Here is a 144,179-nt window from a genome sequence, read left to right on the forward strand (position 1 = left end):
ATCTTATGGCCTATGAAGTCCACATGAAGGAAAGAAGGGAAGAGGAACAACCTTTAAAGAAAAATCTAGCCTTCCCAGCCCTATCTGAGGATAAGGACTCAGAAAAAGAAACTGAGATTGCGCTACTCACCAGAAAATTCCAGCGCTTTATGAGAAGGAACCGACTTCCAAATAAGCACAAAGAAAGAAAAGACCCAAAGGAAGATTCTATGTGCTACCAGTGTAATAAGTCAGGTCACTTGAGACGTGACTGTCCTATTCTCAAAAGAAAATCCAAGACTGAGGAACCAAAGAAAAGGTTCTTCAAGAAAAAGGTTATGCATGCTCAATGGGATGATTCAGAACCATCCACAAGTGAAGAGTCAAATGATGATGAAGCAGAAACCGCCAACATGTTCTTCATGGCAGAAAGCGCTGTAAGTGAATCCCTTGATTTCTCCTTTGAAGAACTTCAAAATGCTTTTTTGGAACTTTTTGAAGAATCAAGGAAAATGATTCTCAAAAATAGACATTTGAAATCTGAGAATCTAGAGCTTATTCTGAAAAATAAAAAAACTCAGTATTGAAAATTCTGAGTTACAAAAGAAAAATCTTCTTATTACTTTTGAAATCTCTTCTACTAGCTCCAAGACTAAAAATCTACAAGTAGAAATTTCAAAATTAAAAAGTAAAACTGAGAACCTTATAAAAACGGTTTTCAAGTTTACTAAAGGAAAAGAGAACTTGGATAAACTCCTATCCTCTCAAAAAGTCTCTTTCTACAAGAATGGTATTAGCTACTCTCATTTCAACAAGCCTTCTTGTATGAATCAAAAGACCACTTTTGTGAAAAGTTCTTCTGAACCTAAAAAGGAGTACTATAATTTGAATTCCTTAAACTCCTTTAAAATTGTAGACAAACCTAAATCAAAATGGATTTGGGTTCCAAAATCTAACAAAAAGGGACCCGACTGGGTACCAAAAAGAAGTTTTACTTAATGTTTTGCAGGCTCCAAAGAAGAAGAACAGATGGATACTAGACAGTGGATGTTCAAAGCACATGACAGGACATCCAGACCTTTTTGATGTTCTTCATCATAAAGAAGGAGGAACGGTCACCTTTGGAGATAACAACAAAGGTTTGATAATTGGTATTGGTAATATTGATAATATTGATAAACCTCTTATCAAAGACGTTCTCCTGGTTAAAGGCTTAAAACATAACCTTCTAAGTATTAGTCAAATGTGTGACATAGGTTATAATGTTAGCTTTAATCATGATGCATGTCTTATAGCAGACACCAACGAGAACATCATCTTAAAAGGCATAAGAAAAAATAATATATATGAACTATACCTAGAAAACATCACTGAACATTGCCTTATAGCTAATAATGACACTCAATATTTATGGCACATGAGAATGAGTCATGTCAACTCCAAATACATGTCTAAATTAGCTAAAGATAAGTTAGTACGTGGGTTACCCAAAATATTTTTTAAAAAGGATTATTTTTGTGATGCATGTCAACTAGGAAAACTATCAAAATCATCTTTCAAATCAAAAAATATCATTTCAAGCAAAAGACCTTTAGAGCTTCTCCACCTGGATCTTTTTTGTCCTTCTAGAGTAGCTAGTCTTAATCACAATAAATATGTTTTTGTCATTGTGGATGACTACTCAAGATTTACTTGGGTAATATTTTTGAAAAACAAAAGTGACACGTTTTGTCAATTTAAAATTTTGTGCAAAAAATTATAAAATGAAAAATCTTGTTCCATTGTAAAAATCCGTAGTGACCATGGAGGAGAATTTGAAAATGAACTTTTTGAAAATTTTTGTAACTTGCATGGTATTTCTCATAATTTTGCCTTTCCTAGAGCTGCACCTCAAAATGGGGTAGTAGAAAGAAAAAATAGAACCCTTCAGGAATCTGCTAGAACTATGATCCAACATAATAATCTTGCTAAATCTTTCTGGGCAGAAGCTGTTAATACTGCATGCTATATAACAAATAGAGTTCTTATTAGACCCTTATTAAATAAAACTTTCTATGAATTATTCTATGACAAGACTCCAAGAATAGACTATTTTAAAGTCTTTGGATGTAAATGCTTTATCCTTAACACAAAAGATAGCCTGGATAAATTTGATGCTAAATCTATTGAAGGCATATTCTTAGGATATTCAAGTCATAGTAAAGCATATAGAGTTTTTAATAAGAGTTCATATACTATTGAAGAATCTATGCATGTCAGTTTTTGTGAATCTATTGATCAATCTGTTCTTAAACAGACTAACGATGATGATGTTGAAAGTACAGATTTGTTCCTATATAACACAACCAAATCTAATGAAGATGATCATCAAAGAACATTTATCGAAATCAAAGATCATCCTCAAAAGCAGATTTTGGGAGACCTGACAAAGGGGGTTCAGACTAGAGCTCAGCTAGAATGGATTGCAAATATGACATTCATTTCTCAACTTGAACCAAAGAAGATTGATGAAGCCATCATCGATGAGTTCTGGATGCTAGCCATGACTGAAGAACTGAATCAATTCCAAAGGAATGAAGTTTGGGATCTTGTACCAAGACCAAAGGATCATCAGATCATTGGGACAAGATGGATCTTCAGAAACAAGCTAGATGAATCAGGTAATGTTATAAGAAACAAGGCAAGACTAGTAGCTCAAGGATACAACCAGGAGGAAGGTATTGATTTTGATGAAACATTTGCTCCTGTTGCTAGACTTGAATCTATTAGGATGTTTTTAGCATATGCAAGCTATATGGATTTTAAACTTTATCAAATGGATGTTAAAAGTGCCTTTCTTAATGGTTTTATAAATGAAGAAGTTTATGTAAAACAACCTCCAGGCTTTGAAAATGAACAATATCCAGATCATGTTTTCAAACTAAAACATGCCTTATATGGATTAAAACAAGCACCTCGTGCTTGGTATGACAGACTCAAAACTTTTTTATTAAAAACTGGTTTTTCGGTAAGCAAAGCAGACTCTACTCTATTTGTAAAAGTTGTGGATAATCATACCTTAATTGTTCAAGTTTATGTGGACGATATCATCTTTGGATCTACTAACAGCACTCTCTGTGAAGAATTTTCTAAGTCCATGCAGAAGGAATTCGAAATGAGTATGATGGGAGAACTCAACTACTTTCTTGGACTGCATATTAAGCAAACCAAGGATGGAGTTTTCATCAATCAATTCAAGTATGCTCATGAACTTCTAAAGAGGTTCAACATGAACTCAACAGCTTCAAAAACCACTCCTATGAGCACAACCACTGTTTTGGACAAAGATAAAGATGGTAAGTCTGTTGATACAAAGGTATACCGAGGTATGATAGGATCACTTATGTATTTAACTGCTAGTCGTCCAGATATTATGTTCAGTGTTTGCTTGTGTGCTAGATTTCAGTTAAATTCAAAAGAATCACATCTTAAAGCTGTAAAAAGAATAATGAGATATTTAAAAGACACAGCGATGCTGACTTTGCTGGAAGTAAATCTGACAGAAAAACACAAGTGGAACATGTCATATGCTAGGGCACTCACTAGTTTCATGGTTCAGTAAGAAACAAAACTGTGTATCCTTATCAACTACTGAAGCTGAATACATTGTTGCTAGTCTAGCTTATACACAAGTTATCTGGATGAAACAAACTTTGAAAGATTTTGGATTAAATTTTGAAAATACAACTATTTTCTGTGATAATACTAGTGCTATAAACCTATCTAAAAATCCTATTTTACACTCACGAACTAAGCATATTCAAATAAGACACCACTTCTTAAGAGAACAAGTCTTAAACAAAATAATTAAACTCGAATTCATACCCACTAATCAATAGTTAGCAGACATCTTTACTAAACCATTAAAACATGAAGACTTTACACTAGTTAGAAGAGATTTAGGAATATGCAAACTAAGTGACTTATAATTAATCTCACCTACTAAGACTAAAACATCTTATGAGTTCTATTAAAATTTTATTTTATTCAGTTTATGTTTTCACGTATACTCTAAACACTTATAAAAACACATTCATCATGACACATTCTTTATGTCTTTCAACTTGTCATCTTTCAAGTACACATCTATTATGACTCATTGTCCTATTCCCTTTCACTCATATCCATAAGAACCGATTATATTAAGTAAAAGCTATCATGACTTTGTTCACATCACTCATCTCATAACACCTTTTATTTTTTTTGTCCTTTTGTGAAAACTTCTCTTACGATAAGTTAGTTCACCTTCAACATGATAACATATTCCTCTCAACTTGCCTATACGTAACTTAAACAAGAATAGTATTTTATGAGAAATTTTGCTTTTCAAATCTTAGTCAAAATCAAATGATTATCTTTTTAGTTCTCTTTACCTTCTTCAAAAATTAAGTTGTTGTATTTCACGTATAATTTTACTATATCATTTGTTATATCATATATTACGTACACCCTATTGCTATCATGTCATCCTTCACACCTCTTTATGAATAATTATTATTCCACCATTCTTTTTTACATGTACTATTTAGTACCACACATTTCTTGTCGCTCTTCATCCAATACAAAGTGAATCTCCATCCGTGACCATTATACATTTAAATTTATCGTTTTCAAAAACCATGAACTCCCTCCATTAAAACCATGTCCTCTTAGCCAAACATCAATCATGACTTCACTTTATATCATACATCAAGTGATTGATTGTCCTTTATGATCTCTCTCTCTTTCAAATTCGTATATCAACTCACATTTCTTTATGCTTTTTCACACTCCTTCCACGCATACCTATAACATCATTTCTTAAATAAGAAATTATTGCATCTCACTCATATATTCTTGTTTGTCTTATTCCAAAATTCACTTCTCACAGATTTAGAATGCTTTCATATAAAGTAAAATCATGTATAAAAAGTTGTTTGTTTTATTAGGCCATTATACATCTTTTCTCACATCTCTTCATCACACGAAACTCTTTAAAATCCTAGTCTAATAAGATAGTCCATATGCATCACATGACACATATCAAACTTCGACAAACTCTTCCATAGTAAACCTTTCTCTATATAAAAAATTTTCAAAACTATGTCCTTAACATACAATACACTATCTTCCAACAACTTATTTGATTTGTCATTCACAAGCCTCTTATTTTACAATTCACGCATTTCCTCTTTCAGCTAAAATCTAAAAATCCTTCACTTCCAATGTCATTCATTTCTTATCACCATTACTTTTCTCCTTCTATTTATTAGATTGATTCATCTCTCATTCCCCACGAATATCTCTATTCGCTTACAAACTCCTACTCCTTCCAAGCTCTTCTCTCTTGCTCGTTTTTCCTAAGCTCTTGCCATGGCCTCCTCCTCAACCAATTTGATCACTGCCGCTGATCTCAGGTTTCCTGATCTATTTCACTTTTACAACTCCCTTTCCTCACGTCCAATTCATGAAGGTGAATTGGTTCACTACAAAGACTTCGCATCTTTTGACCTTGAACAATCTCTTCCCGAACTTAAACACTTACTAGACACTTCATCCCAAGCTTCCTACTATCCCGAACTTGTTCATCTCTTCTACACAAATCTTTCCACCGATCATAACCGCACTACCATCACCACCAAGGTCCGAGGACGCATGATGTTCTTTGATGCTTCCTCACTAGGCAATATTCTCAACCTTCCTTCCACCGGCACCAATCTAACAAACATTGTACCACTCGACCACTCGATACTTCGAAAAATTCTTCTCTGTACTCACTTCACACACCTTCCCTGGCACATGAGAAATCTTCAACCCCATGCTCAATTGCTTGCTCATATTCTTCTTCACAATCTCTATCCCAAGCCTCCTCGCAAGGAATTAGTACCCAGAAAAATATCTCTCCTCCTCTACGCAATCTTCTGCTCTACTCCGATCAACTGGTCCAACATCATCTTCGCCCACTTTATTCTCTATCAAAAATTTCAACCTTTTCTTTTTGGGTGTTTTATAACTCCCATTTTAAAATACTTCAAGGTACCCCTTCAAAATGAAGTTATCCTCTATCCTTCGCAGATCCTCAATGTTATTTCTTTCAATCCAAGGTCCCTGCACACTGATAATACCGGCTCTGATGACGCGGATCCCTCATCCGAATATGATTACCTTTCTGCAATCATGGATGTCCAGACAACTCAGGATCTTCTCCTTCGGAACCAAGCCTCGATGCAGCAGACCCTTCAAACTCTCCAACAGGATCAAGCCGCTCGTACACATCAATCCTCTCCACCTTCGGAGTAAACTTATTTTTTTTGGACTGTAATAACTTTTATTTTTTTGGTCTGTAATAACTCTGCTTACTCTGATCCCTTCCTTTTTTACCATGACAAAGGGGGAGAAAAAACTATCTCCATTATTGGAGAAAAATACTTGTCTCTGACATTTTTCAATATTTTTATGATAGTATTATTTCTATGCATAATGTCTTTTTGACAGGGGGAGCATATTTTGTCATCATCAAAAAGGGGGAAAATGTTGAGAAACTCTATTTTGATGTCACATAATATGATACACTGTCTTATTTGATTTCATATGATATGATAATATGTCTTCTTGAAAAATGTTATATTATGATTGGATATGTTCTGCCATATATCTAACGAGTATTTGATGCAAGGATATCTCACTCAAAAAGGATGGAGACCTCCTGTTCAAGTACAACTATGGTGCAATCATACTCCTTGAAGAAAAAGCTTGATGAGCCAAGCATTCCTAAAGACCATCTAAAGAGATCGACTACCTCAAGTTGAAGATTTTTTCTTCTTTAGAGTCATATGTAACAGAACCTTCAGAAGCATGCATATTGCATATTACATACTCATTCATAAAAGCTATTTCATAAAAGTATACGATAGTTTCAAAAAGCACCTTTCTGAAAACCAATAATTGTACCTTCTTACAAACCTTTATGGAAAATGTATTTTGACATGATATAATTCATGATTTTAAAAAGCAATAATTATACCTTCTATCATATACAAAACAACTTGAAAAGTAATGATTTTAAAAGTAGGAAAAAGACAAAACATGGAAATCGTCTACACAAAGAAAAACAAATATAATACTTGTTGAAAAGACTTTAGTTACCTTTTTAAAGAAATAATTTTAAATGTGTAGGAAAAAGACAAAACATGGAAATCGGCTACACAAAGAAAAACAAATATAATACTTTTTGAAAAGACTTTAGTTACCTTTTTAAAGAAATGATTTCAAATGTGTGGGAAAAAGACAAAACATGGAAATCGGCTACACAAAGAAAAACAAATATAATACTTTTTGAAAAGACTTTTGTTACCTTTTTACAAACCCATAGAATGTCGACTTACTTGAAGTCATCATTCTCTTTGTATAGCATTAAATACCTCCTGTAAGAAATCCTTGTTAATATCCATCTCAAGAATGTCGACTTGTTTAAAGTATCCATTCTCTCTGTAGACATTGAAAAACACATCATAAAGAAAACTCTTGATATGACTATGTACAAATAAATATCTTAAAACATTTATTGTACTTACACTCATTTAAAGTAAAGAAGTACTTATGTACCACAAATCATTAATTAGGATAAAGACAAAACTACATGACAGCCTACAATTCAACGTTCAATGTACTATTGTAAGAAATAGACTTTTTACATAAAATATATAATACCTAAAATATTACAACAACTATTGTACCCCATATTTTACTTTTATGGAAAGAAGACTTTCTCGAATTTCTCTAAAGATGTTTTTTGAAATGACATGACATTTCACATCTCAAAAAGACTACGATTTCAAAAAGGTAACGACTACTTTTTTTAAGCTATATAAACACACTCAAATAAACTATTCAAAAAGAAGGAATGGACATGTGAGCTTACAACGAGAAAAATTACTATTCGGTTTTTGAAAGAGAGCCTAAGAAAATAAAGAGAAAAGAAAGAGAAAAAGTCAAGAATAGCTCTTTGACAAAGAGTATCTTTTGAGTGAAAAGAACAGAACATTCTGAGAATCCTTCATTCATGCATTCATATCTTTCTGAAGGTTCTATAGGAAGTATTGTAACTTTCTGTTATTCACTGTATTCCTTCTCTGTTGAGAGAAAAAGACCTCTGTGAAAGAGGGTGTTGTCCTTCTCTATTGAGAGAAGAAGACCTCTGTGAAAGAGGGTGTTGTCCTTCTCTGTTGAGAGAAGAAGACCTCTGTGAAAAAGGGTGTTGTCCTTCTCTGTTGAGAGAAGAAGACCTCTGTGGAAGAGGGTGTGCCCCTTCTCTGTTGAGAGAAGAAGACCTCTGAGGAAGAGGGTGTTGTACTATTTATCCGGTGACTCGGATGTTATAGTGGAAAGCTCAAGTGGTTTGCTTGGGGACTGGATGTAGGTCAGGGTTTTGACCGAACCAGTATATATTCTATGTTTATGTGTTGTGCCTTTATTGCATCATATTTTTAATTTATCGATCTGTTTAGTAATTCCCTATTCACCCCCCCCCCCCCCCCCCCCTCTAGTGAAATTTCATGGAGGTGGGGACGAAGGTTAAAATCCATCCCCGTTTGGGGATGGAGGCGGGGATGGACGTACCCTTTTCCCTGCCACGATCCCCGCCCCGCCCTGCCCCGCCTCCTCCCCGTTTGAACCGGGGATGGAGGACATGAAACGGGGATGAAGGCGGGGTCGAGGTTAAAATCCATCCCCGCTAGGGATGGAGGCGGGGATGGAGGTTCTAATCTTGAGGCGGGGCGGGGGCGGAGACCTTGTCCCCCGCCCCGCCCCACTGCCATCCCTATGCATAGCCGAGTTGAACACGAACAAGGAGTGTTAGTTTTGGCTTGGCTCATATAAGCTCGTTTAGATAGCTTATGTAGAATTTATTGCACTATGAATGTCCAAAAATTGTGTTAGCTCATTTGGTCGTTGGGCTTACTTGCTTATAACAGTATGAAAGTTTCATTCCTGCTATGATCCCTTTCAAAAAAAAAAATTTATTTCGACAAGCCAGATCGGACTCTGCTCATTTGGCTCAGGCCTATACAAGTTGAGCTTGGCTCGCCTTGCAGCAGCCATATGAGCAAAGTCCAAACACTATATGGTTGTAAACGAGACGAGCCTGAACAGCCCTTGTTCAGTTCGATCGTTCAGCTCGTTTACCGGCCCTATATATATAATCCTTTCTTCTAATGTATCCTTAGTCACTGATCAGCTCTTTTTCTAGAAAAGAATATAAAAGCAAATATAAAAAATGCTATTTCTGACCACAATAAAAGCATAGATACAATAGATGTGGAACAAAGTCTGGTTGAAAAAGGATTTTCAACTTTTAAACTTCAGCCTGAACTCAAGGATGATCAAGTTTAGTGCAGTCATAAGAGATCTTCATTAATACATCAAAGAAATAATAGCCAACCCCACTAATCTTATCAATTCCGAAGGTTAATTTTTAGTTTTCTCTCTCAAAACCTATTGTTTATATGGAAAACAATAAAGTAAGCATGAGCTAAAGATAAAATTAAAAAAAAAAATGGCACGAGACCATAAATTTCAAAACATGGATATGAAATCGTATCAATAGCAACAGCTGCGATGGATCATGGATATAATGCACACTAGGGTTGACCAAGGAACATGCGTGGCCCTACTTTTCACATTCTCAACATCCCGTTGGCACACGTATAATTAAAGTCGGAAACGGGCTTATATAGTGGCCACCACGATGTAGATGTGAGGTCAACTATTTCTGTCAATAGCCTTGCGGCACGTGGTTTCATATGCAACCACTCTCTATAAATGTCCATCTCACTCTCTCCATCTTCAACGGGGGCTTAAGGCAGGCAAGACTGTAGTAACATCATGATCGCCCGAATCCATTTCCAATCTCTCTTCATCTTGCTGCTGGTAGTTCTCCATGCAGGAGCCAGACCTCTTTCTTCAGGTACCACTTGAATTTTTTCACCTTTTGTTTTAGATGGTAATTGACAAAAGCCCACTTACACGCATTACGTCGCTCATTTATACGCCAATTTGCTGACCCCATCAAGTCGATCGCTCGTATTTGTAGAATCCATGCACCAATAACCCATGTACACCATTTATAGGACTTCAACACAAACAACGATTTGGTGGCATCAATCCTCAGCACTGCATCTCATTTTTGCATGCGCCACAGCAAAGGTTATGATCAGAAATCCATGAAGAAGCAATTGTATATTGCAATTGTCATTTAGCCGACAAGCCCATCGATAACGCGGCTCAATGATTTTGCGTTTTGGGTTTTCTGTTTCTGCCTGGATATATCCACATATCCTGGTCTTTACACGCCTGATTATGCGTGGTGCTTGCCTGTTCTGTTGACTCCAAATAACTTGATCATCGTTGGCAGTTCGGTATGGTGAATATGGCCCATCCCATGCGCCTAACAAGCTATATCACTAATGATATATACCCAAAGGCCAATGACATCAAAGTGCGCACATAACCAATGACATCAAAGTCGTTGGTTCCATGTCCATGCTCGTTACTCATATATCAGTACTATTGATGTTTGTAGTACAGTAGCATCCAGTAAAAGTTTTTGCCACTATTTATCGCTGCCAGAGGTTCTAAATTTTTAGTGAACATGCCAGGAGGGTCACCAATGGAGGAAGAGGATGCTGTATTGGTGCATGAACGGATCCTGATTGCAACTACTAATGATTATGCTGATCCATCAGCCAATCGTGGTCACGATCCAAAGAGCAAACCAAGCCCTGCTGGCAAGAAAACGCCGACGTCTCGCTTAGCTCATTAAACAACTATTTTCACCATCGAATGGAGAAGAGATCAGTTTTTTTTTTTTTCTTCTTCTTCTTTAATGGTTTTGATATGAGCTTCGTGTTGTTCTCGTGTGCTTGACATTATCATGTGCATCTCGGCCTCCTACCTATCTTCACGCGACGAGTTCGGTAGGTGGCAGGCTTTTGGGGCGTTGCTCTTTGTAATGTGAAAGTAACTAAAATGTGTTGTATGTTGCGGACTTCAATTCATTAGTTGTTTATAAATTATGTGCATGGATCGTGAATGCGAGGTCAATATCTTGTGCTTGAATGAGGTTCAGCAGTTGAAGAACAGAAAACGGTGGTAAAAGTTTTTAATTAAAGGGATCAATCAGGGCCACATGGCGAGTTAATGGGGTTTTACCAGCTTCCCTTTTTTAACTTCCGACTAAACATCTTTAAAGATTGTTACGAAAAGTGATGTTCTTATCAGAGGAGGGTGGTGTGTGTTCTCCCCCGAATACTCGGCCTTGTTGCTACAGTGCGTGTTCAGGGGTCTCAATGAGCGCCACGTATGTAAGCACATGGGACTCATATTTCATGTGTGTCGGCGTCACTTAGCATCGGAGTTGCGGTTGCAAAGACTTAAGTACCCTTCTTGCTATTCTTGCCATGAAACGACGGTTCGAGAAAATAACAAAAATGTCCACCATTCAAAAAAAGAGAAATGACGGTAAGAAAAAAGGATAAAAATATCCTCCATCCAGAAAGTCGAGGATGATGTTAACTCTTCAAAGTTCAAACAACAAAACAAACCTGAAACACGCTCTTTCTTTTCCGTTTGAACTTTCCGTCGTCATCTTCTTCTTCTTCTTCCTTCTCCGTGAAACACTGTAAAACTCTCTCTCTCTCTCTCTCTCTCTCTCTCTCTCTCTCTCTCTCTCTCTCTCTCTCTCTCTCTCTCTCTCTCTAGAGAAGAAATTAAGGGAGGCAAAGAGTCGGTGATCCGATGGTGATCGTCGTCCTCTTTCTGCTAGCAGTGGCCAGAATGCTGCCCTCATCCAGCGGGCAACCGATTGCGACTGCCCCTTCATCACCTTCGAGGGACACCTACAACCGAATCTTCCTCCAGTACACCTACAATAGAGTCTTTAAAAGTGCAATCCGTCTACCCCTAGGTCAGTAATACTTTCGATCAGGGCTATGTCTTTCAGGCCACCCTGACGCTGCTCAACACAAGTGTTCGCACCCTCAAGTCTTGGCGGGCATTCGTTGGGTTCTGGCACCGTGAGGTCCTCGTCTTAACCTACGGTGTCATGCTCTCCGACAGGACCCACCTCCCCGCCAATGTCGAGAATGGCACGTTCCTCTCCGACTTTTCCATCATGGACCTCAAGACTGCCATCAGGACGGCTGGCGACTAGAGCCTGATCACGAAGAAGATCGTGCTCAAGGGGGCGGTGTTCGGCATCATGATTTATGATTTACACGTAGTAGTGATTTACGAAAATCACGTAGCGCAAAAAAATGGCAAATCTCAAAATCTAGTAGCAATTTATGAAAATAGCGTAGCGAAACAAAAATAAATGGCAAATCTCTATGCAATTTTTATAAATCGTCATATCGAGTGGCGATTTACAAAAATCGCGTAGCGAAAAAAAATGGCAAATCGCTAAATCGAGTACCGATTTACGAAAATCACGTAGCAAAAAAATAGAAATTCACTAAATCGAGTAGCAATTTACGAAAATTGTGTAGTGAAAAAATAAATAGAAAATCGTGGGAAAGGGTGTTACGAAAACCTGGAGCAAAAAACAATCGAAGGAAACATATGAGTGTCACGATCAAACAAAACACTTTATTGATCTTTTTCGACAGTTACAAGAGGGAAAGAAAAGAAAGAATTTATACAAGGCACAAAAAAAATTTATTCTGGGGGCGCTGCCCCCCAGAGACCCCCCGTCGGGGGGAGCCTCCGGACCCCCCTCCTCTAAGGGCAAAAACTCTAAATCAGGCTCCACAACTCATCAAGTTGAACCATGCTACAATCAGTGTGCAGTTCAGTCGGTGCTTGATAGAGCAGTGTAGGATCGTCTGCATAGAGGCAGAAAGAGAAGGGAGAGAGAGAGAGATGGTTGATGTTCATGGCTTTCTTCAGGGGGGATTCCTTTCTCAGATAATCCTGCAGGCAGGAATTGGATCTTAAATAACTATCTTCGGGGTACTTAAGTCTTTGCAACCATTCCTTTTCTAGAATCATCATTTTATGGCACCAATGAAGGAAAGGGTACTTAAGTCTTTGCAACTGCATCGGACTCTGGCGCTAACTGATGCTAACAAACATGGGGATACGAGCTGCATGTGCTTACATACGTGGCTCACTGGGACCCCCGAACACACGATGTAGCTAACGGTCATCTTCGGGGAAGAACATATAATCTGCTTCATCTTATCAGAGTAGCCAAACTCGTCCTCAAAAATTCCTCGGGCCGTGTTCCCATCAGCAAATCATGATTAATTGGCAAAAACATCGTTCAGCCTCTGCACTTGAATTCCTTGGCAAATCATGATTAATCGGCATAACAAAAAATCATGATTAAACGGTAAAAATTGCCAAATCACATTTTTTTCTAAGAAGCTAGAAATAGAATCTTAAATTACAAAATTATTTGTAAAATGTCTTAAAAAATTGACAGCATATATTCAATAAAATTTTCATAAAATTGCACCAAGGAGAGAGAGAGAGAGAGAGAGAGAGAGAGAGAGAGAGAGATGAAATTATTAGTATTCACTTATTCATTGGCAAGGATGCTACACTGTGAAGGTCTAGCAAATTAATTAATCTGGTGAAAGATGGACGCCTCTTATTTTCTTTGTTAAAAGAAGCAAATATCTAAGGCACTATAGCTACTGTTTTGTTGAATACTGATTGTCTCAAAGTGGTCATAAAGCAAACATGTTTTGGAAACAATCATGAAATGTTTGGCCAAACCAGTAAAGCATAATATAAATTTCTTTATAGCAGCAAATACGCATAATACATGTGCGACAAGTATGGCCAAAACAGTAGTGCATAACATAAAACCTAAGCTGTTTAGTGGTCAAAGCAATATCCAAACAGGTTACCGTGACCATCATTTAGTTCTAAATTCTGCACATCCCTATTCAGATGATGTCATCTTGGGGGTCCAGGGGGAGCCACAAAGTTTTACACCATTGGGACGGTGGCCATTGTTACGGCAAGCTAAGACCAACACAGTCAGATTTCTAATCCCGAGTGCAGTTTCTCTATGTAATAAATGGGAAAAAAACTCACTCCAATAAACCCAAAGAACCTGTTTGCTTTTCATGACAAATCATATGCTATCATCTCTTTCCTGCCAAATGCATCTCCAAAAAATGAATAATCGACGTCTCTACTACACAAACATCCACCATGGCCCCAGGTTGTTTACGTCCATAGTTACAATATGCTCACTCAATTGTGTGAGACTCCCACCTAAGCCCCCCAAGCCAATCTTGGAAACAGACACTAAATAAAAACATCTAGACATGAGGTTTGCTTGTGTTTGGATTTTGTTTAGCAAAATCTCCCCAGCTATTTCTTGAATTACTTTGATTTAATTAGCAACCATCAGAATTTATACAACATCAAGACAAATGGTTTTAAAACAAAAAATCACCTGTAGAACCAAAAGCTTTCACCGGATGTAATAGGGGAAGAGACTGCAAAAACGTGAATAGGTAGCAGAACATGAGTAGATCCTCCACCTTGCAACCTTAAATCATCAAGAATTGAGTGCTTCTAGCATATGCCATTAGAGAGGGCGTTTGCAACTAAGGGTGTAATCGTGTCAGGTCTTATCATAACCGATTCTGAATCGAGTCTAAAAGTAAGACCCGAATCTGAGCCAATCTAATTCGGGTTTGGTACAACCAGAAATTGTGGACCCATATGGGTTATTGGGTTCGGGTATGCATCAGGTCGGTGTAAACACCCCAAATTTTCACTCACATCCCCCAGCACTTTCATGCAATCATCGCAACCTGTTCTCCAAGATCTTCGGAGAGCAAATGAGTCAATTCCTGAGCCTGAACCATGCAGAAGTCCAAATTTCATTTCCAATTCTCAAAATTTCCCCATTTTGGCTCAAAATTCATTTTCAGTCGCGGATTTCCAAAATCTTACTCCTGTCAGGAGACTAGAATCCTTAATTCCTTGTTCAGAATTGAATTCCCCGAAACATGTCATTGCATGTCATCGCACAGCATTTCATATCACTTCACTGCACAACATATCATTTCGAGGTCCAGGACTCTTGATTTTAAAATCCAGATTTGAATTTTTAACTCTTTGAAATCAATTTCCAACCCCTGGGTCTTCAAATTACAATTTTTTCCCATTTTAACCCCCAGGATTCTGAATTTCGCAATGTTTTCGCGAGAAAATGATATGGATGCTTTTCAAACTTGATTTTCAAATTTTGTAAACTGAACAGGCTCTGCTTAAAGAAGGGGACGAGGCTCTGAACTTAGAATTTCTATTCCAAATTTGCAAAAAGACTTTGAATTTTATAAAATCTCTTTATTTACCCTTTTTGTCAACAATTTCAAAATCGTTTTCATAAAAGTGCTTTGAAAAGCACCCTCATTTAAAATTTTCGTAATTAGGTTAAGTATTTTTTATAATTGCTAATTAGTTTAAGGTTTTATGAAATTTCCAAAAAGAAGTCCCAAATTTTACTTTTTACTGGATGTGGGCCCACCATGAGGTGGCGCCACATCTAGGATTTATTTTCTTTTCTTTTATTTACTTAAAAACATGTGGGGTCCACTCCTAAAGTGGCGCCACTTCAAAATCTTTAAAATTTAGGTTTTGTTTTAGCTTTTTGAAAAAACCTAAAAGGTAGGAGTTGTCCCTCTCTGAGGTGGCACCACCTTGAGGCCATTCTACTATTCACTTTATTTAAAAAAAAAGAATGTGGGGCCCACCCTGAGGTGGTGCCACACTTGCTCCTCCTCACAAGTAGTTAAGTTTTAATTGAAATTTGAAAAGGCCTAAAAGCTAGGAGTCGTCCCCTCTGAGGTGGCGCCATCCTACAATTCCCCTTTTTTATTATTTTATAATTACTCAAAAAAAAGTAAATGTGGAGCCACCATGAGGTGGTGCCACATTTGATTTTCCTTTAAAATAGCCCATTTTCAGCTAGGTTTTGGAAAAAGCAAACAGAAAATTTTTTAAATTCAAAATCGTTTCCTCTTACTTTTCCTAAAAGATAGGAAAAGCAAGACCCTATTCCACTTTCCCTAACTTTTAGCCAGCTCCTTTTTTAAACCCATCAGCAGACCCCCCTTAGAAAAAGGAAGGCATCACACGAGTTCTCCCTCCTCTAACTCTCTCTTTCACGCCCTTTCATTCTCTTTCACTCTCTCTTTCTCTCTCTGGCCCTTATTTTGCTTCACGCCTAGCTCTTTGGCCCTTCCTCTACTTTCTTCACCTTCAAGCCTTCCTCCTTCAACCTTGGTGGCTCCACCATAGACACCTTCTGTCAGCCCTGCTGCACCCCCTTCAATCGGCGCCATCATCTTCTCCATTGCTCCAGCCATGTCAACTGAAGCACCATCTCTAGCACCACTCCTACCAGCCGCCATCTTCACCAAAGTCTTCCTCAAATCTTCCATCTCTTTGGTCGGTTCAGCCCTAGCCACATTTACGCCAACCCAGCCAGCTCTACCTCCTTCCACCTTCCATCAAGCATTCGAGGAATAGCCGAGCACCAAGGAAGCCGCATTTCCCACTGCCACAAGCCCCACTAGCACGAAGTTGATCCTTACAAGCTCAAGCCAAATACGAGAAATGCCAAGGTGAAAGTCTCTATTCCTTCTTCATTTTTTACTTATATTTTGTGAATTTGTGTATAAAATGTCATGAAATCAATTTCAAGATTGAATTCGCATTAATGTAACTTGTCTTTGAGACACCATCTGAAAAGAAGGATTCGTCTGATCAATGGACTGAATCCCTTTCACTAATGGTGCACAACAAATAAAAATTTGACTTTCTTGATTCATTTGGCATCATATCATCATAATCATAGGTTTCTCATATTAGATGCATTTTTTTATATTTTCATAATTCCTTTTAGCATAGTATGCATATCATATAGTTTCATTAATTCCTGTTTCATTTATGCGATGCTCTGATTTATGCATGTTGTCCACTCGTCATTTTATGTAAAAATTTTAATTAATAAATTCTGAAAAATTTAGGTAATATGCATTTAACTGTTTCTGATTCCCTACCAAAAACTCAGAATGTTTTGAAGCTTGTAGCTTCATTTAAAATTCAAAGTGCCGAACCGGGTTTTAAGGCTGGGAAAACGCTATGTATATCAGAGACCGGATTGTAAATTCGGGTTCTCCCTCATGGGAGATCCGATTATCGACCTGAAAAATGCAGAATCTTCAGAATTAAATCTAGTTCTTGATGTGATTTTATCAAGTTTTTATAAAAAGTCTTACTATCCTTCAAAATTCGGGTTTTGCAGACCACTGTGAAAAGCATGTTACAGGCTTGTCAGGGTCGAGATCGATCTTAATCAGTTGTGGCACTCCGATTTGTAGGTCAGATGCTCTGACCATCAAAAGAGGAGTTGTTCCTCAGAAGATCCTCTATTATTTTGCAGAATTTCAGGATGTTAGAACTTAGGTTTATATCATTTCTAGATTTTAGAAGATCACCTGTCAATTCCCTGATAATTCAATCCCATTAGAATTAGAGGTCTGATAATTCCATGTGTCCTCTGTAACCATAAGTCGAATGCCAAAATAGTAAAAATAGGATTCAATTCCCTGTGTGTCAGTGGCATCCTCTTAAAAGTTCAGAGGTTTTGGCCACTGTTTACTATTTTTCCTCTAATTTTTGTGAAAACCTGTCGGTTTGCCTTCAATCCTAAGCTCACTAGATTCTGATCTATCTTGCCAGAGTTGTAGTTCTTCGACCATAGGTCAAATCCCAAGTTTCTGAAAGGAAACAATTTTTGCCTAACTATCCTCTGTCACCCTATATAATTTGGTACATTTTCATGGTAAGTTACTATTCGAAATTAGGTTCTCATTAGGGCAAATGTAGGCTAAAAGGCAAAAATCATGCATTTTAGGGTTTTTTATTGAATTTCTATATTAGAAAAATACCAAAAAAATTGATTTTCATATTCCATTCTGTTATTAGGGTTAATCTAGCTGTCCATACCAAATTTGGTGCAATTTCAAGTTCATTTGTCATGTGTGTTAGTTAAAGTGTCAAATTTAGGCGAAATTTAGTGTTTTGTGATATTTTTGCATTTTTAAAGTTTTAGCATGCATATAATCATTTCATATCATCTTATGTTTTATTTTATTTTCATTTGTATTTATTTAAATTTCAAAACTCCCATTTTTACAAAAAATATTTCTGAAAACCCTGATTTCAAGGTCATAGTCTTGCTACCAGGGGCATTTTGGTCATTTTCACCCCAATTTCAAATTTTCAGACTTTATTTTTGAATTTTCATGCATTGGCATCATTCATTTCTCATGTTTATATCAGGGAGGTATGAATCTGGTTTACATTTGGATAAAATCTGATAATTTCTCGATATTTTTGGATAAATTCAGATAAACCTGTATATCTGTGCTAACCCATTTTTTAGTTTTGCAGGGATATTCAAGTGGATGGGCTTAGTCATTTCTTTTTACTTTATTTATTTCATTGATGTAAAAAGAAAATAATGTAATATTAGAATAAGAGTTACTTTTCTGATTAGAATAGGATGCATAGCATATAGTTTACATTTTATAATATCTTGATGTATGATTCATGCATTTTCTTCGAAAATCACTATGGGTGAACACGAATGGCACGTGCACAAACTATTAGGAGTTGACAAACTCGGTGGAGTCGGTATTTATGGCTATAGTTAGAATACAGATGAGACATAGATTTGCCATCTTCGTATTAGCCACATTAAGCCTACACTATTAGGCTATTTTCAAAAAATCATAGCATATTTCTACTTTTGCAAAATATTTTAGAATTAAATAATTTAAATTCCAAACATATTTGCAGCCATAGTCGGAAATATGTAGTGAATTTAACTTCATTCAATTCTATAATGCACATTTTTGAGTGATTTTCTCATAATTTCTCAAAATATCTTCAAAAAGTTGCATTTATTCATATAAGTTAGCTTGCATCATAAAATTATATGCATTTCTTTTGATAAAATCAAGAAAATCTTTTTCCAAGAAAATTGATTTTTCAAAGATACCCTGAAATTCCTTCAAAACTTTCTCATTCTTAAAAGGGTTTTCCAGGATTTATCAACGATTTTCCGAAATCCAAAGTCAATTTTCAAATCATCAAAGTTTAAATTCTTAGAAAATACCTTTTCTCAGAAAATATTTTTCGAAATCTCTTTCAATTTCCCCTAAAAATTTCAACTATTTTCCAAATCTGATTCATGACTTTCCAAAGTACATTTTCCAAGATTAGGGAAGTCGATTTTTCTTAAACCCTCAAAGTTTTCTCAAGATTATTTTTATCAAAATCATTTTATCAAGGTTTCTTTACGAAATTGGTTCCTCTTTCTTTTCTCAGAAATATTTTCCATCATTTTTTAAGATATTTTCAAAGGCAAACATCATGTTTTCAAACATGCATTTTTCGAAAATTTCATAGCACATGTCTGATTCTCTGTGCATTTAGGATAGAACATCGATTTTGGTAATCAAGCTAAGTTGAGCACACTTTTGATCCTTGGTTCAATTACCCTGGTTATGTCACCAGGAACGGTTGAACCTCGTACCGACAAGCGAGCCCATTCTACAGAATTTTCCCTCTATTTTCAAAATGGAGGCAAGTTATTTTCAAAATTATTTTTAAACTTTGGTCGAGTTTGACTCGCGAGATCTTTCTCCTCTCTCTTGCAGGGAAGGGAAAAAATTTTATGATGATAACAGGTTTGGCGACCGTGATGGGACCTGTCCTTGTCTGATCAATTGTGTGTTTGGCTTAGCTCAATTATCAAAATCATGTTCTATAAAAATGTCAGCTTTTACTTTCAATATCATGTGAACCGAGGAGCCTAGACTCTGACCCAACTGACGTGGACTGCATATAGACTAGGCATGGTTTGGTAAGACCATACTGAGGAGGCATTATCATGATCACATAGACTTAGGTCTCGTACAACCCTCCTCAATCTAGGATATGAATGAAAATATTGTTTACTTCTTCAAAAAAAATCAAAATCTATCTCTTTAGGTTTTTAGAGCCCTCAGTTTGCTTGCATGTGCTCATTTTTTCAAAACCACCCTACCTATCTCTACCTGGTCTTCATGTTGTTGGGCTTTCTCCCAGAACCACAGTTTGGGACAAAGCCCCACAACTGGGCCACTTATTTGGGCTGATGTCCCCTGCCACGTACTAAGGTTCATAGTCTAAAATATATCGGTAGGCGCTCAAGGATGTTGGAAAAATACAAGCCTAGAACCGGAGATAAAAAAATTTATGCCATGTACTTCGGGTCTCGACTCAAGTATATTGGCATAACTTGATCGAACAAAGATGATCTGAACCTAGAGTCAGGATTAGGGTCCTATAACTATTTTTCAAAATGGTGCATTTAGAGTCAGCCTCTTAGGGAGTGTTGTATGTGCATAATTGTTTGTGTAGGATGTGATTGTATGAACTTCATTTATTTTTTTCTCATTTTCTTTCATTTTCCCATTTTTCCAAAAATATTGGATGATTTTTCAAAATATCTTTCATAAAATATCTTCTCTTATTTTCTCAAAACCCTGGATGATTTTTCTAAATTACCTACTTTTCCTCAAAACTCCAGGTGATTTTCCATTCTTCCATTCTACTAGATCTCGAATTTTCCAACCTCATATTTATCTTGCCTATAATTTTTTAAAAGTCACGTATTTTTCCTAAGTCTGATTCTGAGTTTTCCTCTATTTTTCAGTCCGATGGCATCTAGTCAGCTCGATCCTATTTTTCCCGAAGGTCACATCTCCTACGATGTGCGACAAGGTCTTCCTAAGCATCGAGCTTTTAGTATCAGATCCTTCATTCCCCGGTGGTACTATTCATGGCTCAAAAGCTTTTCTCGAATGTTCCTGAACCATTTGAGCGAGTGCGGATTAGAATTGGCATCAGCAATGGGAAAGCAGACAGTTAATGGCAACTTGATCCACGCGATGGCAGAGCGGTGGAACCCACGCACATGTACCTTTTGGTTTCCATGGGGAGAGATGACCCTGTTGATGGATGAATTTTCAAAAATTATGGGATTACCAGAGCCAGCCGGTCAACTCGGAGATCCATTGGAGCATCAATTTTTTATCAATGTCAAGGGTTTGGACCCCTGAGACAGCTTGGCTTGTATGACAAGATGTCGATTTTGGCCTTTAATCGAAGTAGATGAAAATGAATATGTTGATTTACTTGAGCTTTACCGACAGTATGGGACTTTTGCCGAAGTCAGCTCATTATCCAGGACAGCTCGAGAGAGAATCCAGCACGCGATGGTTTTATACACCGTAGGACTGGACTTTTTCTTAGACGGACAGAACTACGTGGACATCACAATAGTCCAGCTCCTGTGAAGGTGGGAAAGTTGACAGACCAGCCGCCTCTCCAGAGCCGTGGCAGCACTCACCTTCTTGTACCGAGGGTTGACTCGTTTCACACTCGAAGTGTCCATTTTAGTCAAAGGGTGCACTTACATGCTTTAATCCTGATTTTTCCAGCATGTACCGACCTGAGCCAGTTCTTTCAGATATAATGGCCAAGTGCTCCTTCACATAGTGCAGTATTGATTCTTGATCGACAATCTCCAAGAAGAAGTTGTGTGGGACTACTTTGATCGCCAAATATCTCCTCTCAGATACACGTACGCTTATGGCGAGCGATTCAAGTTACTGGGACCTTTCTTCTGCACCTATTATCAGCCAGAGCGATATGTTCGACAATTTTCATAGAGACAGCAATACGTAGAAGCTCGGTTACTATCAGGGATCATGTCAGAATTCGATCTCGCATCAGCACAATGGTCTGGAGCATATCATTCTGCCCTCTATGGTTGGGATTACTTTGTCACTCTCACTCTCTTCTCGGGTCCTAAAGTGTCTATTGACTATTATGAATGGTGACAGATTGTTTGTCTGCCTCCTCTTTGTCAAATTCATCATCGATAAAATAATATTTTTCTTCAATAAATTCTCTCTCTTTCTACCATGGTTTGACGACCTCGCCTAGGTAACAATGCATATTTTCAGTTGTTAGTTCTTGCAAAGAATGGCAACACCATTGTCGTGACTCCAGTGACAACTCAATCCCTAGTAATGGGATATTCTTTCAATTGTCTACCATATTTTCAGCAAATATTTTCTTCTCAATCAAAACCATTCCCAAAGTCTAACCAAGTTTTTGCTCTGCAGAGAGCGCTCCCCACATTTGATGGTTCAGACAAGGAAGAAAGACAACATCATCTCAGTGTATCATATACTCATCAGCTTTAGAAGAAGAGATGGACTCCCTACGCTCAGTTAGGAGTCAGGGCCAATAAGAGGACGATGGCATCGATCCCTAGATGTATGCCATGTTTCAAAATATGATGAACAAAATGATGAGCGAGCAGGCTGAGACCAGCTCGGACAAGAATCCGTTCAGATGGTCAAGAAATCAGGAAAAGCTTCCAAGAAGCGTGTTCAACCAGAAGACACTTCCGATGAAGCAGATTCAGCGTAAAATACTAATGAGGAATGCAAGATAATGCCGACATTCCAAAGATCTACTCATGGGCAAGGGGCGACCCACAAGCTAAAAGATCAAGCCATAGAAGATCCATTGCAAGCTCAATTAAAGGAAATGGCAAGAGTAGTCAAGGATCTACAAGCTCGCGACAAGGGCAAGAAAGTATTCATGAGCGAAGACTTTTACGATGGCTTAGAAGGGGACGATAATCTTGAGAATCTCCCTAGAAAATTCATCAAGTTCGACAGTTCTGGCAACCCCAAAGTGCATCTCGTCATGTTCTTTGTTGAATGCTCTAAGTTCAAGAGAGACAATAGATCTCTATTCCTTTGCTTTCCTCGCAGCCTGGAGGGAACCGTTGCAAAGTGGTATGCGGAACACATCAACCCCATCGAGTTAAAGGAATTTGACAAGGTAGTGAACTTATTCATCGAGTGATTCTTGTTCAACATGGAGGCACTCCCGACATTGAATCATCTCTGCAGCCTGAAGCAGAAAGATAATGAGAAAGCCAGGGACTTCATCCGTCGATGGCGGGGTATCTGCAATAAGATGAGGAACCCCATATCAGAGGAGCATGCACTCCAGATCATTTTAAACAACTTCTTGCAACCTCTGAGAAGTTTGATATCAACATCTTCATCTCGTTCATTTATTTAACTAACTGAGAGAGCTTAATGGCTTGAGTTGGGTATGGAAAATGGAGTTTACGAGGGCATCACCCTCGCCAAGAATAGTCACCAGAATGAGCCAAAAAAGAAAGCTCATTTGACCTACTCCGCCAGTAATAACAGTCGCAGCTACTACAAGGGGCAGAAGAAAGACTACTGCTATGGTGCGGGCAACTCAAATCCCAAGGGCGATAAAAAAGGAAAGCCCATTTCTCAGTACAGCAAGCCCCCGCAACAAGATCAAGGACCGAAGCCACGGGAGAAAACTAAGCATGAAGAGTGGAGTTACGAAAGAAAGTTTACTCCCCTCGATCAATCACTCGAATCTGTACTTGAGTATATGTTGTCCAAAGAAATGGTCAAGTTGCCCAGGTTGGCTGATCCCCCTGTGCCCATGGGGAAGTTGAAGGATCAATTTTGCAAGTTTCACCAGATAGTGGAACACAATACCAAGAACTGTTTTGTTCTTAAAAATATTATTCAGGACTACATCGACAAAAACCTCTTGGTGGAAGGAGACGAAGAGGAGAAAATGGACATCCTGAATCAGCCCTTCCCTTGGCACTCTATGGCAGTGATCACTGAACAACCTTTTCAGCCTCAGGATCACATTAAAATGTGCTTCAAGCAAGACATCTGAGTCCAGCATCAAGTTTTAGTGCTATGCCAAGCACAAACCAACACTAAAAAGATGGATCTTATTTCAGCCTTTGGCAAGTTGAAGGTATCTGCTGAACCTGCAAAGGTATCCCCGAAAGTTGCCAAGAGAATTCCTGGATTTTACAAATACTTTATTAAATCTGTCCCAGAAAAGGGTGAGACATCGACGCAAAAGCCATTGACTGCCCTATCTAATGTCTCAATCTTGTATTTAGCACAGACATCTACTAAGCATCAGCAAGTATTGGATGATTTGTTGTGGAAAATCAAAGTAAAGCCCAGTACAACTCCTGAAGATATGGCCCAGATTGTCAATTAGGCCATGACTAATGCGCCAATTACATTTTCAGATGAGGATTTGCCAAAGCCTCATATTTTCCATAACAATGCGTTATACATCGTCGTCCAAACAAGGGGAATGATTGTACCTCATGTGCTGGTTGATGGAGGCAGTAGCCTCAATATATGTCTCGAGATGACCGCCAAGGCTTTGAGCCTCAAAGAAGAAGAGTACATTCCAGATCCAATCACTATCTATGGATTCGATAACCATGGCCAGACAGCAAAAAGAAAGATCTTCCTAGAGATCTTTATCAATTATTCAGTCCATTCTGTCCTCTTTCACGTGGTTAATGTACCACCCACTTACAACCTACTGCTAGGAAGGACATGGATCCATAATGCAAATGTGTTGTCATCCACTCTGCATCAATGTATCAAGTGGTCGAAAGGTGGCATGATCACAACCGTACTGGGAGAAGACCCAGAGGAAAGGCTTCTGCAGCTTATGATTCACAGGCCGACCTTCACTATAGATATCCCTAGCATCAGGGAAAGAGAAGAAGTCAGTCCCAGAGAGAATCTAGAGATACTCCAGACATCAAAGTCATTGATGCACACTGTAGCCATGACCCGATGAAGGAGACCTCAATTTTTCAAGATCGGAGGTTGACTCGACTATAGTACTTTCAAAGATCATCCCCTATTCCCATAGTTCATGAAAACCAAGAAGGGATTTGATTTACTACTGAAGCATGGCTACCAACCCTTCAAAGGTCTAGGTAAAAATGAAGATGGTTGAATCGAACCAGTGATCCCCAAGCTTCATCCTCACAGAGCAGGATTGGGTTTTTCTGGCATAAGGTCTCAGAGGAACACTATCTTCATCAAAGAGGTACATTAGAAACATCATTTGTCATTCTTTTACATAAAAACAATGTTCCATTGTCATTTGATCAACTCAATTCAATAAAATTTCAAGTTTTCTTTGTCTATCGGGATGCCATCTATCTCTTCACTCTTTGTTATCAGTCTTTACAATCTTATTGTCATTTCATGTACTTTTTCAACTTTTCTAAATGCTATGCAACTTGTCTCGTGATTGGCAATTTTCCATAAATAAAAAATTCTTCTCCAATTTTTAGAATAGCTTCTCGATCAATCAAAAGGCTCATCCTCAATCCAAAGGCTTTTCTGAAGCCGACAGCGATTCACCGAGTCAAAGCCAGAACAAAGGACAACAAGGCTACGAAGCAGTCAGATGAGCTTGCAGAGTTTAATCCGTCTCTTCAAGAATTGTCAGAGTTCGCCTCAGTTCAGAAACAAGATGAGCCATCATCCTTGGTTCAAGATCCAACTGAGGACGTCAATATTGGTTCAGAGGATAATCCAAAGATTCTCAAAATTGGCACCAGTCTGAGTCCAGAAGAGAAGGAAAGGCTTAACAATTTTCTCAAACAGCATGAGAAAGTATTTGCATGGACCTATGAGTATATGCCAGGTCTAGATCCAAAATTGGTCGAGCATCGCCTCATTTTGAAGCCAGATGTCAAGCCAGTCAAGCAAAAATTGATAAAGATGAATCCCCGAGTAGAGCAACAAGTTAAAGAAGGTCTCGAAGACTTACTCAAAGCAGGGTTCATTCGAACTATTGACTATTCGGATTAGCTAGCAAAAATTGTTGTTGTTCCCAAGAAAAATGGCAAAGTGAGAATTTCATAGACTTTAGAGATCTCAACAAAGCAACTCCAAAGGATGATTATGCACTTCCAAATATCGATCTTTTGATCGACAGCACGGCAAGACATACCATGTTCTCTTTTATGGATGGATACTTCGGATACAATCAGATCAAGTTGGCCTCTCGCGACCAATCCAAAACTTCTTTCACTACTCCATAGGGTACTTTCTGTTATACAGTTATGCCATTTGGGCTCAAGAACGTTGGGGCAACATATCAACATACAATGGCCATCATTTTTTACAATCAGATGCGCAAAATCATGGATGCATATGTCAATGATATCCTCGTGAAGTCGAAAGAAGAAGAAGATCGCATCGAAGCTCTTAATCAAGTTTTTAAGTGGCTCATTCTTTATAAGCTGAGACTTAACCCCCAAAAATGTATTTTTGGAGTCGAGTCAAGAAAGTTGCTAGGCTTTTTGGTCAGCAAGAAAGGGATAGAAATGGATCCCGCTAAAGCTAAAGTCATCATCAACATGTCGTCTCCGACTAATCTCAAAGAGTTACGTAGCCTTCAGAGACGCATGCAATCGATTCAGCGATTTATATCCAATCTAGCCATGATGTGTGAGCCTTTTAATCACTTACTCAGAAAGAGAGTAAAATTTGAGTGGGGACCAGAATGCCAGCAGTCGTTCAAGCGCATCAAGAAGTACCTTCTTAATCCCCTTGTATTGAAGCCGACAGAATTCGGGAAACCCCTTTTGCTATATGTCTCAGCTAGTCAAGTTGCCTGCGGTGGATTCCTGGCGCAGTATGAAGAAGGCAGTCTGATTGAGCATGCCATATATTATGTGAGTAAGACTTTAATCGACTATGAGAAGAAATAATCCCAAATAGAGAAGACATGTCTAGCTCTGGTCTAGATGTGTTAGAAGTTGAGGCACTACTTGCTGACATCTCAGGTTAAGATCCTGTCAAAATTAAATCCTCTCAGGTGCATTCTTGAGCAACATTTTCTCAGCGGATGGATCACCAAGTGGCAAGTCCTACTGATGCAGTATGACTTGAAATATGACTCTCAGCAATCAGTCAAAGGCCAAGCAATCGCAGATCAATTGGATGACTTTCCTTTGGCAGACGAAGTGAAAGCCGAAGATGATTTCTCCGATGAGCAAATATGCAGTATCCAGCAATCTCCAGTCTGGAGCTTATTCTTTCACTACAACAAAGCAGTAGATTAGCGACAACCACATTCCGTCGCTATGCCTCTTAGCAACGAATTAGCGACGACGAGGCGACGGTATGATTACGTCGCGAATTTTTCGACGCTAACTGGCGACGGATTTATTCTGTCGCCAGGTTCGTCACTAATTACGACGGACTAACGAGCATTGTATTCCGTCGCCAATCCGCCGGTACTAAACGGCGACCATGGCTTGGCGACGGATTTACGTCCGTTGCTAGCTTTATATGAATAGCGACGGATGGTTCCGTCGATAATCCATCGCAAACACGAAAAAAAATTAAAAAAAAAAATATTTGAAAATTAAATACCGAGAACGGTACAATTTATATTTCCTGTATAATTTATATTTCCTGTAAATAAAAAACAAACCACACAAAAAAAATCCATATAAAAAGAATCTACAACAATTAATCGTTCCACCTTAAAATTAACAATTTTAATTATTTACAATTCAACAATTACAATTAGGAAACATAAAAAAATAGAACTTCAACACAGTTCTCTAATCATCGCTAAGATTTTGTGTGTCTTCTTGTTCATTGCCTTTATCTGTCCCTTCAGCTCCGCTATGCTGATTATCGCTATAAACCTACACAAGAAAACAACAGTCAGTATTGATAAACAAAATATAATGAAATAAATTACAAATTATATGTGATTCTATCATGTGCTCATGTGTGTTCTAAGGCAATAAAAAAACTCTATATGCGATTCTATCATGCTCATATGTGTTCTAAGGCAGGCAAAAAGTTATATATGTGATTCTATCATGCTCATATGTGTGCTAAGGCAGTCAAAAAATTGAATATGTGATTGTAGCATGTTCATATGTGTTCTAAGGCAGCTAGAAAAACTCTATATGTGATTCTACCATGCTCAGATGTGCTTTAAGGCAAGCAAAAAACTATATATGTGATTCGATCATGCTCGTATGTGTGCTTAGGCAGTCAAAAAATTGAATATGTGATTATAGCATGCTCATATGTGCTCTAAGGCAGGCAAAGGAAAAAAAATTATATGTGATTCTATCATAAATGATATATGTTCTAAGGCAGTAAAAAAACTCTATATGTGATTTTTGCATGCTCATATGTGTTTTAATGTAGTCAAAAAACTGAATATGTGATTATAACATGCTCATATGTGTTCTTAGGCAGTCAAAAAACTGAATATGTGATTATAGCATACTCATATGTGCTCTAAGGCAGGCAAAAAAACTTTATATGTGATTATAGCATGCTCATATGTGCTCTAAGGCAATAAAAAAACTCTATATGTTATTATAGCATGCTCATATGTGCTCTAAGGCAATAAAAAAACTCTATATGTGATTCTATCATGCTCATATGTGTGCTAAGGCAGTCAAAAAACTGAATATGTGATTATAACATGCTCATATGTGTTCTTAGGCAGTCAAAAAACTGAATATGTGATTATAGCATGCTCATATGTGTTCTAATGCAGTCAAAAAAACTTTATATGTGATTCTATCATGCTCATATGTGTTCTTAGGCAGTCAAAAAACTGAATATGTGATTATAGCATGCTCATATGTGCTCTAAGGCAGGCAAAAAAAATTATATGTGATTATAGCATGCTCATATGTGCTCTAAGGCAATAAAAAAACTCTATATGTTATTATAGCATGCTCATATGTGCTCTAAGGCAATCAAAAAACTGAATATGTGATTATAACATGCTCATATGTGTTCTTAGGCAGGCAAAAAGTTATATATGTGATTCGATTATGCTCATATGTGTTCTAAGGCAGACAAAAAACTGAATATGTGATTATACCTGAGAGGGACCTGGAATCGAAGATCCCCTTTCCAAAACAGCGGCCTTGATCTCATTTCGGAGAAAGGGGGCGACAGTGTCATAGAAGTAGTTATTCAGTGATTCCGTAACGATCTGGCGTACATCATCACCGGAAAGAATAGTCTGCTGCTTGGAGCTTATGTCGGCGCAAGAAGTCGGTGAGCCGTAACTAGAAGAAGCAATAACTGGTGAAGTGTTCATATTACTCTCAAACCCGAACACGCGACCTTTTTTGGGTTCACCTGCTGCAGTCACCCATGCTGTAGAATCAAATGATGGATGCTGAGTAGCGTCATCGCCATATCGCTCTACCATCTGTTGCTCATATGCCTCCTACAAAATAATGTTTAAAGTATTCATTAATAATTAATGATAACTTGCATATATATTGCAATGATTATTAATAGAATAAATACATACCGTTGTCGTTCTCGCCTTCTCTGATACGAAGACTCCCGTGGTCTTCCGTTTATGTGTTTCAACAAACACATCCTTATATGGTACACTGCCTCCTTTTTCTGCTTCCTGCGAAGTTAAATGACAAAAGATTTAGTACACAAGTTTGCAACAATACTTATAAAATCAATATTATATATTGATGAGTTACCATTTTCTTCAGGTGGCTCCCAAATGTCTTAGATCCACCTGTGTGTAGATGGGCTTCGGGCATCTTCGATCGATTTTGTGCAGCCTTCGCAGAGCGATTTCTAAATGCATCTACCGCCCACTTATCGCACATTTCATCCCAGTAATCTCTCCTGATAGTAATAGGGCCATGGCCCTTCCACAGTAATGGATCATCTACTATGCCAGATGTTTTTTTGTTGCAGTCTTCATAGTGTGCAGCATGTCTGCAAATCGATTGGCAGCCACCTTCTGCCACACCTTCCTTGCATCATTTTCTTCCACCGTAGTTGCGAAGCGATTCGAAGCCTACAAATATTTTCAGAAAGTTAGTAGACATTACTTAAATAAATTAAATATGAAACACATTAACTATGAGGAACAACTGTATACCATGAATGAGGACCACAATCTGTCTAACACCTCCTTTGGGTACTCTTTCCATTGAGCAACCGGTCCTGGTAGATGTTGAAGAAGTGAATTCCTAATCTTCTGTACTACTTCTTGTGGCTCAAACCTCGTGTTGCACATGAATTGTTACACAGTAAATATCAATATAAAATATTTATAAGATATGCAATAATTGAAAACAAAATACTTACGGTCGATTATCGATATACACTATTCGAATGAGTCTTCTTGTGCCAGCCTGAGAAGACCCTGTTTCCTGTGTTTGTTGTTGACTTGTGCGATCAACTGGTGTAGGTGGGTCGTGTACAGGCGCAACATCATCTGTAAAAAAATATATTAGAAATTCTCAGAATGCGCATTTGAACTAATCAAGCATCCAATTAGTTATATGATATACCTATCACAGGAGCCTGTGAAGATGAAGGTTGAGCCTGACTACTACTGGATGAGCGACCACTATAACCTCCACGAACCATATTCTAACAAATAACATATGTCATACAATACATTCAAATAATTCACATCAAGTATTATAATGCATTCAAGTCATTCACATCAAGCATTGCAATGCATTCAAATCATTCGCATCAAGTATTACAATGCATTCAAGTCATTCACATCAAGCATTGTAATGCATTCAAATCATTCGCATCAAGTATTACAATCCATTCAAATCATTCAAATCATTCACATCAAGTATTGCAATAATTCAAATCATTCGTTGCATAAATTATAATACATTCAAATAATTTAAATCATTCACATCAAGTATTGCAATGCATTCGAATCATTTGTATCAAGTATTACAATACATTCAAATCATTCAAATCATTCACATCAAGTATTACAATGCATTCAAATAATTTGTATCAAGTATCACAATACATTCAAATAAAATTTTTAATCATTCACATCAAGTGTTGTACTACAACTCATGCATTCGCATCAAGTGTTACAATACATTCAAATAATTCAAATCATTCACATCAAGTATTGCAATGCATTCGAATCATTCGTATCAAGTATTATAATACATTCAAATAAAATTTTTAATCATTCACACCAAGTATTGCAATACAACTCACATCAAGTACTGCAACGCATTTAAATAGAGGTTTGTAGTATAAAATTTTGCTCACTAGCTTGAGAATTCTTCCTCTTCACTAGTTTGACTTTCTTCTTCTTCTTCTTCTTCTTCTTCTTCTTCTTTATTGTTTGCCCATCCACTTGGTACATCATTTGGATCACATTCCTCTATGAATGTTTCATCGGCCAATGGAGATATGACATGCATATCATGCGCAACATCGTGACCATAAGCGAAGTCATAAACATCATCTGATTGATAGTAATCGTTGTCTTCAGCTAACTCATCTTCTTGTAACTGATCATACTTGGGGTATAGTTTGGACTTCACCTTGCAAACTACCCACCATTCATTTTTATCTGACTTTTTTATACTCGGATATGAAGTATAATAAACTTGTTGAGCTTGCGAGGCTAATATGAATGATTCATATGTTCCAAACCTGGATTTATGATTCACCTCCACAATGCCCGAAGCTTTGTCGAGTCTTGTTGCAGTTGGATCAAACCAATGACACTTGAATAAAGTTACCCTATTATTCATACCTAAGTAAGTCAACTCCATTATTTCCTCTATAACACCGTAGTAATCATGTTCATTTTCACCGTAGCTGCTACCCTTGACACACACGCCACTATTTATCGTTGATTTGTTTATACTGTAATCTTTTGTATAGAATCGATAACCATTTACGATATACCCGTTGTAGCATTGCACAACTTTGGTCGGACCATTTTCTAAATCACATATTCCTTGATCTTTAACATCACCATGGCGAACCTACGCACAGACATAAACAATGATTGTGATCACGATCAATTAAGTAACTTAGTGTTGTTTATAAGTACAAAATTTATGTTATCTTCTTTACCAACTGTTTCAATCACTCCACAAACTTAGTTTCACGTTCTTTTTGTACTTCTGCATCAGTGAGATGTGAAACTTCGCTTTGCAACTCCAGATCAAATCGTCTGCAAACCACAAATACTTATATTACCGAGCCATGTATCCACATATAGAACATAAAAGGATTTATAATTGAGTTGCATATACATATACTTACTCGATGTATGGGTCGATCGCTGAGCAATTAAAAAGAATATAGATGTGTGTTGCATCTTGCTCTCGATCTGTCAATAGCCTTGATCGGCAACTACCAAATGCATGCCCAAGTGGTTGAAATATCGACAGCTTGTCAGCTACAGTTACTTGTTTTCCATCATCGTTACGGGGCGGGCATGTATAACGTGTTGGAATATGAGGTTCGAAGTACATAGATGAGAAATTTGAAATCTCTTCTAAAGTGTACGCCTCACAAATAGAGTCTTCTACTCTTGCTTTATTACGAACCTTTTTTTTTAGGTCGAACATGCATCTAACAAGAATATACATTTCAAATTTTAAATATCTGTTATTAAAGAGACAAATATAAAAAACATATACCTTTCAAATGGGTACATCCATCGATATTGCACAGGGCCACCAACCCTTAGTTCATATGGCAAATGTATGATCAAATGTTCCATAACATCGAAAAATGCTGGCGGAAATATCTTTTCTAGCAGACAAACAGTGGTGATGACAGAGTCATCGAGATTCTTTACATCTGATACTACGACCTCCGATGCGCACAATGTTCTGAAAAATCCGCTCAACTCAGACAATACCCCCCATATAGGTTTGTCTAACATATCATGGAATGCTAGGGGTATCAATCATTGCATAAAGATATGACAATCATGGTTCTTCAACCCATATAACTGTCCATTGTCAATCTTCACAGCCCGAGCAATGTTAGAGACATATCCATCTGGAAATCTCAGTTGTCTCAACCATTGACATACATGTTTTATTTGATCAGGTTCGAGCACGTACTTTGCCTTTGATTTCAGTACTTTGCCATTATACTCTTTGAGTTCCAATTCTGGTCTTTTACATATTAATTTTAAATCCATACGGGCCTTCGGATTATCCTTTGTTTTTCCTTTAATATTCATTACTATATTGAACACATTATCAAACACATTTTTCTCTACATGCATCACATTCAAATTATGTCGTATCAATAGGGTCGGCCAATACAGTAGTTCCCAAAAAATGGATTTCTTCGTCCAATTGTGATCCTTCCCAAATCCACGGAAGGGTGTAGGACTGCGGGCATCTGTTAATACATCTGTAAAGTATCGCAATCTTCTTAGAATCTCTATGCCAGACAATCTTGAGGATGGACCTTCTGTTTCAGTTGTGTCTGCTTTAAACGCATTCTTTTGTCGTCGGAACGGATGATCGCTGGGTAGAAATCGACGATGACACTCAAACCAGCAAGGCTTCCTTCCATGTCTCAATCTAAAAGCTTTGGAATCCTCCATGCAGTACGGACAAGCCAACCTCCCATGTGTGCTCCAACCAGATAGCATACCATATGCAGGGAAGTCACTGATTGTCCATAGAACAATGGCCTTCATGTTGAAATTTTGTTTTTTGTGGGCATCATACGTGGTAACACCGTCATCCCACAGTACTATTAGTTCATCGATCAATGGCCTTAAATATACATCAAGATTTTGGCCAGGTGAGGTCGGACCAGGGATCAACAGAGACAAGAAAAGATTTGGACGTTTCATACACAAGCTTGGTGGAAGGTTGTATGGAGTTACAAATACTGGCCAACATGAGTATGGAGTTTATCTACCCCCAAATGGATTAAATCCATCTGTACATAGACCGAGTCTAACATTTCGTACTTCCATTGCGAAGTTCTGATGAGTACGATCAAAGTGCGTGATCTTGTTTTCATCGTGTCGAACTTTATTTGCATGTCATCTCATGTGTTTAGCTGTCCTTGAAGACATATACAATCGCTGCAATCTAGGAGTAATAGGAAAGTAGCGGAGCGACTTGTATGAAACTTCCTTTGATCTCGTGCTACCATTGCCTCTTGTCTTTGGCTTGAACCGAGGATGCCCACATGACGGACATGATATGTTGTTTTCCTGATCCTTGAAATACAACATGCAGTGATTTGGACAAGCATCAATCTTTTTGTAACCCATACCTAGAGCGTTGACCATAACTTTCGCACAATAGAAATTTTGTGGCAATTTCTCATCTTTGGGCAACATACTCTTCGCAATCATGCACAAACGGTCAAAACATGATTGACTCAAATTATACTCGGACTTCAAATTCATTAGTTGAAGAACTGCAAACAAGATAGTGTGACTCTCACAACCGTTCCAAAGTGGCTCATCAGCATCTCTAAGTAAATCATAAAATCTACTAGCTGCATCGTTTGGTGATTCTTCATCTACGGCAGTTCTTACATCACTAGAACTCATAGCAGAACCCAGTTCTGTTCCTGTGACATCAAATATCAAATTCGTATATGGATTATCGTGCACCACATTCACCCGTGCATCAAAATCGTTTCTAAATTCTTCTCCATGAAACGTCCAGTTCTGATAATCACTCACAAAACCCTTCCTGTATAGGTGATGTCTAACGCTATAAGGTTCTACAAATCGATTATTCTTATAAATCTTGCAGGGACACCTAATCTGACCTGTAGGATCCACTGTACTGACACTTGCCGTTGCAAATTCAATAAAACTGTCAACACCATCCATATATTCATGCGATAACTCATTGTCCACTATCCTACGGTACATCCATTCACGGTTTGCAGTCATTCTGTCGTATGATGTTACGAATAGTATCCTAACGAATTAAAAGAAAACAATCAGAATGCTACGATGAAGAAAATATCAAATTTATCATGCAATATACTATGTCAAACAATAACAAGAATTTTGATGCATGCATTGATAACTTAATATTTTCATGTGCAAACTATTAATGACACGATACAATCATTTGAAGCATGCTTTTATTATAAAATTTCACATGGAAGTCAAAATCAAATTGAAAGTAACTACATGCAAGCATGGATACAATTACATCAAACATTGCAATACATCGTAATCATTCATATCAAACAAATGGCAAACATGTACCTGCAGCAAACACACTTCAATATCTCACTAACTACCACCATGCTTAGCATGGACTCCGTACTCCAAAAATAAGAACACTTCTATATTCATATATTAAAATCATGCTCAGCATGATCTCCGAACTCCAACAAAGCAACCCTAAATATCAACAACTAAGTGAGTGTGTGAACAATAAAGTGTTACATCTAATAAATTAAATAACATGTGATACGCTTGCATCACTTACTCACCATGGGTATTTACCCGATTTGCATTGTTTTTGTCACTTACTTACCACAGGTGGTTGAGCACGAGCTGGTTCCGTTGAAAAATCTGCACAAAAAATACAATTTTAAAAAAAAATCACCACAAAAAAAGGAAGTTGTTCCGACAAGGGGTCGACTCCCCTGTTGTTCCAGTAGAGGGTCGACCCCCTTACGGAACATAGGGGGTTAACTGACCCCCAGCCTTTCCGCCAGTGAGTCGACCCCCTGCCGGGGTCGACCTGCCGGAAAGGCAGGGGGTCGCCCCCTGCCGGGGTCGACCTGTCGGAAAGGCAGGGGGGTCGACCCCGTGCCGGAAACGCAAGGGGTTAACCCCATGCCTGTTCCGACATGGGGTCGACCCCTTCCCGGAAGGCAGGGGGGTCGACCCCCTGCCGGAAACGCAAGGGGTCGACCCCCTATGCCGGAAACGCAGGGGTTAAACCCCTGCATTTCCGGCACGGCAGAGGGTTAAACCCCCTGCCTTTACGGCAGGGGGTTTAACCCCTGCTGGAAACACAGGGGTTAAACCACCTGCGTTTTCGGCAGGGGGTCAACCCTCTACCGTAAAGGCAGGGGGTTAAACCCCATGTCGGAATAGGCAGGTGGTTAAACCCCCTGCCGTAAAGGCAGGGGGTCGACCCCCCCTGCCAGAAACACAGGGGGTCAACCCCCCCTGCCGTAAAGGCAGGGGGTTAAACCCCCTACAGTAAAGGCAGGGGGTCAGGGGGGGTCGACCCCCTGCCTTTACGGCAGGGGGTTTAACCCCCTGCCTTTCCAGCAGGGGGTCGACCCCCCATGCCGAAAACGCAGGGGTTAAACCCCTGCGTTTCTGGCACGGCAGGGGGTTAAACCCCCTGCCTTTGCGGCAGGGGGTCGACCCCCCATGCCGGAAAGGCAGGGGGTTTAACCCCTGTTGGAAATGCAGGGGTTAAACCCCCTGCCGGAAACGACGAATGGCAGGCGAACCTGTCTCCGGGCCGGGGAATGCGTCGGTCGGCTGGGCGATGGCTCGGGCGGAACGCGGGGCGACAGGCGGCGGGGCGGCGGGCGGCGGAGGAAGGCGTCGAGCTGCGTAGGGAGGGCGGGAGAGAGGAAACAGGAAAAGAGGGAAAAGGGCTTCTGATCAGATTTACGCAAAAATAAGCGACGGATTGGGCGACGGAATAATTCCGTCGCTAAGCCGGCGTAAATATATACAACTCCTTAGCGACGGAATATGTCTGTCGTTAACGGCGTCGCTACGTAGCGACGGAAAAATGTTGTCGCCCAATCCGTCGCTAACCACAGCGTGTTGTTGCGACAAAAATGGTCTGTCGCTAAGCCGTCGCAATGTAGCGACGGCTTAGCGTCGAAATATTTTCCATCGCTACATCTGTGAATATCACGAAACTTCACGACGGATTAGTGATGCTCGCTAAGCCGTCGCTAATTGGCGACGGAAAAATGTCGTCGCTACTATCCGTCGCTAATTGACATTTTTCTTGTGGTGTTTGAGGGCTCCAAAAATATGACAGGAATAGGCATTGGGATTTTATTAATCACTCCTGAGAAGGAGATGATTCTGTTTTCTCTCAAGCTCGATTTCTCATGCACTCACAATATGGCTGAGTACGAAGCTCTGATATAAGGTCTAAAAATTTTGCAAGACTTCAATGTCAAAAGAGTGCATGCTTACGGCGACTCTCTGCTCGTCGCCAATCAAGTTCAAGCAAAATGACAAGTAAAAGATCAAAAACTGCTCCCTTATCAAAAGATCGTCTTAGCTCTAGTCAATAATTTCGAAGAATTTTAGCTTTTTCATATCAGAAGGGATTTCAACTAAATAGCCAACAGCCTAGCCAATTTAGGCTTCATCATGGCGTTCAAAAGTGGAGAATCTTGACGCTCCTTCAAAATTGGCAGACTTGATCAACCTGCCTTCCTTCTAGCAGAACAAGTAAACCAGACTGAGCAAAAGAAAAAGCCTTGGTATCATAATATCAAATAATTCATAAAAACTGGCGAATTCTCTCCAGAACTATCAAAGAAAGAGCAATGAGCAATTCAACGCATGTCTACTCGCTACTTCATTATTGCCAATGCGCTTTATCGTCGTGAATTTAGTTTTGAATATTCCAGATGCTTAGACAAAGACGAATCCAAAGAAGTCATGTGGGAAGCACACGAAGGCATTTGCGGTGGCCATGTCGGCTACCAAACTCTTGTTAAACAGATCATTCAAGCAGGATATTATTGAAAGACCATGCAACAGGACTGCTATCGCTTTATAAAGAAGTGTGTTCAGTGACAGATGCATGCACCATCTATTCATGCACCAGCAACATATTTGCAATTTGTCGTATCTTCATGGTCATTTTCTATGTGGGCCTTTGATGTCGTAGGTCTCATCACTCCTTCTACTTCGAATGGCCACAAATATTTTCTTGCTGCGACAGAATACTTCATAAATGTGTGGATGCTATCACTCTACACACAGTAGAAGGTCGACACGTAGTCTCATTCATCCACAAGAATATCCTTTGTCATTTTAACATACCACATGATATTGTGTCGGACAATGGCAGTCATTTCAAAAATGAGAGAATGAAGACATTACGCTCAAAGTTCAAAATCCATCATCATTTCTCAGCTTCATATTATCCTCAGGGGAATGGTCAGGCGGAAGCCACCAACAAAATCATGATTCGCATCTTAGAGCGAACTGTGGAAACAGGCCGCGACTGGCACGAGAAGATCCATGATGCACTGTGGGCCTATAGAACCACCATTCGCACTCCCACTAATGCTACTCTATCAGAATTGGTCTATGGAACAGAAGTAGTATTGCCTTTACATGTTCAAAAGTCTGCTCTGAAATTTGCATCACTTTTGGAGCTGCCTTTTGATCACTACCAACAGCAGCGACTGGTACAACTCAATTTACTTGATGAAAGAAGGCTCAAAACAGCGAAGTATGCTCAATCCTATCGTCAGACGATAACCCGACAGTATGTAAAATTTGTTATTGAAAGGAGATTCCAGGTCAGCGACCTAGTGCTCAGATCCACAGCTTATCTCAAGTATCGTTCAGGCGGCAAATGGTCACTAAAATGGGAAGGCCCCTATGTCGTCAAAGAAGCATTACCCCACAATTCATATCGTCTTATCAATGCCGACGGGGTAGAATTACCAGATCCTATCAATGTCAGACATTTGAAAAAGTTCTATGCTTGAAGCACCTATTATTCCTTTTGTAATTTTTCTAGTTCCTTCAATGATGATCCAAATTCTCTTTCCCAATTACACTGGGGCATTTTTTTAAAAGAAATTTTGCCTTTATCCAAAATGTCTTGTATGTAGGCAGGATAAACAAACTTCTCACTTTGCACACATGTTTACCCATGTGCATTGATTTGCATTCACCAGCATAAATTTGCATTTGCCTTCAAGTGCATTAATCAATATTAATTTCCCCACTCAAGATAAAAGATAATCCCGAGACCCAGGCAACCAGTCCCATCAGAATTCTCAAATATCGGAAGAGTGCCAGCCTTTCCAAAATTCAAATCGCAATTGGAAGACTGTAATTAGCACTGATTCATTTTCAAAATCCAGTGTTCATACTGGTACATTTTCAAAATCCAGTATTCATACTGGTTTATTTTCAAAATCCAGTATTTGTGTTGGTTTATTTTCAAAATCCAGTGTTCGTGCTGGTACATTTTCAAAGCCTGGCCCACACTGGTATCTTTCAAAAATCCAGTGCTTATACTGGTACTCTTTCAAAATCTAACCCTCTTGTTAGTGTCTTGCCTATTGGTCGTGTTAGACGATCTCTCAGGTTCAATCTTCATATGGACCTCTCATCAAATTTCAATTTCCAATTTTCGACCCTCAGGGTCAATCAATTTCCAATATCAACCCTCAGGGGCAGTCTATTTCCAATGTTTGACCCTCAAGGTCAGTTTACTCTCAAAGTTCGACCCTTAGGGTCATTCAATTCTCAGATTTGACCTTCGGGTCCACCAATGTCCAAATTTCGATCCTCGGGTCATCCTATTTCGACCTTCGGGTCCACCAATGTCCAAATTATGACCTTCAGGTCACCTAATTTTGACCTTTGGGTCAATCAACTTCCAATTTTGACCCTTTGGGTCATCCAACTCTCAATTTCGACCCTTTAGGTCATCAAATACTCAATTTTGACCACCAGATCATCCAAGTCCAAACCTTCGGGTTACCAATTCTATCTCAATCATTTTGACTCACGGGTCACATTTGCCAATCATGGTCATTCATGGTTCGACTTCTGCGTCGGATTCATTTCGCCAATTGGCTCAATATCAATCGCAATCATTTTCTCTTGCGAGGGACTCTTTGTACAGGGAGAGTTTGAGGGAGCTCATTCTTTTCGCATGCTATCTTCTTTGTTCAGTTAGCCCCTTTTCAGGGAGAGTTGAAGGAATTCGTGTCTTTGTGAAATGTTTGCAAAACAATCTTCCAATTTCACACAAGGAACCCTTTTTACAGGGAGAGACTCGATGGAGACTTGCTTTCCTTGTGCCCCCCCCCCCCCCCAATTTTTATACTAGGCCATTTCGTCATGGAGGACCCTCTTTTCAGGGAGAGTGTGATGGACTCGTTCCTTAATGACCCAATTTACCGACCTCATTTCTATCAGCCCCCTTTCCATAAGAGAAGCCTAATGTTAGGGAGCTTTGATGAAAGCTTAATTTATCTTCGAAAGTTCATTTTGCAAGCACCTCCTCTTCAGAGAAGAGAGGAGTATTTCTCATTTCTCATTCAGGTAAGGGCTAAGCCTGAATCTTCTTCTTTGGGGAAAGGAGAGGAGAATTTATGTCATGAAGGTGTCAAGTTGGATGTCAAATGCTCTCTTTTACCAAGGATTTCAAGAATATTTTGTCAATTTGTCATCAAATATTTGTTGATTTCAAAATCTTTATTGTATAAAAAAGTTCCCTCAGATTACCTTCAGTATTCCTTCCAAAAGGGTAAAGCTTTTGCGAAAAGAGATTCAAAAATTCAAATTATTTCTATTAGCCAACCAAAAAGATGAAGAATAAATCCTCGATATGTCCAGCAAAGAAAATTCAATATGTTGCAATGCCATGAGTGATTGATATTGATCACAGCTATGACACAATCTTAAGGACCATTCTTTCTAAAATAAGGCGGTGAAAATATCTTGGGTGATAAAGAAAAATCCACTCAATTTCAATGACTTTTCAATAATTATCGAGCTGCCATTATATATCTGCAAAAGGAATCTCTCAACTATCGTCAAGTTGAAGACAATGGACGGACCAGATTCTCGAGGACAAAGATGACTCGAATTATTTTCAAGTTGAAGGTTTTGTGACGAGTCTTTCCAGGAAAAGTTCAAACCATCATCAAGGTGAAGGCGGATGCGGTGAACATCCCGCCAATCCCCAAAAGATATCTAATCAAAGCTATCATCAGAGATTTCAATCAAAAGAGACAATTTTCTTAAAATAACTTTTGGGATCAAAGAGAAAATCAGAGCATCCCCAAGTTGAAGGTAGACACAATGAAATTCTCACAAAATTCCAAGAGAGCTCAAACTTTGTCTCAAAAGAGCGCAAAAGATTATCATGGGAAAACCCCAGAGTATCGAACTGTCGATTCTGCCAAGAATTTTCTTTAATTTTGTAAAATTCTATTATCAATATTCTTTCACCAGTTGCTTTTACAATGTTAATTATTTATTTCATGTTCATATCAAGGAAATTGATAGCTTTCTTGAAGAAAGCCAATCACAAACAATTTGAATTCGAATCTTGATTCTATAGAGTTAACCCAATTGGAAGTAATACTTCAGGTAGAAAAGAGAAAAGATTTTTTGCACCAAGGTGCATCATTTTCAATTACTTTGGATCAACAACAAATTTTCAACATTTTGACAACATTTTATAGCTATCCTGGCGTGAAGTGAGAGCTTGATGTTAAGTCTGACATATCCTGACGTCATTTTCATCTCTCTTTAGGACTTGATAACAAGAGTTTTCAAGATTCCTTTCCTTCTTTTACAATCTGAGCGCTCGGGCTCTCAGATTCGCACACTTTCATGTGTCCCCACTGTCTTGTCATAAACAGTCTAATTTCGGTTCGAGGTCGAGCCACCAATCTTTTTCTCGCAAAAGGCAAATTTTAAAAGCTATTTAGTCTCAGAAAAGAGGCACCCAAGATCAATCCATTTTCAAGCTTTAGGGACTCCTATTTTTCTTCCTTTTGCAAAACCTCTATCGGACTTATTGTGCGAATCTGAAGGTTTCATCATGGTCTCTTCTTTTGAGGATTCCATTTTTTCTCCCGATTAGGTTAAGGGTCAAACCTGAGCCTCGTTTCTATACGAGGTATTTTCTCCTCGATCAGGTTAAGGGTCAAGTCTGAGCCTCGTTTCTACACGAGGTATTTTTCGTCCCATCCAGGTTAAGGGCAAAACCTGAACTTCACTCCACAGAGTGAACCTTTCTTATTCTTTCTTCATTCCATACCTACCATTTTTATCAGGGCTAGCTTCTGCACATTGAGTCAGTTTCTTCTAACTGGGGCATTTTTTTATATATAGCCCAAATTTGGTGTGTTTTTGTTTTCCACTAAGCTTAGCCCAAAACCGGCTTAGTAGCAAAGAGGGGCATCTGTAAACACCCCAAATTTTTACTCACATCCCCCAGCACTACCATGCAATCATCGCGACTTGTTCTCTGAGATCTTTGGAGAGCAAATGAGTCAATTCCTAAGTTTGAACCATGCAGAAGTCCAAATTTCATTTTCAATTCTCAAAATTTTCTCATTTTGGCTCAAAATTCACTTCCAGTCGCGGATTTCCAAAGTCTTACTCCTGTCTGGAGACTATGAACACCTTAAATTTTTCAAAATTTTGTAAAAAAATTTCTTTTTGCCCTTGGCCCCATTTTCTGAGTAAATTGAGTCATTTTTTATCTAAAATTTCAGTTATTTCTCAGATTCACTGGAATACAAATTCATTTTATATATCTGACTCGATTTCGGATCTGGATCCAATATCAAAATCCAAATCTGAGCCTCATTATCTAATTTTTAAATCAAATTTATAAAAATACCAAAAATAATTTCTTAAAGGCTCAGACGGTCCATCCAGTATCCAGTTTGATCCATGGTTCTGTATTTCTCGATTCGAGGTTAAAAGCTCAAATATTTCCTCAAAACCCGGATTCGAACCCGCCTTTTTGAAAAAAATTCAACAAAATCAAGCCCGAATTCTCAGAAAACCCTTCTTTTGTAAATATTTCTCAAAAATACAAAAATAGTTTTTAAAATCCTTTATTTTAGAATTTTTATTTCAAAAACACAAAAAAAAATACAAAAAACATGAAGAAAAGAACAAAAAAATCAAAACACAAAGAAAAATACAGAGAAATAGTTTAGCAGCCCCTTTTTGCGAAGATTGTTTCGTATAAAGGCCTTTTGAAAGAGCTTTGAGAAGAGCCACTTCTTCAGAAATTTTACAAAATTTTGGACCCAATCTGCAAAAGGCCTAACGGCCTCTCGTCGCGAAGGAGAGACCGCAGGGGAGGAGGGCTTCATCTACCGACCATCTGTGTGGCGCCCCAAACCCCGACCTTGAGAAAACCTTGGAAATTTCTAGGGATTTTTTTTTTGAAATGGTTTTACGAAAAACAGTGGAAAGCAAGGGAAAAGGGGTTAACTAGGTAACCAGGCCGCAAGTTTGAGTGGACCACAGGTAAGTAAAGCATACATGTTTATCATACAAAAGTAAACACAAATCTCCAGTTTTAAAGAGGTATACAACCCATCAGTTTAAAAATTACAAAAAGAGACAAGGTACTACAAGTCTGTCAAAAATATAGGGAGAACGTCCCCTCAAAACCCAAAACCAAACAGGAGCAGGATCTGCAACTAAGTGTGGGTCCCCAAGCCTCCATTGTGTGTCGTCGCATCGCTGTTGTACCTATTCATCACCTGCATCCCCATAAAACGGGGTCAGTACTCTTGCGAGGTGGTGAAGAATCAATACAAACATATTTCATTTCTTTAAGGAAAAACAGAAAGTCATAATGTGAACTAGGTGAACAACCGATATATGTGTCTGTGTCAGGTAAGTGCACGTGTAACAAGTGCTAACAAAGTAAAGCAGGTAACAGAACTGAGCAACTACAAAACATAAGCAGCTAAGAAAAAGTAAAGGAACGTTACAGGTACTGAAATAGTGAAACCAGTAAAGCAACAAGTACAGTACGTCAACTGTGATTGGTTAGTCTTTAAGTTCTTCTTATTACTCCTTCGGGTATGCGAAGAAACCTCGCATTCTGTGAGTCATGCATCGGGCGTCTGTTATTCAAATTATAAGGTGGTAACCAGGGATGCTACAGACCGCGTAAACCTTATGCGAGCAGCACGCAGCTGAGAGAAACTCTCGCATAAGTAAGGATTGCAATCCGTACTACTACAGTAGTAAGGTTCTAAAAAGGTAACCTCGACCTCCCTGACTTCGAGTGACTGGAGGTCAAAGGACGCTATAGCTCTTGTCAAAACAAGTGTCGTAGTAACGACAAGTCACTCAGGGTTGTACCGTCCACCCTCTTCAAGGTGAACCCTCTATGAATGGGGTGAAACAAGTTTATCTTTCTTAGGCTCATAATTCAGTCATACCTCCTTTAAAGGTATTTGTGCCTCGTGGTCCCCGCGGGGTACGCAAATGAGGACTTAGCCTGCCCATCTATGTGCTCAGCCTTACACGGCTAACAGGAGCACATCGCTCATGAAAGCGATCATAACACCATATTATTCTCTTTCATAATTAGGGTATAGTCATAAGTGAGTTCACTCACGAACAAGGGGTCATCGCCCAAAGACTTCGACAGAGTCCAAACCATAACAGTGCTACTCATACCCAATGGTGTTCAAGTTTTGTGTATCAATCTTTTCATTACATGAATAAGGTGCACTTTGTGCACTCATCAATGCCTCAAGCACGAGTCTCACAATGTACCAGTCGAGGTACGCACTAAGCAGTACGAGTGTCAAGATGTGCTACGTGCGAGGTGCAACTATGTACCACATGCTTTTAAGTCAATTGCACAATATAAGAAACAGAGGCATGATACAACTGCATAACTTGAGAAACATAACGCGATTACATGATAATATGCGTGTGCGTGTACAATTCTATAATTCCAAGAGGTATGCACAAACTATGAATCTATTAGCAAGTTTATCAAGTTGAAATAGGCATTGCAAGCCTTTACCATTCAAGTAGTCAGAACTATGATGTCATAATTTTGGCAATTCTTACGCAGAGAGGCCACTCACATCGAAAGGATTCATGAGTTTGGTCCATTCTTGTGTTGAGATGGAAGTCTAAGTGATTCCATATGTATGTGACTCACGTTATCGCACATGGTGTGTCGCCGCTCTTGCGGGAGAACCAATGTATTTAAAATCATGAAAGATATGTGTAAGTATTTCACCTTTCTAGGTTACGTAGTTTGACACACTTACGTGTCAAAGATGGAATCTAGGATATTCCCAACTTATGGGAATAACGTTAGCATTTTCACGGTTTGGGTGTCGTGCCTGCGGACCCGATACAAAGGTATGACACATCGTCTGTAGTTGTAACCAACGTAGGGATTTATATGCGTGTGGTTAGCAATAGTGTTCACCTGAATATACATATTAACTATTGAAACAGAAACCAAGAAGGGTATGGGGTTTATTCCGAATTCATAGTCAAAATTTGGGGCCATCCGATTGGACGGTCACAAGGTAAAACACCTATGTGGCACAAACTCACATCGGAGTTTAAAGGTTATCGCGGGAACACTTGGACAAAGCACGAAGGTGCCATGTGTTCGGCTAGTTCCCCATAGGTAGTTGACCCACAACGTCCAACCCTATACTATATCTATATATATATATATATATATATATATATATATATATATATATATATATATATATATATATATATATATATATATATATATATATACCATTACACATTATACATGTATACGCATACATATACGTGTGTGTGTGTGTGTGTGTGTGTGTGTGTGTTGGTTGATTGCTCGCAACCACATCCACACCTACATAGTACCCTAATCGGTTTACAAATAATTGCGGGAAAGAGGGGAGTTCGGATCTGGTCATCTAGACCAGACCATGGTCTTAGCTACGTCATGACTCCCTTGTCCAATCTCGGACTAGGTGGCTGCAGGTGGTAACAGCCAACAAAAAGGTATGACACCCGAACAGGGACTGTACCCAGCAGCCTACTGTTGCGCCCGAGTGTTCCCTGCAAAGGCTAAGTAGATGCAGGTCTGGTCCTCTGGACCAGACCGTGGGTGTACACGGGTTCTGGTCTACAAAGGCTACCAACACCTAGGAGGCGTCGTGGCGCCAAGGCAAGGTGGGGAAAATGTTTTCATTAGTCGGGTCCTTTGGACCAGACCACTCAGTTGTTGGGAGGTAAGGTCTGAACCCATGATTCAGACCAGTCCCAAAGACGTACAGCGGGGCTCACTAATCTGGAGCGGCCCGCACTTGGGCGGCTGCCTTGGTGTCAAGGCAGGACCAACCATGTTGGGACTCGGGTCTGGTCCTCCGGACCAGACCAAGGGGTCCTAGCAAGAGTTCTGGTCTGAACCCACATTTCAGACCAGATGCCCTAGGTCAGGTGACTGACGCCCCCAAAGGCCTAGCCAACCCGGATTCCTTTGGCCCTGGGTGACCCAAAGCGCAAAAAAACAAAAGAAAAAAATAAATGGGCCAAGGGCCCCTTCCCCATATGGGACCCGACCACACTGTGACCCTGGTCAGGGTGCCAAGGGAGGGCATGCTAGTCCCAAATCCCTTGGGACTGGGTCTGTACCTAGCACCCGAAACGACCAGCTAATTTGGTCGCTGGTTGCAACCAGCAATCAGACCCGCGCCGAGGGTCTAGGTGCACCTGGACGAGCCCAACTCGGTCTAGGGTGTACCCAGCAATGCTATCACTCACAGGGGCAACCTACCCTATCAGCAACCGAGAACAGTACCAGTAGATAAAAAAATTTATTACAGAAGAGAAAAAAGAAATCTAAGAGGAAAAATAGTGGTGATTTCCAATGAGAAACCAAGGTAAGCCATGACTGGAAAAATGCAAGGTTTTCAAAAAAAAATTGCAGCACATAGCCTAAGTGAAACAAAGGGATTTGTAGGAACCAAAACAAGGCAATGAGACGCACAAGGTAGCGACCCACTCATCGGGAGCACCTTTTTTATTCCATGCGTCCAGAATAGGGAAAGCACTTGGCCAAAAGAAATACAGCTTGAAAGGAGAGTAACACTACTAAATCCACCGGTGAAACATGCATACACGGATGCATTGACTTCACGGTTTCATGGTCCGGTTACATGCAATCTCTAAAAGAAACAAAACAAGGTAGTCGTTACCGAATCTTCACCTTGGATGCTTTAGAAAGGAAGGATTCGGCTGCAAGGTTTCTTCCTCAAAGGTGGTTGAACCACACCGCACGGCTAGGGAAGGAGAAGAGTGAAAATGGGAGAGGGAGAGAGAGAGAAAGAAAAAAAGAAGGTCTAAAAAAAATCGCCCCTATTTGGAGCTCTCGATTTTTTCTCAAAAGAGGTTTTAAGGAGGTAGGTTGGTGTACGGACGGTGGGGATTTACTGCACCAAGATGAAGGGCTGGGAATGGGTCACGGTTTCCCACAGCCGCCCAGCTCCTCCACTCGGTTCTAAGGATTTGAAAAGGATTTTGTAAATTGCAAGGGTGTCATGGGGTTGCCGCCCCATGCACCCAATGAGGTGTTTCTATCCTTATTATGACCTTCCCCTTGGGAAGAGTCATTGGGATCCTCTTGAATCCCAAGACCCATGGCCTCTTCCCAACGTCATGATGGTGCCTCCATGCGCCATCCATGAAGGGGAAAGTTGACCACCCTCTTCTCTCATGAATTAAATTTTACATTTTACTCTTCTTCTTCTTTTCTTTTCTTTTTTTTTTTTTATTTGGGGGGGGGGGGGGGGGTAGGGCCAATCGTTGCCCTCCCTTTGAAATCTGCCCCTCACACATGTTACGAACCTGCCACCCTCCCAGCTAGTCAACTTGACCAGCTGGTCTCATGGCCAAAATTGTCCCATGTAGGTCCTAAGTGGTCGACCCTTGACCAATAGTAAAAAAAAGAACATTTTATAATTCTTTTTATTAAGTGAGATTTAAATGATCTACATCATATGTATTATTTTTATTTAAAATTTTTAATGCAATTATCTTACCAAAGCCTATCCATGAGGGAAATCTCCTTTTCATACGAAATGGCTCTCGTTTAGGCCCTCGTTAATTCACTAAGCGATCTTTCGTAAATCACATGCACTGACGGGGTTTTTTCGTCGTTTGAGCCTCAAATTTGGGGACTACCCAAATATATGTATTATAAACTTGCACTTAAAATTTCAGAGGTTAACTCATCACGGATTTCCCTCAATTGCTATTTACATTAAACTTATGTGATTTTCAACTGTGTGTTCTTACAAAGGTACCAAATGAAAAGTTCGTGAATTCAAACAAGAAATTTTCAATCCAAATCCAAAGGTTAAATTAAATATCCATATCAAAAAATGAGATCTAAATCAACATTGGATCCAAAACTTAGGTTTGGATCTAAACATGATATTGTCTTCGTCAGGGTATCTCCTACTAAATGTGTGTTCTGGTTCGGTAAGAAAGGGAAGTTAAGTCCTAGATATGTCAGGTTGTTCAAGATTCTAGAGCAGATAGGCAAGGCCGCATACCGAGTAGCACTACCTTTTGAGTACTTGCAGATACATGATGTATTTAATGCATCTATTCTGAGGAAGTATATTCAAAATCCTTCACATGTGATCCAATATAAGGATGTGAATATTAGAGAAGATTTGACTGTTGAAGAGGGTCCAGTAGTGATTGTGAATCGAAAAGAACAAGTTTTAAGGACCAAGATCATTCCTCTAGTTAAAGTACTATGGCGGCATCACGATATCGAGAAGTGCATCGGAGAGCCTGAAGCTAGTATGCCGGAGACATATCCCCATTTGTTTTGAGGCAATGCTTATATCAAATTTTGAGGATGAAATTCTTTTTAAGGGGGATAGAATGTAAAACCCAAGATTTTTCTTCAACAATTGAAATGAATAAATGATGAATTTTTATGTGTATTTATAACAGTGCAATTTCTTGATTTTCTTGAATTTCTTGACTTTATTGATTTCAACTAATTATGAAATTCAGTCTCAAGTTATGAAGAACATCACAAGAATAATTATAAAATTTAAAATATGTAGACTAAACAAGAAATTAAACAATTTGAATATTTTTAGATTTTGGATATTGGGTTTGGATCTAATTCCTAGCTTTTAGATTCAACATAAATCTGAAGTAATAAAATAGATTGGGTTTAATTTAAAATGTTAATTGGATCCAATACCATTGGACTGGACCCTCATATGGGATGGCCTATGTGGACCCCATTTAGATCCAAGGAGCTTAGATCTCACATGAATCTGATTTAAGTTAAGAGATTAATTAAAATTAATTTAAGAAATTTTAATTGGTAATTAATTGTCATTTTATCTTAGGGTTCAAGAGAATAGGGTGGGATGCCCCCCACTCTATCTCTTAGGTATAACTAAGTAGATAAATGGACATTAAAATATCTTATGAGGTAGTTTAGTTACTTAAATTATAAGCAAGAGGGTTGAGGGTTGTTGACTAGTCAACATTGGGTCTTGCCAAGGTAGCAAGGCTTCCTTATGGGTGTTTTAAAAGGCACTCCCTTTTTACACATCTTTGTGAAGAGAGAAGCCTAGCTAAATTTCAGATTTAATGTGGGGATGCCACTTGGCACCCTCTTACACTTAGGAAATAAAATAGAAATAGAGAAATAAAGAAAGAGTGAAAGAAAGGAAAATTGAGAGTTTTAAGAGGTGTAAACACATTCCTTATTTTTTTATTTATTTTTTATTTTTTTGGGGGGGGGGGGGAGTTTGGTTTGCTCTCCCCCTCTCACACAATTTTTGGAGAGGAGGTTTCCTCCTTGGTGTGAACATCCACCAAGATATGGAAACATGGGGAAGAAGGCTATATGAACACCCTCTCATTCTTTCTTTTTTCTTTTATTTTCTTCTTTCTCTCTTTCCTCTCTTCTTCTTCTCTTTTCTTCTTCTTGTTTTTTTTTCCTCTTCCTCTCCTATTCACACCTATAAGGTCTGGTGTGTGTGGCTTGAGAAGCCATTAACCCTATGTATTTCATCAAGGTGGTGGCGATAAGACCATTGAATTACTTGATTTTTTATCCAGTTTATCGATCTATCAATTCTTTTAGGTAAGATTTGTGTAGTTTATCTTTTTACATACACCAAGCATGCAAATGTGTATGTATATTATTTTAGAGGTATATTTGCATTATCAGATCAGACATACACATTTTTTTTAGAGATGTTGCTTATTTGGATTTTCAAAAATACAAATCATGGATTTTTCCTAAAAATGTTTTTGAAAGGAAAATCTAAACAAGATTTAATTATCGAATCAGGTTAGATTTAGCCATAACGTTTTTCTTTTTGGTGTTGTCTGTAGGTTAGTCATTATGTAATTTGGTTGAAACTTAAATATTGAAGTTTCAAAGGTTTTACAGTCTTAGGATAGTTTTTGGCAAAAATGTTTTGTGAGAAATCCCTTCTTAAGAGATCAGTATATTTTTTTAAGAGTTTTTGCATAGATGAAATCCATACGCATGTACATACATACTAAATATTGTTTTAAGATGTGGTTTCAATATAGAAAATCAGTTCATATACATTTTTTGGGACTGATCTGTATTATGAAGATTTTTAAAAGCTTGAACTATGAGTTTTCGTAAAAACATTTTTTTATTTTAAGGTTTTATCTAAATAAGTTATTGTATCTGTTACTAGCAAGGTTTTGCCTCAATATTTGTTGTAAATAACTGGAAATGAGGTTAGAATAGCCATGGTTATGGATAATCATGTTTTAATGTTAGCCTTGATGGTTGAATTGTGGATATGTTACAAGGTTTTAGATGACTGTTATGTTATTCTTGTTTTTAATCCGACCAGCTTCAAAAATAATTTTGTATCTTTGAAAATATCAGTCCAAAAAATTCAAGTAGGGACAATCTATTGTAAACACCCCAAATTTTCCAAGTCCATTCCGGACACCCCCCTTTTCACAGATGTCGGCCTTGTAGTATAATGTAGAAGTCTAATTCCTAGGTTCATTCCAGTCTAGAGGTCATTTTACCCCCATTATGTTAACAAAATTATCATTTTACCCCTAGGTCACCTTAGACCCTTGTCGGTTAGGTTCGACCAAGCTCATTTTAAGTTCAGAAGAGTTAGAATGTCAGTTATTTTTAGCTCACCTGAGCTCACGATGAGCAGATCCTAATCATTTCTGATCATTTCAGCTAAAATTGATTCATTTCTCATGAAATGAGCCCATTTCTAGCTCGAATTCCATGCAACTATCTCTCAGTCAGCCAATTTCAGTTGGTCCTAGTTCTTTGTGTTTAACTTGAGCTCATCAAGAGTTCAAGTGGTCCTGTTTAGTTTAAATTTGTTTCCCATATTCTTGGAGTCTGCTTTAGCTCATTTCAGCTAGAATTAAGCTAACCCCAGTCAGCCTAGCTAGTGTTTAAACTCCAGATTTAGTTCATCTCAGTATATTTGACCTTCATTTCAGCTCAAACCTAGTATACTCTTGTTACTCACTCTACTCCAGTGTGCATTTCTCACCATTTCATTGAGAATTGTATCATTTCTCAATCACCTGGTCCAGGGAGCTAGTTGAGTCATTGTCCTTTTAATTCATCTAAGTTTAGAAACCCTAGAACTTAGTTCAATCCAGTTTAAACCAGTTCAGTCCAGTGTCACTCTTCACCCTACAGGGCAAAAATCATTTCTCGGTCATTTTTATTCAGAACGTCAATTCTGTCATTTTCCAAGTTGGGACAATTTCCAAGCTGGGACAATTCCCAATCTGGACTCGGATCAATTCCTTTATCTAATATTTTATCTATATCCAAGTTCCAATTCATATTTTAATTTGGATATTAGATTCGATGTTGGATCTGATATCCAATGTCCAATTTCTATTTTGGGCCTGGTCCTTTTATTTAATTCATTTTCCTATCTATATTCATGACCCAATTTGCTTTCTGAACCTGGATTATCTCATCAGATATCCAAAATCCAATCATTTGTCATCACAGATCTGTTCCTCAATCCAAGATCCATTTTTGATTTGGGATCCACTTTTTAAGTCTATCTCTGATCCGGGAGCCATTGAATCTATTTTATTGAGATCCAAGATTCATTTTCTAATTTTATCCAGGATCTTTCATCTTTTTCAAACATGGATCAAGCTCATGGTTCAAGATCCAGATCCATTTCTCATTCTAAAACTTTAGATCCAGATCCGAATTCAAAGTTTTTTTTTCAATTTCAAACCTGGGATTCAAAAACCGATTTTTATATCTTACATCCAAGCCCAGTACTTCACATTTGACATTTTAAAATACCTTTTTAGAAAAAATCTTTTTCAATGTCAGATCTGGATCCAGTTCAGATTTTTATCAAACTCAAATTTCAAAATGGATCTTAGATCCAATCCAAATCCAAAAGACTCACATAGGTGGCGGCATCTCTTGATTTTTACTTCATTTGATTATTTCAAAAAGAATAAAAATTGGTTAATTTCGGACTTTGTTTTGACTTATTATCCTTTATTTTTGTTTTTAACTTTTTATCTTTATTTTCATCTTGTTTTTAAAAAACCAAATGTGGGGCCCACCTAGGTGGTGCCACATTTGGAGGTTTTCAAATTCAATTAGGTTTCATCAGAGTTTAATTAAGTTGAAATTAGGCAAAGTCAAAACTAAAACCCAATTAGGACTTTAGAAAAATCCCCCCCCCCCCCCAAGTCTCCAATTTTTTTAAAAAACTTTTGAGTGCTAATCCAAAACTCTATCTTTAATCCTAAAAAAATATTATAAATAGGGATATGGGTTGTACGTCTAGCCCGTCTCATGCTCTTCCTCTCTCTCACATCTCATCCCTCTCTCCCTTAGGCTTTCTCTCTCCCTTGGCTCCTCTTCCAGCCCAAGTCCTTTATGAATCTTGATTTTGGCCACGCATTAGCAGCGTTATTTTATGTGAGCATTTTCATCGATTTGATATGAATTTTTTATGAGGGTTATATACATATGTTTTCATAAATATGACAAAATTTTACGTTTTTTGGGCATCTGATGACCCATTTATAACTTTAAGAACCGAAACCTATTTTCTACACCGTCAAAACATTGTGCAAAATCAGGAGCGATTTGTCGGAGTCATATCTCCCTAACCGAAGATCGTATTTTAGATCCGTAAAAAGTGAAATCTTTGTCTGCATATCTAGTTTCTCCTGTGTGATTTTTGTGATTTTTTATGGTATTTTACTATTTTATTTTATCCCAGAATCAGAACATGTTCTTCTTGAATCGTCACGCACGGTTCAGATCTTAGACCATCTTGCCAGAGCGATATCTCTCTAACCGAAGATCGTATTTCTGATCCATAAAAAGTGACTTATTTATATATATGTCTAGTTTCTGTGGTGTGATTTTTGTGATTTTTTATCATCATTTACTATTTTGTTAAAATCCGAAATCAAAATCTATTTTTCTTGAATTGCCAGGCATTGCCCAGATCCAAGACCATCTTGACGAAGTGATTTCTCCCTAACCGGAGATGATATCTCCAATACATAAAAATTAATTTCTTTGTTTACATATCTAATTTATTTTGTGTGATTTTGCTGATTTTTTCAGGTCATTTGCTATTTTATTTTAACCAAGAACCGGAATATGTTTTTCTTGAATTGTCAGGTGTTGGCCAGAATCAAGGGCATCTTGCCGAAATCGTATCTTCCTAACCAAAGATGGTTTTTTTGATATTTAAAAAGGATTGTTTTCATTAAGATGTCTAGTTTATCTTTGTTAAATTTTATAAATTTTCATTTCAGTTTGGTATTTTATTTTGATCTAACACCATGATAGGTACAGAATAGCATGTTTAATAGCCTATTTTCTTCTTTTTATTTAATATGTGTTTCTCGAATATTCATAAAAATTTATTTTTCAATTGTATGCTATTTTTAGGATTGTTAACAGTGTTCATGTCAATTTTCATGATTTTTAGAGGTCATTTGATATCTTGTTTAGTTGTTTCTCGAAAACTAGATGCCTACAGAGTCCTATTTTGCTGAAACACAACCAAATTTAATATTTTCATTTATTTCAATATTTTTATGAATTGTTTTCATGATTTCAGACTTTGATCATGTCAGGGTGCTCTCCACCCGATTTGGCATCGTTTTGAATATGTTTGATCCCCAGATTAAGCATATTTCAAAGATCTTTTCTGAAAAACCCTGATTTTTAACCCTATTTTGTAATTAATATCAATTTTTAAGGGTATTTTGGGTTTTTTTTTTGAATTCTGAATTTTTAATCAGTTTACTTTTATTACTTATTTAGTCATGCATCATCCATTATGTTATTTAATATTTTTATTTTATGAATATATGAGAAAAATGCTTATTATGGACAAATATCCTGTAATTTCTATATATTATTGGATAAATCCCGAAAAGCCTACATATTTTTACTAATTTGTTAGCTGATTTTGCAGAAAATCTCAAGATTGTATTTTCTTTTTTCCTTTTTTTATTTTATTATTCAATTATTCAATATAAATTATAAACAAAAGAAAAATTAGTGGAAATTTTTTTTCTGTATAGATTAGGGTTGCATTTGCATATAGTTTATTTTTTTAATATTAATTGCTATGGTTGATGATTCATATACATTTTCCAATTCTATAGTGGTCAACATGAATGGCACTTTCACCTTTTTCTAAGGAGCTAATAAACTTAGTAGAGTTCGTATTTATGGTCATAGTCAGAATATGAATAAAACTCAGATTTATCATCTTCTTTTAAGTTACAAACATCTTACACTCTTTGGCTATCTTCAAAAATCATTGCATACTTCCAACATTTTTATTTCAAAACCCTTCTTTTAAGATTTAATGGTATATATTCAAAGCATATTCGTGGTCATAGTCAGGAATATATAGCAAATTTATTTCGTTCAAATTCTATAATGCGCAAAAACCCCTTTTATACAAAATAAATTTCTAAAACATAGGAGAATTTCTCAATGATTTTTCTAAAAAAGAGTGTTGATAAAATAGCATTCATGCACCACTTAGAATAAGGTTGCATCATTTAAACTAAGGCTACATGCCCAGTCCTTGTTCAAAAAAAATGATTTTCTCAAAATATATCCTTTTCAAAAGTATTTTCTAACAATTTCAAGCATGCATCATGTTTTCAATCAATATTTTCCAAAAATCATAGCATATGTATGATTCTTTGTGCATTCTAGGACTTAGAATAATTTTTCAAACAGTTAAGCAAGCAAGGCGCAGTATTCGATCCTTGGTTCGATTACCCCTGGTTATGGTGCCAGAAACGGTTAAACCTCGTACCGACAGGCGAGACCCATTCTCTCTCAATTTCCCCATATTTTCAAAATGGAGGCAAGTTTTTCTTAAATCTTTTCAAAAGGTCAGTTTGAAAGAAAAAGTAAAATTTTGCATGATAACATCTACATGTTTAGGGCTTAATTTTAGCACCTTCTTTTGCCCGATTTGGATCTGTTTTAAGGGAGAAACGTTCATCCTAACAGAGCTCTATTTTTAGGCTCTAGTTACAGGACTGTTTTGACCTATCTTTTTGAAAAGTATAGAAGCCTAAGAAAAATCACTCAAAATAAATTATGCAAAAATTGGGTAAAGTCCAACAGATCATACAAGATTGTGTAAAAAGGGTTTTTTCAAAATGTTTTCTATAAATCCTAAAAAAATCTCCAATCTGAGAAAATTTTAACAGTTTACAGAATCTGGTTTATAACTCTGTCAGAACTAGGTTCAGTAGCATAAACCAAATTGTTGGTCCCAATATGAAATATTTTTTTCTTCTTTTCCCCTAACCACCCAATATAGGGTCAGATATAATTCTCTCAAGCAACCATCTTTTTGCCACATATCTTTCCAAAACCGAGTGTTGGATCCATTACCCAATGACACATAAATTGCATCCATGAAGTTGGATAGCAATTTAACCCATCCTTTCCAAATCCTGAACCCTCCAACCCATTTTTTACCTCATCCAAAGCCATTCAATGGTAGAATGATTGAAATTCATCTTTTTATTTTAAAATTTTATGAAAAACAAAATCAATAACAAGTTACATGACAGTGCAGACAAGGCATTACCAACACATTGAAAAACCAAATGGAAACAACAGGGAATTAATCAAAAGCAATATAGCAGTAGTGAGTAAACAACAAAAGAATATTGCAGTTCATAGCATCTGAACTATATAAGACATGGATGGCTGAGGCCAAATCGAATGCAAAGGTATAACCAACACACAAAGGCAACCACTTGCTGCTAACAAAATATCTAGAGTTAACTGAGTTGTTAATACAACTAAAGGCCTGTTTATAAAAAAAATAGTAGGTAAAAAAATAGACATCATTCCATTCATTTTCCCTTAACATATTGATGCAGGGGTATTGGTGCAACATGCAATCCAAGTCTAGTAGGTCAAATTGGATTATTTTTTAGTTTGTTTTCAAGTTTTGGATTTTTATTTAGATTTGAATCTTATTTAAGTCTATCTCAGATCCAATTTAGAAATAAAGTTTTTTCATCTTCTTTGTAAATTGTGAAGATAGATCTAGATCCAAGTCACATTAAATTGGATTCCTAGCAATCAGGTCCACATGTTGGGATGGACTAAGGAAAGATCCATTCAATACTCCTACATTGGTAGTTGTTTAAAACAAGGACTCCTTAATTAGGACTCTGTATGCAAGTGAAACTCCTTATATTTGGAGAATTTCTCATATATTGTAATTGTAATACCCACGAATTTTTTGAGATTTTTGAATAAAATAAAAGAAAATCTGGATCTCAGTGAAGATCCATGAGAAACAACCAACATGGACTTAGGTTCGAAATATCCAAAACACACAAGATCCACTGGACCTAAAGTATTTAGTTTGGATCTTAGGGAGATTCAAATTGAATCAACCTATATGACTGGGATTGGATCCAGTTAGTGGACCCAATCAGAATTAGGTCTATTTATGTTTGGACCTAAGTGAATATTCGAACTCAAAACAAATCTAGATGGAGTTTTAGAACTTTAGATTTGTGGTATGTGAATATTTGAATGATTCAAGTCAACCCAAATGGGTTCTAGTAAGGTTTAAACCCATATTGGGAGTTGAACCGGATATGGAGGAGTTTATGTAATGCCCCAGAATTTCTAAATCCAAAATAAGTGTAAATTTTCAACCAAATTTTTTTTAAAATATAATCTAACTTGAATGAGAGGATTAGTACACAGTGAAAATTGTTTTGGTCTGAATTAGACAACTCTAGGCGAGTTACAGATTCTAACAAACTAAATTGGACTGGATCCAATTTTTATTTGAACTTGGATTTAGGTCTACACACTAAACGATTCAATTGAGAATCTGGCTCTAAATGCAATAAACAAAAGTAAATATCATTCTAACTTAATCATAAATTATCAACATTTAACATTAATATGTTCAAATATAAGAGTCAAAATATCTCAGTCTAACTGAGGACCAAAATTCTTAATATCAATGGATTGATAGAATGTGGTATCTTGGCCTCGTCATTGCACTGTGTCATCGCATCTCTCATCACTACTCATTTGAACATATCCTATAAATGGGTCAGACTAATGAAAATTCGGTAAGTGAATACACCGATCACAGAAAGATTGAACATGATAAAAGCATACATTTAAATCAAGTACATTACAATCATGCATCTCATATTCATGTACAATATAATCATGCAAATCATATTCATGCAAGAGACATTTCATAAGATATCTTAAGCAGGATAAGTGCAAAAGCATGTAACTCATCATTCAATATATCAACCATATATTTATTCAAGATATCCAACATATGCATTTAAACAATATATTAAGCATGTGCAGTTCATCAAGCTACTAAGTATGTGCATTTAATCAAGATATTGAGCATGTGCATTTAATCAAGATATCATGCATGTATCTTAACATACAAAAATAATCTCAAAAGTTATGCCAATGAATCTTTGTTTCTCTTAATTGTTGGTCCTGGGTACTCAGGGTAAATCATTGGAAATAGTTGAAATTACAATGGGTGTTTATTATGCAATATATTTTTTTATTGCTCAAAGTGTTTAACTACCCAGATATCCAGAGTGGGTGGTCTGTGACCGCGAGTAGTTCCTGCAAAGGCGTTGTTTAAAATAGGATTGCAATCCAAGACTAACTGTAGTAGTTGAGATCTATCACTTAAGACACATTGATAGCTTCAGTCTCTTATTTCTCTCATAAAATATTTCATGTCACTCAAGGTTGTAACACCTTACCCCTCTAAATTAGGTATGAAATTTGAATGAGTTATTGGGCTCTTATTGGTTACCTAATCCAATAGAAGAGTAGACGTCTTAAGGAATTGATCAATCATATGTGCCTTAAACCATTAGGAGTGTTAGGGCTTAGTAACACAAATACTTTTTTAGGGTAACAATCATTTTTAGAATTATTTATATGTACCCAACCCAATTTAGTTTGTTTTGATGCCTTTAGCCCATATGAACACTTTGCCTGTGAAGGCAGGTCTCAAGTTATGTGTAGGCATGTATTAACAACAAAATGATGCATACCTTTCACACCCAAGGGTTCATCTTAGAACCAAGCTCGCACATGAGCTAAAATAGTGCATGCATTCTAGATGGCTTATAGTACAATACAAAAATATAATTTTTCATGCCACACACACATACAGAGAGATACATGTCCAAGCATCATAATATTCTTAATGTATACATAAAACCTTAATGTCAAGACATTTCAATAAAGACATGAAGTAATGTTCATAAGGTTTATGGTCAAGTCATACACATAGCATACATTCAATGATAGTGGAATCACAACAACATTTTTTATACTACATACTCTTGCATAAAATCTCATGCATGATTTTATCATGCATCATAAGCATTTCATATAACATACATATGAACAACATAAAGAAACATTACCTACATATACATAGACATTTTCTCATCATAAATCAAGGGTCTATTCATACCATTAAATATGCATATACATGCCTTATGATCAAAAGCATATGCATAGTTCAATGCTTATATATATCTCATATGCATTTTCAACATACTATATATATATATATATATATATATATATATATATATATATATATATATATATATATATATATATATATATATATATATTCTATATAACATAATCATGTATATTTTCAACATAATATATACATTCTAATAATATACTCATATGCATTTTCAACATACTATATGCATTCTAATGAATGCATAACATGTTCATATGCATTTTAACATACCATATGCATTTTAATAATATACTCATATGCATTTTCAACATACTATGTGCATTCTAATGAATACATAATATGTTCATGTACATTTTTAATATACTATATACATTATAATGAATACATAATATGTTTATATGTATTTTAGCATACTATATGCATTCTAATAGTATGCTCATATGCATTTGTAACATACTATATATATTTTAATGAACACATAACATGCTTATATGCATTTTAACATACTATATGCATTCTAATAATCTATTCATATGCATTTTCAACATACTATATGCATTCTAATGAATACATAATATGTTTATATATATTTTTAACATACTATATGCATTCTAATAAACACATAACATACTCATATGCATTTTAACATACTATATGCATTATATTAGTATGCTCGTATGCATCTTCAACATACTACATGCATTCTAACGAATACACAACATGCATGCTTATATCATTTTAACATACTATATGCATTCTAATAATATACTCACGTGCATTTTAAAAATACTATATGCATTCTTTATATGTGGGACCGAGCTTTTCTCATCAAAGGATCCGTCACGACATGACTGATTCTACATGACAAGTTATTGACTGATCACACACTCAAGAAAAAAGAGATTCAACTTCCCTAGTCAATGTATTTTATGCCGAAGAGAGGAGGAATCATCAAGACACCGATTTTAGGAGTGTCCATTCATGAAGGAATGCTTCAGACATGCATGGCATTCAGCCACCCTTCAATTGGGCTTGGTGACTGATCTCAGGGAGGTCCTGATTGCTTAGAATTTTAAAAAAATGGGGCAAATTTTTTGCTTTTGCTTGGCGTTGCTTCATTTTGATCCTATGGCGCTTAATCAGGTTGCAGCGTAATGCTAGACTTCATATGGAGGACCGGTTCACAATTGTTAATACAGCTCTACGTGAGCTGCGATTCAGGATACGCTTCACATAGCCGGACATGAACGAACCATTTGTTCGTGACCTCGGGTCCTAATTGCTATACTGAGTGACATCTCGTCACTCTTCGTTGTAATACTTTCAATTATTTGAATACAATATCTTTTCTTTAAAAAAAAAAAGTGTTGTGCCTGATATCTACTGCATAAATTTTCTTAGAGCATTGTGCAGGAATATACAGGCACTGCCGTACTTACGTTCTTGGATTCTTATATCATTGAATCCCTTATCGTACTTTTACGCGTGGAAATTATGGACAGCAATTGAGAAAGGGCAAGACATACGAGACATGCTTTACTAATTTTTTTTTTGTGTGTGTGTGTGATAAGGAATACCCCAGCGAGAACTGAGAGCCTCACTGAGAGGTAAAACTCTGGGTTGAGGACAAGACTACTCAGTCTAACGTGCCTCAACCGTTATAAAGCAACAGCCAGCCCCCATGCACTGTGGTGGTTACCTGAAAAAATATGATTGCACAAAAATTTGTGCTGATCACCCTGCATCTTGGGGATAGGCACTGTCAGGTATGGGGCTCAAGACCTGATGGAGGGCTATCAGGTGCTTAATACACAATTTTTTGTACAATCATATTGCACCCGAACCTGACTGGTGGGTACCCATGTGGTCAGGTACTTGTCAAGCTGAAGGTCTTCCATCATTGCAGAAACATTAGGAGGCATTTGATTGCTCGGACAAAACTATGCAGAACAGACTTGTCTGCTGCTGGTCAAATGTAGAGGTTAAGCCGTACTGTCGCAACCGAGGGGTCTCAAGTTCAAAGGCTATGTGGTTATCGCATAGTATGCTGTCAAACAAAAATAAAGATCCATTTATTTTGAGCCATTATACAACCGCCTCTCCTAGATGGGGACCTGTGCACATATATATATATACACACACACAATAGCACCTGCTTTTTTCTGTGTTGAAACCCAATTTACTTTTTTCTTCAAATCCAACAGACCAATCATGTCTTTCACCAAGTCATCCTCAAATTCACGAACAAATACAAAGCTTGTGAGACTGCCAAAGGTTAGTTCCTATGCAAAGATGTCACAAATGCTTATACTATGACATTTGAAGAAGTAACTCGACTTGAGAGGTTTATTTGGACAGCGACCAATTACTTAAAACTATGCACGATTTGCTTAAAATTCATTAGGCTTGAGAAACGCCAAATGCAGTCAAGTTTTTAATGGGCCACTAGGTAGCTGATCAAAAAATTGATTCTGAATTTATTGTTATTATTATCTTTTATCATTTAACAATATCATAATGACCTTGTTCTTATTAAAAAGGTAGTAACTTTAAAACGTGTAAACAGTGGTTTTATTTGTTGAAACTAAGCATCTGCCCATCCCAAAAAAAGAAAAAAGGACTAGCTGAGATGATAAAGCTGAATTAAGAAAAAGAGTTGCATGTTTTATTTTGTTGGACTTGTACATCTTTTAATAAGTAGGATGGTCCTCGTTGAAAAAGGGTTTGTTCTAAAGAAAGTGGCATGACACAAGCCCCATCGACGTTGTCAGAGTTGTAATGACGTAGTTATGCTACGCTCCATGAGAAGCAAATAGCTAAGGTGAGATTTTGGTCTGTGGCATGCTATCTATTTATTGGAGCTAGGAATCCCAAATGATTTAAGTCTACCAATAAGTTGCACAAATTTTAGTATGCATAAAGAAATTCTTGGTCGAAGATGAAGGTTCTAGCCAAAGCATTTCGGTTTAGCCTGTGTATAAGAGTAAGAAAACGATTTCATGTAGGGTTGAAGGTTGTCTGCTGCCATCTACATGATAGATTATTTCTTAAAAGCTTCCTTATCACTCTGTTGGTTCCTTGATTCCTCTGTTTTATGCGCTTATGGCAACATGGCAATGCTGGTTTTATTTTCAGGTTGTATTGAAGTATTTTTTTTTCATGGGGAACGGGGAAACCACCTGCAGGATCAGAGACCTAGTCACTCTGGCTATGTAGGACGTAATTACGGTCGCTTTCCTGGCGGTGTAAACCCGTGGCGCACCCCTTTCTCCCAGGGAGTTGCCTTGCTTCCGCACGAGCAAGAGGCATAATGTCCTTGTCCCTTCTTATATGCAAGGGGATGATGCCCATGGGAATGGAACCCTGACCACCCGTAGAGTGGCCAATGCCCCCTCCCACTATACCAAACCCCTTGGGGCTGTATTGAAGTTCACATGTCACCATTGAGTTGACTTGATCCATGGCTTTCAGACAGACACAGAAAGTGTCTTTTCCTTTTGCTAATGAAGACAGAAGAGTAACCTTTTTTTTTCAGCATAGATGACATCAATTGGAAGTATGAGCAAAACAGAAGTGGTCCGACCCATGTAAGTTTTTGTTTTCAAAGCTAATTGGCTTAATGCCAATTAGCTCATGTCCACATCACTCTTGGCTTAATTTTTGCTTCACGCAAAGGATTAAAACATAGCGACAATAATAGAGGAGTGCGATTGTTGGGATATGACAACTTATATATTAATTTGATAAATAGTTACCAGAAAATGAAATGGATATGAGAAGGGTGAGTGAAACAGAAGCTTTAAAAAGTAGTATGAAGCTGGTTGTAGAGTGATTATGAAAGCATATGAGAAACAGAAAAAGAAACGCATAAGAAGCAATATGAAGCAGGAGCGGAAATGAATAGAAAACGACATGAAAATGAGTAGGAAGTGATATATAAATCAATAAGCAAAAAAAAAGGAAAATTGATTTGAGGAGTGGGAGGGGGTGGGGGAGGGTGAGAGAGGAAGCGAGTCTCATTAAAGGAAAGCAAGTTTCCCATATTTTAGTAGTAGGTTTCACATAGCTTTCTCTCATTTCAGAAAAACAGAGTTTCTTGCTTTCAAAGCTTCGTGGAAGTGAGCTTTCTCATGTAACAAGAAACTTTCAGTAACTATGGTCTGATGTCAATAAATGCACCTTTGCGTATCTTGCAATTCTATCTTCATGTCAATGCTATATGCATTACAAATATGTCGATTTTTTTAAAGGAGTAAAGAGGCTCCTAAACTCCTAACTAGGAACAGGAATAAATGTCACAGCAAAATTATTGTTCACAATAAAATGGGAGTCCACATCTCAGATAGACTTGCGTGTAAAGAAAGTTAATTGTGAAGCATCAATTGGAACATGAAGCCCTCTACTGATAATTCGACTTTGTATTTCTTTCAATTTACCTGTGCTTTCGTTTCAATTGGCCAGCTTAGGCCCTGGGGTTGAGGGTCCTAACCACGCAGTCCCCCCCATCCCGGGGTTCGATCTATGATCTACTTGCTACCAATCTCTGGGTTTCTCCGTATAACTAAACCAAAAAAAAATCCTTTTTATACTCTTTTTTTTCATTTCAGATCCAAATGCAGAAACCAGATAGGCTCCTTTCTTTCTTCTTTCTTTTTTGAAAAAAAAAATTAGGGCACCTTTTTTCTCAATGATGTTAAAGATGGCACCAACTTTTCTGGAGTTTTTTCAAACACTGGTAAATACTTCATTAGTTTATTAAAAAAGTTAAAGCCGCTTTGCGTGAAAGTTGAAAATAAAATATAATTTTAAATTACCATTTCATGGATAGGCCTCAAGAGTCTCTCTCTCTCTCTCTCTCTCTCTCTCTCTCTCTCTCTCTCTCTCTCTCTCTCGTTCCCCTTCCTTTCATTCTCCATCTACTTATTCAGCAGAGTTATTTAAAATATACAGGAATCATCAAAATAGGCGATCTTAATCCCAATTCATAATGTAAATCCAGCCAAATCACTTTTAGATCAAAGAAGAGCAGTTTCAGCCTTTTCTCCACCTGTTAGCATAAATACAATTCCACTGATGATCACATGATCCCGTGGCAACCTAATGGTGATCAGCTACAAGAAGTTTTCCCACTGATATTGGTCAAGTTGTCAGTCTCACTTTGGCTGATGATCCTGTTGGGTCCCTGTACTTTTTCACAATGGCTTCAAGAATCCCATCCGAACCAAAGTTCCCTGAGAACAGCCTGGGATCTACAGGGCCAGGTAAGTAGAACGAAGTGCTAAACAGCCCCGGTGGGCACAAGTGTTGCGTTTTCATGTGAAACACCCGCGAATTTCTCGTGATAGTATTATCCCCTGTTGTTGTCACCCCTCTAATCACAACCTTACCGTCATGCTCGATCTCACAACTGAATTGACCTGCTCAGATGAAAATATTTTCAAGTTGTATCAACTGATGAATATTCATAGGAGTGAATAGAAGCAAAAAGTTATAATCCAGTACCAAGAGTTAAATAGAAATCCAGGGCATAAAAAATTATTCAACTAATAAGAGGCGATTGTTCCCTTTATCTAGCAAATAAAGATACACTTTTATTACTTACCAACCAAGCAGACACCACTGGGACACACAATTCTATATGATGATGTTGGGCTCTTGCTATACCAGAAAGGAGAGAAGATATACAAGAAAAACATCACACAAAGCAGCAAGAACATCAAAGTCTCTAGTTCTCACTGGTCCTAACAAACCCAAAATCAATCCTCAATTACTAGGATCTAAAGAGAAGCCCGTGTTGCCAGTCCCATACTTTTTTCTTAGTAAAATGACTGTTTAATGTTATTGCAAGTTTGATTACAGTAGCAACGAGGGACAAATATGCACTCAAAGGAGCTGAACAATTCACACACTTCTTCAAAATGCCATGCAAAAACCACTGTGGTAATATAACAGTAGGTTACAAAAGCTGCCGGTTATCACCTACATACAAAAAAACTTCCCAACTTTTCCATTATTACATCCGATGGCTGTGCCTTTCATCTTTGTTTTAAAGACATGCTTGGCCCAGAAACCACCCAGTCAACCACTAATGACCAAAATGATCTTAATATTTTTTTCTTGAATACAAGAAAATAAGATTAGTTACTTTATCAACAAAGGCTCTAGACGGAGAGGAATGGAGAAACAAGTCATAAAGTCGTCCCCATGTGGTTGGCATAAGGCTTGATGATGATGATTGTAACAACAAAGGGTAAAACTAGTGATTCTATAACTTAGACAGGTAATCTGACATGCATTATGAAAAAGGTGGTTGAATTTAATAAGTTGTGTGGTAATTTATAAATAGCTAATAAATTAGGCAGCCTTTTGTAATTTAATCTGAGACATCAACACTCATAAATTTGCCATTGAGAAAAAGAATGTGTGGACTTATCAAGGAATAACTGAATAATCAAATAAAAAAACATGTGAGAGGCTACTAAATTTAACGCAGCATTCATGCAAATTTTTTTACCAAGTCTTGTCAAATATGCAAATAAACAAAGGAACGACAAATAATTAAGTGTCAAATATCTGCCAAGAAAAGGGTTTTGTTGTAGAGCATCATCTTTATATGATTTTCATCAAATGTTTTGAAATTCCATTGTTCTTACCATGGTTGCCAGTTGAGGAAGCGGGAGCGGGAAGCGAGGCACTTTCAAAATTTTAGGAAGCGGGAAGCGTGGGACCACTTAGGAGCGAGTCGGGAATCGTCTCGAAAGCGACCTAGGAAGTGAACCGGAAGCGACCTAGGAAGCGAGGGGGAAGCGAAAAAAATAAAAATAAAAAATACAAAAAAAAATGAAAAAAATTGGGGAAGCGCGGGGGAAGCGTGATGGGAAGTGCGCTTCACATTTAAAAGTGACGCTTCCCCGCACGTTTCAGAAGCGCGGCGTTTCGCGCTTCCCCTTTTACCTAGGCGCTTCCGGTAACTCTGGTTCTTACCTTAGTTGTCAAAGGCGGCGCCTAGGCGACCTAGGTGCAGCCCCACCGCCTGGGCGACCAGGTTTGGGTGGTGGGGCCCTATATTACTGCCTAGGTGCCGCCTAGCTCGCCCTGGCACCACCTAGGCTTAAGCCTAGGTCGGTCCACTTTTTGTTTTTTTTTTCGTAAACTTAAATCAACATATAAAAGGGGGAAAAGGTCCCTTTCCCCCCTTTTTCAACCCTCTCTCGTGTCTCCTCTCTCTCGCTAGGGCAGAAGAAGAAAAGGACAAAGAAAAAGAAGAAGGTGGAGCAACAGTCATTTGTTTCTCTCCTCTACAGTATAAGTACCTCTCTCTCTCGCGCGCGTCTCTGTCGTTGGCTTTCGAAAATCTGTCTCTCGTCATGCTGAATTATTTTAGTTGATTTCTTGAGTGATTTGGCTGATTTGTTGATGCTGAATTATTTTGGCTTCTAATTCATGCTATCTGAATGTCATGTGAGTGCTTGTCATAGTTGTGAATCTGTTGGGTTTTGAGAGTGATTCAGATTGGGTTTCTTTTGTGTTTTACTGTTTACTGTTTATATTTAGCATCATCATAATGCTGTGTGAACTTTTGCATTTTTAGCATCATCATAATGCTGTATTGCTTAGAAAGTGCCTCTTATTTGCATTTACTGTTTACTGTTTATAAAAAATGATATTATTAGTGTTTACTGTTTAGTGTGTGCGCTATTTTACTGTTTAATGTTTATAAAAATGATGTTAATTTTGTATATATTAACATATTATAAGTGTATGTATTTATGTATATGTATATACTGTATAGTTTATGTATTTGTTTTTCACATATATGATATATATTAAATTTTTGTTGTCTTATTTTGATTCTGATACTGCTTATGAAGTTACTGTTGTCTTATTTTGATTATGATGCTGCTTATAAATTTAGCGTTTATTGTTTACTGTTTACTGTTTACTGTTTACTGTTTACTGTTTACTGTTTATAAAAAATGATATTATTTGCATTTACTGTTTACTTTTTAGTGTTTACTGTTTAGTGTGTGCTCTATTTGACTGTTTTTTTTAGTGATACTTTTTGTTGACTGTTTAGTGTTTAACTGTTTATGATTTATGCATAGTTAATATATTAACATATTATAAGTGTATGTATATATTGTGTAGTTTATGTATTTTTTTCACATATATGATATACATTAATATATGAGCTTATGTTATTTGTTGCTTACTCCTTTTAATTTAGCGAATTTACATGTTTCTTTTTTTTCAGATTTTATTATTTTTTAGAAGAACAATGGAAGGGGCTTCTTAATTTGTTTGAGCAGGTTACGTTACAGTGTTCGACGACCTATGTCACATGGGTGCGGGTGCGGGTGCGGGTGCGACACGGGTGCGGCGCAATTCCAAAAAATTTGGACACGGGGACTCGGCTATATATATATATATATATATATATATATATATATATATATATATATATATATATATATATATATATATATATATATATATATATTAAAAAAATGTATTATAAATATATATATTTTAAATATATATAATTATATATATAACAATAAATTAACACATAAAGATTGTAAATTTTAAAGCAAAAATAAAAAAACAATTCTTAACAACACAAACTTACCAAAATATAACACATAAAGAAGCTTGTGAGTGTGATAAACAACAAAATTTATCATAAATCTGCCTCATCGTCTGAATTAGAGGGAAGAACAGGATCGAGGTAGTCCATGTTGAGAGTATGTAAATTATGTTCTCCCTCCAAGTCAAAATCTTCTGGATTTACATCTCAATTCTTGGATGGTCCACAACTGCATCAAAAAATGACTATATTAGTATCTAACTTAAAACTTTGAATGCAAATATTTAAATACAAACTTTGAATACAAAAAAAAAAGTACCTATACTCTTCTTTGGTGCGGCGAGAAATCAATCGTAGATTCGAGTGAACATAAACCAAATCCTCTGCTCTTTTACTAGTGAGTTTGTTTCTTTTAATGTTGTGAATTTGAGCATATGTACTCCAATTTCTTTCACAACAAGATGATGTAGCAGGTTGGGATAACAACTTCATTGCAAGACGTTGCAGATTTGGTGTCTCTGATCCATATGTTGCCCATCAATTAAGGGGATCTTCTTCGTCCCTTGCCACAAGTGCTGCTAAAAAATCAAATCTCCCAGTAGAAAACTTGTTAAACTCACTATTTATAACCTTAAACATGTGAGGATCATTAAAAAGTCTTCCCAAATATATCATTCTATTTCTTGATATCTCAGGATCTTCATTTGGAGAAACACGACCAACACCTGCTGTCAACCATTTTTTTGCATAGTATTTTGGATTGAAAGAGTATGTCATGCAAAGGTGTATTGTTTTTATCTCATCTTCTCACTAAAACTGAATGTACATGATTGTAAAATTCTGAATCATCAAGTGCAATATCTTTCTTCTCATGTTTAAAAATGATACTTTGAACTTTTTCAATCATATTGTCTCACATTTCATAAATTCTATGAAGCATGGGTATATCTCTGTCAACTTTTCTCAACATTTTCCAAATAGGCTATGTAAATTCAACAAAATATGTAATTTTATCCCACCAAAAATCATCACGAATGCATTTTTTGATAGCTTGAGCCTTGACATCATCTTCAGTACGATAAAAATCTCAATCTTGATCAACCACCATCATCATCAATGTATTCTTGAGTTGCTTAATTTTTTTTATCATAACAATGAGAGAAGCAAAACGAGTTTCAGCAACTTTCAGTAACTTGAGATCAGAATGCCTATTAAATATAGAAAGGGCATGATGATGGTTTACAACAAAATTTCTAATATTTCGAACATCATGTTCTATTTCCTCAATCCATAAGCACATTTCATGTGCATGTGCATCATCTTTTGATGGATTGCATATACTCTTAAGTGCCAAATTTAAACTGTGTGCTGCACAAGGAGTCCAAAAAATATGTGAATATGTATCTTCACTTGCCAAATTCATTCATGCACGACTGCAAACTGGAGCATTGTCAGTAATGATTTGCACCACACTTTCTTCACCCACTTCTTTTATCACTTCGACAAATAATCTCTTTAAACACTCAGCATCTTTATACTCTCCATATGCATCAATAGTCTTCAAAAAGATTGGCCCATTAAGTGAGTAAGCAATGAAGTTTATCAGTGGTCGCCTTTGTATATCAGTCCACCCATCAGAAACAATCGACACTCCATGTCGTTTCCATGCAAATTTTTGAGTCTCTAACAAGTCTTCAATTCTATTTTTTTCCTCTGCAAGAATGACTGTTCTTAGTTTTTCTGAACTAGGAGGCACATAACCACTCAAATTGCAATTAGCCAAAGATGTAATCATATCTTTCTAGTATGGAGTTCTAGTTACATTAAAAGGAATTGAGCTTGAGTAAAAGAATCGACCAATGTTTTTATCAATTTATGCTTTTGCCATGTTTTTGAATGATGTTTGTATTGTTTTATTGCTTTTCATCTTTCTTTTCTTTAAAAGCTCTTCTTGTATATCACTAGCAGTAGAAAAAGACAAATTAATCGAATCGCTTCTCATCTCTGCAATTTTCTTCTTTTCAGTTTCCTCTTGTTCTTTTTTTGATTGCTTTAACATGTCTTTGTCAACCCCAGAACATGCCCTAATTCCTTGACCACGAATATGCAAAAGATGTGCTTTCACACGCGTATAAGAACCTGTGAAAACAGTCTTACATAGATTACAATGAAACTGCACATTCCCACCACCAGTACTAGCTTTTACCCCTTTTGTCACAAGCCTCCAAAGTGGTTGAGATACTTCTAATTCAGGGTTAGAACTTGAACCAAATGTATTGACACTACCGCTAGAACTCGCCATTATATCTGAAAAGTGAAAACTAAAAAGAAAATAAGTAAATAAAATAAAGTTAATAAACACTTCAAAATAATAGTAATAGGAGCTACCCCCTATCTAACACAAAAAAGGAGGGGCAGGGCAAGCCCCTGTTGAACCTTATCTGTGCCAGGGGCTTCGCCCTTGCCAAAAAGTCAAAGGTAGCAGAGGAAACGAGGAGGGGCCGAGCCTCTCCTCGTTTTCCTTTTGTTCGACAGGGGTAAGGAGTGGGGGAAGGAGGGGGCTCGGCTGACAGGCTAATAGGGCCCACCCATCCCCCCTCTCTGCACCCTCTGCTCGCAGAAGAGGGGTTGAGCCCCTCCCTTTGCCTTCGATTCACAGAAGAGGGGCTCGGCCCCTCGTTTCCCTTCTGTCCGGCGTGGCAAGGCTCAGCCTGTCAGCCGAGCCCCCTCCTTCCCCCACTCCTTGCCCCTGCCGAACAAAAGGAAAACGAGGAGGGGCTCGACCCCTCCTCGTTTCCCCTGTTGTTCGGCGTGGCAAGGCTCAGCCTGTCAGCCGAGCCCCCTCCTTCCCCCACTCCTACTTCTTACCCCTGCAATAAAAGGGAAACGAGGAGGGGCTGAGCCCCTCCTCTATGAATCGGACGTACAGGGAGGGGCCGAGCCCCTCTTCTGCGAGCAGAGGGTGAAGGGAGGGGGGACAAGCCCCTCTTCTGCGAGCAAAGGGTACGGGGGGAGGGGCCTGCCAGACATAAGCAAAACGAGGAGGGGCCAAGCCCTTCCTCTGTGAATAGGAGGCACAGAGAGGGGCGGAGCCCCTCTTCTGCGAGCAGAGGGTGCAAGGGAGGTTGCGAGCAGAGGGAGGGTTGATCGACATACCTGTTGACGGAGGGGGAGACGGTGGTTGCCTGTGCGTACCGTCGCCGGAGTCTGGATCGTCGGCGTGGGTGCAGGAGAAAGCTGTAGGGGCTGAAGGGGAGAAGCAAAATCAAGAGGGTAAGCCCCTCCCCCTGTCGATAAACCCCTTTTAGGGTTTGGCTGCAAAAGAAAATTGGATCTGGGTCAGGTCCGGACCTGACCCGACCCAGATCCAAAATGTAATTTAAAAGTCGAAATGGACATTTTTGGACTCGGTCAAAGTTGACCGAGTCCAAAATGTGGACGGACTCGGCCTGAACTCGTTGACCGAGTCTGACTCGGCGTTGACCGAGTCCGAGCCGAGTCCTAAACCGCACCCGAGTCCGCACCCGTGTCGGGGCGTGTCGACTCGGGTGCGGCACCTCCTTAGCCGAGTCTGTGTGACATAGTCGACGATATGTTATTATTTGTCTATTGCTTATTGTTGATTGATTTTATGTTATATACATGTTTCTTATTAATTTTAGTAGTTTGTTTACATATTTTGTACGTTTTTTTGTTTTTTTTATTTGGGGTACTGCCTAGACCCGCCTAGGCCCCCACCTAGTCCCCGCCTAGGGGTTCATCGCTTAGGCTTTGCCTAGCGCCTATGACAACTAAGGTTCTTACTCTCTGGATAGAATATTTCTTCTTGAGGAAAAATGTAAATTCAACTTGTTAGCTTCTGCTTGACCTTTTCTTTTTGTTTGTTTTTCTCATTGGCTAGTCAAAATCTCAAACCACAGCTAAATTAAAACAAATACTGGGACAACATATGATGTCGGAAAATTTCATCAGCTTGAATAGAAAGTTACATTTTCTCAAGTGAATGATTGACAAGATGTTGCTATAACAGTTTATGATGCACGTGATTTCATCCTTATCTACATGGTTGCAGTGTCCTTTCGCTTTAATTTGGTCCATATGATAGGAAACACCTGACAGAACCACCAGAGAGCAGACAACTAAAGTGTTCCATTTATTGAACAAGGTGTACAATTAGTGCATAACCTGTGGATGCCTAAAGTGTCCTTGGGGTGATTTCATAATTACTATGAGGTGGCGACTGGGTCGGTCCATAGTTTTCCTTCCTTTTGATACATTTCCTTCATAGTGTTGAAAGGAGATAGTGCATCAACTGTTCCCAAGGACCTACTTGAACCTCTTTCCTAAGCAAACCAGATGGTTAACCCTAAAAGAACGACCATCTCCAACTATCATCCACATATCACCCAAACCCTGCCCCATCTTGCCTATTCTATATTCTTGATAGCCGATCTTTGTTTTTCAATATAAACTTTCAGTCATATGCTTCAGTCCTCTGCCCAATTACTTACACAAAGTGAACAATCACATATTACCCAAACCATGGCCCATCTTGCCAAATCTATGTTCTTGAGAGCCCATTTTTATCTCAATATAAACTTCCAGGCATATGCTTCAGTCCTCCGCCCAATAATTACAAAAAGTGAACATGTTCATGTACAAGATACTATCAGTACTTGATAGCATCCCGACCCAGTTAGCTTAGGTGTTTGGATCTGGACATCCCTGTTAGATGAATGGGCTTGCTGATTCACATGGGTGTAAGTGGGATTTTGGGTTAAGATAAAAGGATAGTCCAGTCATCTGCTAATTGAAGAACAAAGAAAGGCGACTTAGAGAATATGCAGGGGCAAAAAAGACAGTCTTCCAAGCATTATCAAATTCCCAAGGGCATATGTGTCCATTTTCTGGATTGGCGCCACCAGAAAGGCAAAATGGAAAGGAACTCTCTCCTATGGATAGGGTCGATGTGGTGGATCCTCCATTTGTGGTTTCTTTTCTATTTAAGTTATTGTAAGTTGTTACTTCATTTTTATCTTATTAGTAAAAGTTTTTTTTGACTTACCTCTCTGGTAGGATTTGGCTTCTTCCATCCGGAAGGATATTAGCTCCTTAAAACTCTTGCCAAAGCAAATCTCTCTGCCTCTCATGTTTTCATCTCTCTCTCACTCTCCCCCTCATGTTTTCATCCTCCTCTCTCACGCATCCCCCTTATCTCTCGCGCATCTATCTCTCCACTCTATTGTCGCCTCTACAAATTGGGCCTCCAATTCAAATGTGCAGCCCTTTGTATCGGGTATGTATCATTTTAACAAGATTTGGCGGACAAATAAGATGTCTAATGAGTGGAGGAAGAGTACAATGGTGCCCCTATATAAGAATAAGGGTGATATACAAGATTGCACAAACTATCGTGGTATAAAACTTATGAGTCATACTATGAAACTTTGGGAGAGGGTGATTGAGTATAGGTTGAGGAAGGTTGTCATGATATCGGAGAATCAATTTAGTTTTATGCCTGGAAGATCAACTATGGAAGCTCTACAACTTCTTAGACAACTTATAGAGAGAGGAACAAAAAGTTGCATATGGTTTTTATTGATTTGGAGAAGGCATACGATAGAGTACCTAGGGATGTTCTCTGGTGGTCAATGATGAAAAAAGGTGTTTCTCTCAAGTACATTAGTATAATTAAAGATATGTACGACGGAGTAGTAACCAATGCCCGCACTTGTGGAGGGGTGACAACCAATTTTCCTATAACGGTTGGGTTACATCAAGGATATGCATTAAGCTCTTTCCTATTTGCCATAGTGATGGATGAGCTTACGAGATCAATTCAAGAAAATGTGACGTGGTGTATGTTGTTTGCTGATGATATTGTTTTGATTGATGAGACTAGAGCTAGGGTTAATGCTAAGTTAGAATTATGGAGACAGACATTGGAAGCCAAAGGTTTTAAGTTGAGTAAGAGTAAGACAGAATATATGGAATGTCGATTTAGTAAGCAACTAAGTAGTGATGGGAGTGTAGTGAAGCTTGGTGAGTGGGAAATATCGGTGGATGATTGTTTCAAATATTTGGGATCTATCATTCAAAAGAATGGAGAAATTGATGGAGATGTAAATCATAGGATAAAGGTTGGGTGGATGACATGGAAAAGTGCAACTGGAGTGTTGTGCGATCATAGAATGCCATTGCGGTTGAAGAAAAAGTTTTATAGGACGACAATTAGGCCGCTTTACTATATAGTACGGAATGTTGGGCTGCCAAGAGACATCATATTCAAAAAATGAGTGTAGCTGAGATGCGTATGCTTAGATGGATGTGTGGAAATACAATAAAAGATAAGATTCGAAACGGGGAGATACGTAAGAAGGTAAGTGTTGCATCCATTGAAAATAAGATGAGAGAGAATCGTTTACGGTGGTTTGGACATATTCGGCGAAGGCCTAATGATGCTCCAGTTAGAAGGATGGAGAAATGGGATAATATATTAGTTAAAAGAGGTCGGGGTAGGCCTAAGAAGACTTGGATGGAGATGATAACAAAGGATATGAATGCTTTGAACCTCACCGAGGATATGGCATTGGATAGAAATGATTAGAGGAGAAGGATTCATGTAGAAGACCCGAAATGATTTTCTTTTTGGGTTCAAATCGCCGACCCCATTTTTTTGGGATGAAGGGGTAGTTGTTGTTGTTGTTGTTGTTGTTGTTGTTGGCATTATACTCTTGATTTAGTCGCACATACACTTGATTTTTAAATGTCATTACATGTAGACAAGAGATTTTATTCACACATTCGTGTGTGATGTTAGTCCATTGTTGGCATTATACTCTTGATCTAGTCGTTGATACATTTGATTTTTTAGTGTCATTATATGTAGACAAGAAATGTTTATTCACACCTTCGTGTGTGATTTTATCCCTTCATTGGCATTATGCTCTTGTTTTAGTCGTTGATACACTTGTTTTTAAGTGTTATCATATGTAGACAAAAGATCTTTATACACACCTTCGTGTGTGTCTTTGGCCCTTTAGCGGCATGATGTTTATGCTCTTGTTTTAGTCGCTGATACACTTGATGTTTGAGGTTTGGAGGCTTAGAAAGTGATTGTTTGTGGTGGTCAAACTAGTGTTTTAATTTGCAAAATTCATTCATTATAGTCTATGAGATTTTTTATTCTTTTCATAATTTTTTCTAAACTCATTTGCTCTTTTATGAGAAATGGTTGTTGAAATATTTTCATGCATTTTGCATTATGCTTTAGTTGTAAGAGTTATTCCATGATTTATTATCTTGCATAATTTGTATAAGTTTATGCTTTTTCAAGCATATATTTATTAAAAATATATATATTTTTTACTTGTTTGTATCGCCATTCGTTGGCTCCTTGTATTGTCCCATAGTGGACTTGTGCTTTTGCACTTTTGTGCTTATATTATGCCTTTGTGCCTTTGTATTGTCCACTCTTGGACTTGTATGTGCTTTTGCACTTTGTTTTTGTTATTCTGCATACTATGTTACATGCTTTTCTAAGCATTTCATTAGTATGCTCATAGTGGCTAATATGTGCATCTGATTGCTCTTGAGATTCATCTTACTTTGTATTACTTTTTTGCTATGTCACATGGGTGCGGGTGCAGGCGCGGGTGCGGGTGCGGGGATTCGGCACTTCCAAAAGACCCGGGTGCGGGGTGCGGTAGGGGCAAAAATGTAAAAAAAAAAATAAATAAATATTTATATAAAGGGGGTCGGGGTTTCCCCCACAGGTTTTTCTGCTGACAGACAGCTGCTGTCAGCAGAATTTTTAAAAAAAAAAAACCCTGACAGACAACAGCTATCAGCCCTGACAGACAGCAGCTTTCAGCAGCTGACAGACAACTGCTGTCAGCAGAATTTTAAAAAAAAAAATTGCAGCCCATTTCTTAGGGCAATTTTAAAAAAAAAATGGACCTAAATGGTACTGGGTGCGGTCAACGCACCCAGGATCGGGTTGACTGCACCCGCATCGAGTCGCATCAACGCAGGTGCGGCACCCTGCTAGCCGAATCCCTATGACAGCTTTTTTGTAAAGTTGGTGCTTGTACATTCCTATTGTATTTGTGTGGATCCTCGTTGATATCCTTGTTTTTCTGCTTGTTTTATTAGCATGTGTAATCTCTTAAAATTGGTCCATAAGTGTTTTGTTTTAGTTGTATTGCTAATACAACAACAACAACTACGCCTTCATCCCAAAACAATTGGGGTCGGCGATATGAACCAACAAAGAAAATCATTATGGGTCTTCCACATGAATCCTTCTCCTCCATTCATCTCTATCCAATGCCATGTCCTCGGTGAGGTTCAAAGCATTCATATCCTTTCTTATCACCTCCATCCATGTCTTCCTAGGCCTACCCTGACCTCTTTTAACTAATATATTTTCTCATTTCTCCATCCTTCTAACTGGAGCATCATTAGGCCTTCGTCGAATATGTCCAAACCACCATAAACGATTCTCTCTCATCTTATTTTCAATGGGTGCAACGCCTACCTTCTTACGTATCTCCTCGTTCTGAATCTTATCTTTATTGTATTTCCACACATCCATCTCAGCATACGCATCTCAGCTACACTCATTTTTTGAATATGATGTCTCTTGGCAGCCCAACATTCTGTACTATATAGTAAAGTGGGCCTAATAGTCGTCCTATAAAACTTTTCCTTCAACCGCAATGGCATTCTACAATCGCACAAAACTCCAGTTGCATCCTACGATTGCTAATATTGTTTCAAAAATGAAATTGATCTATGTGGATTTGATTTTTCTTAAATCTTTTATTGAGTAATTGAAATCATTTTTTATCTTCCACTGTATAAAAATGAGTTGTTATTTAAATATCTTTGTGAGTTACTTCTTCATGATATTGATAATGTTGAAAATTCATGTCAGTTATGTAGTAATATGCCTTTTGTGAGAGATATGTTCGTATGATTTTCATGAATGATTTAAGTGACAAATGACTATCATGTTTGAAATTAATGATTTTTTCAAAATTAATTCATCCTCTAAATGTTTTTGAAAATTTGTTAAATTGACTTATCTTCTATATATTATATCTTTATGTGTTTGGCCATCCTCTCTCTCCGTAATATATATATATATATATATATATATATATATATATATATATATATAGCTATCTCTTGTTAGATTGTTCTTGTTTTGCTCTCTTTACAAGTTCTCTAAATATTTGCGGTATTAATGATTCTAAAGACATTTCAAGCATATCGAGAATTGATAATTTTGAAGATCCTTTGTGTAATGGAACATATGATTGAGCATCTTCTAAAAAAGTACCAAGTGGAAGAAATTGCTGAAGTCTATGAAAATATTTTATGTAATGGGTTTCTCATTTTGTAATTTCAAACTTACAGTGAAGCACTATAAGTTTGAGGGAGGGTGTTAAAATGGATGTATTCTTTTTTTTTTGTGTATATATATAGATAGATATAGATATATATAGATATATATATATATATAGATATATATATAATTTATTTATTTATATTATATATTGTATGGATATATAAATATATATTATATATATATGATTAGTCAACATATGTTGACTAAAGTCAACATTGGTTGACTTCTAGCCATTGGAGAAGGTGTCCAATAGCTAGATTCTAGTCGTTGGACCCTGTCCAATGACTAGAAAGAGTGCTCTCTTCTCCTTTTACTCTCTTCCCCTTTTACTCTTCTTTCCTCTATAAATAAGTGGGTGTGTGCATATGTGAGTTTTTAGAGAGTGATGGGTAGTTTTCTAGGTTTTGAGTGTTGTAGTGAGACTCTTTTGTAATTTTTCATTTTCTTTTATATTATTTGAATTTCATACTTAATCAAATTGTTTATTCTTAAGTCTTGTGTTTTATGGGTATTTCCATTATGAACGAGTGTTTAACTATATTGTATTCTTGGATCATGAGACGTATTCCGGAATGCATTGGGATTTGTACCATTTCGTGACACTTGTACCCCAGTTCGGTTTTAAAAATTCGTGTTTCTATAGTTAGACAACCTTAAAAATTCCCCAAAAAATTACCCTAGCTAACCCTACCTGTCCTATACCGAACCCAATTTACAGATCATGAAAATCAATTTTCGATCTATAGACATCGTGTTTTTACCAATCCATGTCAGAAACAACGTCGGGATCCTGACCGGTTTTCGTCTGACTACTTCTGAAAATTCCCTAGGTCTGGTCCCATATCCAAAAATCCTAAAAATTTAGCCCTAAGAATGTACATCGGTTAGTTTTCAGACTCAATTTACAGATCCCAAAAATTTGTTCAAACCGCTGAGATCCAGTCCAATCTTTGGAACCTGTTAGAGCCTGAATCCCAGACCAAACCTGCAACGTCCTGACCCGTCTCGAAAATTAATTATTTTCGACCTTCTAAAACCCCTGAAAATTCCCAAAAAAAAATCTGTTTTACGTACCTGAGACCTACAGCCAGTCAACCAAGCCCAAAACCAACCATAAAACCTACGCTAGCCCTCTGCACCAGCCAAACTTTGAACCGGCAGAATTCTGTCCTGCAGGCAAACAACAACTTTGGTTTTGAGTCATGGTGACACCAGCCCAAGACTTCATAGACACTATGCAGGCTGAAACTCAACACCACCTAGGGTTGACAAGCATTAAAGTCGGTGAGACAAATAGAAAATTGGATGAACTAACTGCAATGTTGTGCGAATTCATGAATCAGCATGGGGATGAAACAGCAAGGGGGTCCAACCCACCTGAATTTTTGGACCAGCAGTTCGGCCATGCCAATGGGAACCAAATGAAGCAACCTCGTATCAAGTTTCCCACTTTCGCCAGCAAGAATCCAACCAGCTGGATCTTCAAAGCTGAGCATTATTTTTGAGTGATGCAGACCCTAGAAGCGGAAAAGGTGTTTGTCACCTCCATCCATCCGGAGGAAGATGCAACCCATTGGTACCACTAGATCGAAAAGAATATTGGCTTGCCAACTTGGGAAGTCTTTGCACGAGCACTAGCACTATGATTTGGCCCCTCTGCAAATGTACATCCTAAGCAACCAACCAGCATTCTGGAGTGCTCCCAGCAAGTGCGATGGGCAGAGGAGAAGTTGCAGAAGCAAGGGTCCAAAAGCATATGAATCGGATTCCGATCCAGATCCAAACAAAACCAAACTCGTCCACCTTTCATGAGCGAATCAAGCAGATCTAGTGCAGCAGCCGACACTAGTGGGTCCGAACTCATTTCTAATATACCTTTCAATTCTCCCAATGTGCATGTAAATGTAAAAAAGTCTCTAATGAGGCAATGGTCAAAAGGCAAAACAAAGGGCTATGTTACAACTTTAAGGAAACATGGCACCCTGGCCACAATTGTAAGACCTTGCACATGTATTGTATCTCAAATAGTGAAAATAAAAAAGAGAAGTAGGTAGAGGAGGAGGAGAAAAAGAAAGATGAGGAGCTTCCACAAGAGGAAGTCATGGAAAATTCATTTCATGCACTTGCTGGAGTGGATGTGCCACAAACAAAGCGAGTTTCAAGGACTCTCAAAGGCACCCGGATAGCTATCCTCATTAACACGGGAAGGACACAATTCTCTATGCACCCAAACATACCGAAAGGTTAAATGCCCAACCACTTCACAAGTCTCATTCAATATGATAGTAGGTAGCGGGAGCAAGGCACCAACTTCCAATTAGATGCCTTTGGCCTGCCCATGAAAGGGGCAACTCTGGTTCTAGGAATGCAATGGTTGCAGGCCCTTGGGCAAATCATATGGGATTTCAAATCCATGAGCATGAAGTTTGACAAAGAGGGGCAACGGGTTGAGATCAGTGCTCCCCGACCCAACTAGAAGATCATGGGATCCAAATCCATGATCAAGACTATGCAGCAAGGACAAGTTTTTTTGCTCCATGCCTTGGAAGGGGGTTCCCAGGGACCCTTCTCATACGAATTGGAGCAGATCCTCAACCACTTTGAAGACATTATTGTTGAACCAAAGGAGCTTTCCCCAGTAAGATCTCATGACATGCAAGTTGCTATCATTCCGAGAGTTCAACCGGCCAATGTTAAGCCATATTGCTATAGACAAAAGGAAGTGTCAACGTTCATATTTGATCAAAGAGGACGGGAAAAACCAGTGATTGGGGAGACATCCCCAATTACCGGCCTTAAAGACAAGGCCGTTTTGAAGATGGTGGGGATTAATAGCATCTCGACCCAATTAGCTTAGGTGTTTGGATATGGAGATCCCTATTAGATGAATGGGTCGACTTATCCACATAAGTGTAAACGGGATTTGGGTTAGGATAAGGGATAGTCCAGTCATCTACTAATTAAAGGACAAAGCAAGGCGATTCAAAGAAAATGAAGGGGCAGAAAATACAGTTTTCCTGGCATTATCAAATTCCCGTCCTCTTGGATCAAATGAGTGTAGCTGAGATGTGTATGCTTAGATGGATGTGTGAAAATACAATAAAAGATAAGATTCGAAACGAGGAGATACGTAAGAAGGTAGTTGCATCCATTGAAAATAAGATGAGAGAGAATCGTTTATGGTGGTTTGAACATATTCGGCGAAGACCTAATGATGCTCCAGTTAGAAGGATGGAGAAATGGAAAAATATACTAGTTAAAAGAGTTCGGGGTAGGCCTAAGAAGACTTGGATGGAGCTGACAGGAAAGGATATGAATGCTTTGAACCTCACCGAGGACATGGCATTGGATAGAAATGATTGGAGGAGAAGGATTCATGTGGAAGACCCAGAATGATTTTCTTTTTTGGTTCATATCGCCGACCCCAATTGTTTTGGGATGAAGGCATAGTTGTTGTTGTTGTTGTATCAAATTCCCAGGAGCATATGTGTCCATTTTCTAGATTAGTGCCACCTGAAGAGCAAAATGGAAAGGATATCTCTCCTACAGATAGGGTCGGTTTGGTGGGTCCTCCATTTGTGGTTTCTTTTCTATTTAAGTTATTGTAAGTTATTTCGTTTTTATCTAATTAGTAAAAGTTTTTTTTGGCTTACCTCTCTAGTAGGATTTGGCTTTTTCCATTTGGAAGAAGATTAGCTCATTAGGACTCTCTCTCTCTCTCTCTCTCTCTCTCTCTCTCTCTCTCTCTCTCTCTCTCTCTCTCTCTCTCTCTCTCTCTCTCTCCACTCCATTGCCGCCCCGTGTAAACTGGGACTCTGATTCGAGCGTGCAGCCCTCCGTATCAGGTCTGTATCAGTACTGCCCGAACATCATCAAATTTTAAGCTATGCATGTCCTTACAATGAAAGGGAGTTCCTCAAATTTTCCTGACATATTGGCATGCCAGTGTTCTTTTACTTGTGAGGTTATCTGCAAGAAAGATCAACAATGCTTCCTCTGAGTTAAAAAGTGTGAAAGAAAAAATTGTGAACATGTTTTAAATACCTTTTGAACATCCTATCCCAACCAAACTATATCCTCATTTCAGTTTGTAAATGTAAAAGGCTCTCAGTGGCAGATGACAAGATGGAAAGACCAAGGTAACAGTCTAGATATACAACTACCGCATCTCCTAAAACTAAGCCAAGTCATACCATATCTCATAGCTCTCTACTAAACATTTAAACCATATGCATCACTAAAACACTGAGCACCTCTCCTGTAACCAGAAGACCGTTAATTCATCATCATTCCAGTTTCAGCTTTACATGATGCCACAGCACAAACAACCTATCTGTAAGATTGAAAACAGTATCAGCCTTCAAACTACAACTTAGTCATTCCCAGCAGACCATAATTCATGATTCCATTCTTGGCTTTACATGATGGCACAGCACACACAAACTATCAGTAAGACTGAAAATATCATCCTACAGACCATAAATTTATAAGCAAGAAGTTGAAGATAAGGTCATATGCTACAGCAAAGTAGGAGATTGTTAAAATATGTAAAACAATCTTGTAATTTCGTATATATATTTTATATATATAAGGTGATACATATACATATATTATATATGTATATGTATCTACCTATTATATATATATATATATAAAATATATATATTGCTAAGGGTAGTTTAGGTATTTTACACATTCATTTTCGTGAATATGGTTTGTATTTTTCCCCTTTTTATTTTTTATTTTTCTTTTTCTTTAATTAATGCATTGTACTTGCATTGGGAGGAGCCCAACCCACTAGTCGTTGGACCCCCCCCCAACGGTCACATTTGTGACCGTTGGAGGGGCTCCAACGACTATGTGGAGCCCCTCCCAAGGCCTCCTAAATGCCCTATAAATATGGGCAGCTCCTCTTGTATTTTCTTAAGGGTTTTGGGATTATAGCCCAACTTTTTAGTTGTTTATGAATCTTATGAGTGCATTTGCACATTTGTGATTCTGTGTGTTGTGCTTGTTGTGCACAAGTGTTCCAAGTGTTCTTGGTGTGTGTATGTTCACACATTTATTCTCAAGGTTATTGCGTTATCGATTAAAGTATCTTGTTGAAGATACTTTCACATGGTATCAGAGCCTCGTTGAAAAAAAGAATTGTGATTCGCCCTCTCTTGCATTCCTCGAAAAGCGTGCCTTCAAGTTTTTTGAAATCAAAAAGGATCATCTTCTTCGAGCAATATTTTGGGAGCCTCTCTTGTCAAGAAAGACGCAAAAAGTATTTGAGGTATGTATTATTCTTTGTTTTCTTTCCTCTCTAATGGGCGAAAAAGACTCTCATTTCTCTCTTGAGTTTAAGTAATGGCTCAAACTATCATGTTTGGGCCGATAATATGGAAGCCCATATTAAAGGAAAGGGGCTTTGGGGTTACATTCATGGATCCATATCGGAACCGGAACCCAAAATCACCGTCATTGAAGGAGGGGATATTAAGATCCTTGAAGGGGATGAAAGACAAAAGGCTCTTGAAGAGTATTCTAAAAAACATGATGATTGGGAAATGAAGAACTTCAAGATCTTATCTTGGATTTTCTCATCCGTTGAAACCAAGATAAACGCCAATATCATCAAATTTAAAAAAGCTTCCGAAGCTTGGGTGTATCTTGAGAAAATGTACACCTCAAGAGATCTATCCCACAAGTACTTTCTCCAAAAGAGGGCTTTGACCCTCCAACAAAATGACATGACCATTCGGAAGTACTTTGCCGAATTATCCTCTATTTGGGACGAGTTCGCAATTCTTGAACCTAAATGGAGTGGAGAGGCAATCAAATTAAGGCACAAACAACTTGAGGAAGACCGGTTCTTCAATTTTCTAAATGGCCTTAGACCCGAATTTGAACAAGTGCGGTCCTCTCTTCTCTCCGCTTTCACATCACCCTCTCTTGAAGATGTTATCACCAAGCTAGGTGGTGAAGAAACCCGTATGGGGATTGGCAAAAATAATTCTAGCATTCTTGTTACTTCTTCTACTCAAGAAGATGGTGAAATAGTTAATGTCGTGTCAAGACCGGGAAATAACATGAAGACCTATAGACCTCCTCATTTCAAGAACCAAGGTCAAGGAGGAAATGATCGGTATGGCAAAAGAGACTATAGCAAATTAAATTGCTACTATTGTAAAGAACCCGGACACATCAAACCTATGTGTCCTAAATGAAAGAAATTGATTGCAACGGCTATGGCATCCCAAGCAGAAGAACGACCTTCTTCATCAAGTGAGTCTCTTTCCCTTCAACAAATCGTAGAGGCACTACAACCTCTTCTCAAGGGAGGCACTTCCGGAGCCGCTATGTCATCCTCTTCTCCCGGTAAGACATCTTGGCTTTTAGATTCTGAGGCATCCTTTCATATGACCCCTAGCTCTTGCTCTCTTTCAAATTTTTCTAAAAATTTGTTTTCATCCTTTGTTTCAACCGCGGACGGAACATCTCTTGAGATTGAAGGAATAGGTAATTTTGAAAGACAAGACTTCTTTGTTCCAAAAATTCGTTTTATCCCAAACCTTAATTTAAATCTTCTTTCCGTCTCCCAACTCTCGGACCATGGTTGCGATATAAAATTCTCTTCTAATAAATGTTGGATACAGGATCGCCAGTCTGGAAGATTGATTGGGGAAGGCTCTAGAAGAGGAGACCTCTACTATGTAGATTTTCTTCAAGTTCCCAAGAGTCAATTTTGCAATGTCGTCCAAAACAAAGATATTCATGTATGGCATAAGAAATTGGGTCATCCCAATATTGTTAAAATCTCCTATTTGCCTTTTGTTAAACATCTTTGTAAAAGTGACTTTTTATGTAATGAATGTATTCTTGGGAAAAATGAAATGTTTGCCTTTTCCTCAAAGATCCATTTTTACGACAAAACCATTTGAAATTGTCCATTCCGATGTATGGGGACCGGCTCCGGTAATGTCAAAGGGAGGATTTTCATATTATGTGATTTTAGTGGAGGACTACACTAGGTTTTGTTGGATTTATTTTCTTAGACATAAACATGAAGTTTTCTCAACTTTTAAAAGTTTTCACATGATGATTTCAAATCAATTCAATGGATGCTTAAAAATCTTTAGGTCTGACTCTGGAGGAGAATACCTCTCAAATGAATTTAAAAGTTATCTTGAAAATTTTGGTATTCTTCACCAAAAATCTTGTCCGAAAACCCCTCAACAAAATGGGTTAGCTGAACGAAAGCACAGGCACATCATTGAAACAACTAGGACTTTACTCATTTCTCAAAACATTCCAAAGAATCTCTGGGCTGAGGCAGCCCTTACTTCTGTCTATCTCATAAACAGACTCCCATCGAAAAATTTAAACAAAATTTCTCCCTTTGAAAAACTGTACGATAAGGAACCTGATTATAGCAGGTTAAGGGTCTTTGGGTGTAAATGCTTTGTTCTTACTGATAAGAATGACAAACTTTCTCCTAAAGTCATTCCTTGTGCCTTTCTTGGTTATTCTGAAACCCAAAAGGGGTTTTGTTGTTATGATATCAAAAGTGATAAATTGTATGTTTCAAGAAATGTGAGTTTTTTGGAAAATCTTAGTGGATTCGAACGTTGTGACCCTCATAATGAAAATGTAGATTATTCCTTTTTATTTGATTTACTAAATAAAGACGATGACACTAGTGATGATAAGTCAGATCAAAGTAACCCAAATGAGTTTGAAACCGAGGAAAACATCCCCTTGCTTACTTCGTCACATCAACATATTGATGAAGAATTACCTAGAGACCCTATCACCTATACTCATAGAGATCGAAACAACTTTAGGAGTGCTCTTGACAGATATAATGATATCAGTCCCAGTGCCTCTCAGAATGAAGTGATATCTCGTAGAACCGAAAGAAGTAGAAGGCTTCCTTCTAGGTTCATTTCTTATGACTCATTTTCACCAAGATATAAAGCTTGCCTTAGTGCCATCCACTCCTATATAGAACCTAGGAATTTTGAAGAAGCGCGTAAGTGCCCTTAATGGATTAATGCAATGGACAATGAACTTGAGGCTCTTAGAAGAGCCAAAACTTGGGAGTTTCAAAATCTTCCTAAAGGCAAGAAAACAATAGGGTGCAGATGGGTTTTCAAAGTAAAAACTAAAAGTGATGGATCCCTTGAAAGGTATAAAGCTCGCTTGGTTGCAAAAGAATATAGTCAAGAATATGGTATTGACTATGAAGAAACTTTTGCTCCTGAAGCTCGTATGGTCACTGTCTGATGCCTTATAATCGTTGCCTCTATCAACAAATAGAACATCTATCAAATGGATGTTAAAAATGCCTTTTTAAATGGCGATTTAAGCGAAGAAGTTTATATGAATGCTCCTCCTGGAATGAAGACTCCTAAGGGAAAGGTGCTTCGTCTTCAAAAAGCACTCTATGGTCTAAAACAAGCCCCCAAGGCTTGGTATGATAGATTTAATTTTGTGATGATTGAGAATGGTTTTTCCTCTTGTTTTACTGACACTACTCTATTTGTTAGAAAATCCAATGCAGGGATTGTAATTTTACTACTGTATGTTGATGACATGTTCATCACTGGGAGTGACTCTAACGGGGTTAAGAGTATAAAATCTATCTTAAAAGATAAATTTGAAATGTCTGACTTGGGTTTTCTAACTTATTTTTTAGGAATTGAAGTAGCATACTCTCTTAGAGGATATTTCTTATCTCAAACTAAATTTGCTTCTGAGATCATTGACAGGTCAGGTATTACAGATGAGAAGCTTTGTGAAACTCCTGCAGTAGTAGGGGCAAAGATGAAAATTGATGATGGGGTTCCCCTTTTGGATCCTACACCCTACAGACAGCTTGTAGGATCATTGATGTATCTGAGTATTACCAGACCAGATATATCCCATGCAGTCCATACTGTAAGTCAGTTTCAGCATGCGCCCACATCAGTTCACATGAGTGTCATCTTACGAGTCGTAAGATACATAAAGGGTACTCTAAATAAGGGAGTTTTTCTGTCATCTTCTTCCGACTTAAAATTGATTGCTTATACTGATTCTGATTGGGGAGGTGACCCAAATAACCGTTACTCCACCACTGGTTTTTGTGTATTCTTAGGAGACTCACTGATATCGTGGAGATGCAAGAAGCAACAAAAGGTGTCGCTCTCCTCTACAGAAGTTGAATATCGTGTCATGGCAACTACTACCATGGAGATTGTTTGGATTCATCAATTGCTAGAAGACATGGGGATTACAATAGAAGGGCCCACTACGCTTTGTTGTGACAACAAGAGTGCAATCTACATTGCGAAAAATCACACCTTTCATGAGCGAACTAAACACATCGAAATGGACTGTCACTATGTTCGTGAAGCATATCTCAGAGGAGTCATTGATCTTCCTTATGTCACGTCCGAATATCAGTTGGCAGACTTCTTTAATAAAGCCTTGTGCGCTCCGCGGTTCAACTTCCTTCTTGGCAAACTATCGGTCATCTTGCCCTAAGTTTGAGGGGGGGTGTTAAAATATGTAAAACAATCTTGTAATTTCGTATATATATTTTATATATATAAGATACATATATTATATATGTATATGTATCTACCTATTATATATATAAAATATATATATATTGCTAAGGGTAGTTTAGGTATTTTACACATTCATTTTCGTGAATATGGTTTGTATTTTTCCCCTTTTTCTTTTTTATTTTTATTTTTCTTTAATTAATGCATTGTACTTGCATTGGGAGGGGCCCAACCCACTAGTCGTTGGACCCCCCCAACGGTCACATTTGTGATCGTTGGAGGGGCTCCAACGACTATGTGGAGCCCCTCCCAAGGCCTCCTAAATGCCCTATAAATATGGGCAGCTCCTCTTGTATTTTCTTAAGGGTTTTGGGATTATAGCCCAACTTTTTAGTTGTTTATGAATCTTATGAGTGCATTTGCACATTTGTGATTCCGTGTGTTGTGCACAAGTGTTCCAAGTGTTCTTGGTGTGTGTATGTTCACACATTTATTCTCAAGGTTATTGCGTTATCGATTAAAGTATCTTGTTGAAGATACTTTCACAGAGATATCCCTTGACTGATATTTTTGTGGAATTTTGGAAAGAATTCAACTGACTGCAGCAGCACCAATTTACTCCAAAAAATAAGAATAAAAGACTAGCAGCATTGACTCAACATATACATGGATAGATTTCAATCATGTGAAGACAAAATCATAGCCATATATATGTAGAATGTACACAACCAGTATAATATACCTGGAAAGAACTCTGAAGCAAGAAAATTATTGTAGAAGTGAATGAGAAACATTAACTGAAAATTACTAGAAAAAAAAAAACTCAAAGAAGGTGGGCTTACGTGCATCTTTCTTGACACCAGGGAGAGATATTCGAAAAAGATATGCATCTTTGCTTGTGCCAATATCAACAAGTCCAACAGGTGGCCCAGCTTGCCCTTCCTTGGCTGTTCCTGTAAGAGTGATAGATGAGTTGAAGTTCCAATTTTCCACACTAGGTGAAGAAGATAGCACCAGCATGGATGGTCCGGTCTGATGAGGAGATTGAACTGGCAACTTTTCCTCAATAAAGGGCTCAACAGGAACGAAATTAGGAAGATCAATCTGAGGTGGCGGTGGCAGCTGCATTTGCAATGCTACTCTAAGACGCCTTCTTTGGTTAAAAATTCTCCTTCTAGCAGCAGCAGCAGCATTTCCATCTGGAAGATCTTTTGTTGTATCCATTACCATTGCATAGTTAGGCGTTTGTTGGCTATCATCCCTATCTGTTCTATAGCCATGCCGATAAAGTTGTGCTTCTTCTCTATCAATCTTCAGACCGTCCAATCCCGTTAACCATTTAAACCTTTGAAGATCAGAAGGACTAATATAAGATGTATCTGGATCATCAAAGAAAACTATTCCCTTGAAAATCTTGAAACTTCCTTTATACCTTCCTTGTTTGTGAAGATCAGGAGGGAACAAGGTAGTGAACTGCCGGTCATCATCAAGACTTTCCAGTACTGGTGGAGGAAGATGCCCTTTAAAATATTGGTACAGAGAATGCAATCTCAAGACAGCACTGGGATGTGAATTGCGCAAAACATAATAGTAAAGGCACTCCACATCAGAAAGCTTAAGGAAAGCTGCTCCCAAATCAGTCAAATAGTAAACAGGAAGGCCTTCAGCTATTCGCTGGAAGGCTGACCGCCTTGGAAGATCAGTTTTGACATCTGGGCCAAGGTAAGTACCCATTATGAAGTTCACCAAGAAACGCTGATCACTAACTGAAGCTTCCACTAAAGGTTGAGGGTTCTCAATAATATCCATGTGGCTTGATTAGATCTGGTAAAGTTCTGTACCTTCCTGGACTACCAAAATTCAAAACACCAGCAGAAACAGTGAAAATTTGGATATGTTATCAAGGTGTAATAAGAAAACATTTTTAAAATGTGCAGTTTTCATGTAAGACAAAGGGCCAGAATTTTTACAAAAATCTTGAGATGAAACCATCAAACATATATATGTAGATGACGACGAAAACAACATAGTATGGCAACATTTAAAAAAGAGCTTGTAGTTTTGCATCTAAACCTTAACCAACAACTTCAGCACTCATTCCAGATTCAATCTTGCACAGAATATCAATTAGAAATGAATCATGAGACATTGAGACACAAACCTTAAAACACCAGCAGAAACAGTGAAAAATTGGATATGTTATCAAGGTGTAATAAGAAAACATTTTTAAAATGTGCAGTTTTCACGTAAGACAAAGGGCCAGAATTTTTACAAAAATCTTGAGATGAAACCATCAAACATATATATGTAGATGACGACGAAAACAACATAGTATGGCAACACTTAAAAAAGAGCTTGTAGTTTTGCATCTAAACCTTAACCAACAACTTCAGCACTCATTCCAGATTCAATCTTGCACGGAATATCAATTAGAAATGAATTATGAGACATTGAGACACAAACCTTAAAACACGAGCAGAAACAGTGAAAAATTGGATATGTTATCAAGGTGTAATAAGAAAACATTTTTAAAATGTGCAGTTTTCACGTAAGACAAAGGGCCAGAATTTTTACAAAAATCTTGAGACGAAACCATCAAACATATATATGTAGATGACGACGAAAACAACATAGTATGGCAACACTTAAAAAAGAGCTTGTAGTTTTGCATCTAAACCTTAACCAACAACTTCAGCACTCATTCCAGATTCAATCTTGCACGGAATATCAATTAGAAATGAATCATGAGACATTGAGACACAAACCTTAAAACACGAGCAGAAACAGTGAAAAAATGGATATGTTATCAAGGTGTAATAAGAAAACATTTTTAAAATGTGCAGTTTTCACGTAAGACAAAGGGCCAGAATTTTTACAAAAATCTTGAGATGAAACCATCAAACATATATATGTAGATGACGACGAAAACAACATAGTATGGCAACACTTAAAAAAGAGCTTGTAGTTTTGCATCTAAACCTTAACCAACAACTTCAGCACTCATTCCAGATTCAATCTTGCACGGAATATCAATTAGAAATGAATCATGAGACATTGAGACACAAACCTTAAAACACGAGCAGAAACAGTGAAAAAATGGATATGTTATCAAGGTGTAATAAGAAAACATTTTTAAAATGTGCAGTTTTCACGTAAGACAAACGGCCAGAATTTTTACAAAAATCTTGAGACGAAACCATCAAACATATATATGTAGATGACGACGAAAACAACATAGTATGGCAACACTTAAAAAAGAGCTTGTAGTTTTGCATCTAAACCTTAACCAACAACTTCAGCACTCATTCCAGATTCAATCTTGCACGGAATATCAATTAGAAATGAATCATGAGACATTGAGACACAAACCTTAAAACACGAGCAGAAACAGTGAAAAATTGGATATGTTATCAAGGTGTAATAAGAAAACATTTTTAAAATGTGCAGTTTTCACGTAAGACAAAGGGCCAGAATTTTTACAAAAATCTCGAGATGAAACCATCAAACATATATATGTAGATGACGACGAAAACAACATAGTATGGCAACACTTAAAAAAGAGCTTGTAGTTTTGCATCTAAACCTTAACCAACAACTTCAGCACTCATTCCAGATTCAATCTTGCACGGAATATCAATTAGAAATGAATCATGAGACATTGAGACACAAACCTTAAAACACCAGCAGAAACAGTGAAAAATTGGATATGTTATCAAGGTGTAATAAGAAAACATTTTTAAAATGTGCAGTTTTCATGTAAGATGGCCAGAATTTTAACAAAAATCTTGAGATGAAACCATCAAACATATTTATGTAGATGACGACAAAAACAAATAGTATGGCAACACTTAAAAAAGAGCTTGTAGTTTTACATCTAAACCTTAACCAACAACTTTAGCACTCGTTCCAGATTCAATCTTGCACGGAATATCAATTAGAACTGAATGCTCAAACCATCCTTCTGAGCACCTAAACACAATTTTGGAAAAATTGTTTCTTTAAATATAGCTCCTGGATAAGAGTAACTCGGTGGTTGTAGCATATGATGATTATGGTAATGTGGATGGTGGGATGATGATAAGAACAGTAACATGTTGCAGAGTTGAGGCATAGTGATGATGATGGTCATAAGAATGATTATGATCATGTCCATGATGGCAGTATAGTAATGGTTGTTATGATGTTGGAGGTGGTCAACGAAGGTAAAAGTTCAATAGAAGAGAAAAATAACGGTAGTAGAAGGAGAGAGAAAGAGAGGATAATAATGACAAGGAAAATGAAAGTTAATATGATGATGATGGTGGCAGTTGACTATATTACTTCTATATTTACAAGAAGTATTGATTGGTATTATTCATGAATGCACTGCAATGGAATTACAGGCATACTTAGCGTAAAATTATTCACAATTTTCAGAATCCATAGCTATACATTTGAAAAAGATAACACAAGAAAAAGTTCAATGTTGATATAGGATAGGAGTAATTTTTTATACAAAATGTAAACCATCATTGATCGATTGGCTATGATGGAACATGAAGTATCAAAAAAGGGATAAGATCTTGAATGGTTTAGGGCCAGAATATCAAGTTTTAAGCACTATATTCCAATGATTGTCGATGTTACCTTCTTTAAAGGACAACAGGACTTTAACAACTGGAATATGAGATAAGTTTGCATAACCCATCAAGAGGAACCAGCTAGACTTCAAAAGATACAGATAATGTTTTAGCTGCTATCCTAGGATCTTCATCCTCACGAGGATGTGGACAAGGTAACTATTTTGGAGGAAAATGATAAGCGATAATGCCAAACCAAAGAGATCATGGATCTTGCTTAAGTCTCATTTACTCCTTTTGCTATTTATGCAAAGGATCTTCACACAAACAGAATGTTAGCTGAAGGAGAATTAAGTGAAGTATCCACATCAGAATCAGATTCAAAGCTTAGTTCTAGTTCATTGCACATATATTTGATGCTATTGGGTGTGGCCTTGATGGCTTGATGTGCTAAGTTTGGCATCTGGCATTTCCGCTTTGAACATTATGGCCGCTGGTTTCTTGAGAATCTTGTCTCTAGAGATTCCCGAGTTGTCAAATTTGTAAATCACTTGTTACCATTTGCAGCATACAAAGAGTTATGAAATTATTTTAAATTTTTCATTCTCAATGTATGGGTTCTAACATAGAGACTCACATTTTTGTGTAGCAGATGATGCCACATTTATTGGTGATTATTCCCATTGATGTAGATATATTTCTATGAAAATTTGAAGTGTTTTATATCTTTTTTGCAAGTTCAATGCCTTTATCAAAAATAAATTCTCTACCATAGTTATCGGAAGCACTCAGCCAAAATAGGTTCCTCCCTTACAAGCATAAATTACATTAATGAGAAATAACCCTAAAACCCTAATTAAGCATTCATGCTATTTAAGAAAAGTAAATAAAAAACGTAATCCCTAACAAGCATCATACATTATGCTAACTGAAAAAAAAACTAAAATCAAAACCGTATCAAGTATTCATTCATAGAATATTGAAAAAAAAAAAGAGGTGGAAAGAAGAAGACCCAGCCACGACCAGGAGCGTGGGTCGGAGAATCCGCCGGACCGCCGGACGCAATCCGGTAGAGTTTGGGGGCAGAGAGAGAGAGAGAGATGACCTCAACGAGTACACCCAAGAGAGAGACCACCGCTGGTGTCACCTGCCGGACGGCGAATGCCGCCGGAGTGCAGCGTGCAGAGAGCGTTGGGCAGGTGGAGTCGCCGGAGAGAGAGAGAGAGAGAGAGAGAGAGAGAGAGAGAGAGACGAGGGTTTTGTCCAAGAGGGTGTGCCGGTTTCAAACTGGGTTGAAAGCCCAGGTTTTCCTAGAATCGGGGTTTCGTGAAACCCGCTTCGAGCGTGAGCCAAATAAGCCAGATAACCAGGTTTTGGGATACGCGGAATAAAGGCATGTTTGATTGCTTGTCCAGGTTTGGACAAAATGAACAAAAAGAACTGAACAGAATATTGGTTTTGTTCGTTTTGTAACAACTGTTTTAAGTCCAACGTTTGTTTGGATCGTACTCAAATGTTATGTTCCAAATGTCCGTTGTTTGATGACAATGTACGGATAACTTGGACAGTCATGGGTAATGGGTCAAATTACTTCATTTTGGATCCGTTCACTATTTTACATGTTTTAACAAGTTTATTATGGTTTTTTGCCCAAATATGGATCCAATTACGCAATTATATCTAAAATCATGAATTTTTGCCCTGAATATGGATTTAGAATTGGAATTTTGCCCTGAATATGAATCTCAATCTCTCCAGAGAGATTATCGCAATAGCCAATCAAAGAAACCAAATGACGATGTCGAAGCTTGGACAACATCTAAATTTCGGTCTGAAACTCAGTGAGACCTTGCTCCGATATTGGAGTTCCTCTTTTAATAGCAACGTTGGTGCCATCGTTAATCATTCCCTTATAAACTTTGCCAAAGCCACCTACACCGAGAAGCAGACCCTCATCAAACTTGTTGGTCACATCCAATATCTCTTGGAAGGTGAATAACCGCTCCAAGTTTGAATTTGCCAAAGAGATGAAGCTGGCAATTCCGGTATTATGAAAAGTAGTTGAAACTTTGCTCATGGTGTGTGAATTTCCATATAATGGCAATGGCAGTCATGAATGAGCATGGTGTCACCTTTTCGATCTTAGAAAAACAAAGCAACAGTAATACAAAGCTATGAGCAGAATTGTCGCCAAGCTGCCCACAATCACTCCAAGAACGATTGTCAACATCTAGGGATGGTAGTGGACGGGGGAAAGTGGGGCCCTGCCCCGCCTCACCCCATTTGGACTGGGGATGAAGTGTATGAAACGGGGATGGAGGCGGGGATGAAGGTTAAAATCCATTCCCGTTCGGGGATGGACTTACACTTTTCCCTGCCCCGCCCCATCCCATCTCTAGTCCTTCTAAAGGATGGCAATAGACTACGGGGAAACATGGCCCCGCCCACCTCATTCTCGTTTAAACCGGGGATGGAGGACATGAAACGGGGATGAAGGCGGGGGTGGAGGTTAAAATTCATCCCCGTGTGGGGATGGAGGCGAGGATGGAGGTTCTAATCTTGAGACGGGGCGGGGGTGGAGACCTTGTCCCCCGCCCCGGTCCATTGCCATCCCTATCAACATCATCTTCTTCGGTTGTGAACCAGAATAAATGTCTCGGACAGAAAGCAGGCCATCCAAACTCCCAGCATCATTGTTGATCTTCATGATCTCTAAACCATTGAGAGTGGCATTGGCATTATCCAAAACAGTCGAATCAGGGCCAATGCTCACATTTATACAAGTTGATCCAGGAGAGGTATTGGAAACAAAATCTGCATAATATGGTCTTCTCAACATATTGGTCTTCTTGGAGGGATCAAGATCAGTTGCCCCATAATCAAAATTAACATACACATTGAAGATGAGCTCATTCAAAGCATCGCTAATGATATCACATAAGTGAAGTAAGCTTGGATCAACGGGGAAAGACCATGTGATGTTGTAGTTGACATTTAAAACATCTGCATCTGTCATTGCTTCAGCAGTGGCATATACCCAATTAAGCACGATCTCCTTGGTGACCATCGTTCCGTTGTTAATGGAGGATGGATCCACATATGCAACCGTCACGGAGTTGTTAGAGAACAGGTAAACCCTAAAATTCTCCCAAGTTCTTCCTAATGTATCATTGATTGGAGTGATCTTAGGACCTCCCACATTGAGCCTGTATACAGTTGGTTTGACTTTTTGTAAATGATATTTTTAAAAGATAATTTCAATAAAAACATTTGGAAAATCGTCAACCAAAGATAATAAAAACCGACTTTCCACAGAAGTGGCGAGTATGGGTCAAATCCACAAGGAACAGGATATATTCTGAATTAATTCTAAAATAGCAATTATTAATATCATAGAGTTTTACAACTATGTTATTATTACAATTCTAACTAACTAACAATCTAAAAACATGAAAATGAACAAAAGCAGGTATCTAAGTCTTCTCCAAATTGCCAGGGGTAAATCTGTCTTTTTACCACATGTGCATCTGCACTTCGCATTGGAAATACACCTGTAAATCTGTTTCTAACTTATCAACCTACAACATTGAAAAGAAAAAGTTAGTACAATTCACAATTAAATCTAAATTACAAGCTACGATTACTTCTAAACTAATAAAGAAATTAAACTACAATTAAATAAATACAGAAAACCAAACCTACAAGTTCTAACTAAACTAACTAAACAAACAATCCTAATTAGTATAACTACAGTTAATTCACTAACTACATGCTAGAAAATACTAAAAACTACGTTTAATCAAATAATTAGCTAAATGATTGTTTTGTCCCTAAACAGTGCAAAAGTGGATTCTGATAGCTTTTCGCAAACAAATGATTTGAAGGGGCAAATGAATTCCAAATTTCACGAAATCACTTCTGTTCTATTTCTGACAGATCCAAGAATCTGACAGATTTTACGGATTTAAAAAATTCATTTGTAACACCAGATATAAGCATTTCAAATTTCAGGGAAAATCTGGAAATCGCAGGACCCGAAACTAAAAAACCCGAAAAAACTCTTTTTGGAAAACGCTTAAAAGTCAGACCAAATCAACTCGAAATGAGTTGATTTTTGGTCTGCTGACAGTGAACACATAGATAGAGAGAATAAAATAAGAATTTTTAGAAAACTACAAAAACATTTACATAAAATGACGAGTGCATGATAGGGTAAAAATCAGATTTGAGAATCAGTGCACTATTCATTCATGCAAATCAACTAATTTCACTTTTACTTTAAAGTACACACAAAAAGAGTCCTAAACTACTCTAAGCTACTGTTAAACTACATAAAGTACATGCAATTAACTTAATTAACCATTCATGCAAACAACTAAACAAAGACTACAAAATCTAATAAAAGCAAAACACTATTTTTAACTAATGTAATTTACTTTGCAAGAATAACTACATTATCTACATTACTGACTTCTAAACTAGAGTTAAATATACAACTACACCTAAGAGAGGGTTAGAATCTAACTACTTAACTAATTACTCAATGATTAATTTTAAAATCTACTTGGTACATAACCACTATCCTAAACTAAAATATCATTCTAATTAAAATATCCATATGAATGTTTCTAATATACTCTACCTAATATAGACTAATCAAGCAACTAACTAAGTATTCTATGAGTACTCTAAAGCCTAGTTGCACACGATATTAACCTAATGTTAGTTTAACCAGGGTTAATAACTAACTAGGGTTAGCTAGGGGCCGGTTAACTACCTAGGGTTAGGTTGACTAAGGTTGCTAATTAACTAAAATGAAAACCTACTAAACAAAGACTATTCACTAAAACTCGATGTTGAAATAATTACAACTAAAACATAATCTATCTACATTAGACAACTAAATAGTATACAAGCTAATATTAAAAGAAGACAACACACTTAACTAATTTAGAAAAACACGATTTTGACAGTCTAATCCTAATCAATAAATACTCAATTAATAATATTCTATCTAGGTTATGTCAGAATAGGAAATTAGGAGAAGGGCTTATCAATGCTCAATTACGAAATTGGAAAGGACCACCTCTACCATGTCTTACCTTAATAGCTCAATTGGAAAGGGCATAACTTCAAAAATCGTCCAGCTAATGAACCCCACACGTTTTTAGGTGTTGCATTCAAAACAAGAGATCCTTTTTGAAAACCTTTCCCAAAACACGATTTTATTAATAGATTTGAATTTAATAATTGTTTCCAAACGTGTAAAGGAAAGAACTCTTTATATCTTGGCTGGATAAAAGTCATTAAGGCTTTCCTTAACTGCATCCCACGAATTTGGAGGGTTAGCATCCTTACAAAAATCATTTTCTAACCACTATGCCCCAATTGCCCCTTATCCAAAATACATAAACCATTCAATCAACTAATATAATCTATCCCTAACCTAACTAAATTAACCTATACAAAAATAATACAAAGAGTATACTATTATGCAAAACACGAATTGGAAATATTAGCTATTTTAACTACTATACCAAAACGACATTAGCAAATTGACTCTAACATGACTAAATGAAATACAATGAACCTAGACACTACACTAATTACCTAAAACATGTAACTCTTCCTAAATTATCTAATTCAATTCTTGACAAGTAACACATAATTCAAAGCTAACCTAAACGAAAATCCAAAGAAAACGTTTTACACTAATACACCTACATTACATCTAGACACTTTAAACATAATTTATGGCTACATCTATTCTAAATTGCACCAAATATTAATTCAACATGCTATTACCTATGAAATTTACACAAAACAAGAATTAAACAAGACACTATGTTAATTTACCAAACAAAATCAATTAGAACCACATTTGAATTACACTATGACGACAACCAAGAATCTAATCTAAACTACAATAACACACATTCATAACTGAAATTTTAAAACATGAAACACAAACATTAATCTAACTAACATGTTGTAAATTAAATAAACACTGAAAACACATTCTAGGCATTTGCATTACAATCGACTAAGCTAAAAACAAAACAACAATTCATCTATCGACTAAACCTAATGCAGTATTAAAGTTACTTAACTCTACACAACAATTCAAACACTTAGACTGATTTATCAAAATACTTTTTATAACATAAACACTACAGCCGGCTGGACTGCACACATAAAAATCAGAAAAACAGAAACTCGACTTTTAATTTTCTCAAAATCTGAAAACGCCTAAAACAATTAAACAATATCTAGATCCTAATGTGCTGGTTTCTGCACACACACACACCTAAACTAAGGCTCAAAAAATAAAAAACGCATAACACACAACAAATAAAACAACACACAGTCGCAAAACCACACGCACAAACTGGGTTCTAACTAGAAGAAAGGGATGAGAAGATCATACCTCAAGGGCGATCTGACGAGTAGAGGGGTGGAAAGAGCGGACTTTGCCATGGTTTCGCGTCACAAGGAACCTCGGTGATGCTGTCTAACATCGCTTTGCTGCCATTTGCAGGGAAACGGGCTGGATGAAGTTTCCCGAAGGTGGCGTGCTTTAATGAAGAAGAGAGCCATCGGGGGTAGGGATGGCTTGCTATGGAGGGGCAGACGACACCCCTACCACGACTGGTTCACTCCATCTGCAGCTGCAACCAGTAAAAAGACAACCTTGATGATTAGTTTCAGTAGGGTGAGAAGAGAAGGCAGATCTGAAAGGAGAGAAATGAGAGAAGAAGGGTTGTCATCTTCATTTGATTTGGCATGGACTCCATGGCCGATCGTGGATGTTGAAGAAGAGTGGATGAATGATGGCTGGGGAGTAAGGTGGCTGGAGCAAGAGTCGTGCCCCTAGGGCACAAAAACCTAAGCAAATACAGCCCCCATGTGGGGCGTCATGTTCTATTTAAATGGTTGGGCTCTTTTCTGGGTTTTCCAGAAAAGGAATTAAAATAAAAACTTTTATTGGGCGCCTCTTTTGATGGGGGGTTTTTAGAAAACCTTTTAGAAAAACATGAATGGCTGGGCTGGAGTGGATCTATATGTGTTTTAACCCAGATGGGCGTTTGGATCCAAATTGTCCAATTTTACTCCGCGGTTTGACCCGTTACACTGTAAATGCAATAACTTCTTCGTTTTAAGTCTGATTCGGATGAATTTTGAACCGTAGCTCCATAACATCAATATGCACCTAAGTGTGGGTTCTAAACCTATAGATGATGCATTTATGCAGTGAAGATATATTAAGAATACGTGTATTTAATGCATCATCAATAGTCTCCAGAGCCAAATTGGACATACCACTAAAAGGGGAACCAACAAAGACCTGCTCAGTCGCATTTCGTTGATCTCTCTGAGGACCAAAGATGCACTGATCTCTCCGGCAACCAACCCAGCTGCATTTCGTCGAAGATTTTTCCACCGACGAGGAACCAAACTCCGAGAAACAAGACAGATCCGACGACACTAGGGTTGGAGTCAAAGCTTGCAGAAGAAGAATTGTGAGAAGAAGAGGAAGAAGCGCAAACGAGGAGAGAAGTTTCTAGTGTGCTCGTCGATGCACAAATTTCTTTTTTGGTTCCCTCTGTTCCTGTTCTTTTTGTAACAGAGAGGGGAGGTGGATCAACAATTACGGTATATATTGAACATGACGGACGCATGAAATGCCATCCGTCGTGTCCAATGTTTGTTGAAAATCGTTGTTCCCAACATGATTTTCGTTCAAATCACACTGAGGAACGGTGCATCAAACGTACCCTTAGATATGTTTGATGGCTTGTCCAGGGTTGGACGAAATGAACAAAAAGAATGGAACAGAACATTGGTTTTGTTCGTTCTGTAACAACTGTTCCAAGTCCAACGTTTGTTTGGACCGTACTCAAATGCTATGTCCCAAATATCTGTTGTTTGATGATGACGTGCAGACAACTTGAATAGTCAAGGATAATGGGTTCAATTACTTTGTTTTGGATCGTATAACCCGATCCATTCACTATTTTACATTTTTTAACAAATTTATTATGTTTTTTGCCCGGATATGGATCCAATTACAAAATTATATCTAAAATCTTAAATTTTTGCTCAAAATATGAATTTGGAATTGGATTTTTGCCCCAAATATGAATTTTGAATAAGATTTTTGCCCCAAAATATGGGTTTTTTCTTTGAATATGGATCTCAAATTGGATTTTTGCCTCAAATATGGATCTCAAATTGGATTTTTGCCCAAAATATGGATCTTGAATTTGACATTTGCCTCGAATATAGATCTCTAATTGGATTCACTGCTTTTAAAAGTATGCATGCCTACTTCCTTAACATTTGATGATGAATACATAAGATTTGGAAAAGCAGGCAACATGCTTGCTGCATTTTTTTCAATATCACAACTATGGGAAGTCAATAACCTTGTGCCATGCAATGGGCTCACGGCACCACTGAACATAATTGGATGAGAGACTATCCTGCAAGTACCTCCACCCGCCTGATCAATTATTCCCCAAACACTAAATTTATAATGTAGATTTATGAAAATGATCCATGGTATGATTTCCACTTAAGTTGGTTTATCCTCGACAAATTTACTAATAGAGTGGTTGATTTGCAAGTGGATCACAACCATGACTAAAATTTGATAAACCTCAACCATCAACTAACTGCAAATATGAATCAAAATCTTAGAAGAATTATTGAAAAAGAAAAAAAAAAGATTGAGAGCTCTACCAATCCACCATACTTAAAAATGCTTACGATCAACAAAGAAGACTTTACAAAAAAAAACTTTGTCTTCAATCATATTTGTGCTTTCATGGTTTTTATCCTGGTTTCATAATCAACACAAAAAAATGGATACAATATATATTGAATTAACCATACAACATTAACCTGTGCCACACAAATACTCTTTTTTTATTCATATAATGAATCCTTTAATATACTAGTCGCATTGAGAACTTAAAAAATAGCAGGAAACAGATCATGAATTGGTTGCCAACTAAGCAAAACATGGTTAATCACCATATTAGATAAGTACAACTAGAAATATTATATCAGACAACGGGTGTTTATAAAAGCCAATAATCAATTGTATTACCAAAGATATACATCAAATGATAAGTTACAGTGGAAGAAGATTAAACTTTCTTTTTGTGTTGTAAACTGAACGTTAGAGGGATCATTTACCAACAAACTAATGAATTTATGTTTGTATTAGACAACTGCAATCATGAAGAAGAAGTCCACTCACATAATATATAGGCTATGTTAACTCAAAATCCTGAAGCAAACTCACTCAAATTTCTAAAGATCTATTTTGTAATATTTTACATGCTTGTTCTACAGAAATATAATCATACCACAACTTTGTTTCTCATAATGAGGCAAAACTTTTATGTGTTGTGCTTCTTCCAGGGTCATAGATAGCAGTTTTGCATAAGCTTAAAAGACAACAACATAAAAAATGAAGAACCCCCAAAAAGAAAAGAGAAAGAAAAAATAAATCACAATTCCTAACTACACATACATCCAACCACCAAGCTTCTACACTGCTACACACATACATCCAACCACCAAAACACAAAATTCAACAACCAAAATCCATGATCAAAACCAACATCAAACACCCCACAAATTCTCAACCAAAACATCATACAAACCATGAATGATGAAACAAACTTTAAAGAAAACACAAAAACAAAGTGGAGAAAAACTGAAAGGAGAGGAAATTTTTTTAACATAATTTCTCAATCTAGATAATGATCTCGCATTTGACATTAAAGAGAGAAGGAACAGGGGAAAAAAATGAAAAAACATAAATGGGGTCTTTGGCAGGATGGGTCAGGCAACATTGGGAGAGTGGGGGACTCTGGCGAGCGAGAAAGAGACTCCAGTGAATGGGGTCTCTGGAGGGCTGGGTCAGGCGAGTTTGGGGTCTCTGGCAAGCAGGAGACTCTAGCAAATGGGGACCAGTGATTAGGGTCCAACGACTCACAGTGAGCCTGAGGCAGTAGCGGCAACGGTGGCGACTAACAAAGGAGAGGTGAGGGTTCTCCGACGAGGCACCATGAGAGTTCAACGTCAGGCAACCAATATACTAGTATGGAGGAATCGATTCCCTCTCGATGAGAGACACAAGAGTGAGGAGAGAGACGAGAGGAACCCTTCTCGATGAGAGAGAGAGAGAGAGAGAGAGAGAGAGAGAGAGAGAGAGAGAGAGAGAGAGAGAGAGATGAGAAAAAAGAGCGAGTGAGAAGGTGGGCAACTGCAAGCTTTTTAAGGCATCAATGGGTTGAACAGAAATCCGATCGACGGGTTGGACCGTTGCTGCAACGCGAGGAGGTCGGCATCAATGTTGGATTCCGACAAAATTTCAGAGGGAAGGATCAAAATTAGGGAAACGAAGAAGAGGGGGATGATGGGCTAAGCTATTTTTCACAGAGAGAGACGCATTGATGGGCGCGGCACGCCCGTCGATACATTTTTTTTGTCCCCTCCATTCCTGTTCATTTTATAACAGGGGGGAGGTGGATCGAAAATTACGTACTAATATGGACGCGGTGGATGCACGGAATGTCGTCTGCCACGTCCAATGTTTGTTGAAAATCATCATTTCCAGTGTGATTTTTGTCTGAATCACGCTAAGAACAGTGCATCAAACATACCCTAAGGGACCGTTTGAACCGTGAACAACACTGGACAGGACATCACGTCCTATCATGTACTGTCGGCTAATGTTCTAACATGTGTTGTCCACACATCATTAAAAATGGCATTTTTATTGTTTGTTCCTGTCAGTCTGCCACTCTTTCGAGAGTGGTAGGGATCATCGACGACATTGTTTCTGCGCCACATCAGCATCCATGCATCCCACATTTGCATGAGAGCATCGATGCACATGGTGCCCTCGCTTAGTGCATCCTATAGACGGGGATTCAAACGCCCCCTAGATGTCCCAAGAACCTGTAAACACCCCAAATTTTCCTCATCCATTCTCAGACAATCTCCCTTGTGCAGTGCCAACCCTGCTAGGTTGGTGTAGGAGTCAAACCCCAAATTTGTGTCAGAAAATTACCATTTTACCCACTTTCATTAGGAAAATTACCATTTTACCCCTAATTCATCCCGGACCCCAGTCAGTCAGAGTCAACCAAGCTCATTGGTCAGTTTAGAACAGTTAGAATATCAGTCATTTCAAGCTCATCTGAGCTCACAATGAACAAACCATTTCCATTTCTAGCCATTCCTGCTAAAATGGGATCATTTCTCCAGGAATGAGCTCATTTCTCACTTAAATCCAAGTCAATTGTCTCTGAGTCTATTCATAATCAATCTTATTCTTCTGAGTCTAGCTTAAGTTCACCAGGAGTTCAAGTGCTCTAGTTTCAGTTCAAAAACATTTACAAGTATCTGGAGCCCGTTTTAGCCTATTTCAGCTCTTTCAGCTGAAATTGAGCTGAGTCCAGCTAGTTGAGCTAGTGTTCGAGCTTCAATTTTAGTTCATTTCAGTATTAATGACCTTTGTTTTAGCTCAAACCCAACTCTAGTTTGTAATTCACTTCACTCCAGTGACCATTTCTCTAAAAATAGCAGCTTTTCTTGACAATTCAGTCTGGGAGTTCAGTTGAGTCAGTGTCTTGTCAGTTTATTTGAGTTCTGAAACCCTAGAACCCAGCTCAATCTAGTTCATTTTAGTTTAATCCAGCTCATACCCCAATTTTCAGTGTCACACTCGCCCAGTAAAGCCCAAAAACCATTTCTTGAACCATTTTGCAAATTTTATCAATTTTAACACTTTTAAACTGGTATAGGTGTCAGTCAAAGTCCAATATCCAAAATTCTTCATTCAGGGTCTGCATTTCGCATAGCATTTCATGTCATTTCATATCATTTCTCAGCATTTCATAACATTTCATCGCATTTCATTTCATTTTCGAAGTCCAGAACTCCAGTTTTATAAATTTCAATTCAGATTGAGTTTTAAAAGTTTTAAGAAATCAATCTTAAACCCTGGGTTTCCAAAATTGACATTTTTACCCCCAAGATTCTAAATTTGGAAATATTTTCTCGAGAAAAACAATCTGGATTTCTTTCAAACTCAAATTTTCAAATTCTAAACTGGATTTGCTTCGCAACGAGGTATGAAACTTCAAATTTTGAGCTCGTTTAAAAAACAACCAAAAATAGCTCATTTCGTTCAAAATTTTTCTAAAAAGACTATTCTACTCCTATGGTCCTCAAAATGAATTTCAAATTTGGAAAGTGAACCCACTCTGAAATGGCTCATTCATTTACATCTACATTTTTATTTTAAAATAAAATATATATATATATATCTCTTTTCTATATTTTCTTTCATTTTGTTTTATTTTAATTCCTATTTTTTATGAAAGGAGGTGGGACCCACCAAGGTGGTCGACGGAGCCTCCAGCCCCCTCTCTCCTTCTTTCCTTTTCTTTCTTTCTTCTCTTTCTTTCTTTCTTTCCTTTCTTCTTTCTTCTCCTTTCTTTTTTTCCTTCTTTTCTTCTTCCTTTCTTTCTTTTTCTTTCTTTTTTCTTTCTTTCTTTTTCTTTCTTTTCTTTCCCTCTTTGTCATTCACGTATCACCACTTTAAGGCCTTCCTCCTTTCTCTTCTCCTTCTTCTTTCTTTTTCTTTCTTCCTTCTTTCTTTCCTTCTTCTCTTCCTTTTCTTTCCTTCCTTCTTTCTTTCCTTCTTCTCTTCCTTTTCTTTCCTTCCTTCTTTCCCTCCTTTCTTTCTTTCCCTTCCCTATGGTCCAGCCACCATAAGACCCCAGTCTCTTTCCTATTCTCCCATCCAAGCACCATACGGTGGATTCTCTCCACCTCTTATCTCCCATTAACCCCTTCTCATTAAAAACTCAGGCTTTTTTTTCCCCCTAAGTTATGACAAAAAGAAGACACCCATACGTGAACCCACCTCTCTCTCTCTCTCTCCCTCTCTCTCTCTCTCTCTTTGCTACACCCTCAAGTCCTCTCCTCAGCAGCCATGGTTGTCATTGCTTGAGCTCCCCTACAACCACCTCCACCATAGTGAGTTGAAGCACCCACTTGCAGCCTTGTTCCAGCCACCTTGTAGCAGCTCTCCCACGGTTCCAGCAGCAAGGAAGCAACACCATACCACACAGCAAGCTCCAGCCTTCAACCCCCTTTGTTGCAGCAGCCTCCTCCATCAGTTTAGCACCCCGAATAGTGCAACCGCATCGCCACCTTCAAAGCAGCCATCATCTTCAATCTTCTTCAACTCCCAGCAAGTTGCAACAACATCTCCAACCGTGCATCAAGATCCCAAGGTAAGGCATCCTTTTATCCCTATTTTTTTTGCTAAATCCATAGGTTAATGTTTGGTTGTCTTATGCTATGAGGCTACATTGAGGAAAAGGATCTGTCTGATCTATGGATCAGATCCTTTCTCACCAATAGCCAACATAAAATTTAAACATACCTCGTTGATGATTTCATTGTTTCTCATCATTATCATATAGGTTTTTGTATTTATAGGCTCTGCATTTAGTTTGTTTCATAGATTTATAATCGTTTTGTTCATTTAGTTTTAGCTCTTATTGATATTCATAGCTTTTTAATCCATGCGCAGTTCTATCATTATTTCATGCAATTTTCTTTATCAATAAATCCTAAAAAAAAAATGGTTATGAATGCTCTAGTTGCCTATGATATCCTGCCAAAAAGCTGAAATCATTTGACTTTCGGAACTCCTCTAAACAAATCGGATCCCATACTGGGGTTTCACCCTTCTGAAAATTCTAGGTTTTGTTTTAGCAGACAAAAACATCTGAGATCTCCCAGATGGACGATCCAAATTCTCCTAAAAAAAATACAGTGAATCCCTACTAGAATCTATTGTTTTTCAGCATTTTTTTTTTAGATTTTTCCAATAAGGTTTAGTTTATGATAAAAATCAAGTTTTCCCGACACCTGTAAAAATCTCAAATTTTCCTTGTTAGGGTCTAGATCAACCTTAACCTGCTGTGATGCTTCAACCTGTAGGTTAGATGTCAAAACTTCCAACAGAGAAGTTGTTCCTCACTGTTCCCTCTATCATTCTCCAAATTTTGAGAATTTTAGGAGCACCTAGGTATTTTTTCCGAAATTACCTTCTCTGTCTCTCAAATTTCAATGTCTGAGAATTTCAGAGATCTAGATCTTTGATAATCCTCCGCTCTCTCCCAACCGTAATTGAATCCTAAAACCGTAAAAAGAGGAAATCTTCCTCTGTTTGTCAGGAATATTTTTCCAGAATTTCATTCATTTACTCCACTGTCTTCTATTTTTTCCATAATTTTTCCCGAAACCTATCAGTCTGCCCTAAATCCTAGAGTCGCCGAATTCCGATCTGACTTGTCGGAGCTGTCAAGTTCCGACCATAGGTCAAAACCATAATCTATAAAAGGAAAAAACCTTTGCCTAACTGTCCTTTGTCACCCCATAAAATTTGGAAAATTTTTATGGAATTTTAGTATCCAAAATCCAATTTAGAATTAGCATTTTTGGCAAAATCTTGATTTTTAGGATTTCTAGCCAGTTTTCCATATTAAAAAAATATCAAAAAATATATTTTTGAGCTCTATTCTGTTTTTAAGGTTAATCTAGGTGTTCATGTTAAATTTTGATCAAATCCAAGTTCATTTACCTTATGCTTTAGTTTACTTTTAAATTCAGAGGCGAAAATTAAGCAAAAATCAAGTTAGATTTGATATTTGGTGATATTTTTGCCATTTTAGAGTTTTTATCATGTGAATAAGCATATCATGTCATCTTAGAGTTAATTTCAATCTCATTTGCATTTCATATTTTTATAAAATTTATTTTAGAAAACCCTGGTTTCAAGGCCATAGTCTTGTTATCAGAAGCATTTTGGTTATTTTGACCTCAATTTCGAAATTCCAATCTTTAATTCTCTAAATTTTCATGCATATCATCATATTGCATCATATTGTGTTTAATTTTATTTCATTTGATTTTCAAATTTTCAAATTTTACAAAAATTCTCTCAGAAAACCCTGATTTCAAGGTCATTAGGGGTATTTTGGTCATTTTAACCTCAATTTCAAATTTCCAAGTTTGTTTTCAAGTTCAATTACTTATTTCTCATGCTTATATCAAAAGGGGTATGAATTAGGGTTTATATCTGAATAATATCCGATAATTACCAATATTTTTGGATAAATCCAAACAAACCTACATTTCTGTGCTAACTTGTTTTATAGTTTTGCAGGGACATTCAAGAAGAAGATTTAGTTATTTTATTTTTTTCCTTTATTCAATTTAATGTAATATCAGATGTAATAATTTGGAATAAGATTTACATTTCCTGCATAGAATAGGGTTGCATTGATATAGTTTAATTTCTGCAAATTTCAATATCTGATATATGATGCATATGCATATTTTTCAAAATAACTATGGTTTACACAAATGGCACGTGCACAAGCTCTTAGAGAGTTTACAAACTTGGTGAAATTCATATTTATGGCCATAGTCAGAATACGAAGGAAACCTAGATTTGTGATCTTCGTATTAGCCACATTCAGCCTACACTCTTAGGCTAACTTAAAAAATGCACTGCATTTCTCAAAATTTTAAAAGGATTTTTCCAATTCCTCAAAGAATTTGCTTTCAAATTCATGTTCATTCATTCATTTCATTCAAATTGCATCATTTTCAAAATTATTTTCCAATTCTATTTCAGAGAAATCGATTTTCTCAAAATCTTCTAAGTTTTTCTCAGGATTTGATTTTCTCAACAATTCTGGGTTTTCAAAATAGATTTCAAGTATTTTTCAAGTTCAAATCATGATTTCCCAAGATTTCCACATTCTCAATTTCATTTTCAAATCTCAAAATCAATTTTCCCAAAGTTCTTGAATTATTTATGAAATTGGTTTATCTCAGAATTAGCAAATCCATTTTAGAAATCAATTTTCTCAGAAAAGTAGTCCAAATCTCAAAATCGATTTTCTCAAAGTTCAAGTTTTCCTGAGAATCCATTTTTCATTAAAAAATTCATTTTCAATGCAATTCATGATTTTCAATGAAATTCATGATTTTCTCAGAATCATCACTTTTCCAAAGTATTTTTCAAGCACATCTCAATTTTCTAAAGCAAACATCATATTTCTCAATCTTGCATCTTTTCATAATTACATAGCACATGCCTGATTCTTTGTGCATTCTAGGAAAATAGAGCATGATTTAGATAATTTGACTTAGTCAAAGCACACATTTGATCCTTGGTTCGATTACCCCTGGTAAAGGCACCAGGAACGGTCGAACCTCATACCGACAGGCGGATCCCATTCCACAAAATTTTTCTGCAAATTTTCAAAATGGAGATGAATAATTTTCAAAACCAATTTTCAAAACTTTGGTCGAGTTTGACTCGCAGAATCGTTTCTCTCACTCTCGCAAAGGGAGGGGGAAAATTTTTGCGATAATAACAAAACCCTATCCCCATACTTAACTCCAACTCTCTCTATCAAAGAGAGAGAGACCTGGTCAAATGTGGGTATACATGAGTGCACGTTTTAACTTGTGCAAGCATACTTATCACTAATAAGTCGTTGAACTTTTTTTTATTGAAAACACGGAAGACTATGCTCTTGATTATATTAATAAAGAATTATAATTATAACGGTGGCCAATCAGGTTGTAACACCTTAATTTTTATAACCCGAAAATGGTGATTTTGTTTAAATATCTTTAAATATTTTAACATATAACAATAAAAAAACTCATAGGGTCTAAAAGTTGGTATGCTACTTCTCTTATTCATGCATAACTATACGATTGTGGAAACTTAAAATAAATAGATTTCATCTTGCATAAAATAAATCAAAGTCCATAATCATGCAAAATATTAATTAAATTAATCATTGCCATAAAAATCAAATAATAAATCAAAATATAAGTTATTCCTCATTACCTGAAAAATATTAATTCATATAAGGTCAAACAAATCATGTCTCAGTAGAGTGAAATGTACTAAGCTTATAAGACAGAAATTCAAAGCAAGAATTTCAATAAAAAATTCATAGTATAACATTTTGAATTAACTGAAATAATTACACAACTAATCCTGCATGTTCAAAATTTACAAATTTGACAAGAGGACATCAATTCATACATTTATGAAATAAAATGCCTGAGCAATTAATATGCATGACGTACTATATGCAGAAGCCCTTCAATGCGTGCATATATTCTTATCTTTAATTATACTTTCTTTCTTAAATGATGCATGCAATGCCTAACTAATGCACATATATCTTAAGTTATCACTTCTTAGCTCTACTGATCCGACACGACCTTATATTCTCATATTAGAACCATGGCTCAGGACATGTTTTAAATACAGGGGTGACTTTAGCCTGGTCAGGTCCATTCACCAGGACGGGGTGAGAGACGTTAATATAAGAAAAAATTCTAACAACTTTCAACCCGATGCATCTATTTTTCTTATGAGTACCTTAAATCATCTACATTGCAGTCTAATGCAGAGGTTTCTCCATAAAATCGCGAGAGGGGAGGAACAATCTTTTGTGCTCAAATCATACTTGCCACACAAAGTTTTGTACCACCTGCCATTATCCCAGCAAGTATCTTGAGTTTTAATGTCATATGATTACTTGATTACATATTTTTTTTTATGCAACATCAAAACTTGAGTCATTTTATGAGCCATGGATGCATTCTTCTAAGCATTGGAAAATTCACTTAATCATACTTGTAACATAAACTTGAGCATATGCGTAAATAAAAATCTTATTCATTTTCATACTTTAGCTAACACATATATATGAGCATGGTCAATGCAATAAAGAATATGAATATGAGCATCCTGTTACGACAATGAAGCCATACATGATACTTCAAGTACAAGGTTTTGATGATGAGCAAGTGGAATCAACTGCATTTCAGCTAAGGCTATGAAGAAATTGAAGAATTCGATGAAGAATCTTTGAAGACTAGTGTGCAAATGTTTAATTCATTAAAGTCTTAGATTCTTGTAAGAGCCTTACTTAGAGTGCATATTTAGGTTGCATTTCACCTTAAAAGTCTTTAGAAAAACTTTTCTAAAAGAAACACTTTTGAAAATCTTTTTAGAAAACTCTCTTCTTAAATTTTCATGTTTATTAGTCGACCAATAGACTTACCAGTCGACTAATCCTTTCGCGCCATATTTTCTAAAAAGTCATTCTTGTCAAATTAGTCGACCGAAGATTTTATCAGTCGACTGGACAGAATATCTGTTTTCTGGAAAATTAGCAGCAGTCGACTAATGGTTTTATCAATCGACTGAACAGAACATGTGTTTTCTGAAAATTTAGCAGCAGTCGACTAATGCTTTTTATCAGTCGACCGAACAGAATGTTTGTTTTTCAGAAGTTTTTAGCAGCAGTCGACTAAAAGGTTTTTTAGTCTACTGATGATATTATCAGTCGACTAACTTTTCTCAAGTCGACTAAGTTTCAAAAGTTCAGATTTTTTAAACGGCTCGATTAACAGATCAGTCGACCGACAATAACTGTCAGTCTACTAATAACTAACTATTAGTCGACTAACTGATGTTTCAGTCGACTAATTTTGCCGTTTTCCTGAAACTTCACAAAGGCGTGTCTTTTCATTTTTCAAACGTTTTGATCGTTCGAAATTGACCGTTTTGACACCCTTTCATACTCTCAACGTATGGAAAACTTTAACTATAAATATGAGTGCATTTTACACTCAAAACAACAAGAATTCAATCGATTTGAATTATTTACTTATTGCTTTTCACTCCTATTCATTCAAGTATTTGTTTTCTCACTCACGTGATATTTTCACTTCAGTTTTTCACTCAAATCACTTTGAGAGATAGTGAATTCGTGAGTAGAGTGTTTCAACAACCTCAAAAGCCAATTGCATCTCATTTGCATTCAAAAGGAAGGCTCATAGGTTGTATTGTAAGTTGTTATTTCTTTTTTGTAAAAAGAAGGACTCCTTGGTGTAAAGGAGTTGTTTGCTTTCAGTAGGATTGTTACTGAAAGTGAGACCGATTATGGTCTGTGTGATCTTGTAGTTAACAAGGTTGATAGTGGATAATCTCAAGCGGGTTTTGCTTGGGGACTGGATGTAGGTCGGGATAGACCGAACCAGGATAAAATCTTGTGTTCTTTGTGTGTTTGCTTTGAGATTTGCAAAATCATTCAATATTCCGCAGAAATTTTTAAAAGCACTATTCACCCCCCCCTCTAGTGCTCGTTGCCTCAATCCTAGTGCACTTTCATTTGGTATCAGAGCACAAGTTTGCTATTACTTTGATTTGACAATCATCTAGCATGGCAACTACAACATCTCAGCACAAAGAAGAAAGCTCCTCTGTTCGTCCTCCTCTCTTCGACGGAACAAACTATGGATACTGGAAAGTAAGAATGACAATATTCCTGCAATCCATGGATCTCGATATCTGGAGAGTTGTTTCAGAAAAGTACCAAACTCCATCAACTGATTTCAGCCGATGGACCGATGATGAAAAGAAGACTGCTTCACTAAATGCCAAAGCCATGAATGCATTATATTGTGGCGTTAACAAGGTAGAATTCAATCGCATCTCTCAATTCTCTACAGCAAATGAAATCTGGCATACTCTTCTCGTGACACACGAAGGTACGTCAAAGGTAGAAGAATCTAATGAAGAAGTCGCCAACATGTGTTTTGTAACACAAGAAGATTCGGTAAGTCAATTTGACTATGATGAGTTATTTGAAGCATTTAATGATTTATATGCTAAATTTAAGAGTCTTAGTTCTAAAAATAAAGAGTTAAAAACTGAAAATTTAACTCTTGACTCTCAAAATAAAGTGTTACTTCAAGAAATAGAAGATCTTAAGAAGGAAAATTCTTGCCAAGCACTTGAGATAAAAGAAATTGGAGTTAGAACCAATCTCTTACAAAAAGAAATATCTAGTCTTAAAGAAAAGTCAAATGATCTTCTTTCTATAGTGACCAAATTCACAAATAGTCAAGAGAATCTAGAAAAACTTCTTGGTTCTCAAAGATGCTCGGTTAATAAAACCAGATTGGGATATAGCTTCTTTGATACTCAAAATAGACCAAACTATGTGGTGAAAAATCAAAGACATTATTCTCAACCTTTTGTTCATAAAACTAAACTTTCTAGTTCTAATAGAAATGCATCTAGAAATGATTATTCTAGAAATGTTTATTCTAAATCTTTTTATAGAAAGAATATCTATTATCAAAGGAAACTAAAATCCAAATGGATATGGGTTCCTAAGACTAACTCTCATGGACCCGAAAATAGAAAGGGGTCAAATGCTCTGTTTTCTGATTTTGTTGTAGGTACACAACATAAGGAGCAAATGGATATTGGACAGCGACTGTTCCAAACATATGACTGGAAGGCCGAAGTTATTTTCCACCTTCCAAAATAAGGATGGAGGAACCGTCACCTTTGGTGACAATAACAAGAAAAAAGTGATAGGTATTGGTAATATTGGTAATCCAAAATTTCCCTTGATAGAAAATGTTCTTTTAGTAGATGGTTTAATGTATAATTTAATATCTATCAGTCAATTATGTGATAAAGGTTTTCATGTCTTTTTTAAAAATGATTTATGCTTAATTTTTGATTTTCAATCTAAAAAGATCATTTTTAAAGGTAAAAGAAGAAACAATGTGTATGAACTATATCTAGATGAATTACCCTCTTTTAATGAAAAATGTCTTATTGTTTCAAATGAAATTCAATGGTTATGGCACAAGAGACTTGGACATGTTAACTTTAAAATTATTTCAAAATTATCCAAGAATGATCTTGTAAGAGGCCTACCTAGAATACCATATAAAAAGGATCACTTATGTGATGCTTGTCAAAAGGGTAAACAAATCAAGAGTTCTTTTAAAGCAAAAGATATAGTTTCAACAAAACGTCCTCTTGAACTTTTATATTTAGATCTATTTGGACCATCTAGAATTCAAAGTTTGAATGGTAGCAAGTATGCTTTTGTTATAGTAGATGATTATTCTCAGTTTACATGGGTGATTTTTCTAAAAAGCAAAAATGATGCTTTTTCAGAATTTTCTAAACTTTGTAGAAGAATTACAAATGAAAAATCTACATCTATTATTAAAATTCGTAGTGATCATGGTGGTGAATTTGAAAATGAATCTTTTCTAAAGTTTTGTGATTTACATGGTATATCTCACAACTTTGCTTTTCCTAGAGCGGCTCCACAAAATGGAGTTGTTGAAAGAAAGAATAGAACTTTGCAAGAATGTGCTAGAACCATGCTTCAAGATAAAAATTTACCAAAATATTTTTGGGCTGAAGCAATTAATACAACATGTTATGTCTTAAATCGTGTTCTTATTCGACCAATTTTACATAAAACATGTTTTGAATTATATTATGATCATATACCAAAGATCTCATATTTCAAAATTTTTGGTAGTAAATGTTTCTTGTTAAATACCAAAGATAATCTTGATAAGTTTGATTCAAAATCAGATGAATCAATATTTCTTTGGTATTCTTCTAGAAGTAAAGCATATCGTATTTTCAATAAAAGAACATCTTGTATTGAAGAATCTTTACATGTTGCATTTGATGAGAATTGTGAGCAGGTTATACCTCTAAGCGAAGAAGAAGAAGCAATACTTCAAGAAGAACCCTTCATAGAAAGTACTTCTCAAGAAAATATTCCTCTTCAACCAGTTTGGAAAGAAGTTCCTAATCATCCACATGAACAAGTTATTGGTGAAATAAAGAGTGGTGTCCAAACTAGAAGGCAGTTGGAAAAATATATTGCAAATGTTGCTTTCATATCTAAATTAGAACCAAAGAATATCAATGAGGCATGTGATGATGAATTTTGGCTTTTAGCCATGTCTGAAGAACTTAACCAATTTACTAGGAATGATGTTTGGGATCTAGTTGATAGACCAAAGGATCATCCGGTAATTGTAACAAGATGGGTCTTCCGAAATAAGCTGGATGAAAATGGTGAAGTCATTCGTAACAAAGCAAGGCTAGTGGCACAAGGCTATAATCAAGAAGAAGGCATAGATTTTGATGAAACCTATGCACCAGTGGCTCGATTAGAGTCAATTCGAATGATGCTTGCTTTTGCTAGTTACATGAACTTCAAGTTATATCAAATTGATGTTAAGAGTGCATTCTTAAATGGACACATCAATGAAGAAGTTTATGTAGAGCAACCTTCAGGCTTTGAAAATGAGAAATATCCAGAAAAAGTCTACAAATTGAAAAGAGCTTTGTATGGACTCAAACAAGCACCAAGAGCGTGGTATGAAAGACTACGAAATTTTCTAGAACAATCTGGTTTTTCCATTGGTCGGGTAGACTCCACTTTATTTCTTAAAAATCTTAATTTAGATATTCTTATTGTACAAATTTATGTTGATGACATAATATTTGGTTCTACTAATGATTCTCTCTATAAAGAATTTGCTAAAGCTATGCAAGAAGAGTTTGAAATGAGCTTGATGGGCGAATTAAACTACTTCCTTGGACTCCAAATAAAGCAAACTGAAGAAGAAATCTTCATCAATCAGGCTAAGTATACAAAAGAACTTCTCAAGAGATTTGGGATGGACTCATCGAAATCAAGAAGGAATCCTATGAGTACAACTACTTCTCTTGATAAAGATGAAAATGGTAAAAGTGTAGATACTAAGCTCTACAGAGGTATGATCGGATCTCTATTATACTTAACTGCTAGTCGACCTGATATTATGTTTAGTGTTTGTATGTGTGCAAGATTTCAAGCTAATCCAAAGGAATCTCATTTAACTGCAGTAAAACAAGTTTTTCGTTATTTGAAAGATACTTCAGATTTCAGTTTGTTTTACCCAAAATCATCTTCCTTTGATTTAGTTTCATATAGTGATGCAGATTTTGCAGGAAGTAAATCTGATCGCAAGAGTACTAGTAGAACTTGTCATTTCTTAGGAAATTCCTTAGTCTCTTGGTTTAGTAAAAAGCAAAATTCAGTATCACTTTCAACAACTGAAGCAGAATATATAGCGGCTAGTTTAGCATGTTCACAAGTACTTTGGATGAAACAGGTCATAAAAGATTTTGGTTTGAATTACTCCACAACAACTATTTATTGTGATAACACTAGTGCTATAAAACTTTCAAAAAATCCAATTCAGCACTCAAGAACTAAGCATATTGAAGTTAAACATCATTTTTTAAGAGATCATGTGTTAAAAGGAGATATTTCGTTAAATTTTATTTCCACTAAAGAACAACATGCCGATATCTTCACTAAACCTCTTAAAAATGAAGATTTTATGAGAATTAGGAGAAAACTAGGTATTTGCTCATTTTTGGATTTATAAAAATGCTGATTTTTGAACAAAATCTCAAAATCGCACTATATTAGTCGATCGATAAAATTATAGTCGACTGGTGTTTTATATTTTGGAATGTATCGCATCATATTAGTCGACCAATATATTTCTAGTCGACTGATGATATTTTTAGAATAAGTCGCACTTTTTAGTCGACCGATAAAGTTTTAGTCGACTAATTTTTTTTTAAAAATTTTTAAATGAAGGGACCCGACACCCCTAGGATTTGTTTTAAAACCCATTTTTTTTAAAAAAAAAAGGCATCGTTTCACTCCGTACCTTTTCGTTTTTCTTAAAAACGAAACCCTTAAAAAAAAAAAACGAAAACCCTCTTTCTCTTTTGCCTCTCTTTCTTCCGAAAAACCCTCGGAGTGCCGTTCGATTCCATCTTCACCGGGATTTTCTTGTCGTGACAAGGAGACGCCGGAATCTTCTGGTCGTGATCTTGAAACGCCGGAATCCTCCTGCAATAACTAGCGCATCTTCAAAACACGCCGGAACCCTCTTGTGTGACTGTGCATTGCCGGAATCCCCTTGTGGCCGACTTCTCACTCATCGTCAGCCATTGTATCCTCCTCTGGTTCTGTTTCACATCGCAGGACAGCGTTCTACTTCTGCCGGAAATCATTTGGAAGCCGTTATTGTTTTTGGTATCTCTATTTTTGAACTTCCATACTTTATGGGTTGTAATATTTTAAACTTGTATCTCTATTTTGCTTATGCTATTTCTGCCCTTACTCTTTTTGATTCTGACAAAGGGGGAGAAAAAGATAAAGATAGCATTACATTGAAATTGCAGGAGATCTTGAGAAAAAGATGATATCAATTACATTGCAGGAGATCTTGCATGAGAAATGCAAAATTAAGAGAAAAAGAAAGCTTTGAATGAATGCATTTCTAAATGCATGAAGAAATGATGAATGGAAATGCAAACCAATCAATATGTGATATATGTGCTTTAAATGTGCTAACTTTTAATGTTTTGCAGCATATTGATAGGGGGAGTAAAATCTCCATCTATGCATCTAAATGCTTCATCTTTGATTAAGTTTGTCATCATCAAAAAGGGGGAGATTGTTACGACAATGAAGCCATACATGATACTTCAAGTACAAGGTTTTGATGATGAGCAAGTGGAATCAACTGCATTTCAGCTAAGGCTATGAAGAAATTGAAGAATTCGATGAAGAATCTTTGAAGACTAGTGTGCAAATGTTTAATTCATTAAAGTCTTAGATTCTTGTAAGAGCCTTACTTAGAGTGCATATTTAGGTTGCATTTCACCTTAAAAGTCTTTAGAAAAACTTTTCTAAAAGAAACACTTTTGAAAATCTTTTTAGAAAACTCTCTTCTTAAATTTTCATGTTTATTAGTCGACCAATAGACTTACCAGTCGACTAATCCTTTCGCGCCATATTTTCTAAAAAGTCATTCTTGTCAAATTAGTCGACCAAAGATTTTATCAGTCGGCTGGACAAAATGTCTGTTTTCTGGAAAATTAGCAGCAGTCGACTAATGGTTTTATCAGTCGACTGAACAGAACATGTGTTTTCTGAAAATTTAGCAGCAGTCGACTAATGCTTTTTATCAGTCGACCGAACATAATGTTTGTTTTTCAGAAGTTTTTAGCAACAGTCGACTAAAAGGTTTTTCAGTCTACTGATGATATTATCAGTCGACTAACTTTTCTCAAGTCAACTAAGTTTCAAAAGTTCAGATTTTTCAAACGGATCGATTAACAGATCAGTCGACCGACGATAACTGTTAGTCTACTAATAACTAACTATTATTCGACTAACTGATGTTTCAGTCGACTAATTTTGCCGTTTTCCTGAAACTTCACAAAGGCGTGTCTTTTCATTTTTCAAACGTTTTGATCGTTCAAAATGGACCGTTTTGACACCCTTTCATACTCTCAACGTATGAAAAACTTTAACTATAAATATGAGTGCATTTTACACTCAAAACAACAAGAATTCAATCGATTTGAATAATTTACTTATTGCTTTTCACTCCTATTCATTCAAGTATTTGTTTTCTCACTCACGTGATATTTTCACTTCAGTTTTTCACTCAAATCACTTTGAGAGATAGTGAATTCGTGAGTAGAGTGTTTCAACAACCCCAAAAGCCAATTGCATCTCATTTGCATTCAAAAGGAAGGCTCATAGGTTGTATTGTAAGTTGTTATTTCTTTTTTGTAAAAAGGACTCCTTGGTGTAAAGGAGTTGTTTGCTTTCAGTAGGATTGTTACTGAAAGTGAGACCGATTATGGTCTGTGTGATCTTGTAGTTAACAAGGTTGATAGTGGATAATCTCAAGCGGGTTTTGCTTGGGGACTGGATGTAGGTCGGGATAGACCGAACCAGGATAAAATCTTGTGTTCTTTGTGTGTTTGCTTTGAGATTTGCAAAATCATTCAATATTTCGCAGAAATTTTTAAAAGCACTATTCACCCCCCCCTCTAGTGCTCGTTGCCTCGATCCTAGTGCACTTTCACATCCATCTCAGTGAAACATTCATATCATTATCATAACATGAGCATATTTGCAGCCAACACATATTCAGAATTTAAAACATAAACTTTCATTCATTGGACCCTTTGATCATTGATCTTAATGTGTAGGTTTTATTAACTATTCAAGTCATGGGCATATTCATATAAACTTTTGTATAGGGTCAGACCTGCATACTCATTCACATATTGCATGCTATTCAGAATAAAGAAATTTACTCAAAAATATGCGAACTATGCATAGGTCGACCCTCGGTCCAAAGACCGATCTTGATTTACAAAACTAATAACTCTGTCAGACTGTTACAGAGCTCACAAAAAATTTATGTTTAGTGAACAAAGCTGATATTTCCACAGTATAAATAAAATTTTGTTAGCTTTTCGTAGCCGTAAACTGTTTATGAAAAATCTTCTATATGAGGAAGTTATGAAGATTTTAATACAGACATGTCATATTCTGTTCCGACTGTCATAGGGTCGTGCTGAGTCTATGAACAAAGCCCAAAATTTCATAGTAGATGCAAAATTTTATTATCTTTCCAACACAATAAATCATTCGTCAAAACTTTTCCGAACGAGGGAGATACGAATGTTTTATTGGTTGGAGGTCTAGCCGAAAAACTGAAATTCTGGATTTAAGCGTTCAGGTTAAACCAAATCGAGTCACCCGAATCTGTACACCCATAATTTTTCTTGCATAATTTTAAAATAAAAACCACAATAAAATACACAGGTAGATTTGACATATTCTATCTGAGATAAATTATATTTTTCTCAGCCTTTTGGCCAGAAAAATAAGCCCATCTCGCATATGTTTTATTTTCTTAAGTATAATTTTGGCAAAATACACAATAAATTAACTAAAACATGTAATACATATGAAATAAAAATTTACAAAAATCTAAAAAAATCATAAAATATCTACCTAATCATAATATATCAAAAACCATCAAATATTACATGAATCTAACCACAAAATCTAGATTCTTTCTAAATTTACCGATTTCTTTTAAAAAAAATGATATTGCTAAAATCATAATATCTCAAGATTTCGACCATAAAATTCATAAAAAAATTTCAGAAGGTCTACAACAACATATCCTACCAATACAAATTGATATTTGCAAGAAAATCATAGCATAATTCAAGTATTTGCAAATTTTACAGATTTTTTTCTGAGAAACCATTTTTTTATGAAAAAATTGATTTCAAAGAAGGGTTTTCCTTTGAGAAAAATATTCTCTTTCAATGGATATTTACATCTGAGTCAAACCCACGGTTATGAGGGTCTTATCAAGGTCTAAACTCATGAAAAGTCATTAAAATTCATGCCAAGAACTCTGTTTTTTCAAGAAAGCATAAATCACCAACCTCGTGTTGGAAAAACATTTTTCAAAGATTTTGGCGGGTCTTTTTGCATGATCTGGATGATCCGCGCCTTTTACAAGCTTAAAAAGGATCTTATATAACCCATGAAATCACGTGGAGGTCTATCTTGAATCCAAGAAAGAAGAAGAAAAGCCCTAAGGGGTGTAGGAAAGAGAAGAGAAAACTAACCTTATTAATCTTTCTCACGATGACCTCTATTTATAGATGGGATTAGACAAGAGTTTCATCTCTAACATAAGAAGTTAATATTTATTAATTTATTTTATTATTAAAATAAGATAATAAATTATAAGACTTAATTCAATACTTAAGTTTTAAAAGAAAAGTAGGGACTTTTTACCCTGTCTTGAGCTCTAATGATAAGGTAACCTTCTGGGAGGCCTACAGACTCAAAGACTCATCAGAATTAAATATTTAAATAGTAGATTTGATAGCCCTTGAAACGTAAATCATCGTGATAGTCTTAGATTTAAGCGTACGCATACGGATTGGCAAGAAAATTTAGTCAATATTGAAAAATATTAATTTTTAACTTATAATTAGGCATGAACTTTGGTCACTGATAAAACACTCAAATCAATGCCAATTTGGGCATGTAAATAGTCAATTTCAATGCCCTCAAAATGAGGAACGTCAAGGTCAACTCTTATTTAATAGACAAGCTACTGATTGGCCGAAATTTTTATCGAAACATTAATAACATTTTTTTGAAGCATCCAACTCTAATGGTCAAATCCAATGATATATGATTCAAGATATCTTGAGTTATATCTCATATAATCTATCCTTAACTTGATCTAAATGTTATGTATTATATTCAACTTAATTGGGTTTTATTTAAATATCATTAGTTAAATCCACTGGCTAATTTATATTTTTAAGCTTCTTTCTTGTAAAAATTATTATTTATTTATTAGAAATACCCTAAATAATGACTTGTATGCCTTTTAAACTAAATTTAAAATCATAGATTTAATTTCAACAAAAAATATAATTTATTATATTTTTTCAACCTTAATTTAACACTCAATTAAGTCTTAATTTAGATTTGAATCAAACTCAAATCTAATTATAACATTTTAGACATATATATTAAATTTGAATTCAAATTTCAAAATTCATAATTTAAAAATATAGAAATCATTTACTTTCTTGTTTAGTCCACATATTTTAGCTTTTTCAATTATTCTTGAAATAATCTTCATAACTTGAGACAAAGGTTCATAATTAATCGAAATCAAGAAAATCAAGAATATCAAGAAAATCAAGAATTTATGATTATAGTCATGAATACACCAATAATTCATCATTTATTCATTTTAATTATCAAGAAAAAATCTCGGGTTTTACACAGGCGGCTTATCTTTACAAAGAATATCTTTAGGCAAACAAAAATATATAACCCAATGGCAAAAAATGTAAAACCTATACATTTTAAGAATTATAAATAAATAAAGTGAACATCTTTATCATTGAGTTAAAAATGTGTTTCTGGCTTTTAAATTGTATTTATCGATGTATTACATGCTTAATTATTCATTTTTTGCAAATAAGAGTATAATTAAAATTTATAGAATTATTTCAAGTAATTAACTATTAAAAATACTTAATTTATACTTAAATATAAATATTTAAGTGTGTCTAAGACTTATAAAGTGATTTCACAATGTTTTGAGCTTAACTAGATGTATTTAAGTAGTTGATGAAAGAAATTTTATCAAAAAGGGGTATTTTGATAAAAAATAATTTAAGTAGATATTTTAATATAAAATAAGTATTAACTAAGGAATTGCTAAAACAATAATTTATTTAAAGATTAGTATAATTTGTTTGTTTTAACAAACTTAGGATTTGGTTTAGTAAAAGATAAGGATTTTCAGATGGACCTATAGTCCATATGGGTTTAGACCTAACGGGTCGACTCAAATTAGGTTTTTTTTTTTACATTAGTAAAGAGATTTATAATTACTTATATTTAGTAAATTTGAAATGAAATACATTTATACAAGGTTGTAAAATTTATTGTTAGTTTTATTTTCTTTTGAACCTGATTTAGGTTTTGAGACTGAATCGGACCCAAAACGGACCTGGTTTGGGAGGGCGCACAAGGGGACTTAAAGATAGGTTGGGTGGGGCCCACTAGGGCACCGACCCACTCTATCTCCTTTTTCTCTCTCACCTTTTTCTTCATCTATTTTCTCTTTTTCTTTAGTTTTTCTCCTAGCAGATTTTCCCTAAATGAGATTTTTTCGGATTTGTGCACATTTCCAGCATTCGGAACTGTGCCGAGCTGATTTATCATAAAGGCCCAACAAATTTCAACAAAAAAATACCAGGATTTTTTTTCAAAGTTAACATATTATTGTTTTACTTTTTCTTTTCTAATATCTAATAATATAACGGTCTCACCATCGAACACGTTCCAACTGTACCAAGTACTAGACGACCCGCCTGAGCGGAAGCATGAGCATGTTTTAGCCTCCTAGTATCAGATTCAGTATGGAACCAGCATTAACAAATCTGATTAAACAATTACATAAAAGAAATTAATTAGTTTAATATTTTCACTATTGTCATTGTCTTAACCGAAATAAGCTCTAAGGAGTCAGCATGCACATGCACCGACATTTAATAATTCCTTAGAACAAACTTCGAGAATAAAGCGTTTAAATGACAAAATCCTCAAGTTATTATTTATGTGAGCAAGCACAACGAAAAATATTGATTTTAAAATCAATTTAATAATCTGAATTTTTTGTTAAACCTCTCGAACACATTACATTTTAAAACATTGTCATTCAACTACCCACAAGAAAAATTAATTGAAATATAAAATAGTCCCATTAAATATTAAACCATTCAAGCCATTGTTCAAAATTAGATAAATAAATAGTCAATGAATATCAAATTCAAATAGACAAGTAGCCCCTGGGATCTCGAAAACATCAGCCCTTAGATCCCCCTCCAGCATCCTTCTCTCGCTCTACATATAACATATTACCTGAAAAATATTTTATTTTAAAAGCATGAGACTTTGAAGAGTCTCAATAAAATTCACACAGCTAATGCAAGATACAATACATAAAGCTTGCACAATAAGCATTAATCACTGGTTGATATTTTGAAATGATCTTTTTAAAACAATTATTTTCAATAAAACTTTGGAAAATCGTCAACCAAAAGTATAAAAACCGACTTTCCACAAAGTGGTAAGTACGGGTCGAATCCTGAGGGAACAGGAAATAATCAGAGTATTTCTTAAAATTTAATTTATTAATTACAAATGTCAATCTACAATTATAAAGCTAATACAACTATAATTTATCACTAAAATGAAAATGAAAAAGCAACTAAGTCTTCTGCTTCATGCCAAGGGTATTTCCGTCTTTTCGCCAATTATTCGCTCTTCGCACTTGGACAATAACCCTGAAAACTAAAGATGCTTTTCAACCTAAAAATGAAGGAAATACAAAGTTAGTATTTTTAATCTAAGAATGAAAACTATAAATAAAACTAAGTCTAATTTTACGAAATTAATAAAATAATGCTACTTATCAAACAATAATTAAATAAAATACTAAACTAATTCTAAAATTAGCTAAATTAATTCTACTAATGCTGTATGATGATTATGCAGCTCCTAAAATGCAGAAACTACTGAAAACAGGTCTAAAATGCCAAAACTAAGAAAATTACGAAACTGCCCCTAACTAGTGTAAAATAGATTTCTGACAGGTTATCGGAAAACCACTGTTTGACAAGGCAAACGAAGTCCGATTTTTCCAAAATTTGTTATGTTCTGCAACTGACAGATTAAAAAATCTGACAGTTTTTACAGAATGAAAAAACAATATCTCGAACTCCAGATATAAGCGTTTCAAATTTGGGAAAAATCAGGATATCGAAAGTCCTGTAATTTAAAAACCAAAAAAAGTGGTTTTCGCAAAACACTTAAAAATCAGACCAAATCAACTCCGAAAGAGCTGAAATTTGGTCTGCAGTCAGATAACACGTCACTAAAGTGAACAGAAAAAGAATATTTGGAAAACACGAAATTTTTGCACATAAAATAACGCTTGTGCGACAGGGCAAAAATCAGGTTTTTCTTTGAGTGCACTATTCACTTTATGACTCTATTTAAACACTATAAAATGCAAATTAAACCTAATGCAATCTAAATGACACTGAATAACAGAGTATATGCAGATGAATATTACAATTATGCTAAATGTATGACAAACAAAATACGATACGCAAATTATGACTAAAGCTACGTTAACTAACGATGCAAATGCAACTATGCTACTCAAGGGAATGTGATTCGAACTACTATGTTAAATAATAACTAACTACAAGTGAAACAATCACAAAACACAGCTCACACAATCAAAATAAATACAATATACGCACACCTACTTCTACACTAAAACTAAATTAAATAACTAAACTAATTAATATAAAAATCAAAATAAATAACAACTAAATGAAATTAATCCACTAAAGAACAAAGGCTAGGGTTAGGGTTCACTCGGTTGACTCAATTAGGCTCGGCTTTGACTTTACTAAGTTCGGGTTGGCTTGGATGAGCTCGGTTTGGATTAGGTAGGCTCGGTTTGAGTTAGGTTGGGGGAGATAGGCTCGGGCTAAGGTTGACTCGACTTGGACTAAGGTTCGATTTAACTTAGACACACGACACACCTAACTAAGTCAACTAGGTTGACTAAGTTAGGTTAGGTTCCAATAGGTAGGTTCGGTTGACTCAAGTTTAGGGTATGTTTGACTTGACTAGACTCAAGTGGGTTTAGACTAGGTTTTGACTTAGGTTAGGTAGGCTCAGTTGACCTAAGCCTAGGTTGGATTTGACTTGGACTAATGTTGTCCCGACTAGGCTTGACCTAACTAGTTGGGTTCGGTTGACTGAGGATTGGGTTCGGTTTGGTCTATGACTTGACTTAGGCTTGGGTTTTGACTAAGTTAGGTTTAACTAAAACTAGGTTGGACTCGGTTTAGGGTTGACTTAGTCAACTAGGTTCGGGTTGACTCACTAGGTTCGAATTGGGTAAGGTAAGCTCGGTTGACTCATTAGGTTTAGACTAGGGCTTGACTTAGGTTAGGTAGACTGACTCAATGCTAATTAATAAATAAAAGAAAACGATAATCAATAAAGGTATTTAATTTAAATCTAATACACGTCTAACTAGAAATCAATTACTTAATAAAGACTATCTACCTAATTATTGACTAAATTACTAACCTAACTTAAATACACGATTTTTTCAAAAAACCTAAACTAAGGCAACTATGACTAAATTAATTAGCCCCTACTCTAATTTAATTCACTAAGGAAGGTTAAATAAAAGGAAGGAAATGTGCATTAATGACTTTTAGAAAATTGGAATATCAAAAACCGTCTAACCCCATTAGGAATGGCATTAAAATGCAAATTGGGAAGTGGAAACGTCCAACCTAGAGAACCCCACGGATTTGGCTTTCCAAAAAAAAATTAAAAGCACTTATTTCTTTCTTGAAAACATAGCCTCTCACTTGGGAAATTCAATAAATTTTCAAATCACTTTCCAAAGTTCACTTTGTAACTCCCTTCCAATAAATAATCAGAATTTAATGTTTTCTTTCTTTACTCCACACGATTTTTTGAAAATTCAATTCTTTCCAAGAAAAAGTTTCCAAAATTTAAGTCATTAATGGCCCTTCTTCTAAAAAAAAAACGTCTAGACTAAAGGAAAGTTATTCTAGGCTAAGGAATTTAAACTCACTTAGGATAATGAAAAGACCTCATTGAAGAACATGATTTTCTAGAATTAAATGCTACCCTAATTCCAAAACTTACCTAAATGACCCCTAAAAACGGCTAAGGCAATAACCCTAATACATTGAACCTAGACAACCTAATTAATCTACCTAATTGCACTTAATGCTTTCTAAAAAATCGACCTAGAGCTCAATTGGAGCTCTAATGGCTGTCGCCCCTCCTTGGGGAAGAAGAAGACCAACAAAAAACAAAAATAAAAATAAAAAAATGCGATTAAACTAAGTAACAAATAATTTGATAAAACTAAATTAAAATATAATAAAAAAAACTCCTAATTACACAAATGCAAACATTAACAACACTACGCTGGAATTTATTAAAAACATAGATAAAATAAAACTCGATTTTTGTAATTTTTTTTTTCAATAAAAGGAAACTACCTAAAAATTAAAAACACAAGGAAAACAAGGATTCAAAGAACTCTAAAACGATGAATTTGACTCACCCAACTCCACTAGACTGTTAACTAACACAAAAACAGAAAATCACACGAATAATACAAAAGAAGCAACTACACTTGCATGATTTTAATCATTCCTTCACGATTTTATAAAAAATCCTTCATGCGACACCTAATAAATTCATTTTCCTAAAACAAAAAATAAAAGGTACTGAAATAACAAAACTCACACAAAACAAACAGCACTACTACTAAAAAAATAATAAAACATGAACAATTTTCTAAAAACACAAGAATCGGCTAGAGATAGTCTAGCTGATTTTGGTATTTTTCTTTTCAATTTAATAGAAACACATAACGAACACTTCCAACGATTAATTTGAATCAAAATGAATGAATTTTTTATTGGATTTTCTGTAAAACAGCACCAAGAACACCTATGACAAACTTGAAGAATCGGCTAGATGAAGATCTAGCCGATTTTCATGATTTGGTTGAAAAATCTAAAAAAACTTGATTCAAATGAATCAATCAAACAAATAAACCTAATCTAACATGCTGGCCTATGCACAAAATCTAATCTAAGGTTGAAACAAAAAGAAAAATAAGAAACACACAGAAAAAAATAAATAAAATCAAACAATCAATTTCGGTTTTAGCTAGAAGAGAAGGAAGAAGAAGACCTACCTCTTGGAAGATCCGACGACCGGGGGGATGAAGAAGAGCGGACCGTGGCTTGATCTTGACATCCCAAACAGTTCGAGAATGCTGGACTTCACCAAAGAACAACACCTTTGCAACTGCTACACGTTGGAGATCCACCGAAGATGGAGTATGCGCCGATTCTCGATCGGAGGGTGTAGAAAGCCGGATGGAGGTAGGGCCGGCTCACCTTGTTGGTGTGTTTCGCACTCCCACACAAGGTTAGTAGTCTTCACCTCTGCTACACCTGCAAAAGTACAGAAAAATGGTGAAAACACAGCAAGGAGAAAGAAAGAAATGCAAAGAAAACACAAGGGAGATCGAAATATGCTTGGAACCCAAGCATAAACCGGTCTTCAATGGCCAAAACATGGGAGGATGGAGAGGAAGGAGCTGCTGGAGTTAGAAGCACTGTAGGGGGCGTCCAAACAAAGCCAAAGACGCCTAGGGTTTGCTGTAAAAAACTATTTATACTTTTTTGGAATTTCAGAAACAGGGTTAAAAAATAAAAATTTGCTTAGCGCCACTTTCTGGGGGGTTTTCTGCAAAACTTTTTGAATTGGATATGGATAGGCGTGTGGGTTGGGTTTTGGGCTTTCTAAGGGTTGATCCAAAGTCCAAATAACCTAATTGGGTCGGATATGGATCCAATCCACCTCGAAATCCATGCCCAAACACTGAAATAGCCATAACTCTCTCATTTTAACTCCGATTTTTCTGAATTTCGAACCATAACCCCTTACCATCAAAATACATCTAAACATGGGCTTAAAACCTTAAACTTGTTACAAATTGCATGAAAAACTTATTAACATGATGCGCATTTCATGCATCATCAATCACCAAAGAACTACATTCAACATCTAATAGGCAGATAAACTATTTTACAAGATGTTCATACATTTATGATTCTAGAAATATATACAAGTATAATATAACAATTTCAAGCATAAATAATTGCATTCTAAAAGAAATCGAGACATTCAATAATATGTATGAATCCACATAATTATATGAACATAAATAAAAGTGCATAAAAGTAAAGTGAGCAAGTATTTTATGTTTCACTTAATTACCAAATGCCTATCGGGTATGCATAAGACCAACACGAAATAGATTAAACTACTCGAGTGTTTATTATGCTATGTATTTTAATTTTTTGAGTAACTGACTAAGTCATCTTTCTTAGGAACGGAGTTAGTCCGTGAGAGGTAGCGGCGTGCTCAGAAAGAATATACTCAGGGGCGTGGCTTCGTGCTACAACGATGATCATGATCACTCACTTCTGCAGAAGTCTCAAGGATGTACCCACTTAGGATATAAGAGACAGTTCTGGTCCTCTTAAATTCTCTGGGTTGGGGGACTGCCGAGGCATTGCCCCTCATAGCATAATAAGAAGGAAAAGGCTTAGAGAGTTTCATACCGCCTACCCTCTATAAGGTAAACCACCATCCATTTTTGGTTCAACATACCTAGAAATATAGATCAGGGTTATCTTTATTAATTAGGTCATAGGTAAATGCATCTACCACTTAGGTTACTGGATTTTCATCTTATTGTTCCCTCATTAGAACCAAAAATTGTTATTTTATTGAGCACCCAAGTGCCCATGCAACCCTGTGAGATTTACATCATCCTACATGCATTTTACAAATACTGTATCTCAAAGCATAACATGTATTCTTATAAGCAATGAATCATGTCAACATGATATTCAACAATTTATTCATGCAGTATCACATAATTTCAATGTTTAGAAATAAGCATGCATCATTATCACAAATACGAATCAATCTAAGAACTATAATTCTAAATCATGGTCAAATTATTTAGGTCTCGTGGTTAGAGTAGCCTGAAACCGCACAACTAAAACATGTGGCCAATATACAAAGCAACCAACATGTTCATATTCATATTTTCACATGTTTTGCAAATACAATCATGCTCATGCTCAGTTTATCATGAAAATAAACACATTTAAGCTGTCATAAATAAATTTACTCATAAATCTCAAATATCATTTGCATAAGAGCCTTTTTATCAGAAACAAGGCATCCTTACACAACCATAACTTACCAATTGTGATCGAACTCACCTCTATCTTTATCATAAATATTCATATCAGATTTGATATAATTCAAAATTATATTTATGAAAACTTTAAAAAAACTATCAAAATATAATTAGACTCATAAACACGACTTTCTCGATAAGAGCTCACATAAACCCTCACCAAGCAAATCGACATGACTCTAATTAATATCTTGATTTTACAATACTCAAATCATATTAGACCTGATTAAAATATCTATGATAATATATTAAAACCATGAATTCACTACAATTAACCCATAATAAAAAAAACACAGAAGTCGGTTTTTTCGATCTAGGCCCCCATAAGCCCAAATAAAAAAGGCTTGTATATTTTTAATTATGTTCAGTTGTAGCCATGCTTAATCAATGGAAATACACATAACTTAATTCAGTTCATGCTGTACATAACTTGAAAAAATCATATTTCAACAACATATGCATTTGAAAGAATCGAATCCAAGAAAGTGCTCAAAACCCTAAATCAATTTATGAGAAATCAGGGTTTTGATTCTCTCAAACACAAATTATTAATTCAGATATTAAACATGATAAACATACTGGACATAATCATATAAATAGAAATACCCTCTTTTGTAATCCACCAAAACAGTTAATTTACAAGACAATCAAGATTTGAGAATATCTTACAATCACAACTTGCATAAATTCCAATTCAAATCTTTTTAAACGTTTAGCCCTTTGTTTATGATTCAACAGGGTCTATTAACACTGATAATATGCAGCATATATAAAAAAAATAGTGAAACTACAAGATCCGTTTACTAATTAATCACTAGCACAAGTCGTCAGGAAAATTTAGTTCTCTGATGACTCATTTTTATAAAATCTGTCAGAAATAACATATCGAATATAAAATCATCATATTTTTACTGTGGCTACCTGTACCTGTCAAGAATACAACCCAAAAACCGATCTAAAAAATAATGAGTATAGAAACAATTAAAAATCTTTTACAAAATCCTATTCTGATAGAGTTTCAATCCAGAATCTATAAACTGCAAGATTTTTATCAGATTAATGTTTTTCTTAGAATTTATATAAAAAGTTTTTGGCAATACCCTTTTTACACAGTCTATTATTATATATTAGTCTTCACCCAAATTTTTTATAAAATATATGGAGTCATTTTGCTTGGGCATTTATACCTTTTATCAGAATTAGGTCAAAAGAGTCCTGTAATAGAGCCAGAAACTGGAGCTTTGTTAGAATAGACATTTCTTCATCAATATGAATCCAAATAAGGTAAAACAAGATTCTAAAATCAAGAGAAAGATTCATAGATTAACCCTGTATTTTTATTTAGATTTTTTGAACTATTATTTGAAGAGATATCGATTTGTTTTCAAAACTGGTCGGGAATAACTTATCAGACATCTCAAACTTAGTTTTCTCAAAAAATATTTTTGTTAAAAATCTTCTTGAGACCATAAAACTTTTGAAATCTCAATATTTTAGATTTAATAAAATACAATATGGGTTAACTTATGAATATCACTAATAATAATCAAGTTATAACTGAATCTAACCCAAATCGACAAAGAAACTTATTGAGGCATATTTTTTAAAATCGTTTTTATGAAAAACTCATGATTTCTCTCTTGTAAATCCAAATAACTATTTTTTCATAAATGAAACCGTATATAACATATCCAGACATGAAAACATGCTACTAAAAATAAATATAACTCATATAGGCATGTTTGATATACGTAAAAACATCTACTATATGAAGTTTACCTAAAAATTTGATAGATCCTTGAGACAAAGAAGAAATCGGGTAGTCTGATCTTTACACCACCACAACCACCAAAGTTTGTGCAGGTTTAATGGCTGCACACACTACTCCAGACCTCCTAGATGTTTTTAGAAGGAGAGAAAGAAAAAAATAATAAAAGGAAAAAAAAGAGAAAGAGTGAGAGATTAGAAGAAATTCAGAAGAAAATTAGAGGGGCGTGTGAGAGGGGGGTATATATAGCCTCTCCATAATCTCTAACCTAGTTAAGAAATGACTCTTCCTCTCCAAAATCGTGTGGACGGGGAGAGAAGTCCTTTCTATAAAACAAACTACCTTCTAGAGTCCTACCTCTCTAGTTATTTCATTTTTTCTCCAATTTTATTTAAGTAGGATTATTAGGTTTGACTATTCAACAACTAACCATTACAATTCTAACTATTATTAACTCTTCAAGAGGTGGGGGATGTCCCACCCTCTTAAATTTCCTAATTAGTGATTTAAATATTTTTTTAATTAAAAATATTAATTATCACTTTTATATATTTATTTAATTATTTATTTGAATTTAAACTAGATAATATTTTAATTCACATGAACTCCTAGATTCAAATGGGGGTCCACATAGGACGTCCCCTATGAGGGTCCAATCCATAACCATTGGATCCAATTAGTATTTTAGATTGGATCCAATCCAAATAACCCCTCAGATCCATATTGAATCCAATACCAATTTTGGATCCAGAACCGAAGTCTAAGATCTAAAACTACACAAACTCGTTTAGTCTTCATACCTTAGCCTTTTTCAAGTATTCTTGAAATATTCTTCATAACTTGAGTCAAAAGTTCATAATTAATTGAAATCAAGAAAATAAAAAAAATAAAAAAAATAAAAAATTTACAATTATAGTCATAAATGCATCAATAATTCATCATTTATTCATTTTAATTATTAAGAAAAAATCTCAGGTTTTACATCCTACCCTCCTTAAAAAGAATTTTGTCCTTAAAATTTAATATAAATATAAGTGAGACTCAAAACAAATAGAGATATTTCTCTCGCATACTAGCTTCAAGCTCCCAAGTGCACTCTTCGATATCATGATGTTGCCACCGTACTTTCACTAGAAGAATAGTCTTCGTCCTTAATACATGCTATTTCTGATCAACGATCGCTACTATGGTCCACCTTAGAGAGGGTGAAACTGTACAACATCGAGTGACAATGCCACATATAGGTTTGAGATACATGTCATACAAACTTGAATTAAGGCACAAAGGTGTCCTTGGACCTCCGATCACTCAAAGTTAGGGAGGTCGAGGTTGCCCAAAAGTGGTATACCTCAGCAACTGTAGTAGTAAGAGATTACAATCCGGTTTGCTCTTGTGATGCAAAATCTCTCGATTATAGAACGCACAACTTGGGTTGGTTTATCCGGTCACTAAGGTACAACGATAAATATACAATTTGCATAATGAAAACCGTATTATACTCTGGCTAACATAGTTAGTATTTCTTCATGTTATTCATATCGTTTACTTGAGATTCCATGCTATGATGTTGAAGTTATATGATGAATTATCTGCAATTATGTAATTGTCATGAAGCATGCTATGATATCCATGATAAGTATTTTATTAATTAACATGATGCATATTATGTGAATTTGGTTATCGGCTCACAAGAGTTTTGACCCCATTTTATGGGGTGCAGGTGATGAATGATGATGTGGTGCGAAGGCGCGAGAGTGTAGTTTACGCGTTTATTGAGTCTCACCACTGCGACAAACTTGACCACAGAGTGGTAAAGTGTTTTTTTTTTGGGTACTCATCAAGTAAGAAAGGATATAAATGTTATGATGTGGTCAACTGAAAAATGCTTATTTCAAGAGATGTCAAATTTGATAAAAAAGATTCCTACTTCCAAGACAATTGCCTTACAGAGAATCCCAACCAAAAAGAGAATGGAAACAATCTTGCAAGGCACAATCTTTCACTACCCAACCTGAACAACTTAGAAGAACCCAAAGAGAATCAGGGAAATACCCAAGTCTTAGAAGCTCCCAATGAGCCTATGCTCGAGGGCGACACCCACTACAACAAACCAGTGGATTAGCGACGACCTAAATCCGTCGCTAATCTGTGGCTAATCCGTCGCTAATCAGATTAGCGATGGCTTAGCGTTGGAGTAGCGATGGATATCTTCCATTGCAAATTTTTTGACGCTAATAAGCAACGGCATATATCCGTCGCCCGTTCCGTCGCTACGTAGCGACATACTGTATCTGTCGCCAGTTCCGTCGCTAAGTTGCGACGGAATAACGAATGACAACTTCCGTCGCAAGGCCGTCGTTACTAAACAACGACTTCGGTTTGGCGACGGATTTACTACCGTCATTAACTTTAACGATAATAATAAAAAGCGATGGATATATCCGTCGCTAATCCGTCGCAAACAAGGAAAAAAAATTTAAAAAAAATATTTGAAAATTAAATATCGAGAAAAAATTTCTCGTGCTACAATTTATATTTCCTGTGAATAAAAAACAAAGTACACATAAAAATATATATAAAAGGAAACTAAAACAATTAATCGTTCCACTTTAAAATTCGTAAGTTTTAATTATTTACAATTCAACATTTACATTTTCGAAACAAAAAGAAAGTAGAACAAATTCAATACATTAATCTAATCATCGCCAAGATTTTGTGCGTCTTCTTGTTCATTGCCTTGATCTGTCCCTTCAACTCCACTACGCTGATTATCGCCAACAACCTACACAAGAAAAGAAAGGTCAGTATTGATAAACAAAATATATTGAAATAAATTATACACTATATGTGATTCTATCATGAATAATATGTGTTCTAAGGCAGTAAAAAAACTCTATATGTGATTATATCATGCTCATATGTGTTCTAAGGCAGTCAGAAAAACTCTATATGTGATTCTACCATGCTCATATATGCTCTAAGACAGGCAAAAAGTTGTATATGTGATTCTATCATGCTCATATATGTTCTAAGGCAGTCAAAAAACTGAATATGTGATTATAGCATGCTCATATGTGTTCTAAGGCAGTTAAAAAACTTTATATGTGATTCTATCATGCTCATATGTGCTCTAAGGCAGGCAAAAAACTTTATATGTGATTCTATCATGCTCATATGTGTTCTAAGGCAGCAAAAAAATTCTATATGTGATTATATCATGCTCATATGTGTTTTAAGACAGTCAGAAAAACTCTATATGTGATTCTACCATGCTCATATGTGCTCTAAGGCAGGAAAAAGTTGTATATATGATTCTGTCATGCTCATATGTGTTCTAAGGCAGTCAAAAAACTGAATATGTGATTATATCATGCTCATATGTGTTCTAAGGCAGTCAAAAAAATTGTATATGTGATTCTATCATGCTCATATGTGCTCTAAGGCAGGCAAAAACTTTATATGTGATTCTATCATGCTCATATGTGTTCTAAGGCAGGCAAAAAACTGTATGTGATTATATAATGCTCATATGTGTTCTAAAGCACTCAAAAAAACTCTATATGTGATTCTACCATGCTCATATGTGCTCTAAGGCAGTAAAAAGTTGTATATGTGATTCTACCATGCTCGTGTTGTATATGTGTTCAAAGGCAGTAAAAATATTATACTAAAATGAATTATATTCAATGCACCTAAGTTAAGGCAATCAAAGTTATATGAAATCTAATGACATGCAATATATCGCATGAAACTTTCATACCTGAGCGACACCTACAATCGAAGTTCCCCTATTCAGCAAAAAACTGTTGAACTCAGCTCGGAGAACGTCAGCGATGGTTTCATGGAAGTAATCACGCATTGTGTCCTTAACGATCTGACGTATATCATCACCAGAAAAAATAGGATGCTTGGAGCTTATATCGACGGAAGAAGTTTGTGAGTCGTGACTAGAGGAAGCAGCGACAGATGAGGTGTTCATATTACTCCCAAACCCGAACATATGACCCTTTTTGGGTTCACCTGTTGCAGTCACCCATGCTGCAGGATCAAATGATAGATGCTGAGTAGAGTCATCGCCATATCGCTCTACCATCTGTTGCTCATATGCCTCCTACAAAATAATGTTTACAGTATGCATTAATAATTAAGAATTACAATGTTTATGATAACTTGTATATTACAATGATTATTAATAGAATAAATACATACCGTTTTCGTTCTCGCCTTCTCTGATACGAAGTCTCCCATGGTCTTCCGTTTATGTGTTTCAACAAATACATCCTTATATGGTACAATGCCTCCTTTTTCTGCTTCCTGCAAAGTTAAATGATAAAAGATTTAGTTAACATGTTTACAACAATACTTATAAATTTGATAATATATATTGATGAGTTACCACTTTCTTCAGGTGGCTCCCAAAAGTCTTAGATCCACCTGTGTGTAGATGGGCTGCGGGCATTTTTGCTCGATTTTGTGCAACCTTCGCAGAGCGATTTCGAAATGCATTCTCCGCCCACTTGTCACACATTCCCTCCCAATAATATCTCCTGATAGTAATAGGGCCATGGTCTTTACACTGTAGTGGATCATCTATTCTGCCAGATGTTTTTTTTGTTGCAGTCTTTATATTGTGCAACATGTCTGCAAATTGATTGGCAGCCACCCTCTGTCATACCTTCCATGCATCATGTTCCTCCACCATAGTCGCGAAGCGATTCGAAGCCTATATATATTTTCATAAAGTTAGTAGACATGATTATAAAAAAAAATTAAATATGAAACACATTAACTATGACAAACAACTGTATACCGTGAATGAGGACCACAATCTGTCTCCTCTTTTGGATACTCTTTCCATTGAGCGACCAATCCTGGTAGATGTTGAAGAAGTGAATTTCTAATCTCGCGTACTACTTCTTGTGGCTCAAACCTCATGCTGCACATGAATTGGTACACAGTAAATATCAATATAAAATATTTATAAGATATACAATAAGTGAAAATGAAATATTTATGGTCGATTATCGATATACACTATTTGAATGAGTCTTCTTGTGCCAAACTGAGAAGACTCTACATCCTGTGTTGGCTCCTGACTTGTATGATCAACTGGTGTAGTTGGGTCATGTACAAGCAAAACATCATCTGTAAAAAAATACGTTAGAAATTCTCAGAATGCGTATTTCAACTAATCAAGCATCCAATTAGTTAAATGATATACCTATCACAGGAGCCCGTGAAGATGAATGTTGGGTCTGGCTACTACTGGATGAACGACCACTGTAAACTCCATAAACCATATTCTAACAAATAAAAAATGTCATACAATATATTCAAATAATTCAAATCATTGGAATACTTGCAAATCATTCACATCATTGCAATACATTCAAATCATTCACATCAAGTATTGCAATACATTCAAATCATTTGCATCAACTATTACAATACATTCAAATAATTCAAAGCATTCACATCAAGTATTGCAATACATTCAAATCATTCGCATCAAGTATTATAATACATTCAAATAATTCAAATCATTCACATCAAGTATTGCAATATATTCAAATCATTCTCATCAAGTATTACAATACATTCAAATAATTCAAATCATTCACATCAAGTATTACAATACAACTCATTTATTCGCATCAAGTATTACAATACATTCAAATAATTCAAATCATTCACATCGAGTATTGCAATACGTTCAAATAGAGGTTTGTATTACAAGATTTTGCTCACTAGCTTAAGAATTCTTCCTCATCACTTGTTTGACTTTCATATTCTTCTTCTTCTTCTTCATTGTTTGCCCATCCACTTGGTATATCATTTGGATCACATTCTTCTATGAATGTTTCATCGACCAATGGAGATATAACATGCATATCATGCGCAACATCGTGACCATAAGAGAAGTCATAGATATCATCTGATTGATAGTAATCATTGTCTTCAGCTAACTTGTCTTCCTGTAACTGATCATACTCAGGGTATAGTTTGGACTTCACCTTGCAAACTGCCCACCATTCATTTCTATGTGACTTTTTTGTACTCAAATATGAAGTATAATAAACTTGTTGAGATTGCGAGGCTAATATGAATGGTTCATATGTTCCAAACCTTGATTTATGATTCACCTCCACAATGCTTGAGGCTTTGTCGAGTCTAGTTGCAGTTGGATCAAACCAATGGCACTTGAATAAAGTTACCCTATTATTTATGCCTAAGTAAGTCAACTTCATTATTTCCTCTATAACACCTTAGTAATCATGTTCATTTTCACCATAGCTGCTACCCTTAACACACACGCCACTATTCATAGTTGATTTGTTTATACCGTAATCTTTTGTATGAAATCAATAACCATTTATGATATACCTGTTGTAACATTGCACAACTTTGGTCAGACCATTTTCTAAATCACATATTCCTTGATATTTAACATCACCGTGGCGGACCTACACACAAACATAAACAATGATTGTGATCACAACCAATTAAGTAACTTAGTATTGTTTACAAGTACAAAATTTATGTTAGCGTCCTTACCAACTGTTTCAACCACTCCACAAACTTAGTTTCACGTTCTTTTTGTACTTCTGCATCAGTGAGATGTGAAACTTCTCTTCACAACTCGAGATCAAATCGTCTGCAAACCACAAATACTTATATTACTGAACCATGTATGCACGTATAGAACATAAAAGTATTTATAATTGTGTTGCGTCTACATATACTTACTTGATGTATGGGTCGATCGCTGAGCAATTAAAAAGAATATAGATATATGTTGCATCTTGCTCTCGATCTGTCAAGAGTCTTGATCGGCAACTACCAAATGCATGCCCAAGCCCAAGTGGTTGAAATATCGACAGCTTGTCAGCTACAGTTACTTGTTCTCCATCATCGTTATGAGGCGAGCATGTGTAACGTGTTGGAATATGAGGTTCAAAGTACATAGATGAAAATTTCGAAATCTCTTCTAAAGTGTACGCCTCACAAATAGAGCCTTCTACTCTTGCTTTATTACGAACCTTTTTTTTGAGGTCAAACATGCATCTGTCAAAAATATATATTTCAAATTTGAAATATCTGTCATTAAAGAGACAAATATAAGAAAACATATACCTTTCAAATTAGTACATCCATCGATATTGCACAGGGCCACCAACCCTTAGTTCATATGGAAAATGTATGATCAAATGTTCCATAACATTGAAAAATGCTATCAGAAAAATCTTTTCTAGCAGACAAACAGTGGTGATGATAGAGTCCTCGAGATTCTTTACATCAGATACTACGACTTCCAATGCGCACAATGTTCTAAAAAATCCACTCAACTCAGACAATACCCCCCATATCGGTTTGTCTAACATATCATGGAATGCTAGGGGTATCAATCGTTGCATAAAGATATAACAATCATGACTCTTCAACCCATATAACTGTTCATCATCAATTTTCACAGCCCGAGCAATGTTAGAGACATATCCATCTGGAAATCTCATTTGTCTTAACCATTGATATACATGCTTTATTTGATCAGGTCCAAGCACGTACTTTGCCTTTGGTTTCAGTACTTTGCCATTGTACTCTTTGAGTTCCAATTCTGGTCTTTTACATATTACTTTTAAATCCATACGGGCCTTCAGATTATCCTTCATTTTCCGTTTAACATTCATTACTGTATTGAACACAGTATCAAACATATTTTTCTCTATATGCATCACATCCAAATTATGTCGTATCAATAGGGTCAGCCAATAAGGTAGTTCCCCAAAAATAGATTTCTTTGTCCAATTGTGATCCTTTCCAAATTCAAGGAAGTGTGTCAGACTGCGGGCATCTGTTAATACACCTAAAAAGTATCACAATCTTCTTAAAATCTCTATGCCAGATAATCTTGTGGATGGACCTTCCATTTCAGTTGTGCCTACTCTAAACGCTTTCCTTTGTCGTCAGAATGGATGATTGCTGGGTAAAAATTAACGATGACACTCAAACCAGCAAGGCTTTCTTCCATGCGTCAATCTAAAAGCTTTGGTATCCTCCATGCAGTATGAACATACCAACCTCCCATGTGTGCTCCAACCAGATAACATACCATATGCAGGAAAGTCACTGATTGTCCATAGAACATCGGCCTTCATATTGAAATTTTGTTTTTTATGGGCATCATATGTGGTAACACCGTCATCCCACAATACTTTTAGTTCATCAATCAATGACCTTAAATATACATCAAGATTTTGGCCAGGTGAGGTCGGACCAGGGATCAACAGAGACAAGAAAAGATTTGGACGCTTCATACACAAGCTTGGTGGAAGGTTGTATGGAGTTACAAATACTGGTCAACATGAGTATGGAGTTGATCTACCCCCAAATGAATTAAATCCATTTGTACATAGACCGAATCTAACATTTCTCACTTTCATTGTGAAATTTTGATGGGTACGATCAAAGTGCTTCCAAGCTTCATCGTTAACAGGATGCGTGATCTTGTCTTCATCGTGTCGAACTTTATTTGCATGTCATCTCATGTGTTTAGCTGTTCTTGAAGATATATACAATCGTTGCAATCTAGGAGTCATAGGAAAGTAGCAGAGCGACTTGTATGAAACTTACTTTGATCTCATGCTACCATTGCCTCTTGTCTTTGGCTTGAACCGAGGATGCCCACATGACGGGCATGATATGTTGTTTTCCTGATCCTTGAAATACAACATGCAATGATTTGGACAAATATCAATCTTTTTATACCCCATACCTAGAGCGTTGACCATAACTTTCGCACGATAGAAATTTTGTGACAATTTCTCATCTTTTGGCAACATACTTTTCACAATCATACACAAACGGTCAAAACATGATTGACTCAAATTATACTCGAATTTCAAATTCATTAGTTGAAGAACTGCAGACAAGATAATGTGACTCTCGTAACCTTTCCAAAGTGGCTCATCAGCATCTCTAAGTAAATCATAAAATCTACTAGCTGCATCGTTTGGTGATTCTTCATCTACTACAGTTCTTACATCACTAGGACTCATAGCAGAACCCAGTTCTGTTCTTGCAGCATCAAATATCAAATCCATATATGGATTATCGTGCACCACATTCACCCGTGCATCAAAACTGTTTCTAAATTCTTCTCCATGAAACGTCCAATTCTGATAATCACTCACAAAACCCTTCTTGTATAGGTGATGTCTAACGCCATGAGGTTCTACAAATCGATTATTCTTATAAATCTTGCAGGGACACCTAATCCGACCTATGGGATCCACTGTACTGACACTTGTCGTCGTAAATTCAATAAAACTTTCAACATCATCCATATATTCATGCGATAACTCATTGTCAACTATCCTATGATACATCCATTCACGGTTTGCAGTCATTTTGTCATATGATGTTACGAATAGTATCCTAACCAGTTAAAAGAGAACCATCAGAATGCTATGATGAAGAAAATATCAAATTTATCATGCAATATATGATGTCATGCAATCACAAGAATTATAATGCATGTATTGATAACTTAATATTTTCATGTGCAAACTATTCATGACACGATACATTCATTTGAAGCATGCTTTCATTATACAATTTCACATGAAAGTCATAATCAAATTGAAAGTAACTACATGCAAGCATGGATACAATCACATCAAACATTGCAATACATCGAAATCATTCATATTAAACAAATGTCAAACATGTACCTGCAGCAAACAAACTTCAATATCCCGCTAACTACTACCATGCTTAGCATGAAATCCGTACTCCAAAAATAAGAACACTTTTATTCTCATACATTAAAAGCATGCTCAGCATGATCTCCAAACTCTAACAAAGCAGTTCTAGATATCAACAACTAAGTGAGTGTGTGAACAATAAAGTGTTACATCCAATAAATTAAATAACATGTGACGCGCTTGCATCACTTACTCACCACGGGTATTTACCCGATTTGCATTATTTTTGTCACTTACTTACCACGGGTGGCGGGGCACAAGCGGGTTCCGTTGAGAAATCTGCAAGAGACACTATGTTAAAATGAAGTCACCACCTGCTGAAAAAAAATCGAGGCAAGGTCGCCCTCCTGCCGAAAAAGCAGGGGGTTGGGGGGCAACCCCCTGCCTGAATAAAAAAACAACAGGAGGGCGTCCCCCTACTAAATAAAAAAATGAGGCATGAGAGCGACCCCTACCAAAAAAACCAAACAAGTTAGGGGTCGCCCCCCTGCCAAAAAAAAAGAGGCATGGAGGTGACCCTCTGCTCGAATAAAAAAATGAGGCAGGGGGGCGACCCCCTGCCGAAAAAAAATGAGGCACGGGGGCGACCCTCTGCCCGAATAAAAAAATGAGGCTGGAGGTCGCCCCCCTGCCGGAAAAAAAGTGGTAGGAGGGCGACCCCTTGCCGGAAAAGCAGGGGGAACCCTCTGTCCGAATAAAAAAATGAGGCAGGGGGGTCAACCCCTGCCCGAATAAAACAATGAGGCGGGGGTACACACCCCCTGCCGAGAAAAACAAAATGCGGTAGGGGTTGCCCCCTTGCCGAAAAAAAACAAACGAGGCAGGACGGTCGACCCCCTGCCGGAAAAAACAAAATGCGGCTGGGGGCAACCCCCTGCCGGAAAAAATAGAATGCGGCAAGGGGGTCGCCCCCTTGCAGAAAAAACCAAATGCGGCAGAGGTTGGCCCCCTACCGAAAAAAATAGAATGCGGCAGAGGGCGACCCCCTGCGAGAAAAAAATAGAAGGGGCAAGCGGGGTGCGATGAGCGACCCCCCTACAGGAAAAAAAATAGAAGGGGCAGGCAGGGGGCGACCCCCCTGTTGGGAAAAAATTTACCTCCGGCGGGCAGGGTGCGACGGGCGACAGAACGGGGGGTGACGGGCGGTGGACCGGGGAGCGACTGGCGGCGAGCCGGGGAGTGCGTCGGTCGGCAGGGCGACGGGCTGGGGAGTGTGTCGGGCGGCGGAGGAAGGCGTCGGGCCAGGCGGAAGTACGGGCGACAGGCCGGGGAGTGCGCCGGGCGGTGGAAGAAGGCGTCGGGCGGTGGAGGAAGGCGTCGAGCGGTGGAGGAAGGCGTCGAGCGGCAGAGGGCGACGTCGGGAGGGCGGGAGAGAGGAAACAGGAAAAGAGGGAAAAGGGCTTTAGTTAGGGTTTTACGCAAAAATTAGCGACGACTTTGGCAACAGAATTATTCCGTCGCCAAGCCATCGTAAATTTACAGGAGCCTTTAGCGACAGAATATTTCCGTCGTTGACGTTGTCGCTAGGTAGCGACAGAAAACCTTCCATCGCCAAATCCGTCGCTAATCATCGCGTGTCTTACGACAAAAATGTGTCGTCGCTAATCCGTCGCTAAGCGACAGAAGGTTTTCGGTCGCTACATTCGTCAATATTACAAATCTTAGCGACAGATTAGATTCTCTCGCTAATCCGACGCAAAGTTGCGATGGAAGAAATCCGTCGCTACGTCACATTTTTCTTATAGTGACCAATCAACATCTCTTGGAAACTGCACCAAGAAAGTCAAAAAGAATCTCTAGGCCTCTTAGAAGATACGAAGAGTTTGTCACCTTCAATGCACACACTCATCCCATAAAGGATTGGATCTCATATGACCACTTACCTTGGAAGTTTGTGGCATTCCTTAGTTCCATATCAGAGTACCAAGAACCCCAAAACTTCAAGGAAGCAGATGAATTCTAAAAATGGAGAATAGCTATAGAGGAAGGACTTCTAGTGCTTGCCAAGAACAAAACCTGGGAAATCGTCACCTTACCCAAAGGAAAGAAACCAGTTGGTTGTAAGTAGATATATAAAATAAAATATAATAGTGTCAGATCCATTGAATTGTACAAAGCGAGACTTGTGGCAAAAGGGCCTAGACTCAATGCATAAAATATTAGGAAACTTTCACCCCTATTGCTAAGATGAACTCTCATCACATCCTACTCTTTATAGCCAATAACTATAATTGGGAACTATATCAACTAGATATAAAAAATACCTTTTTGCAAGGTGACATTGAGATGCCGATATGAATCTTCCCTCAAACATCCCAAAGAGAAAAATCCCAACCTCGTTTGCAAATAAAAAAGGCCCTATATGGGCTAAAACAGTTCCCTCGCACTTGGTACTCAAAGATTCAAATGACTCTCATAAAAAAGGGGTTCAGATACACCACATCTGATAACACCATGTTTGTAAAGAACTTGAAAAGTTTTAAAATATATCTTTTGGTCTATGTTGATGATATTGTGATCACAGGAAACAGTAAAGCAAAAATTCAGGATCTGAAAGATTATCTCCATCAGGTTTCGACATTAAAGACTTGAGGAAGCTCAGGTACTTCATAGGTATTGAAGTGACCCAAGAAATGACTCTTCCTCTTCTAGAGAAAATATGCCTTAGACCTTCTCAAGAAGACTGGCAAAATAGGAGCAAGACCCACAAACACTCCTACAAAGTAGAACCACAAGTACGATAATGAAGGGAAAATACTAAAAAATGCAGGACAATATCAAAGGATCACTGGCAAGCTCATCTACCTAACTGTCACAAGACCATATATAGCATACGTTGTTAGTCGAGAGGGTGGTGTATGTTCTCCCTCGATGATTTACTGAATCCCACGTCTGTGTTCAGGGGTCTGAATGAGCACCACGTATACAAGCACATGGGGCTCATATTCTCGTGTATGTTGACATCACTTAGCATTGGAGTCTGGTGTGGTTGCAAAGACTTAAGTACCCTTGCTATTCTTCTCATAAAATGATGGTTTAAGAAAATGACAAAAATGCCCTTCATTCAAAAAAGAAAAAACAAATGGTTCAAAAAAAGGATAAACATGTCCTCCATCCAGAAAGTCGAGGATGATGTTGACTCTTCAAAGTCTACACAGTGAAACAAACCTTAATCGCTTCGCCGATGGTGATCCGGCGAAACGATGGTGAGCCGACGATCCGATGGTGAGCCGGCAATCCGATGGTCATCCGCCGAAACGAATCTGAGCCATCAAAAATGTTTGTTTGAACTTTTCATCGTCATCTTCTTCTTCTTCCTTCTCCGTAAAACATTGTAAAACCCTCTCTCTAGAGAAGAAATCAAGGGAGACAAAGAGTTCCCCCCTGGAAAAGGCCATGAGCATCAACCCTCTCACTCGCTCTCCCTTCTCTTTCTACTTATGTGCACATCTAGCAGACGATCCTACATTGCTCCATCAAACACCGACTGACCTGCACACTGACTGTAGCATCATTCAACTTGATGAGTTATGGAGCTTGATTCATAGTTTTTGCCCTTACAGGAGGGGGTTTGGGGGCTCCTCCCAGCGTGGGTAGCATCATTCAACTTGATGAGTTGTGGAGCCTGATTTAGAGTTTTTGCCCTTACAGGAGGGGGGTCCAGGGGCTCCCCCCGGTGCGGGTCCCGTTTTAATTATCGAAAAAGAGCAATAAAGCATTTTGTTTAATCGTGGGGCTCATGTTTCCTTCAGTTGTTTCTTGCTCGAGGTTTTTGTAACACCCCTTCTCACGATTTTTCTATTTTTCTTTTTCTGTTTCTTTCCCATGTTTTTTTCAATGACTCCTCTACAGTGATTTTTAGTGTTGTTGGGTCTCCAATGAGCCCCACAGTGATTTATAGTGTTGTTCGGTCTTTCAACAGTGATTTGTAGTATTGTTGGGCCTTCCTACATCAATTTGTAGTGTTTTCGGGTCTCCAACGATCCCAACAACGATTTACAGTGTTATCTGGCCTTCTAACAACGATTTGTAGTATTGTTGAGCCTTCCTACATCGATTTGTAGTGTTTTCAGGTCTCCAACAAGCCCCACATCGATTTATAGTGCTATTTAGTCTTTCAACAGCGATTTTTAGTGTCTTCCGCAAATCACTATAACAATTTGTAGTGTTTTTGGGTATCCATCGAGTCCCACAGCGATTTATAGTGTTGTTGGATCTCACTATAGTGATTTGTAGTGTCTTCCGCAAATCACTATAGCGATTTGTAGTGTTATTCAGTAAGCAAATCATTGTAAATTGCTACCCGAATTAGGACCAACTTGTCAGGGCCATATCTCCCTAACCGGAGGTCATATTCCAAATCCGTAAAAAGTGGTGTCTTTGTTATTGAGTCTAGTTTATTCTTGTAAATTTTAAGTGATTTCTATGGTCATTTCATTCCCCATTTTAACTAAAAACTAGACCCCTATTATTCTGTATTGTGCAACCCAAAAATACTACAAATCGTTATAGTGATTTGCGGAAAACACTACAAATCATTGTTGAAAGACTAGATAACACTATAAATCATTGTGAGGCTTGTTTGAGACCCAAAAACAAGACCCACGTCGGGGGGGAGCCCCCGGACCTCCCTTCTGTAAGAGCAAAAACTCTAAATCAGGCTCCACAACTCATCAAGTTAAATGATGCTGCTACCCACGCTGGGAAGAGCCCCCAAACCCCCTCCTGTAAGGGCAAAAACTATGAATCAGGCTCCATAACTCATCAAGTTGAACGATGCTACCCACGCTGGGAGGAACCCCCAAACCCCCTTCCTGTAAGGGCAAAAACTCTGAATCAGGCTCCACAACTCATTAAGTTGAATGATGTTATCCACACTGGGAGGAGCCCCCAAACCCTCCTCTTGTAAAGGCAAAAACTCTGAATCAAACTCCATAACTCATCAAGTTGAATAATGCTACCCATGCTGGGAGGAGCCCTCAGACCCCTCTTTTGTAAGGGTAAAAACTCTGAATCAGGCTCCACAACTCTTCAAGTTAAATGATGCTACCCACGCTGGGAGGAGCCCCCAGACCCCTCTCCTGTAAGGGTAAAAACTCTAAATCAGAATCCACAACTCATTTAGTTGAATGATGCTACCCACGCTGGGAGGAGCCCCCAAACCCTCCTCCTGTAAGGGTAAAAACTCTGAATCAGGCTCCACAACAGTCAATGTGCAGGTCAGTCGGTGCTTGATGGAGCAATGTATGATCTTCTCCTGGATGTGCACAGAAGCAGAAAGAGAAGGGAGAGAGAGTGAGAGGGTTGATGTTCATGGCCTCCTCCAGGGGAGATTTCTTTCTCGGATAATCCTGCAGTGTAGAGACTGGGTCTTAAATAATCATCTTCGGGGCACTTAAGTCTTTACAACCACTCCTTTTCTAGAATCGTCATTTTTTTTTGCACCAATGGAAGAGAGGGTACTTAAGTCTTTGCAATCGCATCAAACTCCAACGCTAATTAATGATGACAAACATGGGGATACGAGACGCA

General features: G+C 36.9%; 1 protein-coding gene, 1 long non-coding RNA gene and 1 pseudogene across 4 annotated transcripts; 1 reads left to right on the forward strand and 2 right to left on the reverse strand.

Moving 5' to 3' along the window:
* Positions 1–9,844: 9,844 nt before the first annotated feature.
* On the forward strand, positions 9,845–11,085 carry LOC149811904 (uncharacterized). The gene is made up of 2 exons (XR_016428585.1): positions 9,845–9,964; positions 10,656–11,085. It is a non-coding gene; the product is annotated as an uncharacterized LOC149811904 (long non-coding RNA).
* A 52,578-nt stretch (positions 11,086–63,663) lies between these two features.
* Positions 63,664–92,064, reverse strand: LOC149811905 (increased DNA methylation 2-like). Of its 3 annotated transcripts, XM_089992731.1 has the most exons (4): positions 91,879–92,064; positions 87,647–88,059; positions 87,057–87,559; positions 63,664–64,093 (listed from the first exon to the last, which is right to left on the reverse strand). In XM_089992731.1, the coding sequence occupies exons 2-4, from the start codon at positions 88,021–88,023 to the stop codon at positions 63,816–63,818; spliced, it is 1,158 nt and encodes a 385-aa protein (XP_089848857.1). In that variant the 5' UTR covers positions 88,024–88,059; positions 91,879–92,064; the 3' UTR covers positions 63,664–63,815. The 3 variants fall into 3 exon arrangements, with proteins under 3 accessions (XP_089848857.1, XP_089848855.1, XP_089848856.1); XM_089992729.1 differs by having other exon boundaries at positions 87,057–88,059; XM_089992730.1 differs by having other exon boundaries at positions 87,057–88,064.
* On the reverse strand, positions 90,096–103,978 carry LOC149811906 (receptor-like protein kinase THESEUS 1; annotated as a pseudogene).
* Positions 103,979–144,179: the final 40,201 nt, after the last annotated feature.

Source organism: Nuphar pumila, chromosome 17 (assembly GCF_984573655.1).
Source record: "Nuphar pumila chromosome 17, dmNupPumi1.hap1.1, whole genome shotgun sequence".
NCBI lineage: Eukaryota > Viridiplantae > Streptophyta > Magnoliopsida > Nymphaeales > Nymphaeaceae > Nuphar > Nuphar pumila.

What these genes read in the sequence shown, in the direction of transcription:
- LOC149811905 (XM_089992729.1), bottom strand. Translation starts at nt 88,023, where the DNA reads ATGGATATTATTGAGAACCCTCAACCTTTAGTGGAAGCTTCAGTTAGT. An exon ending in TGGTGTCAAGAAAGATGCAC is followed by an intron (nt 64,094 to 87,056) that starts GTAAGCCCACCT and finishes TCATCTGAGCAG; the next exon opens with GTCAATTCAGTTGTGAGATC.